This window comes from Hordeum vulgare, chromosome 4H (genome assembly GCF_904849725.1).
Source record: "Hordeum vulgare subsp. vulgare chromosome 4H, MorexV3_pseudomolecules_assembly, whole genome shotgun sequence".
Taxonomy (NCBI): Eukaryota; Viridiplantae; Streptophyta; class Magnoliopsida; order Poales; family Poaceae; genus Hordeum; species Hordeum vulgare.
In genome coordinates this window covers 97,374,683-97,518,861 of record NC_058521.1, presented here as the reverse complement: position 1 = coordinate 97,518,861, position 144,179 = coordinate 97,374,683, and the positions used below count along the sequence as shown (strand labels likewise).

At 47.4% G+C, this 144,179-nt stretch overlaps 6 protein-coding genes, 1 non-coding gene and 1 pseudogene across 8 annotated transcripts; 6 read left to right on the top strand and 2 right to left on the bottom strand.

Annotated features, from left to right (window-relative positions):
• Positions 1-39,828: 39,828 nt before the first annotated feature.
• On the bottom strand, positions 39,829-39,900 carry TRNAP-AGG. The gene has a single exon. It is a non-coding gene; the product is annotated as a tRNA-Pro (tRNA).
• Positions 39,901-39,928: 28 nt separating this feature from the next.
• On the top strand, positions 39,929-83,933 carry LOC123448008. 2 transcript variants are annotated; one of them, XM_045124765.1, is made up of 13 exons: positions 39,929-40,598; positions 40,703-40,794; positions 42,886-42,982; positions 43,494-43,649; positions 45,429-45,524; positions 45,915-46,009; positions 66,996-67,094; positions 68,924-69,013; positions 75,807-75,902; positions 76,560-76,658; positions 78,432-78,533; positions 81,609-81,683; positions 82,206-83,933. In XM_045124765.1, exon 13 carries the CDS (start codon positions 82,898-82,900, stop codon positions 83,789-83,791), a length of 894 nt encoding a protein of 297 aa, XP_044980700.1. In that variant the 5' UTR covers positions 39,929-40,598; positions 40,703-40,794; positions 42,886-42,982; positions 43,494-43,649; positions 45,429-45,524; positions 45,915-46,009; positions 66,996-67,094; positions 68,924-69,013; positions 75,807-75,902; positions 76,560-76,658; positions 78,432-78,533; positions 81,609-81,683; positions 82,206-82,897; the 3' UTR covers positions 83,792-83,933. The 2 variants fall into 2 exon arrangements, with proteins under 2 accessions (XP_044980700.1, XP_044980698.1); XM_045124763.1 differs by having other exon boundaries at positions 45,915-46,005; positions 75,807-76,658.
• Positions 43,668-44,929, top strand: LOC123448010. Its single transcript, XM_045124767.1, has one exon. The coding sequence runs from the start codon at positions 44,055-44,057 to the stop codon at positions 44,760-44,762; it is 708 nt and encodes a 235-aa protein (XP_044980702.1). The 5' UTR covers positions 43,668-44,054; the 3' UTR covers positions 44,763-44,929.
• Positions 67,106-68,371, top strand: LOC123448011 (annotated as a pseudogene).
• Positions 76,670-77,933, top strand: LOC123448012. Its single transcript, XM_045124768.1, has one exon. The coding sequence runs from the start codon at positions 77,052-77,054 to the stop codon at positions 77,700-77,702; it is 651 nt and encodes a 216-aa protein (XP_044980703.1). The 5' UTR covers positions 76,670-77,051; the 3' UTR covers positions 77,703-77,933.
• On the top strand, positions 80,050-81,040 carry LOC123448009. Its single transcript, XM_045124766.1, has one exon. The coding sequence runs from the start codon at positions 80,111-80,113 to the stop codon at positions 80,822-80,824; it is 714 nt and encodes a 237-aa protein (XP_044980701.1). The 5' UTR covers positions 80,050-80,110; the 3' UTR covers positions 80,825-81,040.
• Positions 83,934-84,705: 772 nt separating the features above from the next.
• LOC123448007 lies at positions 84,706-103,079 on the bottom strand. The gene is made up of 6 exons (XM_045124762.1): positions 102,934-103,079; positions 102,577-102,662; positions 86,197-88,467; positions 85,905-86,114; positions 85,703-85,827; positions 84,706-85,426 (listed from the first exon to the last, which is right to left on the bottom strand). The coding sequence occupies exons 1-6, from the start codon at positions 102,934-102,936 to the stop codon at positions 84,963-84,965; spliced, it is 3,159 nt and encodes a 1,052-aa protein (XP_044980697.1). The 5' UTR covers positions 102,937-103,079; the 3' UTR covers positions 84,706-84,962.
• A 5,403-nt stretch (positions 103,080-108,482) lies between these two features.
• Positions 108,483-110,667, top strand: LOC123446191 (kininogen-1-like). Its single transcript, XM_045122871.1, has 3 exons — positions 108,483-108,685; positions 109,571-109,652; positions 109,782-110,667. Exons 2-3 carry the CDS (start codon positions 109,571-109,573, stop codon positions 110,552-110,554), a joined length of 855 nt encoding a protein of 284 aa, XP_044978806.1. The 5' UTR covers positions 108,483-108,685; the 3' UTR covers positions 110,555-110,667.
• The last annotated feature ends 33,512 nt before the right edge of the window (positions 110,668-144,179 follow it).

Genomic DNA, 144,179 nt, shown 5'->3' with positions numbered 1-144,179 from the left:
CCGCTCTTCCTGCCGCCGCCCCCGCCGCCAACGCTCCCCCGACCGAAATGCCTCCCCCGACTGAAGTGCCTCCACCGACTGAACCGGTGCCGGTGGGTGAAGAACCTACTGGGGCGAATCTTGGGATGCCCCATGAACTTTCCACAATTCCCAGTTCGTCGAATGCTGAATTCAGCATTCGGCGTGTCCCAGAGGAGCAGGTGGGGGCGGCCAAGGGGGCCATGATCCAGGTGGAGCTGATGGCCGGAGAGGCCAAGAGGGCTTATGACTCCGTTGCGGCCTTGTATCGGCAGAGCTTAGAGCTGCGCGATGACATCCGAGTAAGTAGCCTAGTAAGTACTTACTTTTCTTCTGTAGCCCACTGGGTGGTATTGTTGTTGCAATGGGTTCACTCCGAGTGAACCCAGTGGGTGTAGTCCCCGAGACTTCTGTCGAGTGCTTGCACCGACAGTTGTCTTTATATATTTGGTCTTTATTTTGGTTGTGTCTGTAGACAATATTTCCGAGTGTGAGTACTTATTGCAGTCGGAGAGCTCTTGCGTTAAGAGTCGCCGAGAGTAAGTTGCACGTAGGTGGAGTAGAATTAGCCTTTGAGGTGTAGGAAAACATGCATCTCAACACGGCGGACCTGCGTGAGGTGCATGCCAGTGGGGTCACTCTCAGTGAACCCACTGGGTGTAGTCCCCGAGACCGCTGTCGAGTGCTTGCGTCGGCAGGGGTCTTAAGAACTTAGCCTGTGAACTGATAAACTTGTTGATTACCCTTTGTTTTTTTATGCAGAAAACTTGTGAAATGGGAACTGCTTATGAAGCCTTGAGAGCGGAGAGGAACCAGTACGCTGGAGAACTAGAAGCTGCAATGCTCGCCATGGCTGGCATGAAGAGTGCACTGGAAGTACGAGAGAAGTCCTTGGAGGAGGCGCTGGAGGCAAACAGGGTGTTGGTGGCGGAGGTGGAAAGGCTGAAGAAACAGAGGACCGAACTGCACAATCAAATGGCTGTTCGGAACAAACGATGGACAGCTCAGGAGAAGTATGTCAACGACTAGGCTGTCCAGATGACGTCTCGTCTGGCAGGTAAGTCTTATGCTTTGTCGAGTGGTTGTACCGTGTGACCAACACTCGGTTTTTACTGTATATTTGCTCGTTTGGTGCAGATTTTTGTACTGATGCCGAAGCTGAAGCAGCGGCTGTGGAGCGGTCCATGAAGGACAATGTGCCACTCAGCGAGGACGCCAACCGGGATCTGCTCCGTGCGCATATCCGCGTATGCAAAGTGGGTCATTTCATCAGCCGATTGAGAGAAGTCTTCGGCCGCATTGAGAAAGAGCTTTGGCCGGAAGAGGAGTCACGGCAGGAGATGGGGAGTCTGTTGGGGCGACTGGATGAGATTCCGGCCCGAGTGCAATCCTGGAAGAAATCGGCGGCACGTTGCGGTGCTGACGTTGCGCTGTCTTTGGTCTGAGTCCATTGCAAGGAGGTGCGGGAAGATAAGCTGAAAGCATTGAAGGTCGCCAACACGAAGAAGCTTCAATTCGAAGACTTCATGGAGACGTTCCTTGAGACTGCTACCCGCATCGCAGATGGAATCGACTTGGACACTTTTGTGGAGCCCTCCAGTCCTGACGCCGGCCCAGCTGACGCATGATCGAACTTTATCCTCGGTATGCCGAGTGTTTACCTGTAATATACTCTGGCCACTTCTGTTGGCGGTCGTACTTTTAAATCGGTGTGGATAAGTTTGATCTGCACCGAGTCAGCTATCATTTTTGAACTTATGTTGTCGGAATGAAAACATTTATTCTTTTGTTTGAATGTTGTTTCGAGTGCAACACTTAATGCATGCTCGGAGAAGACTAAGACTTAGGTGATTCTTGGTCACGTCTAAGTCCCCGAGTGCAACGTATAGTGCACACTCGGAGGAGGTTAATACTTGGGCGATTCAGAATCGCGGTTAAGTCCCCGAGTGTGACGTATAGTGCACACTCGGAGGAAGTTAATACTTAGGCGATTCAGAATCGCAGCTAAGTCCCCGAGTGTGACGTATAGTGCACACTCGGAGGAGGTTAATACTTAGGCGATTCAGGATCGCAGCTAAGTCTCCGAGTGTGACATATAGTGCACACTCGGAGGAAGTTAATACTTAGGCGATTCAGGATCGCAGCTAAGTCCCCGAGTGTGACGTATAGTGCATACTCGGAGAAAGTTACTACTTAGGCGATTCAGGATCGCAGCTAAGTCCCCAAGTGTGACGTATAGTGCACACTCGGAGGAAGTTAATACTTAGGCGATTCAGGATCGCAGCTAAGTCCCCGAGTGTCACGTATAGTGCACACTCGGAGGAAGTTAATACTTAGGCGATGCAGGATCGCAGCTAAGTCTCCGAGTGTGACGTATAGTGCACACTCGGAGGAAGTTAATACTTAGGCGATTCAGGATCGCAGCTAAGTCCCCGAGTGTGACGTATAGGCATACTCGGAGAAGGTTACTACTTAGGCGATTCAGGATCGCAGCTAAGTTTTTTTTTGTGTGTGAGAACTCTGAATGTGCACAAAACTGAATCTGCTGAATATATTATTTCTTCAAACTTGTTCGTTACACTGCTTCAGTCGACGATCACGTGTAAAAACGCTTGAGGAGATCTCCGTTCCATGCGCGCGGCTCATCTATCTCCCTCTGAATATTGTAGAGTCTGTATGCTCCATTGTTCAGCACCTTGGAAATGATGAAAGGCCCTTCCCAGGCCGGAGCCAACTTGTGTGGTCTTTGCTGATCCACTCGGAGCACCAAATCGCCAGCTTGGAACGTGCGACTCCTGACGTGACATGCGTGAAAGCGCCGCAGATCTTGCTGGTAAATTGCCGAACGAGTGAGTGCCATCTCGCGTTCCTCCTCCAGAAGATCGACTCCATCTTGCCTTGCTTGTTCTGCTTCGGCTTCAGAGAAGAGTTCGACTCACGGGGCATTGTGAAGCAGGTCACTCGGAAGGACCGCTTCTACTCCATAAACGAGGAAGAACGGTGATCGCCCCGTTGATCTGTTCGGAGTGGTACGGAGGCCCCAAAGCACTGAGGGTAACTCGGTGACCCATGCACCGGCAGCATGTCCTACCTCGCGCAAGAGTCGGGGCTTCAAACCTTGAAGGATAAGTCCATTCGCACGCTCAGCTTGTCCATTGGATTGCGGATGTGCCACAGAAGCAAAATCCACTCGGATACCCTGACTCGTGCAGAAACCTTTGAATCTGTCCGAGTCGAAGTTTGTCCCGTTGTCTGTGATTATGCTGTGAGGCACTCCGAATCTGGAGATGATGTCCCTAACAAACTTAACGGATGTGGAGGCATCGAGTTTCTTGATGGGCTTGGCTTCTATCCATTTTGTAAACTTGTCGACTGCCACCAACAGATGTGTGTAGCCCCCTTGGCCTGTCTTGAATGGTCCGACTATGTCTAATCCCCAAACTGCAAATCGCCACACAAGTGGGATTGTCTTTAGTGCAGATGTTGGCTTGTAGGACTTGTTGGAGTAGAACTGACAGCCTTCACATCGGTCGACCATAGCTTTGGCCATCTCGTTAGCCTGCAGCCAGAAGAATCCAGCTCTGAACGCCTTGGCGATGATTGCTCTCGAAGAAGCGTGATGACCGCAGGTACCCGAGTGGATTTCCTCTAGGATCAACTGTCCTTCCTCTGGGGAAATGCAACGTTAGAAGACGCCTGAAACACTCTCCTTGTACAATTGACCGTCAATGACAGTGAATGCCTTCGACCTGCGAACTATTTGTCGGGCTTGGACTTCATCTTCTGGAAGTTCCTGTCTCAGGATATATGCCATGATCGGCACAGTCCACTCGGGAATGACTACCAGAATCTCTGTGACTAGATCAACCACAGCAGGCACATCGACTTCAGTCGGATCTGTTGTGCTCTTAGGTTGTACTGGTTCTTCCGTGAAGGGATCTTCTTTGACTGAAGGAAGATGGAGGTGCTTGAGACAGACATCACTCGGGATTGGTCTCCGAGTGGATCCGAGCTTTGCCAACTCGTCAGCTGCTTGGTTCTTCAGTCTTGGAACATGATGAAGTTCTAGACCCTCAAACTTCTTCTCCAGCTTCCTGACTGCATTGCAGTATGTCGTCATGGTGGGATTCCTTACATCCCACTCTTTCATCACTTGATTGACCACCAAATCCGAATCGCCGTAGACCATCAGGCAACGGACGCCGAGTGAGATGGCCATGCGCAATCCGTAGAGGAGAGCTTCATACTCTGCCTCATTGTTGGAGGAATCAAAGTGTATCTGAAGCACGTATTTGAGCTTGTCACCCTTTGGCGATATGATCACAACACCAGCGCCGGATCCATTCAACATCTTAGACCCATCAAAGAACATTGTCCAATGAGCCGAGTAGATGTGAGTCGGTTGCTGTTGTTCTACCCATTCTGCTATAAAGTCAGCCAGGGCTTGAGACTTAATAGCTTTCTTGGCCTCGAACTTGATGTCGCAGTACAGCATCTCCATTGCCCACTTCACCACTCGGCCTGATGCGTCCCGACTGTGGAGAATTTCTGATAACGGAGCATCAGAAACGACAGATACCGAGTGGTCTTGGAAATAATGGGCCACCTTCTTTGCAGTCATATAAATCCCATAGATAAGTTTCTGATAATGGAGATATGTCTGCTTGGAAGGGGTCAGGACTTCGGAGACGTAGTACACTGGCCGCTGAACTTTGTAAGCTTTGCCTTCCTCCTCTCGCTCGACTGTAAGAACAGTACTAACCACTTGATTTGTGGCCGCGATATATAGAAGAAGGGGCTCTTTACTGAGCGGAGCAGTAAGAACCGGCTGGGTGGAAAGTAGGACTTTGAGGTCGTCGAATGCGATTTGGGCTTCGTCTGTCCACTCGAAGGTATCTGACTTCTTCATGAGTCGGTACAGAGGAAGTGCTTTTTCACCGAGTCGACTGATAAACCTGCTCAAAGCCGCTAGGCAACCTGTGAGCCGTTGAACATCGTGTATTCTGACCGGCCTATCCATTCGGACGATGGTCCCGATCTTTTCGGGGTTAACATCGATCCCTCGTTCGGAAACGAAGAAACCGAGTAACTTTCTGCTCGGAACGCCAAATGAACATTTGGCTGGGTTTAGCTTGATATCGTACCTACGAAGGTTGGCGAATGTTTCTGCCAAGTCAGTCAGCAGGTCGGAACCTTTGCGTGACTTGACTATGATATCATCCATGTATGCCTCCACATTGCAACCGATCTGGTCGAGGAGGCATTTTTGGATCATGCGCATAAAGGTAGCTCCTGCATTCTTCAGACCAAAAGGCGTAGTGATGTAGCAGAAGCACCCAAACGGGGTGATGAAGGCTGTTTTCAACTCATCGGGACCATACAGACGGATCTGATGATAACCCGAGTAGGCATCAAGTAATGACAAACGCTCGCATCCCGCAGTCGAATCGACAATTTGATCTATGCGGGGAGCGGAAAATGGTCTTTCGGGCAGACCTTATTGAGGTGCTTGAAGTCAATGCACATTCGGAGTGACTTGTCCTTCTTGGGCACCATGACGACATTGGCGAGCCACTTGGAGTGGTGAACCTCGCGAATGAAGTTGGCAGCCAGCAGCTTGGCCACCTCTTCTCCGATCACCTTCCTCTTGTGCGCGGCGGACCGACGCAGGCGCTCTCGGACGGGTCGAGCAACGGGATCCACATGCAGTCGGTGCTCAGCCAACTCCCTGGGAACACCCGGCATGTCAGAAGGCTTCCATGCGAAGATGTCCCAGTTCTCACGGAGGAATTGGGTGAGCTCGGCTTCCTATTTAGGATCGAGGGTGGTGGAAATGTTCGTCGGGGCGGCAGACTCGTCCGTCGGATGGATGCTGATTTTCTTCGTCTCTCCCGCCGACTGGAACATGGACTCAGAAGCTGGTTTCTTCGAGCGCATCAAGTCGGCAGGGTCGACTGTCTTCTTGTATTCGTCGAGCTCGAGCACCGCCATCTGATGGTCGGCAATTCTCGATCCCTCTTGTAGACACTCCTCGGCTCGCTGGCGGTTGCCGGTGATGGTGATAACGCCTTTTGGGCCCGGCATCTTCAGCTTCAAGTACACATAGCACGGGCGTGCCATGAAACTCGCGTACGCCGGGCGGCCCAGAATCGCATGGTAAGCGCTCTGGAAATCCACCACCTCGAATGTGAGCTTCTCCTTGCGAAAGTTTTTGTCAGAGCCGAAAATGACCTCCAGCGCGATCTGGCCGAGTGACTTGGCCTTCCGCCCGGGGACGACTCCGTGGAACTGCATATTGCTCTCGCTGAGTCTGGACATCGGAATGCCCATTCCCTTGAGGGTGTCGGCGTACATGATGTTCAGTCCGCTACCGCCGTCCATGAGGACTTTGCGCAGATGGACTCCCTCCACCACCGGGTCGACGACCAGAGCCTGTCTTCCTGGAGTGGGGACATGCGTTGGATGATCCGACTGATCAAAGGTGATCGCAGTCTGAGACCATTTCAGAAACTTGGGAGCAGTCGGAACGGCCATGTTGACCTCTCTGTTCACTAACTTCATACGACTCTTGCTTTCGACATCAGCAAAAATCATGAGGGTTGCGTGGGCTTGGGGGAACGGATCCTCCTTGTCTTCCTCGTCCTGCTCGGGATTCTTCTCACTCGATTGTCCTTCGCTGAACCCCTGGATCAGGAGACGACATTGCCGAGTGGTATGCTTCGCGTATATGGGATTGCCTTCTTCATCCATCTTCGTGTGTATTGGACAAGGCTGATCCAGGATGGGATTGTTAAACGGCTTCTTCTTGGGGGCAGATTGTGCTTTCCCTTTGCCCTTGAACTTGGCGCTGGTCACAGCTGCAGCTTCTGCCTGCGGTGTGGGTGGAACTTTCTGTTTCTGCTTCCGAGTGTTACCTCCGTCGGTATCGCCGACTGTCTTGTGTTTGCCGCTCCGGATGCGGTCTTCTTCCTCGCCATTTGCATAACGAGCAGCTATCTCCATCATCTTGCTCATGGAGATGTCGCATGTCCTGCCGAACTTTAGGTACAACTCTCTGTACCGCACGCCTGCCTTGAATGCACAGACTGCTTGATGCTCGGTGACACTCTCCACCGTGTGGTAAAGAGTCGTCCATCGCTGGATGAAGTCGCGCAAGGGCTCATTCGGCTTCTGGACACAGTGCTGAAGCTCCACAAGGCCTGCAGGGCGTTTGCACGTCCCTTCGAAGGTCCTGACGAACACTCGGGCAAGATCTGCCCAACTGTAAATGCTTGAGGGGGCTAACTGGTTCAGCCAAGCTCGCGTCGAGCCGTCCAGCATCAGAGGGAGGTGCTTCATAGTGACATAGTCGTCCCCTCCTCCGATCTGGACCGCCACTCGGTAGTCGTCTAGCCATGTTTCAGGCTTGGATTCCCCCGTAAATTTACCGATTCCCGCTGTCAATCGGAAATTGGGCGGGATGTCAGCCGAGCGGATGGCTCGACTAAAACACTCGGGGCCGGACACGATGGTCCTGCTGCCACTCGCACGATCCAGATCATGGCCATCGCGGTGAGCTCGACCCCTGTCGACTCTTCGCTGGGCGATTCGCCCTCTTGCGTCGGGTCTTGGGTCGTAAGCGTCACCGACTGAACACTGATCATCATGATGTCGGGACCCATAGGGCCCACCCCGCGGAGGGGTGCGCGAACGGCGGCGATCTTCACGGACCATGGAACGACTGCCTCCTCTGTTGTGCTGATAGGAGCCGGGGTTGTGAACCGACCGATGCGTGTTCGCATGGGCGGAACTATTGTGGATCCGATTATGCGATTGGGAGACTGCCCAATTCTGCTGCTGCGCTGTGTGCAACAGAGCACGGATCTGCTCGATTCCTCTTCCTGCCTCTGAATCAGTCGGTTGGAGGGAATCGGCGATCTTGGCTGCCGCAGCCAAGTTGAGGAGAGGTGTGCGGAACAACTCCACGTTGCTCTGCCGGGTGTGCCGACTGGCAGAACGGCGAGGCGGACGGCGTGCACCGGATGCTTCACCGGCTTCGCGTTCGTTCCAGCCAGCCCGATGGGGATCTTCATGGGAGTTGGCCATGTGAACTTCTGCTGCAGGCCCGAAGCCCACGTACTCGGAAGGGATCCCCGTCGGAACCGAGCCCGAGCACTGGGGATGCAGGGCGACCACAACAGACTCCAGAACCGCCACTTGAGAGGACGCGAACTGACGCGCTCGGGCATGCTGCACCCAACGTTGCAGACGCGGACTGCGAGATCGCTTGCTGCGACGCGTGACGAAGGTGCAGGCCGGTAATGGAGCCGATTGTTGGAGAAGAAGAACGTCGCGAGCCCCGGCACGGAAGTGTGTGGCCCCGCGACGGGGAAGCGCCTCAACGTCGAGAGGTGCCTCCCGAAGCCATGCCGAATCGTCGACGATGAAGGAGAGAGCGCCGAAGAGGATCTGGTGACCCATGCTCGAACCTCCACCGAACAACATGACGAAAGGAAGTAGTCGCAAACTCGCCGGAAGTCGCTTAGACGCCTGCCCCATGGTGGGCGCCAACTTTCGTGGGTATAAGCCTGACAGTAGATGTGTAGGGTACGAATGAGATGGGCAGAGTCCTAGCTACGGCGAGGTTGTATGAGTTCAGGCCCCTCTGCGGTGGAGGTAACAGCCCTACGTCTCAGTGCTCTCGGAGCTTGTTACCGAGTGTGATATGGATTACAAAGATTTGCTAACCCCTTTACCAGTGGGGGAGGGCGGCTTATATAGAGTGCGCTGCCCCCCACAACGGTTCTGACTCAGGGGTGGAGTAGTGGCGATTGAATGCGGACGTTACAGGTAACGTATGCTCTAAATGCTAATAGATGCACCCGGAAACGTACGGCAGTTTCCCTCCGGAGAGGTTACGACGTACCGAGTGTATCCAGTCGGTGAGCCTGGTGTCCTCCGAATGCTAGTTACCGACTGGATGATTCAGGGTCTGTTACCGACTGGATGACGGGGATACCTTGATTCAGTCAGGGCAGACTTAGGGTCCTGTCCTTTGTGTGGGGTAGTCCTTGGATAGGGCGTGTACGGCAGGCCTATGACCCTACCCTAGGACTATGTCCCCATCATTGCCTATACCTGCCTTGCATCGTGCAAGCGGTAGTACCGCTACTACCGCTTATCACCAGTAGTACCGCCCCACGGGCGGTAGTACCACTCAGTGTGGTAGTTTTCCTCTAGTACCGTTGTCTTGTTCCGCTCTCAAAAGTGTCAACACTTTTTGTGGGCGAATTTTATGGTAGTAGAGGGCGGTAGTATAGCCCGTAGCGCGGTAGTACCGATTTCTACTACCGCCCCCAGCGGTACTAGCCTCTGTGCCCGAGTTTTGCCTGCTCCTCTTTGCCTGGGAGGTAGTACCGCTCCGAGGAGCGGTAGTACCGCTCTGTCTCGTGCACAAGGGGTGGGTAACGGGCAGATTCCCTCCCCCACTATATAAAGGGGTTCTTCTTCTGTGAGAACTTCACCTTTCCCCCCCCCCCCAAGGTCCATTGTTGCTCCAAGCTCCATTTTAGCCCGATCTCTCTCCCTAGCCAACAAAACTTGTTGATTTTCTAGGGTTTGGTTGAGAGGGCCTTGATCTACACTTCCACCAAGAGAAATTTGATTCCCCCCATTAATCCCTTGCGAATCCTGTTACTCTTGGGTGTTTGAGCACCCTAGACGGTTGAGGTCACCTCGAAGCCATATTCCATTGTGGTGAAGCTTCGTGGTCTCGTTGGGAGCCTCCAATTAAATTGTGGAGATTGACCCAACCTTGTTTGTAAAGGTTCGGTCGCCACCTTCAAGGGCATCACTTAGTGGAATCACTACACCTCGCACCGTGTGAGGGCGTGAGGAGAATATGGTGGTCCTAGTGGCATCTTGGGGAGCATTGTGCCTCCACACCACTCTAACGGAGACGTACTTCCCCTCAAAAGGAAGGAACTTCAGAAACACACCCACGTATTCATCGGTTCCACTTGTGGTTATTTCTTACCTTTACTTGTATTTACTTATTGCTTCTTATTGTTGTTGTTAACGTCATATAGGTTGCTCTCTTAGTTGCATATCTAGACAACCTATTTATCGCTAAAACTTATTTGGTTGAAGTAAAGTTTTAATTTTTTGTTAGTTGCCTATTCACCCCCCTCTAGTCAACCATATCGATCCTTTCAAGTGGTCTTGCAGTTGCAGACAATGGCAGATCACTGGTAAACCATGCATCCATGCACTTCCCTTTATCACTGCTCTAAGAGGTGAAGCAAGTGGAATAGATCAGTATCTCCATAAATATTACTCAGTTGACATGTTCACAGCTACTTATTCTGAGAACCTACCAGCTCTAGAAGGCAAGCAACACTGGGACATTGTAGATCCTGGATTCAAACTGTGTGCTCCTATTCAGCATAGAGCACCAGGCAGACCAAGAAAGCAAAGGATTAGAATTAGCACTGAAGGAAAGGGCCTTGGTCCTAGGAAGCATAAGTGCAAACGGTGTGGGAGATGTGGACAGAAAGCCAAGGACTGCAAACAATCTATTGATCCAGCCTTTGGAGAATATGAACACTGTGAAGCAGACAATGCATATGATCATCCTACAACTAATGAACGAGCAGAAGCAGAAATACAAGAGGAGGAGGAGGAGGGTGAGACAGTAGTTGATGTTCTTCACCAGGAGATGCCACCACCAAAGGAGCCCTCACATGGTGCATCTATAGGAGGTAGTTGTGCAGTCAGGTATGTGCATATGTTACAAATTCTTACATGTGTTTTGTCTTACTGCTTTATAAAATATTTCAAATTGTCATATGCTTCCACTTGTTTAGCCCTAGGAAAAATTATAAAAGGGCAGCAGAAAGTGGAGCTTCTCTCAGGTGCAAGCAGAATACAGTTGTGGAACCAACAAATTTTGCTCAATTGAAAGCAGTGTGAAAGAGGAGCTTCTCCGAGGTGTGGCAAGCAAAATACAGTTGTGTAACCAACAACAACATTTTTCTCAATTGAAAGCGGTGTGAAAGAGGAGCTTCTCCCAGGTGTGTCAAGATAAATACAGTTGTGGAACCAACAACAACATTTTGCTCAATTGAAAGAAGTGTTCAAAGGAAATTTTTCTCTCCAAAAAGAGCAGCAACAACAGTTGAAGCTCCAAACCATGAAATAACACTAGAAGCAAGGCAAAGCTAGCACCAAACCCAGCCAAGAACACCAAGAGCAAGAAACTTAAGTTATAGTACTATGTTATATTTGCTAGTGCTTTTTATGCACTTATCAGGTTGCTGAATTTGGTACAATGTTAGCTTGTTGTTATGCACTTAAGTTCTAGTACTATGTGTGCTTAATGCACTGTCAACTTGCTATATTTGGTTGAAAGAACATATGCTCCCTTGGTGGTTTTGATAATTCATGACAACATACATTGTATCTTGGACTAACACTTTTACCTAGTATATTTCAGGTATAGTCCACACAGAGCATTGGCCAAAGGATTGTGAGGAGAAGCCCCTTGATTCAAGGAAAGGAATAGGATTGGCTCAATCTTCAAGCAAGATTAATCTACATTTTACATTTGTGAAAAATCACTTTTGAGTCCACAGGAAAGCCAAAACTATTAAAAGGGGGTTAACTATTATGATGAATTGGTTGCTCAAGTGCTTAGAGATAGCCACCAAAAATATTCAGTCATTCTCCCACAAATATCTCTGTCCCAAGCCAAAACAGCAAAATCGGTGCCACCAAGTTTTCCCACTCGGCCCTATCTACTTTCCCAGTGACAGATCCTTTGCCAAACCCTAATCTCTCGGTACCATTAACTTTCACATCGGTGCCACCAAAAGAGCATGACCAACTTTCTGTTGACTCGATTTCAAGAATCAGAATTTCTGAGATTGAAATCGGTACCACCGAGATTTTGAAACTGCTCTTGGTCATCGAATCGGTACCACCGAGATTCATATATCGGTCTCACCAAGAATTCAAAAGTTGCCACATTTAATGCAACTCGGTACCACCGAGATTCTTTTCGGTGGCACTGAGTTCGGCAATAATGTTGAAAGGTTGGATTTTGGGGTATGCCTATATATACCCCTCCACCTCCTCTCATTCCCACAGGAAGCACTCAGAAAACACACTCACTTGATAGATCCATTTTTTTAGAGAGAACCACCTACTCATGTGTTGAGATCAAGAGATTCCAATACAACCATTTGAAACTTGATCTCAAGCCTCCCCAAGTTGCTTTCCAGAAAATCAATCTCTCCTACCCATGCCAAATTTTAGAGAGAGTGATTGAGTGTTGAGGAGACTATCTTTTGAAGGACAAGAGCAAGGAGTTCATCGTTCTACCGCATCTATTACCTTTTGTAGGGTGGTGCCTCCTAGATTAGTTAAGTGTCGCTTGGGAGCCTCCTACTTCGTGTTGGAGAGTTGTACCAAGAAGTTTGTACGGCTAAGGAGATCGCATAATTTGTGAAGATCTACCGTGAGTGAGGCTAGTCCTGTGTGGATGTTAGCCATGGTGGAATAGACAACGACGCTTTTTAGTGGACCCCTTGTGGGTGGAGCCCTCCATGGACCCTCAAAGTCGTTACCCACCGTGGGTTGAAGTCTCCACTAACATGGACGTACGATAGCACCACCTATCAGAACCATGCCAAAAATCACCGTGTCCTTCTTGTGTTTGATCTTCCTAAACTCTACTCTTTCTTACATGTGCAATGTGTTACTTTCCGCTGCCATACTTGTTGACTAGCATGTGTAGGGTGCACTAGACTTGTTAGAATTGGTTAAATCTGTCAACCATTAAAATTGGAAAAAGGCTAGGATTTTAGTTTATGCAAGTAGTCTATTCACCCCCCCCCTCTAGACACCCCTTCTATTGATCCCACAATTGGTATCAAAGCTTTGGTCTCCATACCTTGGTTTAGTCAACATTGGAGGAAGATGGATGTGCCTAGTTTGGGGAATCTTAGTTGTAGAGTGCATATTCTCAATGTGGGGGCATTATAGACAATGAAAGATGAAATGCTTGATATATTTGACGAATTCCATTTGTGCAAGTATGTTGAATGTCCTTATGTGCCTCCCATTAACCCCTTACATCCTTATCATGATGATGAAGTTAATATGATTGGCAATGTTAAAATTGTTAATCTTATCATTAGAGGACTGCCAAGAAATATGCTTAATCGAATGAAGTGTGCTTATACTTTGTGGAAAGATTTGGAGAAAAGATATCCTGACTACTCATTGAAAATCGTGATGTCATTTTCCACAAATCCATCGCTTTTCACAAAAGGAAGCCAAATGGTCCTAATTTTGATAAAAGTCTATTTGAGCTTAGTGACCTCATGCACGCTAAAGGAGATGTCATTACCATTAACAATATCATCGTTGAAGCCATTCACATACATAAACATGAACATTGTCATAGTCAAAATCCTGATGAAATTCTTGATTCTTATGATGAGGATATTCCGTGTGACGATGACAATGTGGAGCATGGCTACTATGATGAAGATGAGGAGTTTGACATCGAGCATCAGAAGACCACGAGGAACCTTAGTCTTATGGAAAACCTTAGAGACTACATGTCCAGAGGAAAAGAGTGGATACTTGAAAGTGGATGCACCGATCACATGACCGGATATAAAGACATGTTTCATGAGATCACACCAAACCACGAACCTCGAAGGTATGTGACCTTTGGTGACACCTCCAAGGGTAAGGTACTTGGTCTCGGTAAGATGGCCATATCTCATGATAGTTTCATTAAAAATGTCATGCTTAATGAATATTTTGGATACAATCTTCTTTCCGTATCTAGATTAGCACATTTTGGTTTCAATGTGCTATTTACGGAAGTTGATTGCCAAGTGTTTCATCGTGATAATTATAACATGATCTTTACTGGTTTTTGCAAAGGTGATCTATACATTGTCGATTTCACTAAAAAAATCCAAACCCCGCACATATTTTATTGCAAAATCCTCTAAAGGTTGGTTATGGCATAGAAGGCTAGGACATGTTGGTATGTGTAACCTTGACAAGCTTATAAAAAGTGATCATATTCTTGGTGTTAAAGATATTATCTTTGACAAAGATAGACTTTGTAGTGCTTGTCAAGCAGGAAACCAAGTCAGTGCAATTCATCTCGTGAAGAACATCATGACTACAAGAAGGCCACTCGAGCTGCTACACATGGATCTTTTTGGTCCCAATGCTTACAAGAGCCTATGAGGAAATATTATGGTTTAGTCATTGTTGATGATTTTCCTGATTTATGTGGGTATTCTTTCTTGATGATCAGTCACAGGTACAAAAGATCTTCAAGAACTTCGCTCGGAAAGCCCAAAATCAATTTTAAGTGAAGATCAAGAAAGTTCGGAGCGACAATAGAACGGAGTTCAAGAACACAAATGTGGATACCTTTCTTGACGAAGAGGGTATCTCCACATGAGTTCTCGGCAACGTACACTCCTCAACAAAATGGAATTGTTGAGAGGAAGAACCGAACTCTTATAGAGATGTGAGAATGATGCTTGAAGAATACAAGATGCCAAGACACTTATGGGATGAAGTCGTGGAAACAGCTTGTCATGCCATAAACCGACTCTACTTACACAAGATTCTCGGTAAAACAGCATACGAGCTACTCATCGGTAACAAACCCCAAGTTGGATACTTTCGAGTATTCAACTCTAAGTGCTACATTCTTGATAAGCATCGTTGCTCTAAATTTGCTCCTAAATCTCATGAAGGTTTCCTACTTGGTTACGAATCAAACTCTCGCACTTATCGTGTCTACAACAGCTTCACTCGGAAAGTTGAAGAGATGATAGATGTGAAGTTTGATGAATCTAATGGTTCGCAAGTCGAACAATTGCCAAATGATGTAGGAGATAAGGAACCTTCGGAAACCATCCAAGATCTACCTATCGGCAAGATTCATCCCATGGAGGTGAAGGAAAGTACTTCATTGATACGTCTCCAACGTATCTATAATTTTTGATGGTTCCATGCTATTATCTTGTCAACTTTGGATGTTTTATATGCATGAATATGCTATTTTATATCTTTTTTGGGACTAACCTATTAACTCAGTGCCAAGTGCCACTTTCTGTTTTTCCGTGTTTTTGACCCTTTTTCAGACGGAGTCCAAATGGAATAAAACTTTGCGATGATTTTTTTTGGACCAAAAGAGACCCCCGAAGGTTTGGAAGAAGGCCAGAAGAGCCACAAGGGAGTCACAAGCCGGGGAGGCGCGACCCCCCCCCCCTAGGCCGCACCTACCAGGCTTGTGACCTCCTCGTGGGCCCAACCGACGTAATTCCACCGCCATAAATTCCTATAAATACATAAACCCCCAAAAAGAAACCTAGATCGGGAGTTCCGCCGCCGCAAGCCTCTGTAGCCACCAAAAACCAATCTGGAGCCTGTTCCAGCACCCTACCGGAGTGGGAATCCATCTCCGGTGGCCATCTTCATCATCCCGGCGATCTCCATGACGAGGAGGGAGTAGTTCTCCCTCGGGGATGAGGGTATGTACCAGTAGCTATGTGTTTGATCTCTCTCTCTCTTGTGTTCTTGAGATGTCTTGATCTCGATGTACCGCGGGCTTTGCTACTATAGTTGGATCTTATGATGTTCTTCCCCCTCTCCCTTCTTGTAATGAATTGAGTTTCCATTTGAAGTTATCTTATCGGATTGAGTCTTTAAGAACACTTGATGTATGTCTTGCATGTGTCTATTGATACGTCTCCAACGTATCTATAATTTTTTATGGTTCCATGCTAGTATCTTGTCAAACTTTGGATGTTTTGTATGCCTTTTATATCTTTTTTGGGACTAACTTATTAACTCAGTGTCAAGTGCCGGTTCCTGTTTTTTCCGTGTTTTTGACCCTTTTCACACGAGGATTTTAAACGGTGTCCAAACGGAATAAAACTTCCAAAAAGATTTTTTTCGAAATAGAAGATACGCACGAGACTTGAGAACCAAGGCACGGGCCACCAGGGGACCCCACAAGCTCCCTAGGCGCGGGAAGGGGGCCCACGCCTAGCAGGCTTGTGGGCCCCCTATGGCTCGTCTGCCCTACCTCTTCTGCCTATAAATTCAGAAAAATTCCAAAACTGCGAGAGAGATCAATGAAAATACTTTTCCGCCGCCGCAAGCTTCTGTCTCCGCAAGATCCCGTCTGGGGCACGTTATGGTGCCGTGCCGGAGGGGGGATTCGGATACGGAGGGCTTCTTCATCAACACCATGACCTCTCCGATGATGCGTGAGTAGTTCACCATAGACCTTCGGGTCCATAGCTAGTAGCTAGATGTCTTCTTCTCTCTCTTGGATCTTCAATACAAAGTTCTCCATGATCTTCATGGAGATCTATCCGATGTAATCTTATTTTGTGGTGTGTTTGTCGAGATCCGATGAATTGTGGATTTATGATCAGATTATCTATGAATCTTATTTGAGTTTCTTCTGATCTCTTATATGTATGATTTCATATCCTTGTAATTCTCTTCGAGTTGTGGGTTTTCTTTGACCAACTTGATCTATGATTCTTGCAATGGGAGAAGTGCTTGGTTTTGGGTTCATATCGTGCGGTGACCTCTCACAGTGACAGAAGGGGCGGCAAGGCACGCATCATGTTGTTGCCATCAAGGGTAAAAAGATGGGGTTTTCATCATTGGTTTGAGTTTATCCCTCTACATCATGTCATCTTACTTAAGGCGTTACTCTGTTCGTCATGAACTCAATACACTAGATGCATGCTGGATAGCGGTTGATGTGTGGAGTAATAGTAGTAGATGCAGAAAGTATCGGTCTACTTGTCTCGGACGTGATGCCTATATGTATGATCATTGCCTTAGATATCGTCATGACTTTGCGCGGTTCTATCAATTGCTCGACGGTAATTTGTTCACTGATGTCCCACAAGCGTATGGGATCGCAGCAGTTTTCGAGGGTAGAGTATTCAACCCAAATTTATTGATTCGCTCACAAGGGGAAGCTAAAGGATATTCTCAAGTATTAGCAGTTGAGTTGTCAATTCAACCACACCTGAAAGATTATTGTCTGCAAGCAAAGTATCAGTAGCAAGGTAGTATGATAGCAACGGCACCAGAGAAAAGCTTTGACAATCCCAGCAATGGCGCCAGAAAAGGCACGTTGACGGGAGACAATTCTTGAGACTATTGCTATACTTCCCTGGCAACGGCACCAGGAAGAGCCTTGTCGACGGGATGTTAGCGCCAACAAAGTCTTGCAACAAGTAACAGCGGAGTATCAAGGAACAATAGTAGCAGCAACAACAGCAAAGTAACGAGTAACAGCAGTAGCGACAGTAGCAGCAGTAGTGACAGCAGCAAAGTGGCCCAATCCCTCTTGTAGCAAGGGACAAGCCTAGGCAAAGTAACGTAGAGATAACCAGTAGTAAAAGACTCGTAGGAAGTGGATCGGTGATGGATGAGTGTGACGGATGTGATTCATCATGTAACAGCTATAACACAGAGAGATATGTGGCTAGCTCCCGTTCATCAATCTAATGTAGGCATGTATTCCTTATGTAGTCATACGTGCTTAGGGAAAAGAACTTGCATGACATCTATTGTCCATCCCTCCCATGGCAGCGGGGTCCTAATGGAAACTACGGGATATTAAGGTTCTCCTTTTAATAAAGAACCGGACCAACGCATTAACACGTGGTGAATACATGAACTCCTCATACTATGGTCATCTCCGAGAGTGGTTCCGACTATTGTCACTCCGGGGTTGCCGGGTCATAACACATAGTAGGTGACTACAAGTTGCAAGATAGGATCTAAAACACACATATATTGGCGACAACATAATAGGTTCAGATCTGAAATCATGGCACTCGGGCCCTAGTGACAAGCATTAAGCATAGCCAAGTAGTAGCAACATCAATCTAGAACATAGTGGATACTAGGGATCAATCCCCGTCAAGAACTAACTCGATTACATGATAGATCTCATCCAACTCATCACCGTCCAGCAAGCCTACGATGAGATTACTCACGAACGATGAAGAGCATCATGGAATTGGCGATGGAGAAAGGTTGATGATGACGATGGCGACGATTTCCCCTCTCCGGAGCCCGAAACGGACTCCAGATCTGCCCTCCACATGAAGAACAGGATGTGGCGGCGCCTCCTTATCGCAAAACGCGATGAAACCTTCTCTCTGATTTTTTTCCAGACGAAACGGAAGATATAGGACTGAGATTGGGGGCGGTGGTGCCACGTGGGCCCCACAAGCGTGCATGGCGCGGCCTAGGGGGGTGGCCGCGCCGTGTGGGCTTGTGGCCCACTGGAACACCCCCTCGCGTGGATCTTTGCGCAAGTATTTTTCTTTTATTCCAGAAAAAATATCCGTAAATTTTCACGACGTTCCGAGAACTTTCATTTCTGCACAAAAACAACACCATGGCAATTCTGGTGAAAACAGCGTCAGTCCGGGTTAGTTCCATTCAAATCATGCAAATTAGAGTCCAAAACAAGGGCAAAAGAGTTCGGAAAATTAGATACGACGGAGACGTATCATTCACCCACCGTATTATTTGCTATTTTGAGAGAAGCCTCTAGTGAACACTATGGCCCTCGGGTCTACTTCACACCATACTTTCAGCCTTACAATTTTACTTCGTTGCACTTTCCGCCTTCAGATCTCACTTTGTAATCAATCTAGAAGGGATTGACAACCCCTTTTAGCGTTGGGTGCAAGCTCTTTTGTGTTTGCGCAGGTACTCTGGACTTGGCGCGATTCTCCTACTGGATTGATACCTTGGTTCTCAAACTGAGGGAAATACTTACTGCTCCTGTGCTACATCACCCTTTCCTCTTCAAGGGAAAAGACAAATCAAGCTCAAGAGCCAGCAGAAGAATTTCTGTCGCCGTAGCAGAAGGATTTCTGGCGCCGTTGCCAGGGAGTATCAAGTCAAGAATAGTCTCCCGTCAACGTGCCAATTTCGTGCGCCGTTGCCGGCGAGGATCAAGTCAAGAACTCATCCAAGTAAGCGTCGCAAACTCATCTCTGGAGTTTACTTTTTTTGCCTCTCATTTTCCTCTCCCCCACTTCTGAAGAACAAAAATTTACAAAAATATTTGCCTTTTTTTCGTTTGCCTTTTTCGTTCGCCCTTTTCTCTCGCTTGCTTTATGTTCGCTTGTGTGCTTCTTTGCTTGCTGAAGTCACCATGACTGAAAACACCAAACTTTGTGACTTCTTGAATACTAATAATAATGATTTTATTAGTACTCCGATTGCTCCCGCCACTAGTGCGGAATCATACAAAATCAATGCTGCTTTGCTGAATGTTGTTATGAAAGAGAAATTCTCCGTCCTTCCTAGTGAAGATGCCGCATCCCATCTTAATACCTTCATTGAGCTTTGTGATATGCAAAAGAAGAAAGATGTGGATAGTGATGTGATTAAATTGAAGCTTTTTCCTTTCTTGTTGCGAGATCGAGCAAAAACTTGGTTTTTCGTCTTTGCCCAAAAATAGTATTGATTCTTGGAACAAGTGCAAAGATGCTTATATATCCAAATATTTTTCCGCCGGCTAAGATTATCTCTCTCCGTAATGATATCATGAATTTTAAGCAACTTGATCATGAACATGCCCTTGTCTTCCTTGATTAAGAGTAGCAACGCTAGCTTGGACGTTAATTTTGTTGGTAGGAATAGTTTTGGCAACAACAATGCTTTTAGAGGAAACTATGTTCCTAGGCCTTTTCCTAGTAACCCCTCTAACAACTTTGGCAACTCCTACAACAATACTCATGGAAATTACAATAGATTACCCTCTAATCTAGAGAGTAATATCAAAGAGTTTATCAACTCGCAAAATATTTTCAACGCGTCCATAGAGGAAAAACTACTCAAAATTGACGATTTGGCTAGGAGCGTTGATAGAATTTCTAGTGATATTGATGCTTTGAAAGTTAGATGTGCTCCTCCCAAGATCAATATGGATGAAACTTTGAAAGCTATGCGTGTTTCCATGAGTGAGAGCAAAGAAAGAACCGCCCAAATTCGTGCTAAACATGAATGGCTTAAAAGGGCGTGTTCTCGTGATAAAAATCACGAAGATCTTAAAGTGCTTGGTGTGACTCCCATTGAATCTTTGTTTTCTTATGTAAAACCTAATGATGATGGGGCTGGATATGAATCCACTTTGGTTGAAAAACTCCCCAATGATTCGGAGTCCATCTATCTTGATGCTAAAAGAATTAAAAGTGGAGTAGAAGATATTAAAACCTTGAGTAGTAATGAAACTACTACTTTGGATTTCAAGGAATTCAATTATTATAGTTGCTCCTTGATTGAATGCATTTCCTTGATGCAATCCATGCTAAACTCTCCACACGATTATAGCCAAAACAAGGCCTTTACCGATCATATCGTCGATGCTATGATAAAATCTCTTGAAGAGAAACTTGAATTGGAAGTTTCTATCCCTAGAAAGCTTCATTATGAGTGGGAACCTACTATCAAAATCAAAATCAAAAACTATGAATGCAATGCTTTGTATGATTTGGGTGCTAGTGTTTCCGAGATTCCAAAGTCTTTATGTGATGTTCTGGGTTTTAATGAGATTGAGGAGTGTTCTCTTAATTTGCATCTTGCGGATTCTACTGTCAAGAAACCCATGGGAAGGATCAATGATGTTCTTATTATTGCAAATAGGAACTATGCACCCGTCGATTTCATTGTGCTTGACATTGATTGCAATCCTACATGCCATATCATTCTTGGTAGACCTTTCCTAAGGACTATCGGTGCTTTCATCGATATGAAGGAAGGGAATATTAGATTTCAGTTTCCTTTAAATAAGGGCATGTAACATTTTCCTAGAAAGAAAATAATATTTCCTTATGAATCCGTGATGAGGGCTACTTATGGTTTGAGCACCAAAGACGACGATACGTGATTCTATCGCCTTATGCCTAGCTAAGGGCGTTAAACAATGGCGCTTGTTGGGAGGCAACCCAATGAATTTATATTTTTATTTCTATTTTGTTGAGTCCACACTATCATAATTATGTTATGATTGTGCCTTTTGTGTTTCTTTTGTGTTTGAGCCAAGAAAAACCTTTATGACTAGTCTTGGTGATGGTTGTTTGATCCTCCTGGTAAAAGACAGAAACTTTTTGCTCACGAGATTATTTTTAATTTTTATTCAGAAAGATATTTTGAGTTGATTCTTTTTGCTGCTGGTTTATATGCCTTTTTCCCAGGCAGTCGTAATGTTTCAGAATTTTTGAGGTACCAGAAGTATACGAAGTATACAGATTGCTACAGACTGGTCTGTTTTTGACAGATTCTGATTTTTGTTGAGTTGGTTGCTTGTTTTGATGAAACTATGGATAGTATCGGGGGTACTGGCCATGAAAAAGTGAGAATACAGTAACCTAACACCAATATGAATAGAAATCAAGTTTGCTACAGTACCTAAAGAGGTGGTAGTTTGTTTTCTTGTGCTAATGATATCACGAGTTTTTGTTTAAGTTTTGTGTTGTGAAGTTTTCAAGTTTTGGGTGATGTTCTCATGGACAAAGGGATAAAGAGTGGAAAGAGATCAAGCTTGGAGATGCCCAAGGCATCCCAAGCCAAATTCAAGGACACCAAAAAGCCTAAGCTTGGGGATGCCCCGGGAAGGCATCCCCTCTTTCGTCTTCAATCCATCGGTAACATTATTTGGAGCTATATTTTTATTCACCACATGATATGTGTTTTGCTTGGAGCGTCTTGTATCGTAGGAGTCTTTTCTTTTTGTTGTGTCACAATCATCCTTGCTGCACACCTTTTGAGAGATACATGCACTCATCGTGAATTTGCTAGAATGCTCATCGTGCTTCACTTATATCTTTTGAGCTAGATAATTTTGCTCTGTGTGCTTCACTTAGATCTTTTAGAGCATGGCAGTGCGTAACTGGGTAGTTGGCTTGTGCTATGAAAGTAGTCCCAAATGTGATAGGTACCCAAAGAGGATACAAAAAACTTCCATATTCATGTGCATTGAGTAGAAAGAGAAGTTTGATTCCTCTCAATTAGTTTTGAGACGTGGATTTGGTAATATTAAGAGTTATGTTAGTAGGGTCTTGTGAATCTAGAAATACTTGTGTTGAAGTTAGTGATTCCCGTAACATGCATGTATGGTGAACCGCTATGTTAGGAAGTCGGAGCATAATTAATCTATTGATTGTCATCCTTTGTGTTGCGGTCGGGATCGCGCGATGGTTAACACCTACCAACCCTTCCCCTAGGAGTATGCATTTAGCACTTTGTTTTGATTACTAATAAAAAATTTTGCAACAAGTATGTGAGTTCTTCATGACTAACGTGAGTCCATGGTATAGATGCACTTTCACCTTCCACCATTGCTAGCCTCTCTAGTACCGCGCAATTTTCGCCGGTGCACAAACCCACCTTATGCCTTCCTCAAAACAGCCACCATACCTACCTACTATGGCATTTTCATAGCCATTCCGAGATATATTGCCAAGCAACTACCACCGTTCCGTCTCATGACCTGTGTCGTTACTCTCATATTGCCATTGCATGACCGTAAGATAGCTAGCGAGATGTTTCAACGTCATATGCCAAGCTAGATCGTTGCACATCCCGGTACACTGCCGGAGGCATTTCCTATAGAGTCATCATCATTCTAAGCTTTGAGCTGTGTGTAAATAAAAGTGTGATGATCATCATTATTAGAGCATTGTCCCATGTGAGGAAATAAAAAAAATAGGCCAAAGTTGCCCACACATAAAAAAATAAGAGAAAAAAAAGAGTGGCCAAAGAGCCCAAATAAAAAAAGAGAGAAGGGACAATGCTACTATCTCTTTCCATGCTTGTGCTTCATAATAGCACCATGTTCTTCATGATTGAGAGCCTCTTGTTTTGTCACCACCATATGCTAGTGGGAATTTTTATTATATAACTTGGCTTGTATATTCCAATGACGGGCTTCCTCAAATTGCCCTAGGTCTTCGTGAGCAAGCAAGTTGGATGCACACCCACTAGTTCTCCTTTTGAGCTTTCACATACTTATAGCTCTAGTGCATCCTTTGTATGGCAATCCCTACTCATTGACATTGATATCTATTAATGGGCATCTCCATAGCCCTTTAATACGCCGAGTCAATGTGACCATCTCCTCCTTTTTGTCTCACAACCACCACCTCACTCTATTCCACCTATAGTGTTATATCCATGGCTCACGCTCATGTATTGCGTGAGAGTTGAAAAAGGTTTGAGAAAGTAAGAGTGCGAAAATAATTACTTGGCCAATACCGGGGTTGTGCATGATTTAAATTAGTTGTGTGATGATGATGGAGCATAGCCAGACTATATGATTTTGTAGGGATAACTTTCTTTGGCCTTGTTATTTCGAAAGTTCATGATTACCTTGCTAGTTTGCTTAAAGTATTATTGTTTTCATGTCAATAGCAAACTATTGTTTTGAATCTTACGGATCTGAACATTCATGTCACATGAAAGAAGTTACAAATGACAACTATGCTAGGTAGCATTCCACAACAAAAATTCAGTCTTTATCACTTCCCTACTCGAGGACGAGCAGGAGTTAAGCTTGGGGATGCTTGATACGTCTCCAACGTATCTATAATTTTTGATGGTTCCATGCTATTATCTTGTCAAACTTTGGATGTTTTGTATGCCTTTTATATCTTTTTTGGGACTAACTTATTAACTCAGTGCCAAGTGCCAGTTCCTGTTTTTTCTATGTTTTTGACTCTTTTCAGAGGAGGATTTTAAACGGTGTCCAAACGGAATAAAACTTCCAAAAAGATTTTTTTTTCCGGAACAAAAGATACGCACGGGACTTGAGAACCAAGGCAGGGGCCACCAGGGGACCCCACAAGCCCCCTAGGCGTGGCCAGGGGGGCCCGCGCCTAGCAGGCTTGTGGGCCCCGTGTGGCTCGCCTGTCCTACCTCTTCCGCCTATAAATTCAGAAAAAATCAAAAACTGCGAGAGATATCCACGAAAATACTTTTCCGCCGCCGCAAGCTTCTGTCTCCGCAAGATCCCATCTGGGCATGTTCTGGTGCCCTGCCGGAGGGGGATTCGGATACAGAGGGCTTCATCATCAACACCATGACCTCTCCGATGATGTGTGAGTAGTTCACCATAGACCTTCGGGTCCATAGCTAGTAGCTAGATGGCTTCTTCTCTCTCTTGGATCTTCAATACAAAGTTCTCCAGGATCTTCATGGAGATCTATCCGATGTAATCTTCTTTTGCGGTGTGTTTGTCGAGATCCAATGAATTGTGGATTTATGATCAGATTATCTATGAATCTTATTTGAGTTTCTTCTGATCTCTTATATGCATGATTTCATATCCTTGTAATTATCCTCGAGTTGTGGGTTTTGTTTGGCCAACTTGATCTATGATTCTTGCAATGGGAGACGTGCTTGGTTTTGGGTTCATACCGTGCGGTGACCTCTCCCAGTGACAGAAGGGGCAGCAAGGCACGCATCATGTTGTTGCCATCAAGGGTAAAAAGATGGGGTTTTCATCATTGGTTTGAGTTTATCCCTCTACATCATGCCATCTTGCTTAAGGCGTTACTCTGTTCGTCATGAACTCAATACACTAGATGCATGCTGGATACCGGTCGATGTGTGGAGTAATAGTAGTAGATGCAGAAAGTATCGGTCTACTTGTCTCGGACGTGATGCCTATATGTATGATCATTGCCTTAGATATCGTCATTACTTTGCGCGGTTCTATCAATTGCTCGACAGTAATTTGTTCACCCACCGTATTATTTGCTATTTTGAGAGAAGCCTCTAGCGAACACTATGGCCCTGGGTCTACTTCACACCATACTTTCAGCCTTACAATTTTACTTCGTTGCACTTTCCGCCTTCAGATCTCACTTTGCAATCAATCTTGAAGGGATTGACAACCCCTTTTAGTGTTGGGTGCAAGCTCTTTTGTGTTTGCGGAGGTACTCTGAACTTGGCACGATTCTCCTACTGGATTGATACCTTGGTTCTCAAACTGAGGGAAATACTTACTGCAAGCTCAAGAGGCAGCATAAGAATTTCTGTCGCCGTAGCATCTATCTGTGGTGATCAACTTGCGGGTTTGTGACATTGGGAACCTATGCATATGGGTTGGCACACGTTTGGATATTCATGTGAGTACTCGATGTATGTTTTGGTGATCAACTTGCGGGTTTCGTGACATTGGGAACCTATGCATATGGGTTGGCAAACGTTTTGACTATCCAGTAGAAACTTTGGGCCACTCTTTGAAGTTCTATGTGTTGGTTGAATAGATGATTCTGAGATTATGTGATGCATATCGTATAATCATGCCCACGGATACTTGAGGTGACAATGGAGTATCTAGGTGACATTAGGGTCTTGGTTGATATGTATCTTAAGGTGTTATTCTAGTACGAACTCTATGATGGATCGAACGGAAAGAATAGCTTCGTGTTATTTTACTACGGACTCTTGAATAGATCGATCAGAAAGAATAACTTTGTGGTGGTTTATTACCCGACAATAATCTCTTCGTTTGTTCTCCGATATTAGTGACTTTGGAGTGACTCTTTGTTGCATGTTGAGGGCTAGTTATATGATCCAATTATGTTATCATTGTTGAGAGAACTTCACTAGTGAAAGTATGAACCCTAGGCCTTGTTTCCACGCATTGCAATACCGTTCGTGCTCGCTTTTACTATTAGTTACCTTGTTGTTTTCGTAGTTTCAGATTACAAAAACCTATATCTACCATCCATATTGCACTTGTATCACCATCTCTTCGCCGAACTAGTGCACCTATACAACTTACCATTGTATTGGGTGTGTTGGGGACACAAGAGACACTTTGTTATTTGGTTGCAGGGTTGCTTGAGAGAGACCATCTTCATCCTACGCCTCCCGCGGATTGATAAACCTTAGGTCACCCACTTGAGGTAAAAATGCTACTGTCCTACAAACCTCTGCACTTGGAGGCCCAACAACGTCTACAAGGAGAAGGTTGTGTAGTAGACATCAGTCATCAACTCAAGTGGAAGCTCCTACTTCATGTCAAGGCGAACCACAAAACTACATGGAGGTATCCACAAGTGGTACACGACATGATGAAGAAGAGGAAGAAGTACATCATGAGGATCCATCTCAACCTTCCTCACCACCACCTCAAGGAGATGACACCGTCAAGGACAATGAACAAGAAGATGATGATGAGGAAGCTCCACCGTCCAACAAGAAGAAGTTGTCATGAGTTCGAGCAAGAGTGTACAAAGATCATTTGTTGAATCAAATCTTCGGTGATATACAAACCGGGAGAATCACTTGCTCTAAATCTTGTTTAGCTAACTTTTGTGAGCATTACTCATTTATCTCTAGCATTGAGCCTATGAAGGTTGAAGAAGCCCTTCAAGACCCGGATTGGGTGAATCCCATGCACGAAGAGCTACACAGCTTCGAGTGGAACGAGGTTTGGACACTTGTGGAAAAGCCCAAGGACGAGCACAACATCATTGGTACAAAATGGGTGTTTTGGAACAAGCAAGATTAAGGTGATCAAGTTCTACACTACAAGGCGCGTCTCGTAGCCCAAGGACAGATGCAAGTCGAAGGTATGTACTATGGTGAGATCTATGCCCCATTGCTAGAATTGAAGCCATTCGTATTCTTCTCGCTTATGCCAATCACCATGATATTACTCTTTACCAAATGGATATCAAAAGTCGTTTTCTAAACGGTGAAATTGAGGAGGAAGTTTTGTTGGAAATATGCCCTAGAGGCAATAATAAATTAGTTATTATTATATTTCTTAGTTCATGATAATTTTTTATTATCCATGCTATAATTGTATTGATTGGAAACACAATACTTGTGTGGATACATAGACAAAACACTGTCCCTAGTAAGCCTCTAGTTGACTAGCTCGTTGATCAAAGATGGTCAAGGTTTCCTGGCCATGGGCAAGTGTTGTCACTTGATAACGGGATCACATCATTAGGAGAATCATGTGATGGACTAGACCCAAACTAATAGACGTAGCATGTTGATCGTGTCATTTTGTTGCTACTGTTTTCTGTGTGTCAAGTATTTATTCCTATGACCATGAGATCATATAACTCACGGACACCGGAGGAATGCTTTGTGTGTATCAAACATCGCAACGTAACTGGGTGACTATAAAGATGCTCTACAGGTATCTCCGAAGGTGTTCGTTGAGTTAGTATGGATCGAGACTGGGATTTGTCACTCCGTGTGACGGAGAGGTATCTCGGGGCCCACTCGGTAATACAACATCACACACAAGCCTTGCAAGCAATGTGACTTAGTGTAAGTTGCGGGATCTTGTATTACGGAACGAGTAAAGATACTTGCGGGTAAACGAGATTGAAATAGGTATGCGGATACTGACGATCGAATCTCGGGCAAGTAACATACCGAAGGACAAAGGGAATGACATACGGGATTATCTGAATCCTTGGCACTGAGGTTCAAACGATAAGATCTTCGTAGAATATGTAGGATCCAATATGGGCATCCAGGTCCCGCTATTGGATATTGGCCGAGGAGTCTCTCGGGTCATGTCTACATAGTTCTCGAACCCGCAGGGTCTGCACACTTAAGGTTCGACGTTGTTTTATGCGTATTTGAGTTATATGGTTGGTTACCGAATGTTGTTCGGAGTCCCGGAAGAGATCACGGACGTCACGAGGGTTTCCGGAATTGTCCGGAAACGAAGATTGATATATAGGATGACCTCATTTGATTACCGGAAGGTTTTCGGAGTTACCGAGAATGTACCGAGAATGACGAATGGGTTCCGGGAGTTCACCCGGGGGGCAACCCACCCCGGGGAAGCCCATAGGCATTGAGGATGGCGCACCAGCCCTTAGTGGGCTGGTGGGACAGCCCAAAATAGCCCTATGCACATTGGAAGAAAAATCAAAGAGAAAAGGAAAAAAAAAGAAGGAGGTGGGAAAGGGAAGAAGGACTCCACCTTCCAAACCAAGTAGAATTCGGTTTGGGGGGGAGACCTTCCCCCTTAGGTTCGGCCGACCCATTGGGAGTCCTTGGACCCCAAGGCAAGGCTTCCCCCTCCTCCTCCTATATATAGTGGGGTTTTAGGGCTGATTTGAGACAACTTTTGCCACGGCAGCCCGACCACATATCTCCACGGTTTTACCTCTAGATCGCGTTTCTGCGGAGCTCGGGCGGAGCCCTGCTGAGACGAGATCATCACCAACCTCCGGAGCGCCGTCACGCTGCCGGAGAACTCATCTACCTCTCCGTCTCTCTTGCTGGATCAAGAAGGCCGAGATCATCGTCGAGCTGTACGTGTGCTGAACGCGGAGGTGCCGTCCGTTTGGCACTAGATCGTGGGACTGTTCGCGGGATAGCTCGCAGGGCGGATCGAGGGACGTGAGGACGTTCCACTACATCAACCGCGTTCACTAACGTTTCTGCTGTACGGTCTACAAGGGTACGTAAATCACACATCCCCTCTCGTAGATGGACATCACCATGATAGGTCTTCGTGCGCGTAGGAAATTTTTTGTTTCCCATGCGACGTTCCCCAACAGTGGCATCATGAGCTAGGTTCATGCGTGGATGTAATCTCGAGTAAAACACAAAAGTTTTTTGTGGGCGGTGATGTGCGTTTTGCTGCCCTCCTTAGTCTTTTCTTGATTCCGCAGTATTGTTGGATCGAAGCGGCTCGGACCGACATTACTCGTACGCTTACGAGAGACTGGTTTCATCGCTACGAGTAACTCCGTTGCTCAAAGATGACTGGCGGGTGTCAGTTTCTCCAACTTTAGTTGAATCGGAATTGACCGAGGAGGTCCTTGGATGAGGTTAAATAGCAACTCATATATCTCCGTTGTGGTGTTTGCGTAAGTAAGATGCGATCCTACTAGATACCCATGGTCACCACGTAAAACATGCAACAACAAAATTAGAGGACGTCTAACTTGTTTTTGCAGGGTATGCTTGTGATGTGATATGGCCAACGATGTGATGTGATATATTGGATGTATGAGATGATCATGTTGTAATAGTTAATATCGACTTGCACGTCGATGGTACGGCAACCGGCAGGAGCCATAGGGTTGTCTTTAAACTAACGTTTGTGCTTGCAGATGCGTTTACTATTTTGCTAGGATGTAGCTTTAGTAGTAATAGCATGAGTAGCACGACAACCCCGATGGCGACACGTTGATGGAGATCATGATGATGGAGATCATGGTGTGACGCCGGTGACAAGAAGATCGTGCCGGTGCTTTGGTGATGGAGATCAAGAAGCACGTGATGATGACCATATCATGTCACTTATGAATTGCATGTGATGTTAATCCTTTTATGCACCTTATCTTGCTTAGAACGACGGTAGCATTATGAGGTGATCTCTCACTAAAATTTCAAGACGAAATTGTGTTCTCCCCGACTGTGCACCGTTGCGACAGTTCTTCGTTTCGAGACACCACGTGATGATCGGGTGTGATAGACTCAACGTTCACATACAACGGGTGCAAAACAGTTGCACACGCGGAACACTCGGGTTAAGCTTGACGAGCCTAGCATGTGCAGACATGGCCTCGGAACACATGAGACCGAAAGGTCGAGCATGAATCGTATAGTTGATATGATTAGCATAGAGATGCTTACCACTAAGACTATTCTCGACTCACGTGATGATCGGACTTGAGATAGTGGATTTGGATCATGTACCACTCAAATGACTAGAGAGATGTATTTTTTGAGTGGGAGTTCTTAAGTAATATGATTAATTGAACTAATTATCATGAACATAGTCTAATGGTCTTTGCAAATTACGATGTAGCTTGCGCTATAGCTATACTGTTTTTATATGTTCCTAGAGAAAATTTAGTTGAAAGTTGATAGTAGCAAACTTTGCAGGCTAAGTCTGTAAAACCGAGGATTGTCCTCATTGCTGCGCAGAAGGCTTATGTCCTTAATGCACCACTCGGTGTGCTGCACCTCGAGCGTCGTCTGTGGATGCTGTGAACATCCGACATACATGTTTCTGATGACTACACGATAGTTCAGTGCAAAATACTTAATGGCTTAGAAGCAAGGCGCCGAAAACGTTTTAAAACGTCACGGAACATAAGTGATGTTCTAAAGAGATGAAATTGTGATTTCATGCTTGTGCCCTTGTTAAGAGGTACGAGACCTCCAACAAGATTCTTTGTCCACAAAGTAAAGGAGAAAAGCTCAATCGTTGAGCATGTGCTCAGATTGTCTGAGTACGACAATCACTTGAATCAAGTGGGAGTTAATCTTCCAGATGAGATAGTGATGGTTCTCCAAAGTCACTGCCACCAAGCTGTGAGAGCTTCGTGATGAACTATAACATATCAAGGATAGATACAATGATCCTTGAGCGATTCACTATGTTTGACACTGCGAAAGTAGAAATCAAGAAGGAGCATCAATAGTTGATGGTTAGTAAAACCACTAAGTTTCAAGAAAGGAGAGGGCTAGAAGGGATACTTCGTGAAACGGCAAAACAGTTGCTGCGCTAATGAAGAGACCCAAGATTAAACCCAAACCCGAGACTAAGTGCTTATGTAATGAGGGGAACAGTCACTGAGGCGGAGCAACCCTAGATACTTGGTAGATAAGAAGGCTGGCAAAAAGTCGAAAGAAGTATATTTGATATACATGATGTTGATGTGTACTTTACTAGTACTCCTAGTAGCATGAGGGTATTGGATACCGGTTCGGTTGCTGAGTGATTAGTAACACGAAATGAAAGCTACGACATAAACGGAGACTAGCTAAAGGCGAGGTGACGATGCGTGTTGGAAGTATTTCCAAGGTTGATATGATCAAACGTCGCACGCTCCCTCTACCATCGGGATTGGTGTTAAACCTAAATAATTGTTATTTGGTGCTTGTGTTAAGCATGAACATGATTGGATCGTGTTTATTGCAATACGATTATTCATTTAAAGAGAATAATGGTTACTCTATTTGCTTGAATAATCACCTTCAATGGTTTATTGAATCTCGACCGTAGTGTTACACATGTTCATGATATTGGTGCCAAAAGATACGAGGTAATGATGATAGTACCACTTACTTGTGGCACTGCCGCTTGAGTCATGTTAGTATAAATTGCATGAAGAGACTCCATGTTGATGGATCTTTATATTCACCTGATTTCGAATCACTAGTGACATGCTAATCATACCACATGAGCAAGGCCTTGTTTTCATTGAGATGAAATAAGATAGTAACTTGTTGGAAGTGATACATTTTTTATGTATGCAGTCCAATGGGTGCTGAGGCACGCAGTGGATATCATTATGTTCTTACTTCAATGATGATTTGAGTAGATACTAGAGTATTTACTTAATCACAAGTCTGAAATATTGAAAAGTTCAATTCTGTTTCGGAGTGAAGTTCGTCGAAACAAGAGGATAAACTGTCTACGATATGATCATGGAAATGAATATCTGAGTTACGAGTTTTGGTACACAGTTATGACAATGTGGAAATTGTTTCGCAGTTCATGCCACCTAGAACATCATAGTGTGATGATGTGTCTGAACATCGTAGCCACACACTATTTAGTATAGTGCATGCTATGATGTCTCTTATCGAATTACCACTATCGTTTATAGGTTATGCATTAGAGACAACCGCATTCACTTTAAATAGGGCACCGCGTATTTCCGTTGAGATGACACAGTATAGACTGAGGTTTAGAGAAATCTAAACTGTCGTTTCTTGAAAGTTTGGGGCTTCGACACTTATGTGAAAAAGTTTCAGTCTGATAAGCTCGAACCCAAAGCGGATAAATGCATCTTCATAGGATATCCAAAACAGTTGGGTACATCTCCTATCTCAGATCTGAAAGCAAAGTGTTTGTTTCTAGAAACGGATCCTTTCTCGAGGAAAGGTTTCTCTCGAAATAATTGAGTGGGAGGGTAGTAGAACTTGATGAGGTTATTGAACCATCACTTCAACCAGTGTGTAGCAGGGCGCAGGAAGTTGTTCCTGTGGCGCCTACACCAATTGAAGTGGAAGCTGATGATGGTGATCATCAAGCATCGGATCAAGTTACTACAAGCCTCGTAGGTTGACAAGGTCGCGTACTACTACAGAGTGGTACGGTAACCCTGTCTTGGAGGTCATGTTGTTGAGCAACAGTGAACCTACGAGTTATGGAGAAAGCGATGGTGGGCCCAGATTCCGACAAATGGCTGGAAGCCATGAAATCCGAGAGAGGATCCATGTATGAAAACAAAGTGTAGACTTTGGAAGAACTACTTGATGGTCATAGGACTATTGAGTAAAAATGGATCTTTAAAAGAAGACAGACGATGATGGTGATAAGTCACTATTAAGAAAAGCTTGACTTGTCGCAAAGATGTTTTCGACAAGATCAAACAGTTGACTATGATGAGACTTTCTCACTCGTAGCGATGCTAAAGGTCTGTTAGAATTATGTTAGTTGTTGATGCATTATTTATGAAATATTGCACGTAGGATGTCAAAACATTGTTTCCTTGACGGTTTCCTTGAGCAAACATTGTATGTGATACAACCAGGAGGTTTTGTCGATCCTAAAGATACTAGCAAGTATGCAAGCTCCAGTGATCCTTCAATGGACTGGTGCAAGCATCTCGGAGTTGGAATATACACTTTGATGAGATGATCAAAGATTTTGGGTTTGTACAAGGTTTATGAGAAACTTGTATTTCCAAAGAAGTGAGTGGGAGCGCTATAGAATTTCTGAAAAGTATATGTGGTTGACATATTGTGGATCAGAAGTAATGTAGAATTTCTGTAAAGCATATAAGGTTGTTTGAAAGGAGTTTTCAAAGGAATACCTGGATTGCGCTACTTGAACGTGGAGCATCAAAGATCTATGGAGATAGATCAAAAGCGCTTAATGAAAGTTTCAATAAGATGCATGCCTTGACAAGTTTTTGAAGGAGTTCAAAATAGATCAGCAAAGAAGGAGTTCTTGGTTGCGTTGTAAGGTGTAAATTTGAGTAAGACTCAAAACCCGACCACGGCAGAATAAAGAGAATAGACGAAGGTCGTCTTCTATGCCTTAGCCGTAGAATCTAAAGTATGCCATGTTGTGTACCGCACCTGATGTGTGCCTTGACTCAAGGTCTGTTGAGAGGTACAGAGAGTGATCCATGATTGAATCACTAGCGGCGGTCAAAATTTTTCCTTAGTAACTAATGGACTAAGGAATTTTTCTCGATTATGGAGGTGGTTAAAGAGTTCGTCGTAAAGGGTTACGTCGATGCAAGCTTTGACACTAATCCGAATAACTATGAGTAGTGAAACAGATTCGTATAGTAGAGTAGATATTTGGAGCATTTCCAAATAGCACGTAGTAGCAGCATCTATAAGATGACATAAAGATTTGTAAAGAACGCACGGATCTGAAAGTTTCATAACCGTTGACTAAAACCTCTCTCACGAGCAAGACGTGATCAGACCCCAGAACTATATGGGTGTTGGATTCGTTGAAATCACATGGTGATGTGAACTAGATTATTGACTCTAGTGCAAGTGGGAGACTGTTGGAAATATGCCCTAGAGGCAATAATAAATTAGTTATTATTATATTTCTTAGTTCATGATAATCGTTTATTATCCATGCTGTAATTGTATTGATTGGAAACACAATACTTGTGTGGATACATAGACAAAACACTGTCCCTAGTAAGCCTCTAGTTGACTAGCTCGTTGATCAAAGATGGTCAAGGTTTCCTGGCCATAGGCAAGTGTTGTCACTTGATAACAGGATCACATCATTAGGAGAATCATGTGATGGACTAGACCCAAACTAATAGATGTAGCATGTTGATCGTGTCATTTTGTTGCTACTGTTTTCTGCGTGTCAAGTATTTGTTCCTATGACCATGAGATCATATAACTCACGGACACCGGAGGAATGCTTTGTGTGTATCAAACGTCGCAACGTAACTGGGTGACTATAAATATGCTCTACAGGTATCTCCGAAGGTGTTCGTTGAGTTAGTATGGATCGAGACTGGGATTTGTCACTCCGTGTGACGGAGAGGTATCTCGGGGCCCACTCGGTAATACAACATCACACACAAGCCTTGCAAGCAATGTGACTTAGTGTAAGTTGCGGGATCTTGTATTACGGAACGAGTAAAGAGACTTGCCGGTAAACGAGATTGAAATAGGTATGCGGATACTGACGATCGAATCTCGGGCAAGTAACATACCGAAGGACAAAGGGAATGACATACGGGATTATCTGAATCCTTGGCACTGAGCTTCAAACGATAAGATCTTCGTAGAATATGTGGGATCCAATATGAGCATCCAGGTCCCGCTATTGGATATTGGCCGAGGAGTCTCTCGGGTCATGTCTACATAGTTCTCGAACCCGCAGGGTCTGCACACTTAAGGTTCGACGTTGTTTTATGCATATTTGAGTTATATGGTTGGTTACCGAATGTTGTTCGGAGTCCCGAATGAGATCACGGACGTCACGAGGGTTTCCGGAATGGTCCGGAAACGAAGATTGATATATAGGATGACCTCATTTGATTACCGGAAGGTTTTCGGAGTTACTGGGAATGTACCGGGAATGATGAATGGGTTCCGGGAGTTCACCGGGGGGGCAACCCACCCCGAGGAAGCCCATAGGCATTGAGGGTGGCGCACCAGCCCTTAGTGGGCTGGTGGGACATCCCAAAAGAGCCCTATGCGCATTGGAAGAAAAATCAAAGAGAAAAGGAAAAAAAAGAAGGAGGTGGGAAAGGGAAGAAGGACTCCACCTTCCAAACCAAGTAGAATTCGGTTTGGGGGGGGAGACCTTCCCCCTTAGGTTCGGCCGACCCCTTGGGAGTCCTTGGACCCCAAGGCAAGGCTTCCCCCTCCTCCTCCTATATATAGTGGGGTTTTAGGGCTGATTTGAGACAACTTTTGCCACGGCAGCCCGACCACATATCTCCACGGTTTTACCTCTAGATCGCGTTTCTGTGGAGCTCGGGCGGAGCCCTGCTGAGACGAGATCATCACCAACCTCCGGAGCGCCGTCACGCTGCCGGAGAACTCATCTACCTCTCCGCCTCTCTTGCTGGATCAAGAAGGCCGAGATCATCGTCGAGCTGTACGTGTGCTGAACGCGGAGGTGCCGTCCGTTCGGCACTAGATCGTGGGACTGTTCGCGGGATAGTTCGCGGGGCGGATCGAGGGACGTGAGGATGTTCCACTACATCAACCGCGTTCACTAACGCTTCTGCTGTACGGTCTACAAGGGTACGTAAATCACACATCCCCTCTCGTAGATGGACATCACCATGATAGGTCTTCGTGCGCGTAGGAATTTTTTTGTTTCCCATGCGACGTTCCCCAACAAGTTTATGTCAAACAACCTCCCGGCTTTGTGAACCCTAAGAAACCTAATCATGTTTACAAACTTCATAAAGCTTTATATGGTCTTAAACAAGCCCCTAGAGCTTGTGTATAATCCTAACGAAGTTTCTCATTAAAAAAGGTTTTGAGATTGGTAAAATTGACGCAACCTTATTCACTAAAAGAGTTAATGGTGAGCTATTTGTGTGTGAAATATATGTGGATGATATTATCTTTTGTTCTACTAACCCACATTTTAGTGACAAATTTGGAAGGTTGATGTCCGAGAAGTATGAGATGTCTATGATGTGTGAGATGAAATTGTTCCTTTGTTTGCAAATCAAACAATCGAGATAAGGTACATTTATCTCTCAAACCAACTACACCAAGGACGTAATCAAGAAGTTCAACATGAAAGAGTGCAAAGGTATGAGAACCCCATGCCTACTAGTGGTGATATTGACCTCACTAAGGAGGACAAACTGGTTGACTGGACGGAACCGTGCCGGAAGGGGGAAAACGCAAGCAAAGCTACATGAGTTGGAAAATACCGCGTGTTTTGAGAAATGAGGGGCAAACCAGTCGAGTGTGACCCAACTAGGGGTATATAATCAATTATCCTATTTCAGTTGGTCTCTGTGCCTTGGCGCAACATATCACCTTATCACAAACCATCCGGGTCAATAGAGCCTTCCTGTCAAGGGGATGCAGTAGAGACATGTCACGACACGGACCAACAACCCGCCTAACAGAACACAAGAAAAATAAGTCCAACATTTACACCACGTTTCTATCAATGAATGCTAGTATGAACATAATTATTTGCAAATATTTGAAGGCAAAAACCTTGCCACGGTTTGCTTAACTTCCGAATTTTAGTTAGTATTTGCGCCAATTGGCGCAACAGATCATCTAGTTAAAATAATGCATTGGATCTTGCCCATGCGAGAAGTAATGAAATTTGATGAACACATCCCTATGGAAGTGTTTGTCTAATCCCAAACTCATATGAACCCCGATGTCGTCGTTTTCCCACAGGGGGTACCCTGTCACGGCAGATGCCATGGGATGGCTTAAAGAGGTGAGGGCAAGGCTGTCGTGGAGATCCAGGACGGGATAGGGTAATAGCACGCGGTGGTTTACCCAGGTTCGGGGCTCTCCGGATAGATAATACCCCTACTCCTGCATGTTAGAGGGAGGAGAGGGAGTTGAGTGCTTCCTTCCTTAGCCTCATGTATGTGTGAGAGGGAGAGTGAATGGAGTCCCTAAGAGGGCACATAGTGAGCCTCTTATATAGACATGGAATGGGTGGCTTGACATGTAAGCTACACTGGGTAGCTTACATGTCAAGTTGCTCGGGATATAAGCTATAATGGGTAGCTTACATGCCAAGTTGAACGTAGCTTGAGAGCTAGGTTGTGCTTGTCCCCTGGGGCGCTTTATAAACCAACCCCCAGGGGACAAGTTACACTATATATGGAGTTGCATGACGTTGGTCGTCTCAACCGCGCGTGTCCCATGGGACGTCGTAGTTGACTCCGGGCAGCCGGCTGGTCAGAGCAGCCGATCGGGGGTGGGAACCGGAGCAGCTGGCCCAGTCAGGCGGGCACTCCGTCCGAATCGTCATCTTTGGGGTACCCGGGGATCATCCCCCCGACACCCGGGTAGGCAGTAAAATCCTAAAAAGGAAAGAAATATTTTTTTTAAAGAATATGAATGTTTATGTCGACAAACACGCTTGAACGCTCTACTTATGCACAAAGTATTAGAGCATCTCCAGCCGTTCGCCCCCAAGGGCCTGAAATAGCGCCGCTTGGGGCGAACCGGCACTAAATTCGGCATGGGGGGGGGATCGGGTTCCCACCTGACCTCCAAGGTCGCCCCCAGCAGATGCTTTTGGCCCAATTTCACCGAAAATTCGGCCCGATTTTGGCTCACTTTTGACACAAATTCAACAAAAACTATTTTTATGACAAAGTTCATCACTGAAATCAATACAAATCAAATAGTTCAACAAAGCAAGCTCATCATAATTCAAACACAAATTAAAACAAATCGAACTAGGTATTTCCTTTGAGCCTCCATAGGTGCTCCACCAGATCGTCCTGCAGTTGTTGATGCACCTGTGGGTCTCGGATCTCCTGACGCATATTGAGGAAGGCAACCCATGTTGCCAGTACCACGTGATCAACAACTGCAAGAGGACCCTGACTAAAATATGGTTCAGTGTCAAACACTCGCTCTTCCTTCTCGATCTCAATGATCATGTTGTGCAAGATGACACATCAATTCATCACCTCCCACATGTGAGATTTCGACCAGGTCAGAGAAGGCTACCGGACAACAGCTAATCGAGATTGGAGCACACCAAATGCTTGCTCGACATTCTTCCTGCAAGCCTCCTAACACTTAGCAAAGTGTGACTTCTTGCCTCCTGGCACAGGGTTTGAGATATTCTTCACAAATGTCGACCATCTCGGATAGATACCATCCGCTAGATATAGTATCTCTTGTTGTAGTGGCACCCATTGAGCTCGAAGTTCATCGGAGGAGCATGACCTTCAACAAGCTTTGCAAAGACATTCCAACACTGTCGTACGTTGATTTCATTGTGAGTTCCTGGCATGCCAAAGAAGGAGTGTCAAATCCATAGGTCCTACGTGGCCACTGCCTCAAGTACCACATTGCAACCTCCTTTGGTGCCTTTATACATCTAGTGCCAAGAAAATGGACATTTTTTTCCATGCCCAATTCATGCAGTCGATGCTTCCAAGCATCCCAAAAAATCCTCTTTCTGCACTCTGTGCTAGGATCCGAGCAGTGTCTTCAGCATTGGGTGATCGCAAGTATTGTGGCCCAAACACTGCCACCATTGCCTTGCAGAACTTGTACAAACATTCAATGGTGGTGGGCTCAACCATGCGTCCATAGTCTTCATGTATATCACCGGGATCTCCGTACGCAAGCATCCTCATAGCTGTGGTGCACTTCTGGAGTACCGTACCCGTGCAATCCTTTTTGCAAATGAAATAGCTGTCCAACTCCCGGATGGCATTTCGGCCCATCCGATAACGACGTCAAAATACTTTCTCTCCATGCAGAGGAGCGTCGGCAAAGTAGTTGGTGTAGAGCACGCAATAGCCCTCCCGACGCCGAGCCACCTCGCTGCGGCTTGGCAAAGTTCGCGAAGAGGCCGGCCAGCGCGACGAGGATCATGAGGTGTTCTTCATCGACGTGTCGTCCTCGACTTCCTCCTCCATCAAAGCCACGAATGCGTCCTCGTTGTCTGAGTCCATGTCCGTGCCGGCAAATTGCCGAACACCTCGCGGGCATGGTGGGTGGGAAGCCGTCGGTGAATGGTCTGAAAAGCTCGCCCAAGAGAGTGGGATGGATGCTGCCATGAAACCGGCGAGGAAATGACCTTTTCTACCAGCGGGGTAGCGGCTGTGGGCAGGTGGGCAGCACCGGGATTGGCATGACGGCGAGGCTTCCTGTGGCGCGGGAGGGCGAATCTGGCGGAGGAAAGGCGTTTCTCGCCTGACAATGGCGTCCCACACGCCACTTTTCCTTCCGCCGGACCACCCAACTGCCCCCCCAACGCGCTAGGTTTGGCCTGGGATCGTCGACCCATAAAATGGGCCCAACCGGCCAAAAACGATGCCCTGGGGGCGCGACTAGGAGGATTTTTTACCGCCAATGTCTAAAAAGGGGCCTGGGGGCAGGGACGGAGCCAGCATGCAAGCATAGGAGGGGCAAGTTTGTTCATGGAGGGGGCAAGGTTCATATGAATTGAATTTTTTTACCACAACAACCATTATCATTGTAGAAAAATTAATTTGTTAGGGGGGTTCTAGCCCCCCCCCCTCCCCCCTAGAATCGTCCCTGTCTGGGGGAGGGGGGGGGGCTGTTGGGGGCGCGAGTGGAGATACCCTTATGAAGAAATAATATTCATGGTGAGAAAAATCAGTCTCCAATTTTTTTTACAAAATGACCATTTAAGAGCATCATTTTCTTTCTAGAGCAGAAACAAGTTCAATTCACTTTCACAAAAATTTACACATAGCTACAACATGCAACCATGTTTGTTCCAAACAAATTTGAAATATTTAATATTTCTTTAAATGTTATTGTTCACACTGATGCATGTGAAGTCAGAGAGAAATAATCTACGTCCACATCCCTATCTTCAAATTGTGCAACGAGCCAAAGCAAAAGCAAAAGAAAACAGTTGCTGTCAAACAAAAAAAAAAAGCAAACCTAAACTGTGAACTTTATTATTTACACCGGTGCATGCGTACTCAAAGAGAAATAATCCGAAAGTCTGGAAAAAAGGCAAACCCAAACTGTGAAAAAATGAAAAATAAAACGAAAAAAATTGGGGCATTCCGAGAATTGAACTCGGGACCTCTCGCACCCTAAGCGAGAATCATACCACTAGACCAAATGCCCTTCTTGCTACACTCTTCCTAACAGCTTATTCATACCAAGAACTGGGATCATCGCTGCCACGCGGACCCGGTTCCTGCCCCGTCGACTTCAATCCCTACTCCATTCCCCTCTCCTCACGTCGCGCCGCCGCCGCCGCCGCCGCCTCGTCCTACTTCGTCCACCGCATGTTCGTACTGCTGCAGTAGTTGAGGGACGACGTCGTGTTTGCACGGTCTTTCAAATCGCTGGATCTCGCGGGTGCGGAGCCCTTTTTCGCCATTCAAGGAAGTTTCTTTCGACGGAAACATGCGGTTCAGGGCGACGGTGATGAGCGGCTGCTGCTGCCGTGCGATGCGCCGCGGGCTTCTTTTTGCAGGCAAACCGCCGCGCCTAATTCTGGCAAACGTGGGGAGCAGAGCAGCATTTCCTGCAGTGAGGTAGAGCAGGGTGTCTCTTCTCAACTTCGATGAGGATGGAAGATGCTCCTGAATAGCAGCGCTCTCTGATGATGCGGTTGACATCCAACTCTTCATGACAGTCGCAGAAGCTCATCGATTATTTATTTCGTTCTGAGAAGAACCTCATCATTATTGGGTATTTCGGAGATGAAGGCCATTAAGTATTGTTTGTCAGTATACCTTGTGCACGACCGACTAGATGATGCCTGCGCCTTTTCTCCCTGTTATGGCCTGCCAAGCAGAATTACCGCACTCATGACGGTAACCTATCTTTGTTCGGCCTGATTTCAACTGCATATGGTGGATTCAAGTATGTGGTCTAGTTTTTCACTAATTGATTCCATTTCACATGGCCAAGATTGCAGATCATTGTGTGGTGGATCTTGTCACAGGTGGCCACGACATGCCAGTATGCCAGGGCAACTCCAAGAGGTGGACAGTTCATGACCTGAACTAGGTGAGCACATTCCTGGAGGTTGAGTCAACTAGCAGACCTTACTATCTTCTTATTTCTGCCCCCTTGACCTCTATCAAGCAGAAAATGGGACACCCGTGCGGTTTATTCTGCCTGGAACAATCGGAACATGGCATCGAAGCATGCTTGCAGAATTTTGATGCATGGGTCGTGGATCATTCTGTAGATAGCGAGCGGTCCTCCAACAAACGCAAATTCCACAGCTCACATTTCTTTTCTTTTGGTTGCTGCGTATCAGTCGACAATGTAGATTAATTCTGAGTAATGTTAAACACTCGTGCATATGCTTTGCCACCAATTGTAGGGGCATCGCCTGTTTGTAAGCTCACTTATTGATGCCTGTTGCACAAACAAGATGAAACAACATAGACTTGTCTATGACACTAACAGCTACGCCATATAACTGTAGCGCAAAACTTGCTCCATATTGTTTAGATGATCACTGGCTTCGCTTCCATTGGCTTTGTGATTCTCAACTATAAATGGAGTGCGCCTGAAGAGCTGAACGGTATGCAACTTTTCTTCCTTCCTCTTCTCTTCCATCACTCATTCACACCAACCATCACAAATATGTCTTGCCGTCTAAGATCTACAAGTCTGCCTTCTAGGCCTCATTTTAGTGAAATCAAAGCAGAAGAAGAGTTGCACAGCCTAAAAACACGCTTCTGTAGGCAGCCTACTACCCTTGTCACACTGAATGATGGTTTGAGGAAGCTTGCACATGTCTACAACTGTGTTGAGGAGATTGTGCGCTTGCCAAGGAACCAAGTTGACCTCTGCTTGCCCCAGCAAAAGAAAATGGTGGAGAACGAACTGGAACAGTCCCTTGCGCTGCTTGATATCTGCAGTGCTATGCAAGTGAACTTTGCCGAGTTGAAGATGAGTATCCAAGAGCTGCAACTAGCCCTTAAAAGAGGAGATCATGCCACTGCCAATCTCAAAATTGAGTCTTTCTTCCGTTCAGCAACGAGTATGCAAAAGCATTTCAAGAAATACAGCAGCAAAGCTACTCCTGAAGGTCTCAGCCTTGTCAGGCTACTAGCAAAAGCCAGAGAGATAGCTGTCTCCCTACTTGAATCTGCATGATACCTCATGCCCAAGCAGATTGCCACATCCAATTCTAGCAAATGGTCTCTGGTATCCAAAGGTTCCAGAAAATAAAAGTTGTATGCGAGGAGGGTCAGCTACAAGCATTAGAGTGCAGAATTGGAGGCCTTGAGAATAGTGTACGGTTTCGTTCAGGAGATTGATCCAGACTAGGGTCTCTCTCCTGAACATTCTTAGCTCATCCATATGCCTTGCTGCTCTGGCACCCTATGAATGGCATCCACCTTTTAAGGGGTTTGCCAACCTTGTGTAAGTCTATGTAGTGTGTATGCTGAGACCACATGCACATATTACTGGTAGACTAAAAGGAAAAATGCGTTCAGGGGCGAACCCAAGATCGAATTTTAGAGGGGGCAAAGATGTGTTAATTGAGAAAAAAAAATCTTTGCTAAGTGGGCGCAAATCACTATTTAACTTGATATATTACAAAGACACAGAAAATTGAGTAGGGGCAGCTGCCCCCATTGCTTGAATTCTGGATTCGCACCTGAATGTGTTTATCATGTTTATGTTGCCAATGATCCTTTATACGTACTTCTGAATTCTGACTCTGGTGAAATGCGATTTTTCTTATTCCTGGCTAAATACTCGTATCTTCAGCATGACAATACTTCTCATATGTGGTCTGTAGGTTTTAACCGGGGCTATTGTGATATTGTCACTTAATGCTTTTACCTCATATTTTTTCTGTACTTGCATTAAGCTTATTATTCTGTGATTGATTTTCTCTACATGCATGAGTACGTAAGATCCAGGCTATGTGTGTAGACTCTTTATTAGACTGAATAATAAGAAAGAAGAGAAAACTTGAAAAACTAAGAAATGTGCAGGAACCAGACTTAAGCACATTCTGCCTATGACACAGATACTTTGCTTTTCATTGAAAGTTTACAGTCTTACGATTTATCAATTGTACTTTTAATATGGTCAAAGATGCTGATCCTTTTATGATGGATCTTATTGTAGGTGGATGAAACTTGTCAGCACTAGTCCCTGAGGTGTTGAGTTCATGCTTATCTTGAAGCCTACGTGGCCCAGATTAGCATTGAACACGTTTTTGGAGGTTGTTCGTGTCAACTTTTCCTCTCATGAACTGCGATTCTTGCTCACCACCTTATAGCAGAAAACAACTCTGTGTACTCGTGCAGTCCGTATTGTCGGGCATAATTTAAACATCAGACTGGCAATACCAAATAGCAACCTGTCTTCCTGTACTGTCAAGTAGTCGTGCAGACCACAGTTTGCCTACGTTTGGAACATGTCAAAGGTGCATTATTTAGCACTTAGCAAAGCGTGCCGTTTTAAACTAGACAAGGCATCAACTTGTCTGAGGCTGTGGTGGCCATGTGAGTACATGGGTTCTGCAGAGATAAAGATACTTTCTGTCTGTTGTGACGTATTCTCAAGTTTCACATGTAATTGGGCACCTTTACCTCTGCTGCTGAAGGATCACACCACAGATTCTTACAGAAACATTACCTTTTAATATCTGGAATTTTGCAGAACCCGTTCCACTGACATTTATAAGTTGGTTTTTGTAAGTTGCTTATGTTCTAAGCAAGTAAATGTTGCAGTGGAAGAAGTGAAGCATCTATTGATGATTATAATGCATGTGTGGTGGATCATGCTGCTGCTAGAAGACAAACCAGCACAGCAACAGTGCTGCACAGCAATTGAGGTGAAGTCGCAGCTGCCATAAGTTGAGAAGCAAATTGACAGGCTGTTCGAAGGTAAAGTCATCTGGTCCTTCATCATACACTTCAGTTGCATGACTTGCATTCTGCCTCGTTTTGCTGGTCTGGTTTCTGTCTTAAACTAAGCACTTGCTCAGATGCTTTGCCGCGGATTGCTGAGATTTGGCATGCACTTAGTGATTCTTGTCTCCTTAACAAGATTGTAATGGATCGAGAGGGTTATGCTGCTCCAAAAAAAAATTGATCCATTATTGGCAACAAATGGAGCAGGGTGCACAATATTCTTGCTGCCTAATGGGCTTTGCCAGCAGACTGTTTTTGTTTCTTGATGACTATAAATAGAGTGTGCTGCAAAGGTCTGAGCACCAACATATTGCATCTGCTCTTCACTTTCTCTTCTGTTGCAAACAGAAACACGTCATCACTTCATCCATTAGAAAAATGGCTTGCCATCAAAGATCTGCAAGTTTGCCTTCTATCTCTCACTCCAGTGGAGTAGAGGTTGAGCTGCAGAGCCTGAAATCATGCATCTCTTCACCCTCTGCAACCATTGGCACAATGTGTAGTGGTTACGCAAGGCTTGGAGACATCTACAAGTGCATAGAGGAGATCATGGGCTTTCCCAGCAACCAAGTTGGTCTCTCCTCCCCACAAAACAAGAAAATGGTGGAAGAGGAACTGGAAAGGTCCCTCATGCTGATCGATCTCTGCAATTCCATGCAAGAGAATATAGCAGGGCTGAAAATGAGTACCCAGGAGCTGCAACTGGTTCTCAAAAGAGGAGATGATGCGGCTGTTCAGCTCAAGGCCGAGTCTTTCATTCGCCTCGCGAAGCAGGCACAGAAGCCTTTCAAGAAGATCGCAAGCAGCAAAGCTATTGCTGAGGATTGCAGGCTGGTCAGGCTACTGGCGGAAGCCAGAGAGATATCTGTCTCTCTACTGGAGTCCACGTCGCAGCTGTTGCCGAAGCAGTTCGCCACCACCAAAGGAAGCAAATGGTCTCTTGTCCAGAAAAGAAAGGTCATTTGCGAGGAGGAACAGTTGCAGGTGCTAGAGCGAAGCGTGGGAGATCTTGAGAACGGTTCAGAGCTTCTGTTCAGGAGATTGATCCAAAGCAGGGTTTCTCTCCTGAACATTCTCAGCTCGTAGACACTCTCAGGCCTTGTTTCTCTAGCATATTGCGATTGGCATCCGCCTTTTAAAGGATTCACCAGTCATACAGAACCTTTGTAGCTTGCGTACAATACCAATGTACATACAAATGATCAATTGATGAAAACAGTTTTAACCATGTTCAGACCATGACTTTACTAGGCAGTGATTTTAATTATGTTTTATAGCTGAATGTCATGCTGGCATGTTCTCCTTTTGTGAGTATGTGACGAATGCCAAGGAACCGGGAAGGAAATTCCTCGTAAGAAAATGGCGTCGCGGAGTCTAAGTGAAGATTATCCAGAATTTTGGCAGGAGCTTTATGTAATTATTTCTAGCTATAAGTTATATACTGTACAATTTGTATTCAATCTTAAACCTCCATGTTTACACCAATTAAAATTTGAATTGCCGCCATTATTTGCGGTACTCTTAACAACCATGGACAGGCCAGCTCTAGGCTATGTGGTAGCCGCTCATTGTTAGCCTGATCACTAGCATAAGGTAGGAGGTCTATTATGCCCAGCAGATGTACCATACTTACTTAAACACATGCCACCAATGATTTATATCCTCTGAATAGAGGCAATAACTAAGCGAGTTTATGTTTCGGTCGTCAAGAATAATGCTGATCCTTATGTTTTGCGGTGGATCTTGTTGCAGGTTGATGAAACAAGACAGCAATGCTCCACGAGGTGTTGAGTTCATGCTTTTCTGGGTGTTACCTCGACCGTATCATGACTGAGCGTGTTTCTGTAGGTAAAGTCAACTCTTTCCTCTCTCTTAACAGATAAGAAACACTAATTAGATGTATTACTTTATCCCTCAATCTAATTATGAAGTACTCGTGAAGACTGCACATTAAAACAGCGACCTGCAATATTGAGTGAGATAGACTGGTAATTTATCCAATCGAAGTTGTCCTATATTCTCTTCTCAATGAAAATCGGGTGCATTGTCACTGTGTGTCCGGGACAAAAGAAGTACCTTAACTTTTCTATTTCCACACCTAGATTAACGGACGTGCACTCCGTTTTCTCTCTCTCAAACAACTGAAAAATGACACATAGGAAACACTAATTAGATGCATTTATCTCATTATCTATATTATGAAATACTCTTGAAACCAATAATTAGATCTTATTGTAGGTGGATGAAACTTTCCAGTGATACTCAATGAGGTGTTGAGTTCATGCTTATCTTGAAGCTGCCTGGCCATATGAGCATTGAACACGTTTTTGTAGGTTCTGTCTCTCAACTTTTCCTCTCATGAAATGCGATTCTTGCTCACCACCTTATAGCAGAAAAAAACTGGGTACTCGTGCAGTCCATTTTGTCGAACAGAATTGAAATATGACAGATTGGCAATACTAAGTAGCAACTTGTCTTCCTGTAGTGTCAAGTAGTCATGCATACCACAGTTTGCCTATGTTTGGGACATGTCAAAGTTGCTTGTTTAGTATTTAACACCACATGCTCTTTTAAACTAAGATAGATGTTAGGAAATATGCAACTTGTATTTCCAGGAGACCATAGGCCAGTATATATACATGTACATGTGTGGAATATACAGAAAACCCCTTATACAATGGGATAAATACGAAAGGTTACATGGCTATATATATAGTACTCTAACCCCTCCCCCTCTCAAACTCATGGTGGATTACCAACACTGAGTTTGGAGAGGTAGAAGCCATGCTGTGCTCTAGTTTGGGCCTTCGTCAGAAAATCCGCCAACTGTAACTCGGAAGGCACATACTGAAGAGCAATAACCTGATCTTGCACACCAACGCGTACATAGAAAGCATCAACACCAATATGCTTGGTAAGCTCATGCTTCACAGGATCGCGCGCAATGCTAATAGCACCTGTACTGTCAGATAATAGCAGAGTAGGTGTAGTGACAGAAACACCAAAATCCTGAAGTAAGCAGAAAGTGAACGGCGATCTGAGGGGTCACTAGCCCACATAGCATCCGAATAGGCCTTAAGCTGTAAAGAACTGGAGCGAGGAAAGAATAGACGGTGAGAGATCGTGCCCCGAAGATATCAAAGAACACGAAGGAGGTGACTATAGTGAACCGAAGTGGAAGCGGAGACAAACTTGTTAGAGTATATATAATATAGCCGTGTACCCTTTTGTATTTATCCCAATATACAAGGGGTTTCCTGCATATAGTCCACCACCTGTACATGTATATATACCGGCCTATGGCCTCATGGGAATACAAGTTGCATATTCCTAACAGTTTTCAGCAGGAGCATGGTCGTGATTACGACGAGACTTTTGCTCCTGTGGCCCATATGACTACTGTTCGTACACTTCTTGCCGTGGCCTCTGCACGCCACTGGTCTATATCTCAGCTTGATGTTAAGAATGTCTTTCTTAATGGTGAGCTGTGTGAGGAGGTGTACATGCAGCCAGCACCTGGGTATTCTGTTCCTGATGGCATGGTATGTCGTCTTCGTCGCTCTCTCTATGGCCTTAAGCAAGCCCCCCGCGCCTGGTTTGAGCGTTTTGCCTCTGTGGTGACTGCCGCTGGTTTTTTAGCAAGTGCTCATGATCCAGCATTGTTTATTCACCTTTCTCCTCGTGGTCGAACTCTTCTTCTTCTCTATGTTGATGACATGATCATCACTCGGGATGACCCCGAGTATATTGCCTTTGTAAAGGCCCGTCTTAGTGAGCAGTTTCTTATGTCTGATCTTGGACCTCTTCGCTACTTTCTTGGGATTGAAGTCTCTTCTACCTCTGATGGCTTTTTTTATATCCCAGGAAAAGTATATCCAGGATCTTCTTGCTCGTTCTGCTCTTACTGACGAACGCATTGTTGAGACTCCCATGGAACTCAATGCTCACCTCCGTGATACTGATGGTGCTCCCCTGCCTGACCCGACGCGTTATCGTCATCTTGTTGGCAGTCTTGTCTATCTAGCTGTCACTCGTCCGGATATCTCTTATCCGGTTCATATTTTGAGTCAGTTCGTCTCCGCTCCCACATCGGTTCACTATAGTCATCTCTTTCGTGTTCTCTGATATCTTCGGGGCACGATCTCTCACCGTCTATTCTTTCCTCGCTCCAGTTCTTTACAACTTCAGGCCTATTCGGATGTTATGTGGGCTAGTGATCCTTCAGATCGCCGTTCACTTTCTGCTTACTATGTTTTTCTTGGTGGTTCTCTCATTGTCTGGAAGACGAAGAAACAGATTGCACTTTCCCGTTCGAGTGCAGAGGCTGAGTTGCGAGCGATGGCTCTTTTGACGCCAGAGGTGGCTTGGTTACGGTGGCTACTTCAGGATTTTGGTGTTTCTGTCACTACACCGACCCTGCTCTTCTCTGAAAGCACATGTGCTATTAGCATTGCGCGTGATCCTGTAAAGCATGAGCTCACCAAGCATATTGGTGTTGATGCTTTCTATGTGCGCGCTGATGTGCAGGATCAGGTTATTGCTCTTTAGTATGTGCCTTCCAAGTTACACTTGGCGGATTTTCTGACGAAGGCCCAGACTAGAGCGCATCATGGCTTCTATCTCTCCAAACTCAGTGTTGTTCATCCACCATGAGTTTGAGGGGGGGGTGTTAGAGTATGTATAATATAGCCGTGTACCCTTTTGTATTTATCCCAATATATAAGGGGTTTCCTGCATATAGTCCACCACCTGTACATGTATATATATCGGCCTATGGCCTCATGGGAATACAAGTTGCATATTCCTAACAAAAATGACTCAGAATATGAACCGGATAAGAGATATCCGGATGAGTGATAACTAGATAGACAAGACACCCAATAAGATGACGATGACGCGTCGGAGCAGACAATGGGTCACCATGAGTATCACGGAGGTGAACATTGAGCTCCATAGGAGTCTCAACAATGCGCTCATCAGTAAGAGCAGCGCGAGCAAGAAGATCCTCGATATACTTTTCCTGGGATGTAAAAAAGCCATCAGAGGTAGAAGTGACTTCAATCCCAAGAAAGTAGCGAAGAGGTCCAAGATCATACATGAGAAACTGCTCACTAAGACGGGCCTTTATAAAGGCAATATACTCGGGGTCATCCCGAGTGATGATCATGTCATCGACATAGAGAAGAAGAAGAGGACCACGAGGTGAAGGATGGACAAACAATGCTGGATCATGACCACTCGCTGAAAAACCAATGACACTCACCACAAGGGCAAAATGCTCAAACCAGGCACGAGGGGCTTGCTGAAGGCCATAAAGAGAGCGACGGAGACGATATGCCATGCCATCAGGAACAGAATACCCAGGTGGTGGCTGCATGTATACCTCCTCACGCAGCTCACCATTAAGAAAAACATTCTTAACATCAAGCTAAGATACAGACCAGTGGCCTGCAGAGGCCATGTCGAGAATTGTACGAATAGTGGTCATATGGGTCACAGGAGCAAAAGTGTAACGCCCAAGATGCGACCCTATCCTTATTTTGGCGCGAGGGCCTCGATAGGGATAGAAGCGCATCTCGTCGTTTTGCAAGAATGGATATCGTTACAAGTACACATGTACATAATAGATGAGTATATGGAATTGGCTTACACTCGCCACAAACTACATCAAGTTCACATCAATTCAACAGTATACAATTATCATGAAGAAGAGCAGGGTCCAACTACGGATGAAAACAAACGATAAAAGAACGACGTTCATCCTTGCTATCCCAGGCTGCCGGCCTGGAACCCATCCTAGATTGATGAAGAAGAAGAAGAAGAAACTCCAAATAGAACAATCATCGCGCTCTCGTCAAAGTAACTCTTTACCTGTACCTGCAACTGTTGTTGTAGTAATCCACAAGGGACTCAACAATCTCATTTCGAAAGGTATCAAGACTAGCAAAGCTTAATGGGTGAGGTATGGGTAAGTAGTGAGGCTGCAGCAAGCGACTAAGCATTTATTTGAGGTGGCTAACTTACGAGTACAAGAATATAAGAGGGGGATGATCTACGCATAACGGACGTGAATTAATGATGATCAAATGAATGATCCTGAACACCTACTTACGTCAGACATAACCCCACCATGTCCTCAGTCGGAGAAGGAACTCACGAAAGAGACAATCACGGTTACGCACACAGTTGACATATTTTAATTAAGCTTACTTCAAGTTATCTAGAACCGGATGTTAAACAAAGTTTCCAAGTTTGCCACATAATCGTGGGCACGGCTTTCCGAATGATTTAACCCTACGGGGGTGCTCCAACTAGTCCATCACAAATTACCACAAGCCGCATAGAAAGCCTCGATCACAGAACTCGTGATCTCCTCGGATTCCTTAGTGGAAAACCTCAACTCTGAGAGAATCCAAAGCATCAACGGAATCCCGATGCATAGATATTTCGTAAAAGGTAAAACAAGTCCAGCAAGGCTGCCCGACGTGTCGACGAACCCGATAGGAGCCGCGTATCTCATTCTCAGGACACGACCGGATGGGACTAGCTACGAGTAAAACCAATCCTCGAGTTTCCTCGTGCTGGCCCCGCAGGCAGCCTGTTTTGGACCAACACTCCTGCGGAGCACTGGTCCGGGGGGGTTGATTAATTATCCTCGGTGGTCGACTGGTCCCTATGCAAGTTTATTAGTTATTAGGCAAATGTAGTATCAAAGTTGGGCCTTGCCAAACCAGTTTTAAACTAAAGACGAATTATCAAGGGGGTCCCCATAACAACCCCGAGCGTGTTAGGAGCGCTCGATTATGGAATATAACACCGGTAGCCGAAACTAAGGCGACAAAGATGGAACAAAACACCAGGCTAGAAAGCCGAGCCTTCCACCTTTTACCAAGTATATAGGTGCATTAAATTTAATAACATTAATATGGTGATATAACAAGGAACCCATGTTACCAAATGGAAGCAACGACACCTGCAACTAGCAACACTAACACATGGTTAAGCAAGCGGTAACATAGCCAAACAGTGGTTTGCTAGGTGGTAGAAGGTTGAATGTTTCATGGCAATGTTGAGAGGCTGACATTTAACAGGTGGTAGGCAGCGAGACATAGCGATATAATCGAAACAACTAGCATGGCATTGATAGTAATGGTATCTAGGAAAATGGTCATCTTGCCTGAGATCCGTTTGGAAGAAGAACGAATCTGTGAAGCAGACGAACCGACGTAGTCGAACGGATCATCACATTCCGACACACTTGCGGAACTCTATCGAGAAGAAGCAAACCGGAAACAAGAATCAACACACGATATTCACCACGGCACATGCACGATATGATGCACAATCAAATATGATGCATGTCCATTTCAAGTATACAAGGCATGGCATGGCAATTCACAACAATCAAACATTACACATTAAGTGAAGCTCAATATTCAACGAGTTGCATATTGACGAAACTCCACATACGAATTATTTAGTTCACCCCCGTTTAGGTACACGGCAACGTTAAATGTTGTTTAAACATGGCAAGAGGTGAAGCATGTGATTCTACACGTCATTCTAGCCGGTTAACACATAAGAACATTGAATGGAGCCACGGTTAAAAGATACGTGCAACACAGGATATTATGCCATGAATGCAACATGCATGCAATTTTATGAAAACACCGGCAAGAAGGATATGAAGCATGTGTCGCCATGGCGAACGAAAGGGAACCATGGCGGCAAAACGGAAACGATGCCACGATAACGTTCCGGTCCTGATAACTCGATGAGGTACCGGTGCCAACGAATTGGGAGCGTGTGCGTGTCATGCCAAGAATGATGGGGTGATCCCGGTTACCGGGTTCCCATGTGTCGGGGGCACGACAAAAGAGGAACAACGTGCAGCTAGCATGGCATCTACGAAACGGACAACATCGCCTCTCGTACAACAATGCATTCGGTCCACGGATGATCGTCTCGGTGGTTATACCTTTGAAGCGTGCAATTCGGAGCGGATCGAGTCGTTGCGGTGTAGATGTACATGGGCCGTTGTGGAAGTAGTCATACACGGTTGGAAAGGAACTTCACGAATCCACGATCTTCAGAGGTCGATGGTAGGGATTCCGACAGGCGTGGGCGCGACATGGGAAAGGAGGCAAGAGTCCGACAACGAAACATCCAAGGCAGCGGCTTCGAACGATGAGCATGCCATGCGCGGCTTGGACCTTGGCTGATGCTGGGCGAGGCCGATGCTTTGCTGGCATGGCGGCGCAGCTGGCCCATGCTACCCCACGTGGTCAACGCAGCGAGCAGATCGACCAGGAACGGGCGCGCTTGCCCTCATGAGCAAAACAGAGGCGAGGCAGCAGCTCCTGGAGAGAGAGGTCGCGCAGAGAGGCAGGAGCGCGACGAGGTGATGCTGGTCCAGGGCGTAGGAACGGCGGGGCTTGGAGGCAGGGGTCGAAGCGAGATCTCCGACCGATGGAGTCTGGCGGAGGCGCGGGTCCGACGAGCTACGACTCGTTCTCCGGGGTGGCTGGGGTCGAGCGGGCAGGGGGGTCCGGTGCGTGCGGGGAGCAACTGCTGCGTCGCTGCGGCTCCTTGCTTCGCGGCCTACTTGGCTCTCTTGGCAGTAAGGAGAGGAGGGGCACAGGCGCCATGGGGCTCAGGCGGTTGGAGGCCTCGGGGATGCGGCGCCGGGCAAGATGGCATGGGAGGCGGGCTGAGGCGGAGCAGGGAGCTCGCCTCCTCCGATCCAGATCAAGGCAGTGGTTGGGTTCTAGTGCTGCGAGCTGCTGGATGGATGAATGGATCAGGGGGATGCGTCGGGTTGGTCGGGCACGCAAAACAAAGGGCGGCGGCGGCACTGGTTCGAGACCAGATCTGGGAGGATCCCAAGGAGGGACAAAGGGGTGATGGCGCTGCGGGCTTAGGGTAGGCTAGGGCTAGGTTTTGTCTAAATTGGGATTAGGGTAGACTACATATAGCCATTGGGTTAGCTTTAGGGGCATCTGGACCCTCCGATTTAGATCGGGTGGTCGAGATAACTAGGTTAGGAAGTCCACTGGACAAACCGATGACGGTCTGCGGTATACCAGACTTGATCCGGACCCAACGGTCACGACCGCCCGGTTCGGGTCTGGGGGAAGTTTCGGGCTAGGTTGCGCGTAGGGTCGGTGCACTGTGCGGAGGGGCTAGGCATAGAAGAGAGGGAAAACGGACAACCCGGCATCAGGTTTTTAAAACACCAAAACGTCCGACGTTTGACCGGCTATAGTGCCGCTATAGGTTTAACGGTTCGGGTATCGAACGAACTCCGATTGCGACGAAATTTGGCTGGCGGACTACCTACACTATATTAAGACCGCACGCCAAGTTTCAACCCAATCCGAGAATGTTTTATACACACCTTTAAAAACAATATTTTAACGATGCCGCGGGCGCATGCGTGTGTGGTTGGTCTCGAAATGGCCAACGACGAAAATGGAGAGAACCGACAACTAATAACGGATGCAAGTTTTTGAAAACAGACGGCAACGGAGTGCGGATGCAATGCAGATAATGCGCATGATGCGACGATGAATGCGACAAACAAATAATCACAGGGCAGCAACGGAATAAAAGGGGAATCTTCTGAAGCGTCGGTTTCGGGCTGCTACAAAAAGTCTCGTCGTAATCACGACCATATTCTTGCTAAAAGCCACGAGCCACAAGACGAGCTTTGTAATGCTCGACAGAACCATCGGAGCGAGTCTTAACCTTGTAGACCCACTCAAGTGATGGGACGGACACCACCAGGAGGAGAAACAAGATGCCATGTACCAGTGCGTTCAAGAGCAGCAATCTCCTCTGCCATCACAAACTGCCATTCAGGATGAACAACAGCCTTACAATAAGAAGTCGGCTCAAGAACAGCAGCACACGCGATTGGAAAGCCTAGGCGATCAACCGGTGGAGGCGGACGAGGACGCAAGCCATAGATAGGCTGAGACGAGGAAGATGGCTCGTAAGTAGAAGCATCCACATTACGTGAACGACGAGTACAATACTGAGGAAAAGATGAAAGAATACTAGGAGGAATCGTCGAGGTAGAGTCAGGGGATGGAGAAGAAGAAGTCACCGGGGATGAAGGTGCATAATCTGGTGACAGTGAGGTGAGGAAACCGTGGGAGATGGTGGTGGCGAATCGGCAAGAGGTGGAGAAGCAGAGTGAGCAGGATGGATAGACAAAGTCTCGACGAGGTTGATAGGTGTGTCAGGAAAAGTGAGGAAAGAGACATCCTCCACTGAAAAGGTCGAGGAAGATGGACGCGGGTAGAAGGGACGAGACTCATCAAAAGTCACATCCCGAGAAATACGCATTCGATGACCGATAGGATCCCAACAACGATAGCCCTTATGCTCATCACTATAGCCTAAGAAGACACACTCAACACACTAAGCGGTCAATTTGGTGCATTCACGAGGGGCAAAAAGAACATAGCAAACACAATCAAACAAACGAAGCGTCGAGTAATCAGGAGAACGATCAAAAAGACGCTCGGAAGGAACACCACCCTGTAGAGCAGCGGACGACTGAAGATTGATGAGATATGTGGAGGTGAAGACGGCCTCAACTCAAAAATGAGGTGGAAGATAGGCGACAATCATCAATGCACGAGCCGTCTCAAGAAGGTGACGATGCTTGCGCTCAGCCACGCCATTCTGAGCATGAGCACAAGGACAAGAGAACTGAGAAATAGTCCCATGCTCAGCAAAAACACCACACAATATCTCAAAAATATACTCGCCAGCGAAGTCAGCACGAAACACACGAATGGGCAAAGAGAACTAAGTGTGAACCATGGCTGCAAAACGCTTATAGATGGACAACACCTCACTGCGAGAGGCCATAAAATAAAGCCAAGTGTAACGAGAGAAATCATCTATGAAAATAATATAGTATCGATGGCCCCCTTTCAAAGCGAAGGGAGCCGGACCCCATACATCGGAATGGACTAAATCAAAAGGACGCTGAGACACTAACTCACTAGTTGGATACGGTAACTGAATCTGTTTGCCAAGTCGACAACCCTGACATTCTAAAGAGACATCTCCTGATGCAGACTCCAGAAGACGTCGACGAACTAAAGACGACAAACGAGAACCATAAAGATGACCAAGTCGATGATGCCACTGCTGGAAGGAACCGGTAGCTGAAGCAACCGAAGCGGAGGAACTGGCGATAGTGGTGGCAGCGGAAGGAACATGAAGCCAGTCTAACTCCCAAAGACCCTAAGAATCACGACGACGAGGGCCAACCCCAACCAAAGTGTGCGTGCGACGATCCTGAACAGAACAAGAGTCAAGGTCAAGAATGACGCGACAATCGGAATCAGTAAGTTGACCAGCAGAAAACAGATTCATGGTAAGTCGAGGAACATGAGCAACATTACGAACAAAATAAGGAGTGGTAAGATTGCCTCGACTAGCAACAGAAAGAGGGGTACCATCAGCAGTGAGTACATGAATAGGAAAATCAAGCGATCTAAGAGAGGACAAAGTGGAAGAATGAGAAGACATATGAAAAGAAGCTCCGGAGTCCAGAACCCATGGGGATGTACCTCACTGTGTAGAAGGTGGTTGCTCAGTGCGGGAAGCATCAGTCACAGAACCCGCAGCACCCGTCGAAGAAAAACCTGAAGCGGCAAGCAGGCGCTTAAGTCTCAGAATATCCTGCTCAGTCAAAGCGGTGGCTGAAGATGTCGAAGTAGAAGTCCCAGAAGATGATGACCGCGCCTTACGCATGTGTTTCTTCTTCTGGAAGCACTGAGACTCAGCATGACCATCCAGGTTGCAGTAGCCGCAATGGGGACGGGAGCGACCCGGACCGCTAGAAGGAGTGGGCAAGAGTGGCGGAGCACTAGGACGAGATGGAGTCGGTGCAGCAGGTGGCATAACAGGAACTCGAGCAGCAAGCACGAAGGAAACCTCAAGTAAACCCGCACCACGTAAGCGAGTCTCCTCAACACGAATCTCTGAAAGCGCCTCCATAAGAGAAATACGGCCACGAGCAAACAATTGAGCTCGTCGGGGCTCAAACTCCTTACGGAGACGTGACAAGAACTCGTAGACACGATGAAACTCCAAATCAGCCTGCACAGCCTGGCAACACTGGCAAGTACGACAACCAGCACTACGTAGAGGATCAAGCTGACGCCAGATAGCAGAACTCTGTGCATAGAAATCATCCACAATAGAGTCACCCTGCTGATAGTGCTGACGAAGACGGGTCCACATCTAAAATACGGTAGGCAAGCCCGGGAACTCACAGGCAAACTGAGGCAGAACACTAGCAGTGAGAACAGCTGCGGCATGAGCATCATCATCAAGCCACTGAGTATACACAGATAGGGCCTCATGATAAGCCTGAAGAGCCTCATCATAAATCACAACCTTCTCATCATAAGCACGAACTGTAACAAGCTTAGCTACATCCTTCGCAGCTTGATTAGCATCTGCAGCAAGAATCGGTGGCGTCGGTGGAGTGGGGGCCACAGGAGGAACCGGACGCGGCGGAGAGCGGACCCCGCCAGAAATAACGCCCCACACACGAATGCCACACATATGAATGCGCATGAAGCCAACGAACTCAATATAGTCACTGCCATAAAAAATCATCGGACAACGGGGAACGACAACATAACCCGATGATGAAGACATCTCTCTCTCTCCCTCCCTCCCTCCCCCCTCTCTCCCTCTCTCTCTCTCTCTCTCTCTCTCTGCAACTACCAGACACTCAGCAGGAGAGACAGAGGCCCCCCACTACTAGGGAAAACCCTACTAGTAGCGTTGGGTTTTAGGTTACCAGTAGCGCTGGTAGGCGCGCTACAGCTACTAACAGCAGCGCGCTTTCTACCCAGCGCTACTGGTAATATCCTATATTAGTAGCGCTGCTTATGCGGCGCTACTGCTAACTATCTGCAGTGCGCATGTGCTAGCAGCGCTACTGCTAAACGCATGCTGCTGGTAAACCTAGGACCAGCGCTACTGCTAGTTTTTTGGGAGTTTTCGCTCTATTGAAACAAATACAGCTTATATACAATAAGAACATGCATATTCACTGAAACAGGTATGATACCAAAATGTCTAATCATCGGCATCAATGAATAAAAGAAGGTCTTTCATCTCATTTCATCATCATCACTAATGGTCGAACACGTTATTACAAGTTTCGAAGAGATAGCAATACAGGTTATTACTAGTCTCGAATACATGCAACTGACCATGGTCGCATTCATGTTTCATCATCTATGTAACCTAGCTATGATTTTGTCACATACAAGAGAAGGCCGATCACGGTGAGCAAAAGTGGGATTATGTAGTAGTTCTTAAGGCGTCGGTTCTGATTTCTCTCTCGCGCTAGCGTCCACCTCAAGTAACTAGCTTCCGCCTCGATTCTGCTATCAAACCCTTTCTGGCTGCTGCCCGGGAAGCGATGCACTTGGGCCTGACACTCTGGCCACTCCTCGTACACTCCCGGAACCCTCCCTATGTACACGACATACCACCTCGCCATCGATGATCTATATACTTGTCAGAGATGCATATATCATCAAGTGAATTCAACGATAATATGCAACATAATATACGATGTCGGCCCACGGAGAGGAGTTAGCAAATAGAAGCAACATAAACATAGTTAACGAAATTCATCGTACCCAAACTAACTAACTAGAGTGTGGTAGCGTTTACATCTAATAGTTACGTCGTATAGATAAATTCCAAGTTTCGGTTGTAGAGAAAGTAACAACTAAACAGACACAGTGTCATCGTGAATTTAAGCAATGCACTCGTGCCATCCGTCTATATCATGGACGATGCAACCAAGCTTGTTGAAAGGAGTGTTGTCTTGGCGTGGTAGAACATCCCATTCTCTTCAATGACGTCTTTCATGATGATTGACGCAATTTCCTGTTGGATGCGGTAGAAGTCATTTTGTGTTAGACCTTTCAGCCTGAGCATTGATAGTTGTGGATGACACTAGGAGAGTTGGGACAATTTTCGTTGGTTTATTTCTCACACAATGCCATGCCAACCTGAGGGGTTGGGGATACATATTTATAGGCTGCTAGCCAGCCAAGCATATGCTAAGATGCTAGTCTAAGATGCTAGTCTAAGATGCTGCTAAGATGCTAGTCCAAGATGCTATCCTAACTGCCAGTCCTTGATGGTCAAGGATTCTATCCTAACAGCCACAAGGACCATGTGCTGCAGCCCCACAAAGACCATAGTACATAGACTTATCCATCATTCTCCCCCTAAGTCTTGTACGTCGTCTTGTGGGAGAGTCGAATCATCCCAATCCTGGAGCAGAGTTCGAGGAACTTGATCCTCCCAAGAGGCTTGGTGAGCAGGTCTGCGAGCTGGTCCGTGGTGTTGATGTAGCTCGCCTCGATGCTCCCTTCTTCCAAGCAGCTGCGGATGAAGTGATACCTCAATCGGATGTGCTTGCTCCATTCGTGAAAAACGGGGTTCTTTGCCAGAGCCAGGGCGGACTTGCTGTCCACCAGGAGCTGCACCGTTCTGGTGTCTCGGACAAGGAGATCACCAAGCAGTCGAGCGAGCCAGAGCGCCTGAGTGCAGGCGGTGGAGGCCGCTATGTACTCGGCCTCACAGCTGGACAGGGCCACCACCTGCTGCTTGACCGATTGCCAGCTCACGAGACACTTGCCGAGGAAGAAGAGGATCCCGCTCGTGCTCTTGCTGGTGTCGATGTCGCCGGCGTGGTCGCTGTCGCTGTACCCGACTAAGTGTGCCGCCCCCGGACACCTAGGGTAGTGGAGGCCGTGGTCGAGGGTCCCTGCCACGTAGCGGACGATCCTCTTCACTGCCTGCTGGTGCTCCGACGTCGGTCGCTCCATGAACCGACTGACATAGCCGACGGAGAATGCCAAGTCGGGCCGTGTGTGGGCGAGGTAGCGAAGGCTCCCCACAAGGCGTCGGTACTGCGTAGCATCCACTTCCTCCGTCGTGCTGTCGCGGCTCAGTTTCAGCCTCTCCTCCATCGGAGTGAGAGCTGGGTGGCAGTCGGTGAGCCCAGCTAGCTCAACGATGCGCTTGGCGTAGGCGGACTGTCGAAGCGCGATCCCGGAGTGATCCTGGTGCACCTCGATCCCTAGATAGAAGGAGAGGAGCCCCAGATCACTCATCTGGAAGGTGGCCTTCATGTCTTCCTTGAACGCCGCCACCTCTGCATCTTTGATGCCGGTGATCACCAAGTCGTCAACATAGACGCCCACCAGCAGGGCATTTCCTCCACTGCCCCGTCGGTAGACGGCCGCCTCATGCGGGCTTTGCTCGAAGCCCATCTTCTTTAGCGTGGAGTCCAGCTTAGCGTTCCACGCCCTAGGTGCCTGCCGTAGGCCGTAGAGAGCCTTACGCAGGCGGAGTACCTTGCCCTCCTGGCCAGGGATCGCAAATCCCGGTGGTTGATGCACATAGACTTCCTCCTTCAAGTCGCCGTTGAGGAATGCCGACTTGACATCCATGTGATGGACACGCCAGCCCTCCTGGGCAGCTAGCGCAAGGAGAAGTCGCACGGACTCCATCCGTGCCACGGGAGCGAAAGCGTCGTCGAAGTCGACTCCTTCCTGCTGCAAGAAGCCTCGGGCCACCAAGCGAGCCTTGTGCTTGATGATGGCGCCGGCTCCATCCCTCTTCAGCTTGAACACCCACTTAAGGGTGATTGCGCGGTGACCACGAGGGAGGTCAGCGAGCTCCCAGGTGCGGTTCTGCTCGACCGCATCCATCTCCAACTGCATCGCGGCGCGCCATGCCGCGTCTTTCTCGGCCTCTGCAAAAGACCGAGGTTCGCCGTCCTCACACGCGAGTTGTAGCTGCGCCTCCAGGTCGCGTGGCACCAGTCCCGGCACCGGCTGGTCGCCGAGTAGATTATCCATCGTACAATACCGTAGCGGTTCCCCGCTATGATACGCGTCGATGCGCTCCTCGTCGTGAGTGAGCGGGGAAGCGAACTTCATCGGGTTGTGCTCTGCGTGAGCTGGTGCTGATGAAGACGAGCCCGGAGTGGTGACTGTCGGGGCTGGAGTATGCGGCGTCGCCGGTTGTGGTGCCGTCGGCGTAGCAGGCACCGGAGTCGATGTAGTTTTGGGGGCTGGGGTAGACGTGCTCGGCGAAGAGGAGCTGCTTGCTCCCCCAGCTTCCTTGAAGTGGACGTACTCGACAATGAAGTCGTCATACGTCGGCGTCGAGCCGTCGTCCACCGCCTTGTCCCATTTCCACCCTCGCCCTTCGTTGAACACGACGTCTCGCGCCGTGCGCACACGCTGTGTCTCTGGGTCGAGGATGCGGTAGGCCTTTGAGCCCTCCGCATAGCCGATGAAGACTCCCGGAGTACTCCTGTCGTCGAGCTTGCCGATGTGGCCGAGCTCTTTGGCGAACGCAAGGCAGCCAAAGACCCGCAAGTGAGAGACCGCCGGCTTCCGCCCATGCCAGGCCTCGTACGGCGTCCTGCCGTCGAGTGCCTTAGTAGGCGAGCGGTTGAGGATGTAGACGGCCGTTAGCACCGCCTCTCCCCAGAAAACAGCCGGCATCCCTCTCTGCTTGAGGAGAGCCCGAGCCATCCCCACAACCGTCTGGTTGCGCCGCTCGACGACGCCATTTTGCTGCGGGCTGTACGGCGTGGAGTAGTGGCGCTGGATGCCCTCATCAGCGCAGTACGACGCGAATTCAGCCGCCGTGAATTCGCCACCGTTGTCAGTGCGCAACACGCGCAGTTTGCGGCCGCTCTCCACCTCCACAGCAACCTGCGCACGCCTGATGGCGTCCGGCGCCTCTCCCTTACTGCCGAGGACCATCACCCACATGTAGCGAGAGAGGTCGTCGACGAGCAGCAGGAAGTAGCGTCGACCTCCTGGTGTGGCTGGCGTCACCGGGCCGCACAGATCTCCGTGCACGAGCTCCAGCCTCTCCTTGGCCCGAAAACTCGCCTGCTGGGGAAAGGGGAGTCGTCTCTGCTTCGTCAGCACACAGATGTCGCAGAACTGCTCCACATGGTCGAGGCATGGCAGGCCTCGCACCATCTCCTTGGCACTTAGACGCTTCAGGGCCTCAAAATGAAGGTGCCCAAAGCGCTCATGCCATTGCCACGCCTCGTCGTCCCGACGGACAGCGAGACAGACCGGTTGTGCCACCTGCACATCAAGGACGTAGAGTCGATTTTTGCCTCTGGGTACCTTGGCGAGAAGGCGACGCTGGCGATCCCAGATGCGTAGGACCCCATGCTCAATCAGCACGCGTGAGCCGTTCTCATCCAGCTGTCCCAAGCTGATGATGGAGTTCCTTAGCGCGGGGATGTAGTAGACAACGGTGAGCAGCCGGTGCTCTCCCGTCTTGGTGGTGAAGATGACGGAGCCGACGCCCTTAATTTCCACAGCTGAGGCATCCCCAAACTTGACGGAGCCTCACGCGTCGGAGTCGAGCTCGGCGAAGAATTCCCTTCGACCGGTCATGTGGTGGGTGGCGCCGGTATCGAGGCACCACCGCGTAGTCTTGTCCTTCCCGGAGCCATCGCCGAGAAGAGCGTGTGCTTTTGGCTCGTCGAGGTGGAGGGGAGCCTTTGCGACTGGTGTCGCTGAAGGTAGCTTGATGCTTGCATGCGCCATGAACAGAGCCGTCTCCTCCGCCGCCGCCTGTGCGACGTGAGCCTGGCCTTGTCGTGGTTGGCGACACTCATTGGCCCAATGGCCAAGCCGGCCACAGTTGTGGCAGCTGTTGTCCTGTGCCGGCTTGGGCTTGCCAGCGACGCCGTCCTTGGCGCCTCCGCGGGCGTCACCTTCGGCACGTCCTTGTGCCTTGCCGCCCCTTCGCGCCTTGCGCTGCTTGCCGCGCTTGCGGCCGCCCGTCGTGGAAGAAGGCTCCCCCTTCTTCTTGTCACCAAGGCTGGCATCCCACTGCTCCCGAGTTAGGAGCAGCTTCCCGCCGGTGGTGATGGGCCCCGAGGGAGGCTGTGGCTCGTCGGTGTCGACGACCTTGAGGCGACCTATCGCCTCCTCGATCGTCATCATGGAGAGGTCCAGCAAAGACTCGATCGAGCGAGCCATCTGCTTGTACTTCTAGGGAATGCACCGGAAAAGCTTCTCGACAGCTCTCTCCTCGGTGTAGGTGGCATCGCCGAACTTCACCATCTTCTGCAGTAGAGTGTTGAGACGGAGAGCAAAGTCATCAACGTCCTCACCTGGCTTGAAAGCCAGGCTCTCCCACTCCTTACGAAGTGCCTGCAGTGTGGACTTGCGAGCACGGTCGCTGCCGATGCGTGCCGCGGCGATGGCGTCCCAAGCCTCCTTGGCAGTCCGCTTGTTGGAAAGCGAGAACTGCATCTCGGGCGGGACTGCGGCGATGAGGGCGTCCAGCGCCCGTCGATCTTCTTGGTGGTCGACGTTGCTATCTTGGACTGCCTCCCACAGCCGCCGCACCTGGAGCCTGATCTTCATGATCGCGGCCCACTCGACGTAGTTGGTTTTAGTGAGGGTAGGCCACCCAACACTGGGACCAACATCCCTGACCACAGTCCGGACCTCGTAGAGGCCGCGGTCCTGGTCGTTGCAGCCGCCGTCGCCGTGCGCACCTCCACCTGGAGCGCGGGCGTGCTCGGCTGCCCACTGCGCTGTCCGCTCTTGCGCCACTTTGGCACGGTCTGCGTCGGCACCGTCGTCCGCAGGCGCGGAGCCGTTGGAGCTGCCGGAGCCGACACGGAGTGCCTTGGCACCCGCTGTAGCCTCACGTGCTGCCTCCGCTGCTGCTGCTGCTTCTACCTCCGCCCTGGCTGCTTCTACCTCCGCTCTGGCTGCTGCCAGCTCCGCTGCAGCCAGCCTTGACACCCTTGCTGCCGCAGCAGCTGCTGCTACAACTGCTCGCTCACGCTCCTCTGCCACGGCGCGCTCGGCCTCCTGCCGGCGCCGTATGCTCGAGGTAGCCGTGTGCTGAGAGCGACCTGCAGACATGGCTCGCTGCAGGGGGCTGTTGCGTGAAGAGGAGGCTGTTGCTGACGAGCTGCTGCTCGACAGTCCGGAGGGAGGGAGGTAACTAGGGGCAGTCGGAGCAGCTGCTGCTACCGGCTTAGGCTGCTCAGCTCCCGGTGAGAGAGGTGAGCAGGAAATGCTCAGGGTACAAGATAACGAGGCTCTGATACCACTTGTTAGACCTTTCAGCCTGAGCATTGATAGTTGTGGATGACACTAGGAGAGTTGGGACAATTTTCGTTGGTTTATTTCTCACACAATGCCATGCCAACCTGAGGGGTTGGGGATACATATTTATAGGCTGCTAGCCAGCCAAGCATATGCTAAGATGCTAGTCCAAGATGCTATCCTAACTGCTAGTCCTTGATGGTCAAGGATTCTATCCTAACAGCCACAAGGACCATGTGCTGCAGCCCCACAAAGGACTATGTGCTGCAGCCCCACAAAGACCATAGTACATAGACTTATCCATCATTTTGTAGTCGATGATCCGGTACGGTTTCTAAGCCTTCGGACCATTTCTGGATATGGGTATCAGATGAAGATGTCATGTGAAGTGACTGTTGATCCCTTTTGTACTCCAGCATTAGATGGATGACATAGAATCCATCCTTATTACTTGTTGTCGGTCGCTAGACGCAATAGAAGTTAGTCTTATGGCTGAAACACACCGTGCCCCTAAACGTCTTCTTGATTTCGAGGAAGCCACCCCGCATGCTGAAGCCCAGGAGAGCTTTGTCCAGAACATACTTGGTGTCTGTGTAATCTTTCTTCTCTATGGTCATGGACGGGTCCAAATACAAAGCGCGGGACCAAGGCGAGTAAAGAACGATGAGAATGGCGGTCTCGTGGCTGCGCAAAATAAATACACTATCAAGTTAGTGTTCATGCGTGCAAAGTAATGATTGAAATGCATGAAAGGATGTATGTGTTATAGTGGCTATCCGCGGATGACTTACCTGGGATGATAAGGTACGAGAGTCGCTTCCTTGTCCTTATTGTGACCATGAACTCTTCGATGTACTACGTCGCATATTTACGGTTGGCTTCGTCAATTGACAAGAAGCCCTCACGCATGTAGTACGGGTCCGCGACCGCAATACCACTGGTTTGCTCTCTCCTGACGATGTAGTTCATATGAAGTGCAAAAAGACGCATGGACGTCAAATCGAGCCGCCTCATTAGTAACATCTCGAAGATGTAGTCAAATCGCAGGAAGAACATGTCCGCGGGGCAGTCGTGGACGTACTCCTTGCCATGAGACGGCACATGGACCGTATAAAGCGGGTATCCTGGATCATTCGAGGAGAGAAGGCTTTTCTCCGTCGACAGTACATGTTCATGCAGTCTCCTGAGATCCCCTATTATGGCGGCTAGCGCATCCTTCGGTAACATTGGCTGTCCCGCGATATGGATAGACGGCGCACCTTTGATCAGCACACTGTCTGCAACCCGGGTCTGTGGAGGCGGCTGGCTGCTAGAAGCCACTTTGGCAGCTTTGGCAATAGCCGGGAATTTCTTTGCCGGTCACTTCGTCCGCTTCTTCTTGGTGAGCTCAGGTGCTGGTGGGTCTGCCAGACCATGTCTGACCATCGCCCCCAGTGTCGTCGGGCTCAGCATTGCACGACCTTGGCTTAGTTGAGCTTGGGTTGAGGCGACATGTGGAGGGTTGTCATGTGAGGCTATCATGAACAAAGACTTCTTGCACTCCCGAGGACGTTCCGGCTCCGGCTGTTGCTCATATGGCTGATTTTCGACCCATTTTCGGCCATCTCTTCGTCTGGGCCTATGGCGTTATTGCCTGCCCCGTTGACGTCCTCATCGTCATCGTCTTCACTTATCCATCGAGTATGGCCATCCATGAAACCATCCATTCGCAGGTGTGCCTTGAATTTGCCAGCTTTAAAGGGGTCGAGCCATACTTTATCTTTGCATCTACGACACGGACATAAAACCTCCTTCCGTCTGTTTTCATACATGTTGTCCACCGCGGATTGTCAGTATCTTTGCACCTTCCTTCCATTGATCTCCATGATTGCCTGCATGATGCCAAAAAACTATAATTAACCACGTACGCATGCAAGCAACAAATTCATACAATATTTTGACATGACCTTTCCTAAACATAGGACATGTCGAGTTTGCTCGAAATTCACCGAAACGGAAATGAATCGACATTTCGGCAAAACACAGGCAACTCATGTCACACATTTCAACAAATACACAATATATAGGCAACTCACACATGCACACACACAATCACATAGCTCGGTCCTACCGCGCGCGCGCACAAACACATACACATATTTTCATTTTTGCACGTTATCTCTTCTTTTTCCTCACCTATATGTCAGGAGAGATCAAGCCCGATACGAAGATATATAGCTCTAAGTAGGGAGAGAGAGAGAGAACAAGCTAGCTAGTGGGGGCTAAAATATTAAAGAGAGGGGAGGTTAGATCATTAATTAATGGAGGTGAGGGTGGAGGGCAAAGAAAGAGATCAGAGGAGGGAGGGAGGGCATTAATGGAGGTGATGGAGGGGCAAAGAAGAGAGTGGATTAAGCATTGAAGGAAGATGAAGAGGAGAGGTGGGGAAGAAGGAAGAGAGAAGAAGATGAGGTGGGGAAACGTGATGGAGGGGCACAGAAGAGAGTGGAAGGAGGGGGAGCATTGAAGGAAGAAGAAAAGGAGGTGGGGAAGAAGGAAGGAGGAAGAAGAGGAGGTGGGGAAAAGGTGGTACATATGTGACTGGCGACCATATCAGTAGCGCTTGTTTGTATAAAATGCGCTACTAGCATATAAACTAGCAGTAGCGCCGCCTGACGACACGTGCTGCTGTTAAGTGGGGCCCGCCACCATAACCATAGGAATTTAGCAGTAGCGCTGCTTATTAGAAACACGCTACTGATTATTAGGTTAGCAGTAGCGCTTCAACAGGGCACACACTACTGATAAGTGGGACCCGTGAACTTAACGATAGAAATATATCTGTAGCACCTGTTGTGGGAAACGCACTACAGATATGCCATTAGCTGTAGCGCTTGTTTTTACGGATAACTGCTAATTTGTGCTGAACCTGGGGTACCCTTTGGCTCACTTAGCAGTACGTTCTTAGGAATGACAAGCGCTACTGCTAAATTTTACCAGTAGCGCCTTTTTTTCCTGCACGCTAGTGGTACTTAGCAGTAGTGCCTGGCCCATAACAGACGTTATTAGTAACATTCTGCCTATAAGCTTTTCCCTAGTAGTGTCCGACCGCATCAGTTAGAGCTCCCGGCTACAGCAGATGACGGCAGCAGGATTCGGCAAGGGGCGAGTGGTGCGGAAGACGGTGAGGACCAGCAGCTCGGCGAGGGACGCTGGATCCAGCGAGGCAAAAGAGACCGGCCGCCGGCGAGGCACCGAAGATTGCGGAGATGGCGGCCGGTCAGGGAACGAAGGCCGGCGGCTGGCGGCGGGAGCAGGATCCGGCAGCGAAGGCCAACGAGAAGCAACGGGAATAACGGCTGGCGATGGGAGCAGGATCGAGCGGGTGCTGGCGACGGGGACGACTTCGATCCAGAGAAAACCCGACTAGCGACGGGGACGGCTTCGATCTAGAGAAAAAACCCGACTTCGATCGAGCGGGTGCTGGCACGATCCAGAAAAGCAGGCAGAACTGGATCCGGACGTGGGCAGGAGAGGAGCGGCCTTGAGTTGACCGGCAGCAGAGAGAAGCGGAACGTGGAGACCGGCAGCTAAGATGGACAGAAAAGCTGCGGCGGCTGCCACGCAGGATCAATAGCATGAGTTGCAACGTGCAAAAAAATTGACCTAGCTCTAATACCATGTTAGGAAATATGCAACTTGTATGTTCAAGAGGCCATAGACCAGTATATATACATGTACAGGTGTGAAATGTGTAGGAAACCCCTTATACAATGGGATAAATACGAAAGGTTACATGGCTATATATATATAGTACTCTAACAATAAATAAGGGTTCCAACTTGCCTGAGGCTATGGTGGCCATGTGAGTACATGGGGTCTGCAGAGATAGAGATACTTTCTTCTCTATATCAATCCGCTGTGCCTTGTTCTCAAGTTTCTCATGTAATTAGCACCTCTACATCTGCTACTGAAGGGATGATACCACAGAAACATGCATACCTTCTAGTATCGATTTTTGCAAGCTAGAACCTATCCAGTGATGTTTATGAGTTAGTTTTCATAAGTTGCTTTTTCTAAGTGAGTAAATGACGCAACGGAAGAAGTGAAGCATCTATTGATGATTCTAATGCATGCGTGGGCGTGGTGGATCATGCTGCAGATAGCAGAGACATACCAGCAAAGCAACAGTGCTGCATAGCAATTGAGGCGAAGGTGCAGCTGAAGTAAGTTGAGAACCAAATTGACAGGCTGTTGGAAGGTAACGTCTTCTGGTCCTTCAAGATACACCTCAGTTGCACGACTTGCATTCTAGTTTACTTTGCTTCTGTATGATGATCTAGATTCTCTGTTAAGCTAAGCACTTGTGCCGATGCTTTGCCTCCAATTGTCGAGACATGGCATGCACATAGTGATGCTTGTCTCCTTAACTAGATTGTAACAGATAGAGATGGTTATGCTGCTCCAAAAAATTGATTCATCATTGGCGAAAAATGAAGCGTGGTGCACAATATTCTTTGCCAGCAAGACTGCTTTTGTGTTTGACAATAAATAGAGTGCACCACAATGGTTGAGCACCAACAAAGTGCATCTGCTCTTCACTTTCTTCTTCCATTACAAACATAAACACATCATCAGTTCATCCATTAGAAACATGGCTTGCCATCAAAGATCCGTAAGTTTGCCTTACTCCAGTGAATCTAACGTGGAGTTGGAGCTGCACGGCCTGAAATCATGCATCTTTTCACTCTCTGCAACCATCGACACAATGTGTGGTGGTTACGCAAGGCTTGGAGACATCTACAAGTGCATAGAGGAGATCATGGGCTTGCCCAGCAACCAAGTTGGCCTCTCCTTCCCCCAAAACAAGAAAATGGTGGAAGAGGAACTGGAGCGATCCCTCGTGCTGATTGATCTCTGCAATTCAATGCAAGAGAATTTAGCAGAGCTGCAGATGAGTGCCCAGGAGCTCCAACTGGTTCTCAAAAGAGGAGATGATGCGTCTGTTCAACTCAAGGTTGAGTCTTTTATTCGCCTGGCGAAGCAGGCGCAGAAGCCTTTCAAGAAGATCGCAAGCAGCAAAGCTAGTGGTGAGGATTGCAGGCTGGTCAGGCTACTGGCGGAAGAGAAAGGCCGTCTGTCTCTCTACTCGAGTCCACGTTGCAGCTGTTGCCGAAGCAGTTCACCACCACCAAAGGAAGCAAATGGTCTCTTGTCCAGAAGAGAAAGGCCGTTTGCGAGGAGAAACAGTTGCAAACGCTAGAGCGAAGCATGGGAGATCTTGAGAACGGTGCGAAGCTTCTGTTCAGGAGACTGATCCAAAGCAGGGTTTCACTCCTGAACATTCTCAGCTCGTAGACACTCTCAGGTCTTGTTTCTCTAGCATATTACGACTGGCATCCGCCTTTTAAAGGATTCACCAGTCATATAGAACCTTTCTAGCTTGTGTACTGAGTACACTACTAAATGTACATACAAATGATCAGTTGGCGAAAGCAGTTTTGACTATGCACATAAAATTACTTGTGATTTCACCGATGTTTACCGTGTGATGATTTTGGTTTATGTTTCATAGCTGGATGTTTTGTCCATATGTTCTCTTTCAAGTATACGATGAATGCTAAGGAACCGAAAAGGAAATTCCTCTTAAGAAAATGGCATGCAGAGTCTAGGTGAAGATTTAATCATTCTGAATTTGTGTGTAATTATTTTCTAGCTATAAGTTGTAGACATGTACAATTTTCATTTGATCTTACTTTCGAAACGGTCATGTTACAGTACACCAATTACAGCTTGCAATCGCAGTACTCTTTAACAACCATGAACATGCCAGCTCTAGGCCATGTGGTAGCTGCTCATTATTAGCCTGATCACTAGCATAAGGTGGAAGCACATTATGCCTAGCAGATGTACCAGACTTAATTAAACACATGCCACCAATGATCTAGATCCTCTGAATAGAGGCAATAACCATTATCTCAGCTCATATACTATTGCACCTGAAGTTATCTCACACCTTCATGAGAGTTTCTGTTTCGGCTGGTCAAGAATAATGCTGATCCTTCTGTTCTGCGGCGGATCTTGTTGCAGGTTGATGAAACAGGACAGCCATGCTCCACGAGGTGTTGAGTTCAGCTTATATAAATGTTGCCTGGATCTATCATGACTGAGCGTGTTTCTGTAGGTTATAAGTCAACTCTTTCCTCTCTCTTAACAACTTATGGACACTGTGCCCTAGGGGGTGCGCTAGCCATATGAAATGTAATCTCATGTATCCTATGCTTTCATGAATCTTTCTCCCTTGTGCTATGGACAAATCAAACAGGACCACCCATGCATTCCATTTTTTTTCTCTGGATCAACAGCAAAGACAGATAGGGAACATTAATTAGTATCTCCCCATCTAATATTATGAAGTACTCGTAAAGACTGCACAATATAACAGTTGTTTGTTATCATCTCGGCTTTAGTAGGTTAAAACAGAAACCTGCAGTATTAAGCAAGATGGACCGGTAATTTATCCAATCAAAGTTGTTATATATTCTCTTCTCTCTGAAAATAGGGTGCATTGTCACTTTGTGTCCGAGATAGAAAAAAGAGTTTACTTTCTCTATTACTGCACCTAGATTAACAACCGGGCATTCCTTTTTTCTCTCTCAAACAACTTTTTTTCGAGAAAACGCAAAAAGCCTTTGCGTTTCATTGCATTGAAAAGAGGGGGGAGAACATCCTCCTAAGAGGCCAGTACAATGATGTTACAAGTGAATCAATGGACGTCCCAGGATGATGGCAGGGTGACTCTAAGCCCTTTGGCCCCTGCCTTAGCCCAATTCCTGGACTCGTCCTTGATCGCAACGTCTAGCTCGACTATTGATGGGGTTACATGGTCGAATACACACGCATTTCTATGCTTCCAGATCATCCAAGGAACCAGGAGCGCTACGGAGGCCAGCGCTTTGCGGAGCAGGGGTAGCATAGCGTCGCGAGCCCGCAGCCACCAGTCCTGGAGCGTGGCGTCCTGGTCAGGCACCGGAGTCGGGAGACGCAGCCAGGACATGATTCTGTGCCAGGTCTGCTTCGCGAAAGGTCATGTGAGCAGCAGGTGTTGCATAGATTCCGGCTCTTGATCGCATAGGAGGCACCGAGGGTGGTGTGTGAGGCCATGGCGGGCAAGGCGCTTAGCAGTCCAGCAGCGATCCTGACTGGCGAGCCAGTGAAAGAATCTGACCTTCGGCAGGGCCCAGCTCTTCCAAACCAGCTTCCATGAGCGGCAAACGATAGATCCATGGAAGGTGGCTTGGTAGCAGGACCTAGCTGTGTAGCTGCCGTTGGCCGTCCATTTCCAGGTAAGCTTGTCCGGCTCAGGGGAAAGGGTGGTACGAGACACCAGCAGCCAGAGTTGGAGATACTGCCCAATCTCCCGGCGGCCAAGGATGCCGCGGATGTCCCGCGCCCATGCGTTGCCGTGGATGCCCTCCGCCACCGTCCGAGATTTCCTGCGATTTTTGGGGATGCACATGTACAGCGCGGGCGCGTGCTCACGGATGGATAGGCCGAGGAGCCATCGGTCCTCCCAAAAGGGTGTTGTCGTTCCATCCCCGAGCTGCATGGTGGTGGAGGCGTGGAAAAGGCTGTGCTCCTCGGGGGTAAACTGCATGTCCAGGCCATGCCAGGCACGACTAGTGTCCGTCCCCGAGAGCCATAACCATCTGAGCCGAAGAGCGAGCCCCGTGCGCTCGAGGTCTCGGACTCTCAGGCCACCATACTCGATCGGCCGGCATACCCGGCGCCAGTTCACGTGGCAGTGCCCTCCGTGGGCGGCCTGGCGCCCGGCCCAGAGGAACCCACGCTGAATCTTCTCGAGCTGCTTCAGGGTTTTCTTCGGGGGGGCGAGGGCGAGCATTTGGTGCGTGGGAATGGCGCTTAGCACAGATTTGACGAGCGCGAGTCGCCCGGCCTTGTTCATGAGCCACGCCTTCCACGTCGGGAGGCGGCCTGACATCGTGTCGACGAGTGGTTGCATCTGGGCCGTGGAGAGGCGGCGTGTGGAGAGGGGGATGCCTAGGTATGAGATGGGCAGGTCCGCCGTCTGGCAACCCAGGGTCTCCAGCACGGTGGCAGTCGTCTCGTCCCCATGTAATGTCGTGGCAAAGCTCTTGCCGTAGTTCACATGAAGGCCAGAGGCGGCACCAAAGACTCCTAAGATGCCCTTCACGGCCCTGACCTCGTTGGTCGTGGCGTGACAGAACAACATCACATCATCGGCGTATAGCGAGATGGTCGGAACATCTCGACGAGGGTGGAGGCTCCGGAGTATGCCGGTCTGGAGCGCTCGTTGCATGAGGCGGCTGAGAATGTCGATGGCCAGGACGAATAGCTGCGGAGACGTCGAGTCACCTTGGCGCAGCCCGCGGCGGTGCCAGATCGGGGGCCAGGCACTCCGTTGAGCAGGACCCGAGTGCTGGCCGAGGAGAGGAGAATGGCCAGCCACTCCCGGAACCTTGCTCCGAACCCATATTGGCGCAGGGTCTCGAAGAGGAAGGGCCAAGATATGGAGTCGAAAGCCCGGGTGAGGTCGAGCTTGAGCATGATTCTCGGAGCTCCCAGCTGATGCAGTAGCTTTAGAGATTGCCGGACTAGGATGAAGTTGTCGTGGAGGGTGCGCCCGGCAATGAATGCATTCTGATATCGGCTCACTAGGGCATCAAGCTTCGGGGCCAGGCGCAAGGACAGACCTTCGCGAAGAGCTTAGCCACGATATGTATCAAGCAGATTGGCCGATAGTCATTAAGCCTGTGAGCGTCGGCGCGCTTCGGCAGTAAGGTGAGCAGCGCTTGGTTGAGCCTGTGGAATCCGCGCCCCCTCAGCGCATATAGCAGCTCAAAGACCTCAAGAATGTCATGCTTAATGATGCTCCAGCAAGCGCGCAGGAACTCCGCGGTGAAGCCATCCGGTCCTGGCGCCTTGTGCGCGGGCATGCGCCTCACAGCCTCCCAAATCTCCTCTGGGCTGAAGGGCACCTCGAGGCTCGTCAGGTTAGCGGGCACAATGAGGTGCTCGAGGTCTAGCGTGTGTGCACGGTCAGTCGCAGTGCCGAGCAGCCCGTCAAAGTGATCAAAGGCCGCCTGGGCCATCTCGTCGTGCTCGACTAGGATCTGCCCATCCACAAGCAGGTTGTGCACTCGGTTCTTCTGCCGACGGTATGAGCATTGCCGGTGGAAGAAGCTCGTGTTCGCGTCGCCGTCCTTGAGCGAAGCGAGGCGAGCACGCTGTCGGGCGATGGTGCGCTCAAGTGAGGCCAAGCCGAGGTAGGACATCTTGAGCTGTTTGCGCAGCCAATCTTCCGGGGGCGTGAGCGTGCGCATCTCCATCGCCTGGTCGAAGCGCAGGATGAGCTCGCGGGAGACGGCGAGCTTGTCCCTGATGTTACCCGTGGATTTGGCGCTCCAACTCGTGAGGGCGCGGCCCGTGGCCTGCAAGCGCCTGACAAGCCGCCTGAAGGGGTCTGTGTCCGACACCGAGCTCTAGGCTGCAGCGACCGTGTCGTGGAAGCCGTCTAGGCGCATCCAGAACTCCTCGAAGTGGAAGCGTCTATGAGCCGAGGGCATGGGCGAGCAGTCCAGGAGCAGGGGACAGTGGTCAGAGACGACAGATGCCAGGCTGCGGAGGTGGCACTCGCCATGGCAATCCTCCGAGTCCGCGGTGCAGAGCACCCGGTCAAGGCGCACGAGCGTAGGGGGAGACTGCTCATTGGACCACGTGAAGCGACGCCCGTTGAGATACACCTCCTTAAGAGCGAGGTCGTTGATGACGCGGCGGAATCTGCCCATCAAGCGATGGTTCACGTTGCCCAAGCTCTTGTCCGAGGCGTGACATATCAAGTTAAAATCCCCGCACAACATCCACGGTCCTGGGTTGGTGGCGCATATGTCGCGCAGCTCCTGCAGGAACGCCAGCTTGTCCTGATCACTCTGGGGTCCATAGACCGTGGTGAGCCACCAGGGGTTGCCACCGGGCATGCGCACCTTCGCAGTCACCGCGTGCTGCGTGAACTGGAGGTCGGAGATCGTGACAACCCTGGTTTTCCAAGCAAGGAGGATGCCGCCGCGCGTGCCATCGGCCGGGAGATAAGTGGACCCATCGAATTCGGACCCCAACGTGTCCAGCACAACAGACGACGAGATCAAAGCCATCTTTGTTTCTTGGAGGCATACAATGGACGCACGAGTGGTACAGAGTAGCGAACGGATAGCGCAGCGCCGAGCGCGCGAGTTAAGGCCTCTAACATTCCATACAACAAGTTGCAAGCCGTAATCCATGAGCGAGGGATCGACGGGTGACGAGCGGCGACGCTAACGCGCGCAGGCAACAACGTTTGGCGCAGCAGACAGGCATTCAGGGATCACCCTGTCCACGAGGGAGGCCATAGCCTACAGGACGGGTAGCTGGATCGGCGCGGCGAACAGGTCGTCGTAGGCCTTCATCTCGGCTGCGGAAATGTGCTGGTTGATGCCGACGATGCCGAGGGTGCGCAGAATCTGAACTTGGGCACGCCTCTCGGTCCTGGGCGGCGTTGCAGCGGCCGCGAGGGTAGCCGCAGATCGTCCTCGCCGGGGACTGAAGTTCAGAGGTGGCCGCGGACGCTTCCCAGGGGACAACAGAGTGGCGTTAAGCTGCTTCGTGGCAGCTGCCGGAAACTGACACAACGTCCAGGAGGAGGGGCTTGTGGCTGGCCGGCTGCGTGGCCGTCGCAGAGTGATTGGGGGCGAGGCGAATCTGCTCGTAACCGCCGCGCGGGGTGCTGCAACCGGGGCGCCATCAGGGTCGCTGTGCGTGGGCCGTTGCAGGATGCGAATCTGCTGGGGGTTGGGGTGACAAGTGGCCACGCCAGACGCTGCGAGGGGGGTCCCAATAGGGGGGGCATGCATTGCTAGCTCAAGGGGGGTGCACTCGGCCAGGGACGCCTCTGCAGCGGGCTGATCGCTGGCTAGGGGCCCAGGCGCCAGGACCGGTTCAGCAGCAGCCGTTTCCGTGATTCCCGCGCATGCGAAAGCAGCTTCCGCGCATGACCGCGGCGTCTGATCCGATGCATCAGGCGGGTCCCGCGCCGCAGGGATGAGCGTAGCTCCGCTTTGCCCCGACCAGGCAGCAGGCGAGACTGGCGAGGTGGGGCCGCCTGGCTGCGAATCGGGGACCTGGCTGGCGAGCGCGAGCTCAGCCGATGCCGATGTGGCCCCGATCGCATCTTGGTCCGGCACGAGGAGAGCGCGGGGGCCTGCGGTCCCGGGTGCATCCGCCTCGGTAGTGGTGGGGACGCTGGGATTTGAATCGGCAGGGGGTATGTGGGCTTCGGCAGCCAACCGCTGCTCGCCAGCTGTCCCTGAGCTTGTCCTTACTGGCACCAAAGCAGGAACCGCCCTGTCGTGGCCCGAGGGTGGGTGCGCGTGGGCCCCTGGAGAAGCTCCCTTTTGCAGGCGGATGACGCGGTCCGACGACCCTTTGTTGACGCGCTGATGCATCCCGGTGGGCCCCTGTTGCCTTGGCCAGGCTAGCATGCCCAACCTGGCCATGCGGGCACCTTTCGGCGGCGCCGCCGCGCCGGGCCAGGAGGCCGCCGTGCCAGTGCCATCGGCACGGCCGGGACGGCGCACGAGCCAGGCCGGCGCATCGATGGCCATGCCATCCGCGTGCCCAGACGGAATCTCGTCGGAGCGCCTGCGCTTGCGGCCGCGGCGGCGCGCGCCCTGGGGCTGGGCCCTGGTCGTGGCCCTGGCCGCGTCCTCCGCCCTCGCCAGCGCCGTCCCCGTCAGGGTCTCCGGCAGCCTGGTGGCCGTCTGGTGCGTTCCTGATCCGCGCAGCCGTGGTGAGCTCGATCGTGATGGGGTAAGACAGAGACCGCACGGAGGGGGGTCCGAGGGCACCCGGGCAGGCAGCTGGTCGACGATGACCAGCACCGCGCCGTGCCGGATGTCAGCGGGGTCATGCGCGCGGCCGGTGAGGCGGAAGACGGCGAGGTCGTCGCGCGAGCGCGTGCGTGGGTGCAACCTCTCCACCCAGCAGCTCGTGCCCAGCAGGTGCTCGGCCGTGGAGAGATGCCACGCGTGGGCGGGGATGCCATGGAGCTCGAGCTCCACACGGTACCCAAGGCCGTCGGCGTTGGCGTGCGCCAGCTTGCACCATGGCCGCAGGGATAGCGAGAACCGGGGCGAGCAGAGGAGATGCTCGCCGTGGAGCCGGCGCATGGTGGCCACGGAGGAGAAGAGGATGAGGAAGTCCTCTGGATGGTGCATGTGCATGGTGAAGTCGCCCTCGACAAGCTCCAGCGAGCTCAGAAGCAGCTCGGTCACCTCGGCCGGACAGACCCGCGGCCGGTTGCCCGTGATGGTGGCCACCATTGCGCGAGCGAGGACGAGCTCGGCGTCGTCCATCTCCGCCGTCTGTGCGATGATAACCCGCATGGGGCCATCGCAGGGCGTCGGGGCGGCCGGAGGGAGCGGGAGCGGCGACGGGGGAGCGATGCGGGGGCGTGCCGCGGGGGGGGGGGGGGGGGAGGCTCTGGCAACGGCGACGGCCCCGCGAAAAGGGAGGGGTTGTGCGGTCGCAGCCGTGCGCGTGGGCTGCCGAGGAGCGTCCGTGATGCGCCGCGACGCGTCGGTGGCGCGGCGTCCGCCGCAGGCGTGGCCGAAGACGAGGCAGCGGCGGCATCGGACATCGTTTGGGCAGTCGCGCACGTGATGCCGGTGGTTGAGGCAGCGGAAGCATAGGCCGGCGACCTCCTCCGGGGACGGGCTGCGGCGATGCGGCGGAGATGTCGGGCTGGGCGGGGCATCGCGGCGCGGACGGCGGTGATGATGCCTGCGCCGGGCTGTTCAAACAACTGAAAAATGACAGATAGCAAACACTAATTAGATACATTTATCTCATTATTTATATTATGAAGTACTCGTGAAACAATAATTGGATCTTATTGTAGGTGGATGAAACTTGCCGGTGGTAGTCCATGATGGTGTTGAGTTCATGCTTATCTTGAAGCTGCCTGCCCATATGACAATTGGACACATTTTTGGAGGTTCTGTGTCTCAACTTTTACTCTCATGAACTGCAATTCTTGCCCACCACCTTCTAGCAGAAAACAACTCTGGGTACTCGTGCAGTCCATTTTGTCGGACATAATTGAAACATGACAGATTGGCGATACCAAATAGCAACTTGTCTTCCTGTACTGTCACAAAGTAATGCAGACCACAGTTCGCCTACGTATGGAACATGTCAAAGTTGCTTGTATAGTATTTAGCAACGTGTGCTCTTTTAAACTAAGATAGATAAGGGTACCAACTTGCCTGAGGCTATGGTGGCCATGTGAGTACATGGAGTCTTCAGAGATAGCGATACTTTCGCATTTACCCCATTGTATAAGGGGTTTCCTGCATATTCTACACCTGTACATGTATATATACTGGCCTTTTGCCTCCTGGAAATACAAGTTGCATATTTCCTAACAATTGGCACCTCTACATCTGCTACTGAACTATTGAAGGATGACACCACAGAAACATGCATTACCTTCTAGTATCAGAATTTTGCAAGCTGGAACCCGTCCCAGTGAGTTTATGAGTTAGCTTTCATAAGTTGCTTATGTTCTAAATGAGTAAATGACGCAGCTAAAGAATCGAAGCATCTGTTGATGATTCTAACGCATGTGTGGGCGTGGTGGATCATGCTGCAGATAGCAGAGACATACCAGCAAAGCAACTGTGCTGCATGGCAATTGAGGCGAAGGTGCAGCTGACGTAACTTGACAACCAAATTGGCAGGCTGTTGGAAGGTAACATCTTCTGGTCCTTCAACATACACCTCAGTTGCACGACTTGCATTCTAGTTTATTTTGCCTCTGTTTGCTGATCTGGATTCTCTGCTAAGCTAAGCACTTGTGCCGATGCTTTGCCTCCAATCGTCAAGACATGGCATGCACTTAGTGATGCTTGTCTCCTCAACAAGATTGTAATAGATAGAGATGGTTATGCTGCTCCAAAAAACTGATTCATCATTGGCAAAAAATGGAGTGTGGTGCACAATATTCTTTGCCAGCAAGACTGCCTTTTTGTTTGACTATAAATAGAGTGCACCACAATGGTTGAGCACCAACAAAGTGCATCTTATCTTCACATTCTTCTTCCATTACAAACATAAACACATCATCAGTTCATCCATTAGAAACATGGCTTGCCATCAAAGATCCGCAAGCTTGCCTTACTCCAGTGAATCCAAAGTGGAGGAGGAGCTGCAGGGCCTGAATTCATGCATCTGTTCGCCCTCCGCAACCATCGACACAATGTGTGGTGGTTACGCAATGCTTGGAGACATCTACAAGTGCATAGAGGAGATCATGGGCTTGCCCAGCAACCAAATTAGCCTCTCCTTCCCCCAAAACAAGAAAATGGTGGAAGAGGAACTGGAGCGATCCCTCGTGCTGATTGATCTCTGCAATTCCATGCAAGAGAATTTAGCAGAGCTGAAGATGAGTACCCAGGAGCTGCAACTGGTTCTCAAAAGAGGAGATGATGAGTCTGTTCAACTCAAGGTTGAGTCTTTTATTCGCCTCGCCAAGCAGGCGCAAAAGCCTTTCAAGAAGATCGCAAGCAGCAAAGCTAGTGGTGAGGATTGCAGGCTGGTCAGGCTACTGGCGGAAGCCAGAGAGATGTCTGTCTCTCTGCTCGAGTCCACGTCACAGCTGTTGCCGAAGCAGTTCACCACCACCAAAGGAAGCAAATGGTCTCTTGTCCAGAAGAGAAAGACCGTTTGCGAGGAGAAACAGTTGCAAACGCTAGAGCGAAGCATGGGAGATCTTGAGAACGGTGCGGACTCGTAGACACTCTCAGGCCTTGTTTCTCTAGCATATTGCGACTGGCATCCGCCTTTTAAAGGATTCACCAGTCATATAGAACCTTTCTAGCTTGTGTACTGAGTACACTACTAAATGTACACACAAATGATCAGTTGGCGAAAGCAGTTTTGACTATGCCCATAAAATTACTTGTGATTTCACCGATCTTTACTGTGCGATGATTTTGATTTATTTTTTATAGCTGGATGTTGTGTCGATATGCTCTCTTTCAAGTATACGATTAATGCTAAAGAACCGAAAAGGAAATTCCCCTGAAGAAAATGGCGTGCAGTGTGTATAGGTGAAGAGTTAATCATTCTGAATCTGTGTGTAATTATTTCTAGCTATAAGTTGTACAATTTTTATTTGATGTTACCTTTGAAATGGACATGTTACGTCGCACGAATTATACATCTTGCAGTCGGCGTCATCATCTTTTGCCTACAATACTCTTAACAGCCATGAACATGCCAGCTCTAGGCCATGTGGTAGCCTCTCATTATTAGCTGGTCACTAGCATACGGTGGAAGAACATTATGCCCAGCAGATGTACCAGACTTAATTAAACACATGCCACCAATGATGTAGATCCTCTGAATAGAGGCAATAACCATTATCTCAGCTCATATTCTATTGCGCGTGAAGTTTTCTCACACCTCTTCACGAGAGTTTCTGTTTCGGCTGGTCAAGAATAATGCTGATCCTTCTGTTCAGCGGCGGATCTTGTTGCAGGTTGATGAAACAAGACAGCGATGCTCCATAAGGTGTTGAGTTCATGCTTATCTAATGCTACCTGGACTGAGCGTGTTTCTGTAGGTAAAGTCAACTCTTTCCTCTCTCTTTAACAATTTATAGACACTGTCTTAGCCATATGAGGTGTAATATGATGTATCCTATGCTTCCATGAATCTTTTTCCCTAGTGCTATGACCAAATCAAACATGAACCCCTGTGCATACCATTTTTTTTTCTCTGGATCAACTGCAACGTATTTAGATATATTAATTTATGTCCTCATCCAGAAAAAAAAAAGCGTTAACTTTCTCTATTACCGCACCTAGTTTATCGGCCATGCATTCCGTTTTTTCTCCCTCGAACAGCTGAAAAATGATACATAGGAAACACTAATTAGATGCATTTATCTCCTTATCTATATTATGAAGTACTCTTGGAACAATAACTGTATCTTATTTTAGGTGAATGAAACTTGCCAGTCGTACTTCATGAGGCGTTGAGTTCATGCTAATCTTGAAGCTGATTGGCCCATATTAGCATTGAACACGTTTTTGGAGGTTCTGTGTCTCAAATTTTCCTCTGATGAACTGCGATTCTTGCCGACCACCTTATAGAAGAAAGAAATTCTGTGTACTCGTGTAGTCCATTTTGCGGGGCATAATTCAAACATGACAGATTGGCAATACCAAATAGCAACTTGTCTTCCTGTAGTGTCAAGTAGTCATGCAGACCACAGTTTGCCTACGTTTAGAATATGTCAAGGCTGCACTGTTTAGTACTCCATTTAGCAACGCGTGCTGTTCTAAACTAAGATAGACAAAGGTACCAGCTTGGCTGAGGCTTTGGTGGCCATGTGAGTACATGGGATCTGCAGAAATAGAGATACTTTCTGTCTGTATGTCAATCCGTTGTGCCTTATTCTCAAATTTCTCATGCAATTAGCCAAATTGGGCACCTCTCTTTCTACTACTGAAAGATGACATAACATATTTCTTACAGAAGCAGAATATCTAGAATTTTGCGAGCTAGAACCCTTTCCAGTGACGTTTATGAGTTAGTTTTCGCTTATGTTCTAAACGAGTAAATGTTGCATGAGAAGAAGTGAAGCATCTATTGATGATTATAATGCATGTGTGGTGGATCATGCCGCGGGTAGCAGAGACATACCAGCGCAGCAACGGTGCTTCGCAGCAATTGGGGCAAAGGAGCATCTGTCATGAATTGGGAACCAAATTGACAGGCTGTTGGAAGGTGAAGTCGTCTGGTCCTTCAACATACACCGCAGTTGCATGACCTGCATTCTAGTTTATTTTGCCTCGGTTTGCTTATCCGGATTCTCTGTTAAGCTAAGCACTCGTGCAGATGCTTTGCCTCCAATCCTCGAGACATGGCATGCACTTAGTGATGCTTGTCTCCTTAACAAGATGTAGTGGACAGTGATGGTTATGCTGGTCCAGAAAATCGTTCCATTATTGGCAGCAAATGGAGCGTCGTGCATAATATTCTCGCTGCCTAATGGGCTTTGCCAGCAAGACTGTTTTTGTTTCTTGACTATAAATAGAGTGCACCATGATGGTTGAACACCAACAAAGCGCATCTGCTCTTCACTTTCTCTTCCATTGCAAACAGAAACACATCATCACTTCATCCACTAGAAACATGGCTTGCCATCAAAGATCTGCAAGTTTGCCTTGTATCGCACGCTCCAATGAATCCAAAGTAGAGGTAGAGCTGCAGGGCCTGAAGTCATGCATCTCTTCGCCCTCCGCAACCATCAGCACAGTGTGTGGTGGCTACGCAAGGCTTGGAGACATCTACAAAAGCATAGATGAGATCATGGGCTTGCCCAGCAACCAAGTCGGCCTGTCCTCCCCCCAAAACAAGAAAATGGTGGAAGAGGAACTGGAACGGTCCCTCGCGCTGATCGATCTCTGCAATTCCATGCAAGAGAATTTAATGGGGCTGAAGATGAGTACCCAGGAGCTGCAACTGGTTCTCAAGAGAGGAGATGATGCGGCTGTTCAACTCAAGGTTGAGTCCTTCATCCGCCTCGCGAAGCAGGCGCAGAAACCATTCAAGCAGATCGCAAGCAGCAAAGCTGGTGCTGAGGATTGCAAGCTGGTCAGGCTACTGGCGGAAGCCAGAGACATCTCTGTCTCTCTACTGGAGTCCACATTGCAGCTGTTGCCGAAGCAGTTCGCCACCACCAAAGCAAGCAAATGGTCTCTTGTCCAGAAAAGAAAGGTCGTTTGCGAGGAGGAACAGTTGCAGGTGCTAGAGCGAAGCATGGGAGATCTTGAGAACGGTGCGGAGCTTCTGTTCAGGAGATTGATCCAAAGCAGGGTTTCGCTCCTAAACATTCTCAGCTCGTAACCCACTCTCAGGCCTTGTTTCTATAGCATATTGCGATTGGCATCCGCCTTTTAAAGGATTCACCAGTCATATAGAACCTTTCTAGCTTGTGTACAGAGCAAAGCACCAAATATACATCCAAATGATCAGCTGATGAAAACAGTTTTGACTATGTTCATACCATGACTTCTGATTTCACTCACATTGATATTTACTAGGCAGTGATTTTGATTACTTTTCATAGCTGAATGTTATGCTGGCATTTTTTCTTTTCAAGTATACGATGAATGAGGAACCGAAAAGGAAATTCGTCATAAGTAAATGGCATGCAGAGTCTGTGTGAAGATTAAATTATTCAGAATTTGGGCAGGAGCTTTATGTGTAATAATTTCTAGCTGTAACTGTAAGTTGTACACATGTTCAATTTTGTTCGATCTTATCTTTGAAACGGCCATGTTAGGTCACAGCAACTACAGTTCACAACTGGCGCACAATCTTTTACCTGCAGTACTCTTAACAACCATGGACATGCCACAGCTCTAAGCCATGTGGTAGCCGCTCATCATGACTCATGAGCCTGATGAGTAGCACAAGGCAGAAGCCCTGTTATTCCCACGGATGTACCACCAGACTTAAGCATATGCCACCAATTATTTAGATCCTCTGAACAGAAGCGATAATAACCACTATCTCAGCTCATATTCTATTGCACGTGAAGTTATCGCACACCTCTTTAAGCGAGTTTTTGTTTCGGCTGGTCAAGAATAATGCTGATTTTTCTGTTGTGCGGCGGATCCTGTTGCAGGTTGATGAAACAAGACAACGATGCTCCACGTCCACGAGGTGTTGAGTTCATGCTCATCTAGATGTTGCCTGGAAGGTATCATGACTGAGCGTGTTTCTATACGTAAAGTCAGCTCTTCCCTCTGTCTTAACAACTTGTTTTCTGAATTAATACTCTTAGCATATTAGGTGCACTAGCCATATGAGATGTAATCTGATTTATGCATCCTATGCTTTCATGAATCTTTCTCCCTCGTGCTATGGCCAAGTCGAACTTGTACGCCCGTGCATTCGATTTCTTTTTCTTGAATAACTAAAACATGACAGATATGCACTACTAATTAGATACATACATATGCATCTCATTATCATATTATTACAAAGTACTACTCGTGGTGTTCTAACAGTTGTTGGAGCTAAGCGATAGAGCGGTAATTTATCCAATCAAAACTTGTTATATATTCTCTTCTCAGTAAAAGTATGGCGCAGTCAGAGTACATGTTAAGATCCCATGTTATTACTTTCTAAACTACCGCACCTAGATTCATGGCCTTCTATACTTCCCATGTTAAGATCCGATGAGCTCATGCCCCTGTTATCTTTTCCAATACTCCCTCAGTGACAATTAATATGGAGCGAAGGGAGTGGTAAAATATGACATTAATGAAACATCTCTCATAACAAGGAGCGGCTAAGGAGGGATCACCAACACCCCACCTTGGAGCCCACGGTTCGCCGTAGGTGGTTTCATCTCTTTACGGTGGCGTGTTCACGGTTGAAGTTGTTGTGCTCAGCGCCTTTGTATCTTGTCTTGGGTGTGTGTGTTGTGGTGACGTGTGTTTGTACCGGGTTGATGATGGTCATTACTTGCTTTATATATAAAGCGAGGCGAAAGCCTTTTTTCGGTAACAAGGAGCGGAGGGAGTAGTAAAATATGACATTTATGAAACATCCTCATAACAAATGTTACTCTAGTTTGATCGGAGACTATTAGTTTAGCCAACAACTAAAGATTTGAAGCGTCTATTAAGAATTATAGCGCATGTGTGGCGGACCATGATGCAATTAGCAGAGACATGCCAAGAAGGCAACAATATCATGCACACGAGGGTTGAGGTGCGGGTGCAACCATCACACGTTGACAACCAGACTGCCAGAAGGTATTTTGCCAATCTGGATGATGAGACGAACCACTCGTGCAGATACTTTTGCCATCTATAGACGAGACATGCACACGCTCTCGATCTCACTCATTGATGTCAGTTGCACTGACCAAAATAAGAGAGAGCACCAGTTTCGCCTCAGCGGCAGATGATTAAGCCGCAGCCGAGAACTTGCTCCATTATCAATTCCTTTTGCTTCTCGACTATAAATAGAGCGCTCCGCAAAGGTCTCAGCACCAACAAAGCACTCTCTCTTCCATCATTACAAGCAGAAATAGCTGCACATCATCAGTTGAGTTCATCATCCTTTAGAAACATGGCCTGCCATCAAAGATCTGCGAGCCTGCCTTCCACCCCCCACTCCACCGAATCCAAGGTGGAGGAGGAGCTGCAGGGCCTGCAGACGCGCATCTCCGCGCCTTCCGCGACCATCGACACGATGTGCGGCGGCCTGAGGAGTCTCGGAGACATCTACAGCTCCATAGAAGCGATCATGAGCCTGCCCAGCAACCAAATCGGCCTCTCCCTGCCCTTGCGGAGGAAGATGGTCGAGGAAGAGCTTGACAGGTCACTTGTCCTGGTGGATCTCTGCAATGCCATGCAGGAGAGCCTGGCAGAGCTCAAGGCGAGCATCCAGGACCTGCAGCTCACCCTCAAGAGGGGAGATGGCGCGGCTGTTCAGATCAAGATCGAGTCCTTCATTCGCCTCGCGAAGAAGGCGCAGAAGCCTTTCAAGAAGATCACAAGCACTAAGACTACTGCCGAAGGCTGCAGGACGGTCAGGCTACTGGCAGAAGCAAGAGACACGGCGGTCTCTCTGCTTGAATCTGCGTCGCGCCTCCTACCGAAGCAAATTGGGGCCGCCAATGGAAGTAGATGGTCTCTGGTCTCACAAAGGTTCCAGAAGAAGAGGGTTGCCTGCGAGGCGGCGCAGCTGCAAGCGCTGGAGCGCGGCATGGCGGAGCTCGAGAACGGCGTCGAATCCCTGTTCAGGAGGTTGATCCATAGCAGGGTTTCACTCCTGAACATCCTTAGCTCCTAGATGCTTCTCAACTCTCAAGCCTTGTTACTCTACCCATCTTTTGTACATTGTATACCAAACATACATATAATGGAATGATTACACAGTTTTGATCATGTATTTTTGTCAACTGTTCAAGTTATATCCATGTTTCTTTCCCTTCTACGATGCTTCGACCTTGTTCATACCGTAGATATCTTCCTTTTGTGTATGCGATGGATACGGAAACAAGAAAAAGAAAAGGCTGAATATGCAGAATATATTACATATATGCATCGTGTCAGAATTTATCCGTAGGCTTCACCCAGGTTAACTGAAACTTATTGTTTGGCCTCTCCATGGTGATGTCTTATTTCCACACATGCATTTTCGTCGTGAAACTTATCGTTTGGCTTCTGCACGGACACGCCAGCTCCAACAATCAGCTTGGTCCAAAGCACATGAACACAGATTCTTGTTCTCAACAACTGGAACATAACGAACTGAAGGTTCGGGCTGAGCCATCCACCACACTCGAAACATAATGGAACTGCAATTGCCATTGCAAATTTTCAATGCTTCATGTGGTTCCTTCGCTACCGCAAACACATATGGTTACTCAACAGTTGGTTCAACGTGGCAAGAGTCACAAGAAGCTCAGGATAATAGTTCCATGCAATGTACTTGCACCATATGGTAAAGAAAGATGAACTGATGATAATTTTCATGTCATTATCTAGTACAGAGAAGCTTTTACATTACAATCTTTCTTTGTTTCCTCTTGGGTGTGTTGGCTGCTATCTCTTTTTACATTACAATCTTTCTTTGTGTTCCTCTTGGGTGTGTTGGCTGCTATCTCTTTGTACCCTTTGTCTTGTATCTCTCCTATTTATAATGAAAATGGTTCAGGCCGATGGGCTCCATAGCACCGTCAAAAAACTTGCCCAACGCAATAGTAAGCTCAGCTAAGTCGGCTCATAATACAACATACAAAGAGCAAACACCACCACAGTTCAGTCCTCAACATGATGGGGACAAGCACAGAGACGGACATAGAAGGTGCGGGGCACAATGAGCTCGCAATGAAGCAAAAGAGCTCTCAGGTCAACCGCTGGAGTTTCTACCCTAAGAATGACCACTGTGGCCTTAAGGAGAAACAGCTCCAGGTATGCTCCTCAGGAACCACAGCATTATTGCCAGACATGTTCTGATCCTACATCACCGACCCTGGTTCTGTGATCACCTGCTGCACAACAAACAGTAATGCACCTTCCTTCTGCATCTCCTGGATGAGTTGCGCAGATCTTGGTGTCCGAGAGACAACAAAACCACAGAGTTCAAGTGGCGGAGCTTCTGGATTTGAGCAGGGCTGTCTATGATCGGCTGGGCCAATATTTGCACAAACTAGGGCTTGCACGTCAACAGGGGTTAGGCCATTGCCAGACAACGCTTCCTTTCCTTGTTGGTTTGCATCCAGCAAGGGTTGATTCTCGTAATGCACGACATGGTCCAAGGTGTCGGTTCGCGCCTTGTCTTCCTGGTCCAAGGCATGCTGTTCTTGGGCATGTTCTTCCTTTGAAACATGTGCCATACAATCTTGTTCCACTGGAGGTAATCTTCTGATCTTATATTTTCTGGGCTTGAACACTCCCCACAGATAGGGTTTCCCTTGGAACGCTACAGCAAGACAGAAATTAATGACTGACTGACAAATTACTGCAAAAATATTTGACATGGAGCAAAGGCTCTCTATAAACCATGCATACTATACCATGACAGAAAAAAAAATGTTCAGGTAGGCAGTATGAAAAAACATGCAGAACTGCATTACAAATTACTATACCAATGCAGTTTACTACATTAGTGGTAGCATAGGAAGATTAGGTGTAATATCATATATTTTCCATGATACTCATAATTTTGAATAATGATGAAATTGGCAATATGACTTACTCTGATATTCCGCTGGTAGTACAGCAGAAGGGAAGACAAACAGTTTTGCCAAACCAACAACAGCTTCTAGAATAATTCCACTATCAGCGAGATGCTTCACTAGCTCATCCAGCTCTTTATTTGGCCTGGAGGATCATAGAACGTTAGACCCTAGTATGTGTAGAAGAAATAAGACAGACAAATAAGCACAGGCTCAACAAACCTCATATCACCCGAAAAGAAATACAAGCCAATGCTATCAGCTGTAGGTATCGGTGCCTCCAAGTGCTTTGGACATGATTTCGATGTAGAAAGCTTAGCCACTTTCATTATTGGTGGCAGCGATCTTGACAGTTCCTGCACCTTCTTGCCTGCTTTGGTTGACAGGTGTGCAGCCAATGGAATATAGTTATTGTTGACCTTCATGATTCCACTATCAACAAAAAGAGAACATATTAGCACTCACCAGGAAAAAGAAAGGATGCAAGTAATGGAATAAAGGGCATGTAACATACGTCCAATAAGGTATATCAAGCGGTTGCCCGCCAATACATTCTGAAATGACTGGCATCCTTGCACATTCAGTATTCGGATTTCTTACAGATGCATTTTCATCTTCCTCTGCCTCTATGCCTCTCTGCTTCTTCACCTGCTTACGATTCTTGGAATATTGATGATTCAAATTTCCTGACCCCAAAGCTTCTTTACCTTCTTTTACAGATCTTCTCTGGTTCTCCGCAGCATTCTCCATACATTTTCTTTGCTTCTTCACATGTTCATCATCATCACAAGACCGGGAATTCAAATCTTCTGCCTGCAAGGCCTCAGCATCTTCCTCTTCGTCATAAGTTAAGATGAGTTTTCTTCGTTTCTTTGGCTCGTCGCCCTCCCACAATTCTTCCGTTTTTGAAGAGAAACCCGATGATTGCGCTGCACAACTGCTGCTTGGATTATTCAAAGCGCAGCTGCTTTCCATCAGCGCCGGATCCATGTTTTCTGAAGGTCTTGATCTGTCCACAGAACGTCTACGCAGAGAGTAGGGTGAAGGTCTTGATCTGTCCACAGAACGTCTACGCAGAGAGTTGGGCTGCAAGACACCGGTAACCATACCTCTCTTCCGTGAATCTCGGATACCATTGTTAGCCAGCCATGACTTGCCCATTTTCTTGCTTTTTCCCATCTTTGAGTGTCCAATAACTTTATCATTGCTACCATTGTCTTTCCTGGGCATGTACTGGCAAGCTCGTAGTGGTCTACCACTTTTCGCACTCATTTTCTTGCTTTTTCCCATCTTTGAGCGCCCAATAGCTTTATCATTGCTACCATTGTCTTTCCTGGGCATGTACTGGCAAGCTCGTAGTGGTCTACCACTTTTTGACAGTGCAACATTGGCATTTCCAATCCCGCTTATAATACAATCTTCCTGATATTTTGTTCCATCAGGAGCGTAATCTTCTGATTGCTTACGCTTTCTAGGGTTGATTTTTGTTGACTCACATGGACTAAGAAACTTGGAAGGCAATAACTCGTTGTTAATGCCTTTCTCTTGCAATATCAGCTGAAGAGGCACCTTTTTGACGGCAAGAGAAGAAGTCTTCCCTGCTAGGTTTATTGCATCTCGTGCTGACTCAGAATCTGTAGTTCCATTTACATTGCAAGAGTTAATTATCTTTCTAGCAACACACAATCGCCTTCGCATCTTATTATCTTTGGTGCTAGATAAAAGCTCATCTGATCTTCTATTTGCTTCATCTGAGTTACCTTGACTAGAACTCAAGCTTTCATTTGCCATTGAGGGATTTGATCCTTTGTGGTTCCCCAATTCAGAGGCAACGGTTTCCTTGCCCGCAAAGCACCTTGTTCTTTCAGCACCATTTTCCTGAATAGCCGCATCATTTAGTTCATTCGAGGAACTTGATTGCAGCATTGCCAAAGAGTCCAGACGCTGCTCTAGAGGATTCAAGACATCCACACTCCCTTTCTTCAGATCTGATCCTTGCATTGGCTTTGAATGATTTGGTGCAAACTTTGCTGCTACAACACTCTCCTCCAATCCTTTAACCAACTTTGAAGGTTCAGATTTCTCCATGTTTACCGATAAACCATCCGCTTGTTCCATGCATGCCGATGTAGAACAAGACTTGTCCACAATCATTGGGCAGGATCCCTCGACATCATTCATTAAAGAAAACATATCACCCTTTCTTCCTCGTGGAAAGAAACCTTCAACATACTTCGATGAAGCAAAGCAGCCACTCCTTGCGTTTGGGAGATCATGACAGTCCACATAACCTGAAGCAAGTTTAGAACCACCAATTGCCTTCTGCAAATTGTTGGGTTCAATACTTGAAGCATGATCCAAAGCAAAATTACTTGAACCGCCATAACTCTCCGGTGCGCAAATTAAGTGACCATTTATATCCTCCCCTTCCTTCTTACAATCAATGTGGTTGGGTATATCACTAACAAAGATTTCACATGAATCTAATGTCTCTTCAACACATCGTCCCCGATTCGATGTGTCACCACTCGGGACATGTTCACCAGAATCTAATGTCTCTTCTCTTTTTCGGCATAGTCTACTTCTATATAGTCCTTGTGCCTTTGTTGCCTTCTCGTGCTCCACATTTGGTTCATTAACTACAAAGAAACTCAACTGGGTGTTCCTTAGTTGCCTTTGACAATTTGTCTCTCCTGGTGACTTAATGGCTTCACTATGTTTTGGGATACAATCACTACACAACCACTCCACTGCCAAATCAAAGTTTATCTCATCCAAGCAATACCTACAAAACAATAAACCATGTTAAGTAAAAGATGTAGCTTAGATTGTTCAAGATGTTAGTAGAGACAATACTCAATCCTAGACATCTTTACACATGACAAGAAGTGATTTGCCCTCTCTTTACAAAGGCATAGATACCTAGGCCCCTCAATCTGATTGGATTTAGAAAGTACATGGCAATGTAAGATGTTGTTCTAGAGTGGACTATAATGATGATTGGTTAGCCATCATTTCACAATAAGTTCCATCGACTAGAGCCAAACCAGTTGAACAACACAACATAGCCTTTAGCTCTATTGTCTGTGTTCCAAAATAACATTATATTTCCGTTATGAATGCAATCGAAAGGGGAGGAGCCCGATTGAAGAAAAACACAACATAGCCTTTGAAATCTCTTCAAAACACAACTAGTGACACTCGGCGACCCCGTAGCGCTTCACGGGCAAAAACAGCTGCCAACTAATTGGCTTGTGCAACATTGAGGATAACCCTAAGTGTTAGTTTGTTTGGAGGCGTGGTGCAATAGCCCCGAACCAACACTTCCCTTAGAAATTGATTGTGCATCGTGATCATCTCATCAGCATTATGTTTATTTAATTTTGATATGGTATTGTGGATTAATTCAACCTTCCAATTTTCCTTATAGAAGAGCTAAAACCCTAAACCATGCCAATTGTCCAAAATGCCCTGCCTGCAACCAAAAATATTTGGCAAAGACCTCATATTCGTTATGTGGGCCCTTAAGGTTTAAAAAGGATTTAAAGTTGAATGGATAAGTGGCGCCAAGCTTCTGACATTCTCTGTGACAAGAGAGTGCCACAAAAGTTAAAAGGCAAGTTCCATAGAACGACAGCTTGACCCGCATGTTGAGATGGATGTGTGGCCACACAAGAAAGGACCGAGTTTAAAATAATGATATACGAGATAGAGTTGGATAGCGCCGATTGAAAAGAAGCTTGTCCAACATCGCCTGAGATGGTTTGGGCATATTCAGCGCAGGCCTCCAGAAGCTCAAGTGTAAGCAGACAGCTAAAGCGTATTGATAATGTCAAAAGAGGCGAGGTAGACCGAGCTTGACATGGGAGGAGTACATAAAGAGAGACATTAAGGGCTGGAGTATCAAGCAAAGAACTAGCCATGGATAGGGGGGTTGTGGAAGCTTGCTATCCATGTATCCATGTGCCAGAAACATGAGTTTGTCGCGAGATTTTATGGGTTTCACCTCTAGCCTACCCCAACTTGTTTGGGACTAAAGGTTTTTTGTTGTTGACGATGTAAAAAGGATTTAAAATTAATCTCTGGTTTAAAATCCTAAGCATAATTAATTGAAGTTATTGTTCTAGAAAATATAAAGATAACCACGAAAATTGTGATTTTTTGTGAGGCTTTGTTATGTCCAAATAGGCTCCGCAAAAATTCATAAATTATAGAGCTGCCAACAAATTATAAAGTGAGTAATTATTTAAACGAAATAATTAAGGACAAAGATACTACTACTATGACGCAATTTAACCAAATGCACCCAGGGCGCAATATAGCTGCACAACGCCACAACCAGTAGCTAACAAGCAGGCAGGCCCATATAAACACTAAACTCTAACTGGCCAACTAACCCTAGCCAACCCACAGCCTAACCCTAAGGGCCAAGGCCCATCTAGCCTATATATAGAGATCACGCCATGACCCCCAGCCATCCCACAACTGACACCTCCCGCGCTAGCCATGGTGGTTGTCGTGCCAATTGTCTGAAATACCCTTCCCAAAACCTAAATTATTTGGGCAAAGACCTCATTATGAGGGCACTCCCAAAAATTTAAGGTTTAAAAAGGATTTACAGTGGATTTCTGGTTTAAAATCGTAAGCATGATTAGTTGAGGTTATTTTTCTAGGAAATATAAAAATGATCACAAAAATTATGATTTTTTAGGCTTTGTTATAATCCAAATAGGCTCTACAAAATTTGCATAAATCTTGGAGTGCCCAAAAAATTATGATGTGAGTAATTATTTTAAATGAAATAATTAAGGAGGGAGAAACCGCTAGTATTACACAATTTAACCAAATGCGCCCAATATAGCTGCACCACCCCACAACCAGTAGCAATCAGGTAGGCCCATATAAACACCAAGTCTAACTGGCCAACTAACTCTAGCCAGCCCACCACCAAACCCTAACCCTAAACCCTATATATATATATCAGATCGGTTACCTCCCACCTACCTAGCAGCGACCAAGGCCCATCTAGCCTATATGTATAGACCCGATCGATCATCCCCTACCTACCCAGCAAAAACCCTAGCCATTAGGAGACGTAGACAGCCACCTCAGGCCTAATATGCCGTCGCGCCCTTCTTTCCCTCTTCCTCTCCTAGATCACGCCATGACCCCAGCCGTCCCACAACTGACACCTCCTGCGCCGGCCATGGCTGTTGTCGTGCCTCATAGCACCATGGCCCTACCTATGCTACCTCCTGCGCTCGGCCACCCACCTGGTCCTATTTTGAGTCACACTTCCACTCTTGGGATGAGTTGACCAACTCGAGCGACTAATCACGACTAATCGTGGTTTCTGGGTCGAACGACTCATTTTATTGAGCTCCACATGTCATATGTTTTTTTACTGTATTTGCTTGCTCATCCCCCTAGAAACCTAGATCGAACGAGTCCCCCCGACCCAACCCTCTCCTTGGCAACCGCCACCACCCCTGGTTTGTTGCTCATCCCCTCCTCCCTTGGTTGTTGCTGGTGTTGCTCGTCCCCTCCTCCCCGGGAGGCTGGTGGTGCTGCTCATCCCCTCCCTTGGTTGCTACTACTGCTCGTTCGCTCCTCCCCTGTTTGCTGCTGTTGGTGGTCTGCTCCTCCCCTATTCTCTTGGTTGCTATTGTTGCTGGCCTGCTCCTGCCCTACTCTCCTGGTTGTTGTTGTTGTTGCTGATTTGCTCCTCCCTCGGTTGTTGTTGTATAACTCACGTCGAATGTCGACTCGTTGACCATGAGTCTAGACTAGTTTAGTCACTATTCGTCTAGAGTCGCCCTCCCTAAGCGAGTCGCTGACTCGTCGACTCAAAAGCCTTTAGGCGCACACCTGCACCGCATCGACGCAGCACCTCTGACCACTCCGCCTCATCCAGCACATCGGGCGTCCTCCTTGGCCACAACATATCATTACACTTGGGCACAAGCACACTTACACTTGGGCACAAGCATATCATTACTATATAGCAACCCAAAATCGCTACCATGCTAGCTAATTTGTGCCTGTCATGACACAAAATCGTAGAACACATTATATCAAATTGTTCAAAAAATTGCATAGAATCTTAATGTCATTCTCATGCAAGTTAAACACTATTTAAAATTGTTATTCAACTCAAATAATATTAAATGGCTTTCTATTAATATGGGGAAGGAATTGCTTTATATAATTGATTCTTTTCCATTTGACTTGTGTAACATCCCCATCATCTTATGCCATGTTCATCGATGTTTAACAACATTTAACATGATGTTAGGAATAAACAAGATGAAACCTTTCCTTAATTGTTACAATTAGTGAAAATGTTATACTTAGTGCATTTCAACACCAATTAACTTGGATAGTGATGCATTAGATTATTTTCAGCTCCACACCATGTTCATGTTCACTTTAAGAGCCATCTTAAATGAACACCTAGTTTAACAATTTTGTCCTTAATAATTGATGCATTTCAATGTTGTAGAAGGATGGGGATATAGATGAAGATGCGAACCATCGAATTAAAGTTGGATGGATTAAATGGCGCCAAGCTTCTGGCATTCTCTGAGACGAAAGGGTGCCACAAAAGCTAAAAGGCAAGTTCTGTAGGACGACGGTTCGACCCGCAATGTGAGTGTTGGCCGACTAAAAGGCGACATGTGCAACAGCTAGGTGTGGCGGAGATGCGCATGTTGAGATAGATGTGTGGCCACACAAGGACCGAATCCGAAATGATGATGTACGAGATAGAGTTTGGGTAGCACCAATTGAAGAGAAGCTTGTCCAACATCGTCTGAGATGGTTTGGGCATATTCAACGCAGGCCTCCAGAAGCCCCGGTGCATAGCGTACGGCTAAAGCATACTGATAATGTCAAGAGAGGTCGAGGTAGACCAGACTTGACATGGGAAGAGTCCGTAAAGAGAGATCTAAAGGATTGGAGCATCACCAAAGATGCTAGCCATGGATAGGGGGTGCGTGGAAGCTTGCTATCCATGTGCATGTGCCAGAACCATGAGTTGGTCACGAGATCTTATAGGTTTCACCTCTAGCCTACCCCAACTTGTTTGGGACTAAAGGCCTTGTTGTTGTTGATCATGATGCATTCCAAGTTCAATTAACATGTCTCTTGTTCGTTGCATTTCATGAACATAGTGCATCTTTATCGCGGTAGTAGCATCCTCGCATTTTTCTAGTGTTTTTGCTTCTTCACGATAGGATCCAAAGACGACTTGAGCACGAGTGAGGTCTGAGAATGTACCAAAGCATGGATTCCAGGCAAGCAAAACCTCCTTGATCATTCCGACTCAATTATATTGCTTTCTCCCTTATGCATTAGCTGTAAGAATTTTATAGTGGTCTTTCAATACCTATTCCCTGCATGACAGGTTTGTCAGCGTAATATTGCCTTTACTTTCTAGTCCTATCATCCCCAAATAGCATCTCACACGCGGACTCCATACCAAGCATTTTTAAGGCATCCGATTGATCAGGAATGTTGCAGTCATGGCAGCTTCACTCCACAAGAATTTTGACACATTCATGGTGAACATAAGTGATCGAGCCACTTCTAGAATGTGTCGGTTCTTTCTTTCTGCAATACCATTCTGAGCAGGGGTATCTGGACAAGATGTTTGGTGCATTATGCCTTGTGCTGACAGAGAACCTCCAAATTGCTTGTTTACATATTCAGTTCCATTGTCAGATCTAATCACCTGCACATGCAAATCAAATTGGTTTTTTATGTAGGCAATCTATCTGATCAATCAAAGGACTTAGAGAAAGAGTTCAGCAGCCATGTCACCACCAGAGAATCGATGACACTCCACTTCTTCCACTCTTCACTTGCCATGTTCTTCGGTTCATCGACCCCCCCTTTGACATAGCCTTCCAACCCCTTTGTCCTCAATATTAGCAATGCCCTTCTAGACCAGCTTAGGTAGTTTGTGACCCCTTCCATCTTGATTTCATTTGGCCTCAATTCTATTTTCTGGATCACCTCGGGCTAAGGAACAAGAACTCCTAGAGAAGGCACGTCCTCTGCCTTGACGGTGAGGAGCTCGGCTAGTTTCTCCAATGCCTTTGCCAACCCCTTGGTTGTCCATCAATCACCGGCAAGCACCACTAGCCAACCACCATCACCATTGCTGGGAACCCAAGCTCTGATACCATTTAGAATTAGGGGGAGGGTGGCGGCTGGGAAAGAGAGCTAGCCTGGTGTTGTATTCTATTAGAGTTAGGGTGGACAACACATATATAGGCTGCTGGATTACATGGGCCACATGGGCCATAGCACACACACACACACTGGATTACGGAGAAGGCACATCCCAACACCCCCAACCAAACAGGTTGGGGGTTCTTGTTATCTTGATCAAAGAACAAGCGTACCAACCCCTCAATGGTGGAGAATAGGCCCCCTGTCACGACCAAGTACCTAATTTCCAAACATGTTCAATTGCATGAATCATCTTCGTCTACTCGGAGTATTATATGTTATTTTTTATCACTGTCGTGGGTACAAGTCTGACAGTAGATGAGTAGGGTACGAAAGGATGGGCAGAGCCTTAGCTACGGCGAGGATGTATGAGTTCAGGCCCCTCTACGATGGAGGTAAAAGCCCTACGTCTCAGTGCTCTTGGGAGCTTAGTGACAAGTGGAATATGGGGTTACAGTAAATGCCAACCCCTGCACCAGTGGGGAAGGGCGGCTTATATAGAGTGCGCTGCCCTTCACAACGGTCCGGTGAACAGGGGTGGAGTAGTGGCGAATAAATGCCTACTTTACAGGTAAAGTATGCCTTAAATGCTAATAATGGTGTACGAAAACGTATGACCGTTTGCCCTCCAAAGAGGTTACGATGTACAGAATGGAATCCAGTCGGTACGATTAATACGTTCCGAATGCTCGTCACCGACTGGATGATGGGGGAGTCGTCACCGACTGGATGAGGGGAGGTCCTCAGTTCAGTCGGAACTGTCTAAGGGCCTTGTCCTTTATGAAAGATAGTCCTTGGATAGGACCTATAGGGCAAGCCTATGACCCTACCCTGGGACTATAACCCCATCAATCACTCAATGAGGTTTTTGCCAAAGTTTGCATACATATATAAGAATGTGGTTCAGCCAAGAATGAGGACGACGGCGAGCGATCTTAACGGGACCTCATTGACAAGACTGATAGCACAACATCACGACGAGGGTGGTAGACCTAAGGGGAGGCAAGCAACGGCGAGGAGGTTAGGGGCTAGAGAGCTTGGAAAGTGTCTTCAATGGCCACATTGAGAAACTAAGGAAAAGAAGATCACACATATATGACAAGAGAACAGGAATAGACTAGTTTATTATTCCTATGTCCCAAAATATATGATGAGATACTTATTTTGGGACGTAGGGTGTACTTTCCTAACCCAAACATGATTTTCTATAAACCTGTTATTCAGAAGAAAAAAATCATAAAACCAATTATAAGCTTGTTTACTATACTGGTGGCCAACATTCTCTACCCAAACACCCAAGAGATGGGAACATTTGAGAGATGGTTCACTAAAAGATTTTGATCTATTACTCTTGAAGATTTGACGTCACCTAGATGACTAGGTGTCATTTGAGAGCTTTCATCTTCTGGGTCCACCTCAAGCAAGCTTGCAAAAGGTTTGTGGATCACCTTAGGTTCCACTTTGAGTGATTGGTGAGTCCTTTGCTAACTTTGCTCAAGGAGAAGATGGAAGTCTAAGTTGTGGTACATGCCTAAGCCTGAAGCCAACCACTAGAATTTCGGATACTACCGATCTCTTTGTTCTCGGCCATTACTTTCTAGTTCCTGCTTTGTGCTTGCAATTAGCTAGATGTATTCATTGTCATTGTAGCATCGTCGTGCATGGCGGATATGTAGTATATACACCGCTGGTGTTTCACAGGCCATCAATGTGGCAGCTACATCGACAAAAGACACGCACGGGACCTACACGGCAACTATGTCACGTCGTTGCCCTCGACTTAGTGGAAGGAGATTGATGTACAACAAACTTTGTGGCACGAGACCTACATGGCAACTATGTCACGTCATCGCCCTCGACTTAGTGGAAGGAGATTGATGTGCAACAAACTTTGACGTGCGATGAAGGAGTCATGTACAACAAACCAAAATACAATTTCTCCCTCGTTGCTGTTAGAGTTATAATATAAGTCATGTACCCTTTTGTATTTATCCCAATATATAAGGGGTTTCCTGCATATAGTCCACCACCACCACCTGTACATGTATATATACCGACCTATGGCCTCATGGTAATAGAGCATTAGGGTTCTTTTTTGCACGTGCAACTCGTGCTTCGATCCAATCTGTCTCTCCGCAGTCGCCGTCTACCTCGATCTGGACGCCGCCGCTCCCTGTCCCGCCACGTCTGGCCGGCTCCCGATCCGTTTCGATGGTTGCTCCCTCGAGCTGGAAGCCGTCGACTCCACCTGTCGCTCCTCGATCTGAAGGCCGCCGACTCCACTCGTCGCGACCTGCTCTCCCTCTCCCTCTACGGTCTCCCAATAGGAGGGCTCCACCCGTCGCTCCTCGATCTGGACACCACCGCTACGGTTGGCGCTAGAAGGAGAGCTCCACCCACGCTCCTCGATCTGGACGCCGCCGCTACGGTTGGCGCTAGAAGGCGGGCTCCACCCGCACGACCTGCTCTCCCTTCCCGATCCGGACTCCACCCGCGTGTTGCGACCTGCCTCGATCCGGTTCGATCGCCGCTGTTGGACATGTTCCCGATCCGGATTCCATCCGCGGGCCTTCTTCAAGTCGCCGGCTCCCCTCGTGATTCCTCCTGAGGATCGAACCAGCGCCTGATTTCGTCGCCCCTGCTGCTGTATTCGCCGGATCCAACGCTGCTCTCGTTCTCCAGTTGCAGCGCCCGCCAGCCGCCGCCCCGATCTCGTCCTGGTCTCGATTGGATCCGGCTCGGCTTGCTACCGCTGGTTCTCTGCTAAAAAAATGTCTTCTGCATCCGGCTACGTTGTTGTTCCTCGTTGTCCGGTGATCTTTGAGGACACTAACTACACCAAGTTCATTGGCTTCATGCGCATTCACATGCGTGGCATCCGCCTATGCGGTTTTCTTTCTGGCGAGGTCTCTTGTCCGCCATGTCCGATTCCTCCCGTGGCTCCCACTCCGCCAACACCACAGACTCTTCCTTCGGATGCTCCTCAGGCTACAAAGGATGCGGCTAAGCTTGCTGATGAGGCCGCTATCCGTGCTTATGATGAGAAGGTTTTGACTTATGAGGAGGCTCTTCAGACGTATCATGGTGCTCTGTCTGCTTACACTCAGTGGCTTGATGACGATGCTCGTGCTGCAGCTGTTCTCACTGCTAGCGTTCTGCCTCAGTTTGCCTCTGAGTTTCTGGGCCTTCCTACTGTGTTTGAGATGTGGACTCGCCTTCATCAGCGCTATGAGCCCTCGGGTGATGCCTTATACCTCTCTATGGTCCGTCAGGAGCATGCTCTTCAGCAGGGTGACTCCACTGTTGATAACTTCTATGCACAGAGTTCTGCTATCTGGCGCCAGCTTGATTCTCTCCGCGGTGTTGGTTGTCGTACTTGCCCCTGTTGCCAGGCTGTCCAGGCCGATTTAGAGTTTCATCGCGTCTACGAGTTCCTGTCTTGGCTCCGTAAGGAGTTTGAGCCCCGACGTGCTCAGTTGTTTGCTCGTGGCCATATCTCTCTCATGGAGGCGGTTTTTGAGATTCGTGCTGAGGTGACTCGCTTACGTGGTGCTGGTTTGCTAGAGGTTCCCTCGGTGCTCGCTGCTCGGGCTACTTCTAAGCCATCTGCTGCACCAACCCCTTCTCGCTTGAGTGCTCCGCCGCTCTTGCACACACCTTCTGGAGGCTCAGGTCGCCCCCGTCCACATTGTGGCTATTGCAACAATGATGGTCATATTGAGTCCAACTGCTACAGGAAGAAAAAAACACTTGCGCAAGGCGCGATCATCATCTACAGAGACCTCGTCATCTACCTCGACAGCTTCAGCCATCGCTTTGACTGAGCAGGATATTCTGAGACTTAAGCGTCTGCTCCCTGCTTCAAGTTCTTCCTCGACGAGTACTGCTGATTCTGTGACCGAGGCTTCCCGCACTGAGCAACCACGTTCTATACAGTCAGGTACATCCCCATGGGTTCCGGACTCTGGAGCTTCTTTCCATATGACTTCTTATTCTTCCACTCTGTCCTCTCTTCGATCGCTTGATTCTTCTGTTCATGTCCTCACCGCTGATGGTACTCCCCTTTCTGTCGTTAGTAGAGGCAATCTTACCACTCCTTATTATGTTCCTAATGTTGCTCATGTTCCTCGACTTACCATGAATCTGTTTTCCACTGGTCAACTTGATGATTCTTTTTGTCGTGTCATCCTTGACCTTGACTCTTGTTTTGTCCAGGACCGTCGCACGCACACTCTGGTTGGGGCTGGTCCTCGCCGCCGTGATTCTGAGGATCTTTGGGAGTTGGACTGGCTTCATGTTCCTTCCGCTGCCCACTCTATAGCCAGTTCTTCCGCTTTGGTCGCCTCGGCTACTGGTTCCTTCCAGCAGTGGCATCATCAACTTGGTCATCTATGTGGTTCTCGTTTGTAGTCGTTAGTTCATTGAGGTCTTCTGGGGTCTGTCTCAAGAGATGCCTCTTTAGAGTGTCATGGTTGTCGTCTTGGCAAGCAGATTCAGTAACCATATCCACATAGTGAGTCAGTGTCTAAGCGTCCTTTTGATTTAGTTCATTCCGATGTATGGGGTCCGGCTCCCTTCGCTTCGAAAGGGGGTCATAAATACTATATTATTTTCATAGATGACTTCTCTCGTTACACATGGCTTTATTTCATGACTTCTCATAGTGAGGTGTTGTCCATTTATAAGCATTTTGCTGCCATGGTTCATACTCAATTCTCTTCTCCCATTCGTGTGTTTCGCGCTGACTCCGCTGGCGAGTATATCTTTAAGATGTTGCGTGGTGTTCTTGTTGAGCAAGGGACTCTCTCTCAATTCTCTTGTCCTGGTGCTCACGCTCAGAATGGCGTGGCTGAGCGCAAGCATCGTCATCTTCTTGAGACGGCTCGTGCATTGATGATTGCTGCCTCTCTCCCGCCTCATTTTTGGGCTGAAGCCGTCTCCACCTCCACTTATCTCATCAATCTCCAGCTTTCCGCTGCTCTACAGGGTGGTGTTCCTTTCGAGCGTCTTTTCGATCGTTCTCCCGATTATTCGATGTTTCGTTTGTTTGGTTGTGTTTGCTATGTTCTTCTTGGCCCCCGCGAACGCACCAAACTGACCGCTCAGTCTGTTGAGTGTGTCTTTTTAGGCTATAGTGATGAGCATAAGGGTTATCGTTGTTGGGATCCTATCGGTCGTCGGATGCGTATCTCTCGAGATGTGACTTTTGATGAGTCTCGTCCTTTCTACCCACGTCCATCTTCCTCGACCTTTTCAGTGCAGGATATCTCTTTTCTCACTTTTCCTGACACAGCTATCACACCCGTCGAGCCTATGCCTATTCGTTCCGCTCCCTCTGCTTCTCCACCTCCAGTCGATTTGTCGCCATCATCTTCCACGGTCTCCTCGCCTAGCATGTCAACAGATTCTACACCTTCATCTCCGATGACTTCTTCGTCGCCACTCCCCGATTCTACCTTGGCGATTCCTCCTTCCATTGTTCCATCTTTTCTACAGTCTTGCTCTCGTCATTCACGTTCTGTGGATGTGTCGTCATCCTCGTCTCAGCCTACTTATGGCTTGCGTTCTCGTCCTCGTCCACCTGTTAATCGCTTTGAATTTTCCACCACTGGTGCTGCTGTTCTTGAGCCGACTACCTATCATCAAGTTGTTGTTCATCCTGAATGACAGTTCGCGATGGCAGAGGAGATTGCAGCTCTTGAACGCACTGGTACGTGGGATCCTGTTTCCCTTCCTCCCGGAGTCCGTCTCATCACTTGTAAGTGGGTCTACAAAGTTAAGACTCGCTCTGATGGTTCTCTTGAGCGTCACAAAGCTCGTCTTGTGGCTCGTGGTTTTCAGCAGGAGCATGGTCGTGATTATGATGAGACTTTTGCTCATGTGGCTCATATGACCACTGTTCGTACACTTCTTGTCGTGGCCTTTACACGCCACTGGTCTCTCTCAGCTTGATGTTAAGAATGTTTTTTTTAATGGTGAGCTGCGTGAGGATGTATACATGCAGCCACCACCTAGGTATTATGTTCCTGATGGCATGGTATGTCGTCTTCGTCGCTCTCTCTATGGCCTTAAGCAAGCCCCCCGCGCCTGGTTTGAGCGTTTTGCCTCTGTGGTGACTGCCGATGGTTTTTCAGACACTGTTCATGATCCAGCATTGTTTATTCACCTTTCTCCTCGTGGTCGGACTCTTCTTCTCTGTGTTGATGACATGGTCATCACTGTGGATGACCCTGAGTATATTGCCTTTGTCAAGGCCTGCCTTAGTGAGCAGTTCCTTATGTCTGATCTTGGACCTCTTCGCTACTTTCTTGGGATTGAAGTCTCTTCTACCTCTGATGGCTTTTTTATATCGTAGGGAAAAGTATATCCAAGATCTTCTTGTTTGTGCTCCTCTTATTAATGAGCGCATTGTTGAGGCTCCTATGGAGCTCAATGTTGACCTCTCTGCTACTGATGGTGATCCCCTGCCTGACCCGACGCGTTATCGTCATCTTGTTGGCAGTCTAATTTATCTAGCTGTCACTCGTCCAATTATCTCTTATCCGGTTCATATTCTGAGTCAGTTTGTCTCTGCCCCCACATCGGTTCACTATAGTCATCTCCTCCATGTTCTCCGATATCTTCGGGGCAGGATCTCTCACCGTCTATTCTTTCCTCGCTCCTGTTCTTTACAGCTTCAGGTCTATTCGGATGCTTATTCGGATGCTACGTGGGCTAGTCATCCTTCAGATCGCCGTTCACTTTCTGCTTACTGTGCTTTTCTTGGTGGTTCTCTACTGGAAGACGAAGAAACAGATTGCAGTTTCCCGTTCGAGTGCAGAGGCTGAGTTACGAGCGATGGCTCTTTTGACGGCAAAGGTGACTTGGTTACGTTGGTTACTTCAGGATTTTGGTGTTTCTGTCACTACACCGACTCTGCTCTTATCTGACAGTACAGGTGTTATTAGCATTGCGCGTGACCCTGTGAAGCATTAGCTCACCAAGCATATTGGCGTTGATGCTTTCTATGTGCGCGCTGCTGTGCAGGATCAGGTTATTGTTCTTCAGTATGTGCCTTCTGAGTTACAGTTGGCGAATTTCCTGACGAATGCCCAGACTAGAGCACAGCATGGCTTTTATCTCTCCAAACTCAGTGTTGTTCATCCACCATGAGTTTGAGGGGGGTGTTAGAGTTATAATATAAGTCATGTACCCTTTTGTATTTATCCCAATATATAAGGATTTCCTGCATATAGTCCACCACATGTACATGTATATATACCGGCCTACGGCCTCATGGGAATACAAGTTGCTTATTCCTAACAGTTGCATGTTCTTAATCTACCGTATTTGTAGGTGCAGGAAACGTATGGCAAAGATGGCATTGTGCAAAAGCGACTTGTGTGCTCGAAACGTGTCGCGACAAAGATTGTTTGGATACCAAAACAGTTGTACTTTCTATATTGGTATAATATACTTCATTTGTTCCATGATATGATGTGTAGGAGGTTTTCCAAAAGTCAAACTTGTATGTTTGACCAAGTTTTTAGAAGAAAGGTATTAATATCTATAATACCAATATTTTATAATTAGATCCACATGAAATGTATTTTCATATATTTTGTATTTTGTATTTTGTATTAGTGATTTTGATATTTATTCTAGAATCCTTGTCAAACATAAATATGTTTGACTTCCATAAAAAATTGATCCACCTTATATTATGAAACTATATGCACTCTACATTATGGAACAACGAGAGTAACAGATATAGATACAATAAATCAAAGGAGGATCAAATTAGGGAAGGACCGAAGGATGAGCAAATTAGAGAAGAAAGACCGAAGTGTCATCAGCAGATGATAAGACCAAAGTGTCATCAGATTTTCGTATATGTTTCCGCAAAATATGACAGCTACTAAACTACAAAAAATAGTGTCATAATCAATATGTGCGGCCTTGATCATTTGGATTCCAAAACAAATGTCTTTTTTATGCTTGGTATAATATACTCCTCCGTGAAGAAATATAAAAGCGTTAGGATCACAAATAGAGGGATTACTCAGCAAAGCAAAAACTACGCCCTTGAGGGTCAAAGGTAGTCATAGATATGGATATGAGGAAAGATGAAAAGACAGCAAATTAAGAAGAAATAACAAAATGTCATCGGCTTTGATGGACACAAACAAATTAATCCAAGAATTTAGTATAATTCTCAAAAAAAATTGAAATTATGACGAACACTAAATTTGCAAATATAGAATCTTTCAAACTACGCCACCACTTTAGCCTGGAACAACAGTGGCGTGAATAAATTAAATCCATGCATTTAGTAAGGGCATGTACAATGGTGCCATCTTAGTACTGCCATGTAGGATAAATGATGAGATGGAGGAGAGAAAATTCATAAGATAAGGTTTGACTTCTCTTGTTTAAGAAAGAACAAAAGATGACCTTTTAACACAATATGTCTCACCATGTTTTTAGGAATAATTAGTTATTCAAGATAAGAATAAGAGATGACCCATTGTAAAACATGTTTTTATCATCTATAAATTACATGCAAAACTTAAGATAGGACCATCTTAAGAAGTAAAATCCTCGGATCTAGCGTTTTGAACCGACAGCAGGGGCATGGTGATTACTAGGAGCAGATATTTAGCAGGACCGAGAAGCATACCGGTGCCTAGCAGCGTTGTTGCAGTTGCTGCAGCGCAGCAGAAGGTGACTGTAGCCGACATCTCCACACTCGTCGCACACATCATCCTGCGCGCGAAAATCCGGCAAAAGATGATGTATTGACGGATTAACATTGGCCTTAAAGATCTCCGGAGAAAAGAAAATCTCTATTGATCTCATCCACTATAAACACAGATCGCTCCCGTCCCTCCTACAGAGCACCACGTCGCCGGGGGCGATCCAGGCAAATCCACACCAGCCCCGCCCCTGCCGCCTCCGCCCGGAGAGGAAACCTCGAGAAACCCCACAGGACAAGGAGAGAGACGATGCGATAGAAGAACAGAGAGAAGAAACATACCATCTCGCGGCGCCTCCTCAGATCTTCCGCCTCCCGGACTAGAGGATCATCCCAAACCCAGCACCACCAGACGAGGCAGCAGCAGATGGGGAAGGAGAGAGCGCCGCCGGAGGCGGAGGACTGAAACCGAAAGAAACAGAGGCGACGCTAGGGGAAACGCTGCGCGTATATAGGGCTTTGCGACGTGTCTAGGGTTTCTTTCTTTCGATCTGCAACGTGTGTCTAGTGGTGGGGGCGGCCGCTGCCTCGTGGCACGCCAACAGTTGCATCATTGTCTGTGCGTTTCAGCGGATTTTTTTTTTTAATTTTCAAAGATTCTTATGATTATATAGACGGTGTGCGATTGTTTTTAACAGACAATCGTATGCGTATAAAAACATAAGAAATAATTATTACAATGTATTGTATTTTATATGTGATATTTAAATTTAATGATTTATGGCTCATACATGCATGTAATTGGATTATCAGTTATGTAATTGGATTATCACTTTTTTTCTATGATCATGTGCCAAAGGTTGTATATTACTTCCTCCGTTTCTCTATATAAGGTGTATTTATTTTTTAATAAAGTTTTAGAATATAAGATGCATTTCTTCTAATTCCCCATAATACCCTTGTTGGCCCTCCTTAAAAAAGGAAAGTATCTCTTTTCAGATTGTTTGTATCTCTCCTTATAGCAAAAAAAAATTAACTATCTTTTTATTGATTGCATGTATCTCATACTTTTCTGAACTAATTGATTTACTTTCCATTAAGGAACAAATTTTTCAAGGATAATTTAGTCTTAACATGTCTATAATTATGTACCTTGGTCATCGTGTCAAAAATAATAAATCTTACATAAAGGAACGGAGGAAGTAGTTAGGATATAAGTTTACTATCTCTGTTCATTAAATACAATGCCACATAAGTAAAATGTCTATGAAACCACACTAAAAGACTTGCATTGACACATCCCTAACACGCAGCAACTATAAATGGGCCAGCCCACATCGCGACAGCGTTGTTTCAATTTTCTTTTCGTTCTTTTTGTTTGTATTTTCTTTTATTCATTTATTACTATAAGTTGCTTTTGTTTGCTTTTTTCTCAAAAAGAAATTAGAAGTTGCTTTTAGACATTCTTTTTCTTTGTATGGTTTTCTGTTTGGTTTTTGTTTTACTTTGTTTTGTTTATTTTTATTGTCATTTTCTCTTTTTAGATTATGTTTTCCTATTGCTTTTTTCTTGCAAATCTTTTATATAGATATTGCATTTATTAAATAAACGATGATCTTACTATAGTATATGATAAAAATATTTTTTAAATACGTATTACATATTTTTTAATATATGATGAAGAATTTTGTAATATACTCTCATCTTATTGTTCTAAATGCTTTTATATTTCTTTACGGAGAAAATACATGATATTTTTAATATATAGTGAAGATTTTTATTATATGATGTATTTTTAAAACACATTGAGTATCTTTTTTATATATTGTGAACATGTTTAAACTGAAAAAATCTTTAGATATTTTAATTACCTTTTGATAGTTTTTTACATGTCTAATTCCTAAGAAATAAGGGTCATTTCTTTATGAAAACCGACAAATAAACCAAAGAGAAAAGTATAAAAACCGCTTGTGTGTAGAGTGGGCCGACCCATTTGCCTTGGCTTCAAGGACAGGCTCCCTTATCTGATGCCCAGGCGTGTCCACTAATGGACTGTTTGGATTGTGATTAACTTTGACATATCTTATCATATTATTTTTGCCATACTTGCCTTACTTGAGTTGCTCAAATTGTTAGCCACACATTGGCTTGCCTAAGGAAATCTTGCCACACTTCTTATGTCTATGACATGTGGGGTTTAGTACTCATTAAAAAATGCTTGCCTTAGGTGTGGCTAGAACCAAACACTCATCTAGCTTGATCAAACTTGCCTAAGGTAAGTTGTGGCAAAGTGTGGCAAGATGTGGTTAGGAACCAAACAGTCCATAAGAACTTTCCATTTTAACAATGTAGGACCTATTTGTTGCCCGAGGTGGGCCAGTCTAGTTCTGGATTCTGTTGCAGGATGCTGCTTCTTTTGTTCGCTTTTACTATCGTGGATTTTTCTTTCACGTATAGTTTTCTATTGTTTTATTTTGGTTTTTTATTTTTGCATCTTTATTTTTATATTTTCAGTATTACAAATATCTTTTGTAATATACAACGGGATTTTTCTAAATACAAACTAAGTATTTTTAATACATGTTCATGATTTTCTATATATGAACTAAACAAAATTTTAATATATTGTGAACATTTTTAATATATGATAAATATTTTTAAATTATATTAAACATTTTTGTAATAGATAGTAAATAATTTTTAAAATATATATATAGAACGGTCGTTTGGGACACCTAGGTGCCCATGCTCCTTGCTTTTCCACCATTTGATGTCCTCCTAGGCGGGGCCATGGGATTGAGACGTATTGGGGGGAGCCCCACCTGGGGTTGTGATGGCACCAACGGCGACGTTATCAGTGGTCGATGAAGGAGCACAAAGTTAGGCGACGGAGGCTGGGAACAATGGCGATGGTGGCAAGACAACAAAATCAAGGTGAAGGGAGTGAGGGAGGTGAGACAAAAAAATCATGAAACGAAAGCTACCAAGTAGAGATTTGGTAGGATGTGTCATGCGACATTGATGTGATTAGACGACATATGGTAATGTTAATTAATTTGATTTTTTTATGATATATGGAAAGATTAATTAAGATTATTGAGCGACTTATGATAAGGTTAATTAGTTTAGATTTGATCTTTGATGATTCATTAAAGATTGATTATGGTTGATTCTTTCACATAAAGACATTACTAAATAACTTATGACCGCATGCAAATTTTAGATTCGTTCAGATTTTTTTTTCATTGTGTGGGAGGTAAAGCAAAAAAACAGAGTAATAGGGTGGTGGAAGGGGATGCGAAAAAACTTAGACGAAATAGATGAAGGTGGAAGGGGGGCGAAAATTTGTTGGAAATATGCCCTAGAGGCAATAATAAAATAATAATAATAATATTTCCTTGTTCAAAGACAATTATTTGTTATCCATGCGCCCAACGCTGGTCGGATCCATTTTTGTCAACATGTGAAAAAAAAATATATGTGCATATTTAAACATTAAAAGCCGGCCACGAAGGCCGGCGAGAGTCCACGCGTTTGCATTACACTAATTAAACATAAAAACTAAAACTATGAAGGCAGCCCTAGGCGGCGGCGGCGGCGGCGGCGGAGCCGGTGAGGTCAACCAGCGTAGGCGCAGGGTCGACCGAGGGGAACGCCGTGTTCCACAGCTCAGCTGCATGCGCCTCCGTCGTCCGTCGTGCCGGCGCGGGCTGTGCTGGTGGCGGTGGCAGCGTAGCAGCAGGGGCACGCTCCTCCTCCTCTAACTCCCGTCGTTCCTCCTCCGCCTCCTTCTCCAGCTCCATCAGCCGAAGGCCTTCGGCGCTGCGCCCTCCAGTGCGCGAGGTACGCTTGCTCCTGCTGCGGTGTCGCGCCCAGCCAGATGGGCGACGCACTGACGAACTCGTTGACGATGCCGGTCCGTTGGTAGACCTCCCGCGACTCTATGGGCTCAGGCTTCGACGGAGGTGGCACGACACAGTCACCGACAGCCGACATCGCGATGGCCTCCGCGAGATGCTGCTGGTACGCCGCCTCCTCGTCGGCCCTGCGCCGCGCTTCCTCCTCGCTGTCGCGGAGAACAGCTGCCAGCACCGCCTGGTAGGCGGCCTCAGCCTCCTGGTCCTCGTAGCTGACGACAGGTGGGGGCGACGGAGGGCCTCCTAGCTGCACTTTTCGCACGCCACGACGGCGTTGCTGCTCATGCTCTACCGCGAACCACAGCTCCTAGTTAGGGGAGGCATCCGCGTACACAGGGTCTCGCCGCTGCTCCGTCGTCAGTAGACGCCGACGACGGCTCACCTCCTCCGCATGCACCCGCGCCACCGCGGCACGGCCGACACCGGAATCCTCTCCGGATCCAGATGCCAGCAGTGCGACAACGTGACATCGGGGTAAGGGAGCGGCACGCGGTGCTCCCAGTGCCACCGCGCTTGGTGAACAAGGACGCTCACACGCTGGCGAGGCCGGCGGGAAGACGGCGGCGGGGAGATGGCGCGAGGCCGACGGGAAGACGACGGCGGGGAGATGGCGCGGGGGTAGAGCGGGGCCTTGCCCTTGTTTGGGAAGCCGTCGGCCATGGTGCTAGGGTTTTGGTCGCCGAGGAGGTGGCGAGATGTGGACGGACGGCGTTCTGGAAGCAGATGGCGGAACCCACCGCATGCTTGGATTAAAAAAGGCCGGCCGCGGTTGCTGACGCGTGGGCTCGAGGATGGCAGCCGTCATAAATAATGTTGACCGCCGTGGTTGGGCCGGACACCGAAAGGGCACGTGCGCGTCCGCGCCGACGCATTTCAACCCTAAATTTAGACCGAAAATGGGTCGGCGCGGACGTGGAGCATCATTTTTATCCGCGCCGACCCAAACGAACGTCGGCGGACGAAATTTATCGTCTCATTGGAGTTGCTCTTAGTGAGTAGAAAAAGAAAAATTAGGTGAGTGATTAGTTTAGACATTAGCACGCCACTGGTTTCAAAACGTATGACATCGGAACAATGCGGATCTATTGGTTTGGCGATATGCAAAAAAGAGCTTGTGTAACAGCCTAACGATTTACACGACTAGTGATACATTGTCCAGTATAAAGATTTTGCAATTCTGAGCCCCATCGGTTGCTTAAGGGCAGTGGTGCTTTCCTTTCTAAGGCGCGTCCGCCCACTTGAAGCGTGCCCGTGCAATGCATTGGCAGGAGGAACTGCTAAATGAAGACAAAAGGAAACGTTGCCCACACACATTTCCAACTCCGCGCAGACAGCGCACGTACATCGCGAACTGGGAGTCAGTTCGGCACTCTTCTAGCAAAAGGCAGATCCGGAAGAAGCAAAACCGTCACGGGCTTCCGTTGCATTGCCTGCAATGCAGTGATCCTAGTACTCACTCAGTAGACAGTTGGTGGAGTACCGCTACTTGGTGCTAGTGCTACTCTCACGCGAACGCTCCTGCATCCACGTCTCAAGCTTTATTTGGTTTTCCTTTTCGAACAGCGTCCTCTCTCAAGACTCAACAGTGCAGCAGGCGACAGCTGTACTCCTCCCTCCTCCTTCCCCGGCGAATGGTGGGGAAAAGGCGGAGGGGGTAGGGAAGGATGGAAGACGCCTCTTCTCCACTCGGATCGAAAATCATGGCACTTTGGTAGCAAAAGCAGCCCAATCAAAACTCCGCCAATCTTATCGCATAGGGTGTGGTATAGTGCCCTTGCTCGGCGACACACTACCGACTACGGGCCGGGCGGGCCAGAAAAGCGGCTGCAGCGAGAGCGCTACGGGTGGAAAGGTGGCGGTGAGCTAAGCCGTTCTGGGTCGCGCCCTTTTTTTATTTTCCTGCATGAAATCACGCTGGTTTTAAGGTGGTCGGCCCACCCAGCACCGAGAGCTGGCGTCGATCGCAGCTGAAGCTGCGCGCAATCATTCGTGTCACCCTGTGCCTGCGCCACCAGCTAGTTTAAAACCAGGGCTGGCACTGCACCCACTCTCTGGCCCTCACTGTTGCTTCCTCATATCTTCTTCTTCCTCCTGCCCCCTCCCTCTCGGCTGGCTGGCTCTTCTTGCTTTGCCACTAGCGATTACCACGAAGAAGAAGCCAACGCCTAACCTTGGAGGTAAGACCTTCTCTTCTCTCTTCGTTAGCGCCTACATGCTCGGAGTTTGTCCTGGTACCGTGGTAGTACCAAAGTTTATCAACTGCGATGAAATCCTTGTTGGTTTGTGCCGCTGCTTTCTATAACTGGAATTTCCTGCTCCCTGACTCGTGCAGCAAAATAATCGCGGTGATTAGGCGATCAACAAAGAAAGGGGAAAACTTAGATGCTCTTCTAAAAAATCTTTGTCATTAGTATACAAGCGGATTTGTTTTCAAATTTCAGTTCCCCATTCATTTCATCTAACAAGATTGCATTTCTACTGTCGAACGTTTCGCCCCTTTGCTCCTTGAAACTCTCTCTCTCTCTCCCTCCCTCTCTGCGAAATTGAAACTCTCTTTTTTTAACGACGCAGAGGTTGCCCCTGAAACTCTAATGCTAGCAGTAAATCCTTTATTCAGATGATCGGTACAGTACTTCTGGTGTACTGACTACGCTTGGTGGGATAACTGATTTGCTTTCTGGTTGTGCTCTGCCCACCAAAGTAGGAGCCGTGAAGTAGAGATCAAGGCAACGAGCGATATGCTTTCCTCTTTCTCTTTAAAATAAATTGACCAACTACCTAGCTACTACTGTAGCTAGTACAGTAGTAGTTGTTGATCTGTTGATATGTCGGCCGGAGAAGTAGTCATCAATATTCCCTAGAAAGTTAGGATTCTGATTCACTCATCCTCTGCTTCTCTCCTGAGACAAAACTATCGCAAGATTCTGCCCAGGTCAATTTGTCTCTGTCCTTTTATGTACTACTCCCTCTGTGAGTAATATAAACTGAACCGGTAGCGGATTTGTTAGTGAATCTAACCAAAGAAGTTTGGACTAATTGCAAGATACTTTTTTACTTCTCAGATGTCGACAATCATCATGAGTGTCGACCTTGAGTGCGACCGATGCTACAAGAAGATCAGAAAGGTCCTCTGCAAGCTTCAAGGTTAATTGCACCGAAAATCGTAATTGTGCATCACTTGTGGAACATAGTACTATCAGGAGCAAAGTGTAATAGAAGGATTCTTGATCCATGGACTAGACAACTCACTTGTGTTTCTTTGCGCGTCGACAGACAGAGAAAACATCAAGATGATCTCGTACGACGAGAAGAGCAACACGGTGACGGTATCCGGCTCCTTCGACGCCGAGGAGGTCGCCGACAGGCTCTGCTCCGATGCTGGTAAGGTGATCACTGACGTACAAGTCGCCAGAGGGAACCAGATGAACCCCGGCGCCAAGGTGGCGCCCAAGCAGCACGGCAAGGAGGGCCACGGCCACGGCCCCCAAGCGCAAGGTCACGGCGGCATGCCGGAGAAGAGCAAGCACGTCAAGTTCGGCATGGACGACGACGAACGAATCGATCGGCGCGGCCACCACGACCAAGGACATGGACAAGGCCACGGACATGGACATGGACACGGGCAAGGACATGGACATGGACATGGACACGGACAAGGCCACGGGCAAGGACATGGACACGGACACGGCAACGGCCAAGGCGGCAAGCCGAAGGTGGTAACTACCACGGCGATGTCACGGAATGAGGCCCCGCGCGCCCAGCAGCCGGCGTCCTTGATGGCCATGGCGCCCATGCGGATGCCGACGCCGGCGCCCAGCATGACGATGATGTCGCAGGCGATGGCCTCGCCGTCCATCTGGCCGGCCGCCCCTGAGTGGGGATACAGCGCACCCGCGTACGGACACGGGTACGCCGGAGGGGCACCTGCCGGAGGGTACTACGGCGGGCCCGTGTACGACCACGGCGCGTACGGGGCGTACGGCAGGAATCCGTACCAGCCGCAGTACTACGAGGAGCCGCCTAGCGCTGGGTGCAGCGTCATGTGATGAACTGAACGCGTACGGAGCGCACATGAAAACCTTGCTCAGTTCACAATAGTTACTGCCTTACTGGGAAACACTTTGTATCCAGTTTCATTAAAACACTATATACGGGTGTATGTATATAGACGTACTTTAGAGATATGTTCTTTTATTTTTGCTTTGTATGTAGTTTTTTAGTAATTTTTTTTAAAAGACTTATATTTACTAACGAAGGGAGTACTATGTAATCTTTCCCTAACTTGTTGCGATAATATATACTCCCTCCGTACCTAAATATAAGTCTTTTAAGATATTTCATTAGGTGTGTACATACGAAGTAAAACAAGTGAATCTATACTCTAAAGCATGTCTATATAAATCCGTATGTAGTCCATTAGTGAAACCTATAAAAGACTTATATTTAGGAACGGATGAGGGAGTATAATCCTACAAGTCGCTGTGAGATTTTAAGAGAGTATAAAACTGGACACTTTCTCAGCCCACTCAGGCTCCCAGCCAGTTTTGGGTGTCGGATGGTGTGTTCCGATAGTCTTTTGGCTGTTGGATGGTTGGTTAATCCTACGCCCAATTACTCCAAGAGAAAAATTGAAGGCCTATGTTTGATTGGCCCAAAGCCCATATAACTATGACTCCTTTGCTTACACCCTTCTCTCTCACAATCTCATGGGTCCACTCGCGTTGTTTGACTTAAGCAGATTCTTTCGGATATTATATCTGAAGAACACCCAGCGTTCGCACGAGGGAGGCTAATAACTGACAACATCATCTCCGCTTACGAATATTTGCATTTTATGAAGTGAAATAGGGCTAAGAGTAACAACTTCTGTGCCCTCAAACTTGATATGATGAAGTCCTATGATCGAGTGGAATGATCTTATCTGAAATCCATTATGGAGAAACCGGGGTTTGCAACATCCTGGGTTTGTATTGCCATGACTATGGTCAACGCGGTTTCTTTATCCATTATGTTCAATGGGACCAAATCATAGGTTTTTACACCATCACGTGGTATCCGACACGGAGATCCAATCTCTCCATACCTCTTCTTGTTAGCGGCAGAGGCCTTTCGTGCCTCATAAAATCTCAAAACCAGTCATCCCAACTCAGCGGCATTAAGGTGGCACCGTCGGCCTCGACGGTGAACCATCTTTTATTCGCGGATGACAGTTTGCTGTTTTTCAAGGCGAGTATAAATGGAGCGGAGGAGGCATCAAACCTATTGGATATCTATTGATTGGCATTAGGCTACCGGGTGAACAGGGACAAATCTTCAATTTTCTTTAGAAAGGGATGTCCTGATGTGGTTCGGAATGCGGTCAAAGGTTTCTTTCACGTACCTAATGAATCTTTAAGTGACAGGTATTTAGAGTTGCCCACTGATGTGGGTCAATCAAAGAAAGGTACATTCAAATATTTGAGTGACAGAGTTTGGGACAAGGTTAAAGGGTGGATGTGCAAGTGCCTTTTGGCGGGAGGTAAGGATATTCTTATAAAGTCTGTGGCCTATTCCTGTATATTCCATGTCGTGTTTCAAGCTCCTTAGGGGACTTTGTGAGCATATCAAATCAATCATCCACAAGTTCTGGTAGAAATGTAAATAGGGGGAGAGGAAACCGGCATGGGTTTCATGGGATGTCATGAGAAAGACTAAAAACTTGGGTGGTCTTGGTTTCAAGGATCTTGAGATTTTCAACCTAGCGCTCTTAGCTACGCAATCTTGGAGGATCATGCAAGAATCTGGATCCTTGAGTGCAAGAATTTTAAAAGCGGCCTATTTTCTGGACAACTCTATACTTGATGCTCAATTAGGTTCACGACCTTCACAGATTTGGAGGGCTATCATAGAGGGAGAGACTTGTTGAGACAAGGTCTCATTCCGAGGGTAGGTAATGGCCAAAGCACGAACATATGGAATAACAACTGGATACCTAAGGAGACTACGCTGAGGCCGGTCACCTCGCTTGTGCCAAATACATCGCAATTGGTCCCGGAGTTACTAATTCCGGCAACAACGACTTGGGATGAGAATCTTGTACGGGCGATCTTCCTACCCATTGATGCCAATGCAATACAAAAGATCCCCACATGTACTAGCAATATGGAGGATTTATGGGTGTGGTCACTAGAGAAGAAGGGTAGGTTCACTGTCTCATCGATGTATAATTTTTTGCTAAAAATAAAGTTGCAACGAGAGGAATGGTTGCAGGGAAGGAGTGGATTATCTTCCAGTCCGCGCGATGAAAATTCTTGGTCATCTCTTTGGAAGCTGAAGGTCCCATCAAAGATCAGAATTTTCCTATGGCGTCTCGCTCACCATTCACTACCAACTACCGATGTGCTGAAGCATCACATTATGTCTGTGGTGGATGCGTGCCCTCTATGCGGTTGTCAGGATTCATGGTGACATGCTTTGGTCTCATGCAACATGTCTCGATGCATTTGGGCACTCTCGGAAGATGAGTTGGTATCACATATGTCAGGAAACAGCAAACCAAACGCACAACTATGACTATTCGAGCTATGTGATACATTAGATCATGCAACCTTCACACGGCTGGTGGTAACTCTTTGGGCTATTTGGTATGCGAGGAGAAAAGCACTCTATGAATCCATTTTCCAGAGTCCGCAGCAAACATCCTCCTTTGTGAATATTTTCATAGCAGAGATGGGGAAGGTGTTAGCGCCTAATGTTACTAATGCTCCGAGGGGAGCTATATCAGCTCAGCCACAACATTGGTTACCTCCTTCAGCTGGTTGTGTCAAGATGAACATTGATGGAGCGGTAGCACGATCACACCATGGGGGGCAGTGGCAGCAGTATGCAGAGATCAGACGTGACTTTACTTATGGTCATCAGTGATTGTTTTCCCACATGTTAATGATCCATAGATTTTGGGGACATATGCCTGTCGTGAAGCTCTTTCTCTCCCTGAGGATTGTTGGAAATATGCCCTAGAGGCAATGATAAAATAGTTTCTATTATATTTCCTGTTTCAAGATAATCGTTTATTATCCATGCTATAATTGTATTAAATGAAAGCATAGATACATGTGTGGATATATAGACAAAATAATGTCCCTAGTAAGCCTCTAGTTGACTAGGCAGTTGATCAAGGATGGTTAAGGTTTTCTGACCATATGGAAGTGTTGTCACTTGATGACTGGATCACATCATTAGGAGAATGATGTGATGGACAATACCCAAACTATAAACGTAGCATGTGATCGTGTCATTTTGTTGCTATTGTTTTCTTCGTGTCGAGTATTCATTCCTATGACCATGAGATCATGTAACTCACTGACACCGGAGGAATGCCTTGTGTGTATCAAACGTCGCAACGTTACTGGGTGACTATAAAGGTGCTCTACAGGTATATCCGAAGGTGTCCGTTGAGTTAGCATGGATCAAGACTGGGATTTGTCACTCCGTGTGACGGAGAGGTATCTCGGGGCCCACTCGGCAATACAACATCACATATAAGCCTTGCAAGCAATGTGACTCAAGTGTTAGTCACGGGATCTTGTATTACGGAACAAGTAAAGAGACTTGCCGGTAACGAGATTGAAATAGGTATAGGGATACCGACGATCAAATCTCGGGCAAGTAACATACCGAAGGACAAAGGGAATGTTATACGGGATTATATGAATCCTTGGCACAGAGGTTCAACCGATAAGATCTTCATAGAATATGTAGGATCCAATATGGACATCCAGGTCCCACTGTTGGATATTGATCGGGGCGTGTCTCAGGTCATGTATGCATAGTGCTCGAACCCGCAGAGTCTGCACGCTTAAGGTTCAGTGTCGTTTCGGTATAGTTGAGTTATAGGTGTTGGTGACCGAAGGTTCTTCGGAGTCCCGGATGAGATCATGTACGTCACGAGGGTTTCTCGAATGGTCCGGAAACAAAGATTGATATATGATTGTTTTATTTGGTCTCCGGAAAGATTTCGGGCATTACCGGCAGTGTACCGGGAGTGACGAATGGGTTCTCGGTTTTCACCGGGAGGGGCCCACCCAACCGGGGGTGAGCCTAATAGCCCAAGGGTGGCGCACCAGCCCTTAGTGGGCTGGTGAGGCCAGCCCAAGTGGGCTATGTCGGCTAGAAGGAAAAAACAAAGGAAAGAAAAAAAAGGAGGGAGGTGGGAAGGAAGGAGGAGACTCCTCCTTCCCCAAACCGAATTGGAGTTGGAGTCCTCCTCCTCATCTCTCGGCCGACGGCCTTGGGGCTCTCTTGAGCCTCAAGGATAGCCCCTCCCCTCCTCCTATATATACTAGAGGTTTTAGGGTTTTTGAGACACAACTTTGCCACCTGCAACCCTAAACCTCTAGTTCATAGTTCTTCCTCTAGATCGGTTTTCTGCGGAGGTCGGGTGGAGCCCTGCAGGAATAGATCATCACCATCACCGGCGCGCCGTCACGCTGTGGGAGAACTCATCTACTTCCCCGTCTCTCTTGCTGGATCAAGAAGGCGGAGATTGATACGTACATTTTGCATCATGCTTTCATGTTGTTATTTATTGCTTTTTGGGCTGTTATTTCACTTCACGGTACAATACTTATGCCTTTTCTCTCTTATTTTGCAAGGTTTACATGAAGAGGGAGAATGCCGGCAGTTGGAATTCTGGCCTGAAAAGGGAGCAAAGTTGAGATACCTATTCTCGCAACTCCAAACACCGTAAAAATCAACGAGGATTTTTTTCGGGATTTATAAAAAATACTGGGCCGAAGAAGTGCCAGAGGGGCGCCAGCACGTGGCCACAAGCCTGCTAGGCGCGGCCACCCCCTGGCCACGCCTAGGGGGCTTGTGGGCACCCAGCTGGCCCTCTGGCTCCCCCCTTTTGCTACAAGAAGGGTTTCGTCCGGAAAAAAAAAATCAGGGGGAGGCTTTTTCGAGGATTCGTCGCCGCCACGAGGCGGAACTTAAGCAGAACCAATCTAGAGCTCCGACAGGACGATCCTGCCGGGGAAACTTCCCTCCCGGAGTGGGAAATCGTCGCCATCGTCATCACCAACACTCCTCTCATCGGAGGGGACTCATCACCATCAACATCTTCATCAGCACCATCTCATCTCCAAACCCTAGTTCATCACTTGTAACCAATCTCCGTCTCCCGACTCCGATTGGTACTTGTAAGGTTGCTAGTAGTGTTAATTACTCTTTGTAGTTGATGCTAGTTGGATTACTTGGTGGAAGAGTTTATGTTCAGATCCTTGATGCTACTCATTACCTCTCTGGTCATGAATATAATTATGCTTTGTGAGTAGTTACTTTTGTTCCTGAGGACATGGGATAAGTCATGCTAATAGTAGTCATGTGAATTTGGTATGCGTTCGATATTTTGATGTGTTGTATGTTGTTTTTCCTCTAGTGGTGTTATGTGAACGTCGACTACATAACACTTCACCATTATTTGGGCCTAGAGGAAGGCATTGGGAAGTAGTAAGTAGATGATGGGTTGCTAGAGTGACAGAAGCTTAAACCCTAGTTTATGCGTTGCTTCGTAAGGGGCTGATTTGGATCCACTAGTTTAATGCTATGGTTAGACTTTGTCTTAATTCTTCTTTCGTAGTTGCGGATGCTTGCGAGAGGGGTTAATCATAAGTGGGATGCTTGTCCAAGTAAGGGCAGTACCCAAGCGCCGGTCCACCCACATATCAAACTATCAAAGTAACGAACGTGAATCATATGAACATGATGAAAACTAGCATGACAGAAATTCCCATGTGTCCTCGGGTGCGTTTTTCCTCCTACAAGACTTTGTCCAGGCTTGTACCTTGCTACAAAAGGGATTGTCCCACTTTGCTGCACCGTTGCTACTTTTGTTACTTGTTGCTTGCTACGAATCATCTCACCACACAACCACTTGTTACCGATAATTTCAATGCTTGAAGATATTTCCTTGCTGAAAACCACTTGTCAGATCCTTCTGCTCCTCGTTGGGTTCGACACTCTTACTTATCGAAAGGACTATGATAGATCCCCTATACTTGTGGGTCATCAAGACTCTTTTCTGGCGCCGTTGCCGGGGAGTGAAGCGCCTTTGGTAAGTGGAACTTGGTAAGGAAACATTCATATAGTGTGCTGAAATTTATTGTCACTTGTCACTATGGAAACTAATCCTTTGAGGGGCTTGTTCGGGGTATCTTTACCTCGAACGGAAGAGCAAAGAGTTTCTCCTCAACCTGTTGCACCTACTGAAATTTTTTGCTTTGAATTTCCTTCGGGTATGCTTGAGAAACTGCTGGCTAATCCTTTTACAGGAGATGGAACATCACATCCAGACTTGCATCTAATCTATGTAGATGAAGTTTGTGGTTTATTTAAGCTTGCAGGTTTGCCCGAGGATGAGGTCAAGAAGAAGGTCTTTCCTTTATCTTTGAAGGATAAGGCGTTGACATGGTATAGGCTATGTGATGATACTGGATCATGGAACTACAATCGGTTGAAATTGGAATTTCATCAAAAGTTTTATCCTATGCATTTAGTACATCGTGATCGGAATTATATTTATAATTTTTGGCCTCATGACAGAGAAAGCATCACTCAAGCTTGGGGGAGGCTTAAATCAATGTTATATTCATGCCCCAACCATGAGCTCTCGAGAGAAATTATCATTCAGAACTTCTATGCTCGGCTTTCTCATGATGATCGCACCATGCTTGACACTTCTTGTACCGGTTCTTTTATGAAGAGAGATATTGACTTCAGATGGAATTTATTGGAGAGAATTAAACACAACTCTGAAGATTGGGATCTTGAAGAAGGTAAGGAGTCAGGTATGAATTTCAAGTTTGATTGCGTTAAATCCTTTGTTGAAACAAATACTTTTTGTGATTTTAGCGCTAAGTATGGACTTGACTCTGAGATAGTAGCTTCATTGTGTGAATCACTTGATGGTCATATTGATCTCCCCAATGAGAAGTGGTTTAAATATCATCCTCCCTTAGAAGTCAATGTAGTTAAACCCAATCTAGTTGAAGAGAGAGTCATTGCCTATAATGATCATGTTGTTCCTAGTGCTTACATTGAGAAACCACCTTTCCCTCTTAGGATAAAGGATCATTCTAAAGCTTCAACTGTCATACGTAGGGGCTACATTAGAACACCTACACCCCCTGAGCAAATTAGAGTTGAACCTAGAATTGCTATTATCAAAGATCTTCTGTCCGACGATGTTGAGGGACATAGTATTCACTTCTGTGAAGATGCTGCTAGAATTGCTAAACCTCACGCTAGAGACAAACATAGGCGTGTTGTTGGCACGCATGTTGTTTCTGTTAAGATAGGTGATCATTGTTATCATGGTTTATGTGACGTGGGTGCTAGTGTTAGTGCAATACCTCAATCCTTATATGATGAAATCAAAGACGAGATTGCACCTATTGAGATAGAACCTATTGATGTCACTATTCAGCTTGCCATAGAGATACTATCTGCCTTGTGGGAATTGTTAGGGATGTTGAAGTCTTGTGTGGTAAAACGAAGTATCCTGCTGATTTCCTCGTTCTTGCTACCACTCAAGATAGCTTTTGTCCCATCATATTTGGCAGACCTTTTCTCAATACTGTCAATGCTCATATTGACTGTGAGAAGCAAATTGTCATTGTTGGCTTTGAAGGTGTGTCACATGAGTTCAATTTCTCCAAGTTTGGTAGACAACCTCATGAAAAAGAGTTTCCTAGTAAGGATGAAACTATTGCCTTAGCTTCTATTGCCGTGCCTCCTACTGATCCCTTAGAGCAATACTTGCTTGAGCATGAAAATGATATGCATATGGATGAAAGGGATGAGGTAGATAGAGTTGTCTTTGAACAATATCCTATCCTTAAGAATAATTTGCGTGTTGAACTGCTTGGGATCCACCCCCACCAAAAGGTGATCCTGTGTTCGAGCTTAAATAGTTGCCTAATACTCTTAAGTATGCTTATCTTGATGAGAAAGAGACATATCCTGTCATAATTAGTGCTAGCCTCTCAGAGCATGAAGAAAACAAGTTACTAAAAACTCTGAGGAAGCATCGTGCTGCTATTGGATATACTCTTGATGATCTTAAGGGCATTAGTCCCACTCTATGCCAGCACAAGATTAAAACTGATCCTAATTCCAAACCAGTTGTTGATCATCAAAGGAGATTAAATCCTAAGATGAAAGAAGTAGTGAGAAAAGAAATACTAAAGCTCCTGGAAGCGGGTATCATCTATCCTGTTGCTCATAGTGATTGGGTGAGTCCGGTGCATTGCGTCCCTAAGAAGGGAGGTATTACCGTTGTCCCTAATGATAAGGATGAATTGATGCCATAGAGGATTATTACTAGCTACAGGATGGTGATCGATTTTAGGAAATTGAATAAAGCCACTAGGAAAGATCATTACCCTTTGCCTTTTATCGACCAAATGCTAGAAAGACTGCCTAAACACACACACTTCTGCTTTCTAGACGGTTATTCTGGTTTCTCCCAAATACCAGTTGCACAATCTGATCAGTAGAAAACCACTTTCACCTGCCCTTTCGGTACCTTTGCTTATAGACGTATGCCTTTTGGCTTATGTAATGCACCTGCCACCTTTCAAAGATGTATGATGGTTATATTCTCTGACTTTTGTGAAAAGATTATTGAGGTTTTCATGGACGACTTCTCCGTTTACGGGTCTTCCTTTGATGATTGTCTCAGCAACCTTGATCGAGTCTTGTAGAGATGTAAAGACACCAATATTGTCTTGAATTGGGAGAAGTGCCACTTTATGGTTAATGAAGGCATCGTCTTAGGACATAAAATTTCTGAAAGAGTTATTGAAGTCGATAAGGCTAAGGTTGATGCAATCGAGAAAATGCCATACCCCCACAGATATCAAAGGTATAAGAAGTTTCCTTGGTCATGCTGGTTTCTATAGAAGGTTCATTAAAGACTTCTCTAAGATTTCTAGGCCTCTTACCAATCTCTTGCAAAAGGATATTCGTTTTGTCTTTGACGATGATTGTGAGGAAGCCTTCGAAATACTTAAGAAGGCTTTGATAACTGCACCTATTGTTCAACCACCTGATTGGAACTTACCTTTTGAAATCATGTGTGATGCTAGTGATTATGCTGTTGGTGCTGTTCTAGGGCAAAGAGTTGATAAGAAGTTGAATGTTATTCACTATGCTAGTAAAACTCTAGACAATGCCCAAAGAAACTATGCCACTACGGAAAAGGAGTTTTTAGCAGTCGTGTTTGCATGTGAAATGTTTAGGTCTTACATAGTTGATTCCAAAGTCACTATTCACACTGATCACGCTACTATTAAGTACCTCATGGAGAAGAAGGACACTAAACCTAGACTTATCAGATGGGTTCTCTTGCTACAAGAATTTGATTTGCACGTTGTCGACAGGAAGGGTGCTGATAACCCCGTAGCAGATAACTTGTCTAGGTTGGAGAACGTTCTTGATGACCCACAACCTATTGATGATAGCTTTCCCGATGAGCAATTGAATGTCATCAATGCTTCACGTAGTGCACCGTGGCATGCTAATTATGCAAACTATATTGTTGCCAAATATATACCACCTAGTTTCACATACCAGCAAAAGAAGAAATTCTTCTTTGACTTGAGACATTACTTTTGGGATGATACTCACCTTTATAAGGAAGGAGTAGATGGTGTTATTAGACGTTGTGTACCTGAACATGAACAGGGACAGATCCTATAGAAGTGTCACTCCGAGGCCTACGGAGGACACCATGCGGGAGATAGAACTGCACACAAGGCATTGCAATCAGGTTTCTATTGGCCCAGTCTCTTCAAGGATGCTCGTAAGTTTGTCTTGTCTTGTGACGAATGTCAAAGAGTGGGTAATATCGGTAAACGTCAGGAAATGCCTATGAACTATTCACTCGTCATTGAACCATTTGATGTGCGGGGCTTTGATTATATGGGACCTTTTTCCAAAATCCAACGGGTATACTCATATCCTAGTTGTTGTTGATTACGTCACTAAGTGGGTAGAAGCTATCCCCACTAGTAGTGCTGATCACAACACTTCTATGAGGATGCTTAAAGAAGTTATCTTCCCTAGATTTGGAGCCCCTAGATATCTAATGATCGACGGTGGTTCACATTTCATTCATGGTGCTTTCCATAAAACGCTTGCTAAGTATGATGTCAACCATAGAATTGTGTCTGCCTATCACCCTCAGTCTAGTGGTCAAGTAGAGCTAAGCAATAGATAGATTAAACTAATTCTGCAAAAGACTATCAACAGGTCTAGAAAGAATTGGTCTAAGAAGCTCGATGATGCAGTGTGGGCTTATAGAACTGCCTATAAGAATACCATGGGCATGTCTCCATACAAAATGGTGTACGGTAAAGCATGTAATTTACCTCTTGAGCTAGAGCATAAAGCTTATTGGGCAATCAAAGAGCTCAACTTTGATTTCAAACTTGCTGGTGAGAAGAGGTTATTTGATATTAGCTCGCTTGATGAATGGAGAACTCAGGTGATGGGGTTATAGTCCCAGGGTAGGGTCATAGGCCTGCCCTATAGGTCCTACCCAAGGACTACCCTTCATAAAGGACAAGGCCCTTAGACAGTTCCGACGGAACTAAGGACTCCCCCATCATCCAGTCGGTGACGAGCATTTGGAGAGTATTTAACGTACCGACTGAATTCCACTCTGTACATCATAACCTCCCAGGAGGGCAACGGTCATACGTTTTCATACACCATTATTAGCATTTAAGGCATACGTTACCTGTAACGTAGGCATTTATTCACCATTATTCCACCCCTGTCCACCGGGCCGTTGTGGAGGGCAGCGCACTCTATATAAGCCGCCCTTCCCCACTGGTGCAGGGGTTGGCATTTACTGTAATCCTATATTCCACTCGACACTAAGATCCCAAGAGCACTAAGACCTAGGGTTTTACCTCCACCGTAGAGGGGCCTGAACTCGTACAACCTCGCCGTAGCTAAGGCTCTGCCCATCCTTTCGTACCCTACACATCTACTATCAGACTTATACCCACGACAGTTGGCACCCACCATGGGGCAGGCGTCTAAGCGACTTCCGGCGAGTTTGCAACTTCATCTTTTCATCATGTCGTCAGGCAAAGATTTATGCATGGGTCATGAGATCCTATTCGGCGCACTCTCCTTCATCGTCGACGATTCGGCATGGCTTCGGGATGCGCCTCTCGACGTCGAAGCGCTCCCCAGTCGCGGGGCTACGCACTTCCGTGCCGGTGCCCGCGGCGTCCTTCTTCTCCAGCAATCGGCCCCGTTGTCGATCTTCGCCCCCGTCACGCGCCGCAACAAGCGGTCCCGCCGTCCGCGGCTGCAGCGTTGGGTGCGACACGCCCAGGCGCGACAGAACGTGTCCTCTCAAGTGGTGGTCCTTGAGTCGGTTGTGGTCGCGCCGCCGTCCCAGTGCTTGGACTCAGTTCCGACTGAGTTGCCTTCCGAGTACTTGGGTCGCGGGCCTACAACCGAAGTTCTCATGGCCAATTCCCATGAAAGTCCCCACCGGACTGGTCGGAAGGAGCACGAGGTCGGCGAATCATCCGGCGCTCGCCGTCAACACCACCGTTCTGCCAGTCGACACACTCGTCAGAGCAACGTCGAGGTGTTCCGCACACCCATCCTCAACCTGGCTGCCGCTGCCAAGATAGCCGATTCCCTCCAACCGACTGATTCACAGGCTGGTAGAGGGATCGAGCAGATCCGTGCCCTGTTGCACACGGCGCAACAGCAGAATTCGGCGGTCTCCTAGTCGCACAACAGGATCCACAATAGTTCTGTTCACGCGAACATGCATCGGTCGGTTTTCAACCCCGACTCTCATCAACGACGCAGAGGGGGCAGTCGTTCCATGAATCCCGAAGATCATCGCTGTTCACGCACCCCTCTGCGGGGTGGGCCTTACGGGCCCCGACATCACGATGATCGGCGTTCCGTCAGTGACACGTATGATCCAAGGCCCGACGCAAGAGGGTACATCGCCCAGAGGAAGGTCGACAGGAGTCGAGCCCACCGTGATGGTCACGATAGAGACCATCCGAGTGGAAGCAGGACCATCGTCTCTGGCCCCGAGTGCTTCACTCGGGCCATCCGTTCAGCTGAGATCCCTCCCAACTTCCGATTGGCGACGGGGATCAGCAAGTTCATAGGAGAGTCCAAGCCAGAAACATGGCTGGATGACTACCGAGTGGCAGTACAGATCGGTGGCGGAGATGACCAGGTCGCCATGAAACATCTCCCCCTGATGCTCGACGGCTTGGCTCGAGCGTGGCTGAACCAGTTGGCACCGTCAAGCATCTACAACTGGACAGATTTGTCCCGAGTCTTCATCAGGACCTTCGAGGGCACGTGCAAACGCCCTGCTGGTCTCGTGGAGCTCTAGCACTGTGTCCAAAAGCGAATGAGCCCTTGCGCGATTTCATCTAGCGCTGGACGACCCTCTACCACACGGTGGAGAACGTCACAGAGCACCAAGCGGTCTGCGCCTTCAAGGCAGGCGTGCGGTACAGAGATCTGTACCTGAAGTTCGATCGGACAGGCGACATCTCCATGAGCAAGATGATGGAGATAGCCGCGTGCTATGCAAATGGCGAGGAGGAGGACCGCATACGTAGCAGCAAGCATAAGGCAGTCGCCGATGGAGATGGGAACAACAATCGGAAGCAGAAGCAAAAAAGCTCCGTCCACTCCGCAGGCAGAGGCAGCAGCCGTTACCAATGCCAAGTTCAAGGGCAAGGGGAAAGCTCAGTACACCCCCAAGAAGAAACAGTTCGGGAATTCCATCCTGGATCAGCCATGTCCAATCCACACGAAGATGGATGAAGAAGGCAACGCCGTATTCCCGAAGCACACCACTCGGCAATGTCGCCTCCTGATCCAAGGGTTCGGCAAAGGGCAACTGAGTGAAAAGTACAACGAGCAGGATGATGAGGACAATGAGGATCCATTCCCCCAAGTCCATGCAACATTGATGATTTTTGCTGACATGGAAATCAAGAGTCGACTGAAGCTGGTGAACACGGAGGTGAACATGGCAACCCCAACCAACCCCACGTTCCTCAAATGGTCTCGGACTACGATCACCTTTGATCAGTCGGACCATCCAGCACACGTGCCCACCCCAGGGAGGCAGGCTCTGGTCGTCGACCCGGTGGTGGAAGGAGTCCGACTGCGCAAAGTCCTCATGGACGACGGCAACGGCTTGAACATCATGTACGCCGACACTCTCAAGGGGATGGGCATTCCGATGTCCAAACTTAGCGAGAGCAGCATGCAGTTCCACGGAGTCGTCCCAGGACGAAAGGCCAAGTCACTCGGCCAGATCGCGTTGGACGTCGTTTTCGGCTCCGACAGGAACTTCCGTAAGGAAAAGCTGACATTCGAGGTGGTGGACTTCCAGAGTGCATACCATGCGATTCTGGGCCGTCCGGCGTATGCACGTTTCATGGCCCGACCATGTTACGTGTATTTGAAGCTGAAGATGCCGGGTCCCAAAGGTGTGATCACGGTCACAGGCAATCGGCAGCGGGCCGAAGAGTGTCTGCAGCAGGGGTCGCGGATTGCCGATCAGCAGATGGCTATCCTCGAGCTGGATGAGTACAAGAAGACAGCTGACCCCGCTGACTTGATGCGTTCGAAGAAGCCAGCTTCGGAGTCCGCATTCCAGTCGGCGGGAGACACGAAGAAAGTCAGCATCCACCCGACGGACGACACCGCCGCCCCGACGAACATCTCCACCACCCTTGCTCCAAAATAGGAAGAAGCCCGCTGACATGCCAGGTGTACCCAGGGAGTTGGCCGAGCACCGACTGCATGTGGATCCTGCTGCTCGGCCCGTCCGAGAACGCCTGCGTTGGTCCGCCGCGCACAAAAGGAAGGCAATCGGAGAGGAGGTGGCTAAACTTTTGGCAGCCAACTTCATTCGTGAGGTACACCACTCCGAGTGGCTCGCCAATGTTGTCATGGTGCCCAAGAAGGACAAGTCTCTCCATATGTGCATCGACTTCAAGCATCTCAATAAGGTCTGCCCGAAAGATCATTTCCCGCTCCCCCGCATTGATCAAATTGTTGATTCGACTGCGGGCTGCGAGCGTTTATCATTCCTTGATGCCTATTCGGGCTATCATCAGATCCGTCTGTATGGTCCGGATGAATTAAAAACAGCCTTCATCACCCCATTCGGGTGTTTTTGCTACATCACTATGCCATTCGGTTTGAAGAATGCAGGAGCAACTTTTATGCGCATGATCCAAAAATGCCTCCTTGACCAGATCGATCGAAATGTGGAGGCATATATGGACGATATCGTAGTCAAGTCACGCAAAGGTTCTGACCTGCTGACTGACTTGGCAAAAACATTCGCCAACCTTCGTAGGTATGATATCAAGCTCAATCCTGCCAAGTGTTCATTCGGTGTTCCCAGCGGAAAGTTACTCGGTTTCTTCATTTCTGAACGAGGGATCGATGTCAACCCCAAAAAGATCGATACCATCGTCCGAATGGAGCGGCCGGTCAGAATACATGATGTTCAAAGGCTCACAGGTTGCCTAGCGGCTTTGAGCAGGTTTATCGCTCGACTCGGCGAGAAGGTGTTACCTCTGTACCGACTCATGAAGAAATCAGATACTTTCGAGTGGACAGACGAAGCCCAAATTGCACTCGACGACCTCAAAGCCCTGCTTTCCACCCAGCCGGTTCTTACTGCCCCGCTCAGTAAAGAATCCCTTCTTCTGTACATCGCGGCTACAAATCAAGTCATCAGCACTGTTCTCACAGTCGAACGTGAAGAAGAAGGCAAAGCGTACAAGGTTCAGTGGCCAGTATATTATGTCTCCGAAGTCCTGACTCCTTCCAAGCAGAGGTATCCCCATTATCAAAAGCTTATTTATGGGATCTACGTGACTGCAAAGAAGGTGGCTCATTATTTCCAAGACCACTCAGTGTCTGTCATTTCTGATGCTCCGTTGTCGGAAATCCTCCACAATCGAGACACATCAGGCCGAGTGGCGAAGTGGGCTATGGAGATGTTATACTGCGACATCAAGTTCGAAGCCAAGAAGGCTATAAAGTCTCAAGATCTGGCTGACTTCATAGCAGAATGGGTAGAACAACAACAACCGACTCACATCTACTCGGCTCATTGGACTATGTTCTTCGATGGGTCCAAGATGTTGAATGGCTCCGGCGCTGGCGTAGTGATCATATCGCCAAAAGGTGATAAACTTAAGTATGTGCTGCAGATACATTTCGATTCTTCCAACAATGAGGCAGAGTATGAAGCTCTCCTTTATGGATTGCGCATGGCCATCACACTCGGAGTCCGTCGCCTGATGGTCTATGGCGATTCAGATCTGGTGGTTAATCAAGTGATGAAGGAGTGGGTTGTAAGGAACCCCACCATGACTACATACTGCAACACAGTGTGGAAGCTCGAGAATAAGTTTGAAGGCTGGAACTCCACCATGTTCCGCGACTGAAAAACCAAGCAACTGATGAATTGGCGAAACTTGGATCCACTCGGAGACCGGTCCCGAGTGATGTCTGCCTCGAGCACCTACACCTTCCCTCAGTAAAAGAAGATCCTTTCACAGAGGAACCAGTACAACCGAAGAGCTCAACAGATCTGACTGAAGTCGAGGTCCCCGCTGTGGTTGATTTGATCATGGAGATTCTTGCTCCCAGCTCCGAATGGACTGTGCCGTTCATTGCGTACATCCTGAGGCAAGAATTACCAGAAGACGAAGTCCAAGCTAGGCAGATCGTCCGCAGGTCCAAGTCCTTGACCGTCATTGGTGGCCTGTTGTACAAGGAAAGTATTTCAGGCGTCCTTCAGCGGTGCATCTCCCCTGAGGAGGGACAGTTAATCCTGGAAGAAATTCACTCGGGAACCTGCGGCCATCATGCCTCCTCAAGAGCAATCGTCGCCAAAGCATTCAGAGCTGGTTTCTTTTGGTTGCAGGCGAATGAAATGGCAAAGGATATGGTCGACCGATGCGAAGGCTGTCAGTTCTATTCGAACAAGTCCCACAGGCCAACATCTGTGCTGAAGACAATCCCTCTTATTTGGCCGTTCGCAGTGTGGGGATTAGATACAGTCGGTCCATTCAGAACAGGCCAAGGGGGATTCACTCATCTGTTGGTAGCAGTCGACAAGTTCACCAAGTGGATTGAAGCCAAGCACATCAAGAAGCTCGACGCCCTTACGTCCGTCAAGTTTGTCAGAGACATCATCGCCAGATTCAGGGTTCCGCACAGCATAATCACCGACAATGGCACAAACTTTGACTCGGACAGATTCAAGGGTTTTTGCACAGGCCAAGGTATCCGAGTGGATTTTGCATCTATGGCGCATCCCCAAACAAACGGGCAAGCAGAGCGGGCGAATGGACTTATTCTTCAAGGGTTGAAGCCTCGACTCCTGCGAGAAGTTGGACATGCCGTCGGCGCATGGGTCACCGAGCTGCCTTCGGTGTTGTGGGGCCTCCGCACAACTCCAAATAGATCTACAGGGCGATCCCTGTTCTTCCTCGTTTATGGAGCAGAGGCGGTCCTTCCGAGTGACTTGCTTCACAACTCTCCACGAGTCGAACTCTTCTCCGAAGCCGAAGTAGAGCAAGCCAGGCAAGACAGAGTGGATCTACTAGAAGAAGAGCGCGAGATGGCACTGACTCGCTCAACAATTTATCAACAAGATCTGCGGCGATTTCACACGTGGCACGTCCGGAGCCGCACATTCCAAGTAGGCGACCTAGTGCTCCGAGTGGACCAGCAGAGGCCTCACAAGTTGGCTCCCACCTGGGAAGGACCCTTCATCATCTCTAAGGTGCTGAACAACGGAGCATATCGACTCTACAACCTCGACAGGGAAACGGACGAGCCGCGAGCATGGAACGGAGATCTCCCGAAGCGCTTCTACACGTGACCGCCGACAGAGGCAATGTAAAGAACAAGTATCATTGAAGTAATACAAAGCAGACTGATTTCTTGCAGGTCCAAAATTCTTCCGCATTTGCAGACTCCGGTCTAAAAAACTCTCGCCGAGTGTGCACTAAAAGTCGCACTCGGGGACTTAGCTGCGACCCAGAGTCGTCTAAGTAAAAAACTCTCTCCGAGTGTGCACTAAAAGTCGCACTCGGGGACTTAGCTGCGACCCAGAGTCGCCTAAGTAAAAAACTCTCTCTGAGTGTGCACTAAAAGTCGCACTCGGGGACTTAGGTGCGACCCAGAATCGCCTAAGTACAAACTCGCTCCGAGTGCTCACCAAAAGCCGCACTCGGGGACTTAGCTGCGACCCAGAATCGCCTAAGTACAAACTCTCTCCGAGTGCGCACCAAAAGCCGCACTCGGGGACTTAGCTGCGACCTAGAATCGCCTAAGTACAAAATCGCTCCGAGTGCGCACCAAAAGCCGCACTCGGGGACTTAGCTGCGACCCAGAGTCGCCTAAGTAAAAAACCCGCTCTGAGTCCGCACCAAAAGCCGCACTCGGGGACTTAGCTGCGACCCAGAATCGCCTAAGTACAAGCTCGCTCCGAGTGCGCACCAAAAGCCGCACTCGGGGACTTAGCTGCGACCCAGAATCGCCTAAGTACAAACTCGCTCCGAGTGTGCACTAACAGCCGCACTCGGGGACTTAGCTGCGATTCAGAATTGCCTAAGTACAAAACTCGCTCCGAGTGCGCACTAAAAGCCGCACTCGGGGACTTAGCTACGATCCAGAATCACCTAAGTAAAAAGCTTCCTTCGTGTGTATCCTCGAGATCCACTCGGAGGCTTAGCAGACCCTCATTGAGGCTCATGTGGATGTGAAGACAACTGACAACTACATGAGTATCAACTCACTCCGAGTGCGCACGAAAAGTCACACTCGGGGACTTAGCTGCGATCCAGAATCGCCTAAGTAAAAAGCTTCCTTTGAGTGTATCCTCGAGATCCACTCGGAGGCTTAGCAGACCCTCATTGAGGCTCATGTGGATGTGCAGACAACTGACAACTACATGAGTATCAGCTCACTCCGAGTGCGCACGAGATGCCACACTCGGGGACTTAGCTGCGATCCAGAATCGCCTAAGTAAAAAACTTCCTTCGAGTGTATCCTCGAGATCCACTGGGAGGCTTAGCAGACCCTCATTGAGGCTCATGTGGATGTGAAGACAACTGACAACTACATGCTCCACATGTTCGCCATTGGCTTCACCAAGAAACGCCAAACAAAAACCACGAGCCAAAATCGTGTCAAATTTTTTTTTTGGCAAAAGAAGAGCAAAATATTCGATTCGAATTCAAAGTTGGATCTAAGATCAGTCGTCTCGGTGTGGATCAAGATTATCCACACCGAACCACGAATGTGACGGCCAACAGCAGTGGCCAAAGTTTGATACAGATAACACTTGGCATTCCGAGGCAAAAGTGCGTTCACCATAAAGTTTCTCAAGCGTCACCAGGACTGGCTGGCTCCACAAAGGTGTCAAGGTCGATCCCGTCTGCGATGCGAGTGGCTGTGTCGATGAAGGTCTCCATGAAATCTTCGAATCGAAGCTTCTTGGTGTTGGCGACCTGCAATGCCTTCAGCTTTTCTTCGCGAGCTTCCTTGCAATGCACTCGGACCAGCGATAGCGCCACGTCCGCACCACAACGAGCGACAGACTTCTGCCATGCCTGCACTCGGTTCGGGACGTCCTCCAGCCGAGTCATCAACCCTTCTATTTCTTGCCGGGAATCGTCTTCGGGCCACAGCTCCTTGTCGATCCGGCCGATGACTTCTCTCAGCCGGCCAATGAAAGGTCCCACTCTGCCAAGGCGAATATGCGCTCGGAGCATGTCCCGGTTGGCTTCCTCGCTGAGTGGAACGTTTGGAACAACCGACCGTTCAATGTCGGCTGCTTCAGCCTCAGCGTCCAGACAAAAATCTGCCAAGAAAACACAAGCAGAAAGTAAGCGCAGAATAAACTCCAAAGACAATAAGCACTCGACAAAAAACTTACCACCAAGCAGTGCAATCATCTTCCTTGCCCAGTCACTGACGTACTTCTCCTGCGCCATGCACCGATTGTTCATCAACTTCATCTGACCCATCAGTTCAGTTCTTTGCCTGCCCATTTTCTCAATTTCGGCCACCAATGCCTTGTTGGTCTCCCGGGACTCCTCCAAAGACTTCTCTCGGTCAGCAAGAGCCCCCTTCACACCAGCCAAGTCATTCACAACCGCCTCCAATTCCGCAGCAAGCTAAATCTTTTCAGCCTTCAGAGCATTGTACACGGATCCCATTTCGCAAGTCTTCTGCCAAATCAACGCAAAGGGAAGATTAGACACATTCAACAAGGAAAACAAACAAAGCTCAAAGTTCTTCAGACCCCTACCGATGCAAGCAATCGACAGCGGTCTCGGGGACTACACCCAGTGGGTTCACTAAGAGTGACCCCACTGGCATGAAGCTCGAACAGGCCGGCCCTATTGAGCTACATGACAAACAGACAAGCCTATGAGACTACTATTACCCGACCTGAGTAACAATACTCTCGGGGACTACACCCAGTGGGTGCACTCGGAGTGCCCCCACTGGTACCATTCAGGCAGATCAGCTCTGATCTGATCAGGTCACGGAAAATGCATATAAAGACAACTGCCGGTGCAAGCACTCGACAGAAGTCTCGGGGACTACACCCACTGGGTTCACTCGGAGTGAACCCACTGCAAACTAATCCTACCGTATCCGAGTATATCACTTAAACCCCCAGTGGGTAACAAGAGGAAAGTAAACACTTACTAGCGCACTTACTCGGATATCGTCCCGGAGTTCCAAGCTTCTCTTGTACAAAGACGTGATGGAGTCATACGCTCCCTTGGCGTCACCCACCATCAGCTCCACCTGCACCATGGCCTCCTTGGCGGCCCCCACTTGGTCTTCCGGGAGGTGTCGGGCGTCGTACTGGACGGTCGATGGACCCAGCACGACAGAAGACTCCTTGGGCATCCCAAGTTCTGCTCCAGTCGGTTCCGCTGCGAGAGGCACCGTCTCAGTCGGCGGCATCGTCTCGGTCGGCGGCACGACCATGGTGGGAGCAGCAGCAGATGGGACAACCTCAAGGATAGGCGCCAAAGCTGGCCCTGACCCCCTTTGGTCGTCGTCCTCCAGGTGAATCACCTCCGAAGGAACCCCGACTGAACAACATGAAATTATAGAAAAAGGGCAAGATTAAAGACAGCGCTCGCGAAGCAATAATACAAACTCTCGGAGTCGTGACAGCGAACCTTGCTGGGATGTGGCAGCGTTATCCGTGTCCATGGGATCATCGCCTTGGCGCGACAGAGAGGTGGCGGAGGTAGCAGCTCTGTCGAGTAAAATCCACTCGACGGATAAGCATGAGTTTAACTAGATACTGAAGCAAGATGGGAGAACAAGACACTTACGCTGAGGCGACTAGAACAGCGATCCTCATCCGAGGCAAAGCTTTCCGAGGCTTGGGCCCGCTAGGTTTTGCCACCTTGGATGGCTGATCCGTGGGCTCGGCAGCAGCGTCCCTAGTCCTCTTCACGCTCCGAGCACTCGGAGCCACGGGAGAGGCTGGCGGAGCACTCGGGGCCACTGGAGGAGCCGGCGAAGCCGCGGGTTCATGACGGCGCTTAGTTCGAGGCTCTGATGGTGGAGGTGGCGAGCTCTGCTCCCCAACCTCTCCCTCCTCCTCTTCAGTCTCCTCCTCCGTCTCCCCACTGTCGGAGACGTACTCGGCGCTATCCATGCTGCCCTCCTGGCTGCCCTCCTCTTCCTCAGCTGGATTCCCGTTCGAGACGGGAGAATACCAGTTGGTCCACTCCTGCACAAAACACAGTCGGCAACGTCATACGTCAGGCGGCGGTACAAGAAAAGCGATAAATCTAAGAAGATTGAAAGCACTCGACAAGAGGTGCTCACCTCATTCGGAGGAGGATTATCGGTGCGGAAAGGCTTCACCCGCCGGGCTCCTCTGGGGTTGTCGCATGCGCCTGTGATGCCGCGGACCCACGCTTTCACAACCTCCCCGGTCACGCATTCTGGATGAGTCCGAGTGGAATCCTCAGGCCCTGTGTAGTGCCACATGGCGTGGTGTCGGGCTTGCAGCGGCTGGATGCGCCGACCCAGAAAAGTCTCAAGCAAATCTGTGCCGGTGACTCCCTTGCGGACGACAACTATCAGCGCGTCGACCAGGGGTTGGATCTGGATCTTTTCCACCTTTGAGAGCGCAAGCTGCCTGGGAGGGGTCGGACGGTCTAGGCTAAAGGGTGGCAACCCAGTCGCGGCATTCGGACAAGCGATGTCCTGGCAATAGAACCAGGTCGACTGCCAGTTCCTAACTGACTCGGACAACTGGAGAGGGGGGTAGCTACTCTTCGTTTTCTTTTGGAAGCCTAAGCCCCCGTAGAGCTGGAGGAGACGGGTTCTATCGTCTGACTAGCTAAGCTTTTTGATAGTCTGGGACCTAGCGGAGAAGATGTACTTAAAGAGCCCCCAATGGGGGGGGGGGGACATCCAATAAAGCACTCGCAAAGGGTGACGAATGCGGCAAGATGGTCTATCGCGTTTGGAGGAAAATGATGGAGCTGCGCCCCGAAGTGATTCATAATACCTCTAAAGAAGGTGTGGGGAGGCAAGGAGAAGCCCCTGAACATGTGGCTGAGTAGCAGGACGCGCTCCCCCTCCTGCGGCGCCAGCTCCGTCTCGCCCTCCGCCGGCAGCCTCCACGACTTGTTGGCGATCATGTCGTGCTCCACTAGCTCCAGGAAGTCGTCCGCCGTCACCGTGGAGGGGAGGAAATCCCCCTGGATCCAACCCGCCGGCAGTGCCCGTTGTCGCCGCTGAGCAGGGGCCACCCCCTTCTTCTTCTTCTTCTGCGACTCGAGTTTGCTGGTCTGCCCCTTCGTCATGGTGAAGGCAACAGATCCGGCGAGGAGGGGAGGAAGGAGGAGGCTTGGAGCGTGCAGGGAGCTACGGGAGAAGCGAGGTGAATGCGAGTAACAAGGGCAGCGCAACAAGAAACCCCCGCCGAAGAGACTTAAATAAGCTTCCGACTGAGTCACTAACAGGTGGCCCCGAAATCTTATCCCCCGATCGGCTGCTGCGATGTTAGTGGAGAAGATAACGGCGCGGTAATCGAGGCGGCAGAAACTACTCGATGGCGATGTCGTCATCCCGGCTGAGCGCGCGACAACCGAAATTTGAGGATCCCGGAAAATCCGCCGCTGTTAGTTGGACCGGTCACATCGAAAGATTCCGCGGAAGCACTCGGTCCCTGACGGTTCGTTTCACTGGTATATTCACTCGGATCACTGGTCGAAAGGATAAAATGGATCGAGGCAAACAACGCCAAAGTCACATCCAAACCAGTCGGCTCCGTACTCCAGGCATCACTTCGTCGTTCCAACCCCGATCCATTCGGGGACTAATGATGGGGTTATAGTCCCAGGGCAGGGTCATAGGCCTGCCCTATAGGTCCTACCCAAGGACTACCCTTCATAGAGGACAAGGCCCTTAGACAGTTCCGACTGAACTAAGGACTCCCCCATCATCCAGTCTGTGACGAGCATTCGGAGCGTATTTAACGTACCGACTGAATTCCACTCTGTACATCGTAACCTCCCATGAGGGCTATGGTCATACGTTTTCATACACCATTATTAGCATTTAAGGCATACGTTACCTGCAACATATGCATTTATTCGCCACTATTCCACCCCTGTCCACCGGGCCGTTGTGGAGGGTAGCGCACTCTATATAAGCCGCCCTTCCCCACTGGTGCAGGGGTTGGCATTTACTGTAATCCTATATTCCACTCGACACTAAGCTCCCAAGAGCACTGAGACGTAGGGCTTTTACCTCCACTGTAGAGGGGCCTGAACTCGTACAACCTCGCCGTAGCTAAGGCTCTGCCCATCCTTTCGTACCACACATCTACTGTCAGACTTATACCCACGACATCAGGCATATGAGAATGCCAAGTTTTTCAAAGAAAAGGTTAAGAGGTGGCATGATAAGAGGATACAAAAGCGTGAGTTCAATGTAGGTGATTATGTCTTGCTATATAATTCTCGTTTAAGATTTGTTGCAGGCAAGCTTCTCTCTAAATGGGAAGGTCCCTATATTGTTGAGGAAGTATATCGTTTCGGTGCTATCATGATCAACAACACGGAAGGTAATTGTCCGAGAGTTGTAAATGGGCAGAGAATCAAGCATTATATCTCAGGTACTCCCATAAATGTTGAAAGCAATATTATCAATACCATAACTCCGGAAGAATACCTAAGGGATATTTATCAGCCTGTTTCAGACTCCGAAAATGAAGAGGTATGTGATTCGGTAAGAAAACAGACTCCAAAACTTTTCCAGTAGGAATTTTCTCCGTTTTGGAATACTTGAAAAAATAGAAAAATTGGAAGTAGTCCGGAAAGCGCGCGAGGAGGCGACAAGCGTGCGAGGCACGGGCCCACCCCCTGGTCGCGCCTAGGGGGCTTGTGACCACCTCGTGTGCGTCCCGGACCCCGTTTTCGTGCGGAGTACTCCTTCTGGTCTGAAAAAAATCATTATATATTCTCCCGAAAGGTCTGACCCTCGTATCAGGCAGATTTCCTCTGTTTTTGTTTCAAGACTGTTTTCTGCCGCAGATCTAGGTCAAGATGTCTTCTAAGGATTCAGAGGGGGAGAGCTATGTGGCTGATTACCTCGCTAACCCCAAGGTCTATGGGGACTTGGATCCTTATGGCTGGACCACTGATGAGGAAGAAGATTATGATTCCAAGGGGAAGGAACAAACAAGTTCCGATGAAGAGGAGGCTCCTCTACCTTAACCTGGATACACGCATGTGGAGTTCAAGAAGTCGAGCCTCCCTGACTCAAGGAAGAAGCCTAAGACTTTGTTTATCCCTTCTCATTTCTTGCAAGAGAGTAAGCAGGAATTATGCCAGAGGGTGTTGAAGCTTGAAGAAGAAAATGATGATCTGAGGGAGCAGAATTTTATGCTCAGGTGGAAATTAAACAAGCTTAAGACCTCTGCAACAAGTCCACCACCATCATCTCCAAAGGAACACAACTGAGCATGGGTATGGGCAATCCCCTTGGCTTGTGCCAAGCTTGGGGGAGTTGCCCCGGTATCGTATCACCATCACATCTTTTGCCTTTACCTTTGTTTTAGTTTGTTCCTTTTCAGTTTTCTCTTTCTCTAGTAGTTTAAAAGTCTTAGTGTTTTAGTCTTGAGTTTTGCTTTGTGTCACCCCTGATGTATTCGAGCTCGTGAGCCATATAATAAAGAGTGTCTTAGTTGAGGGCTTTGCCTCTTGCCATGATCAAAAGAGTGAGACAAGAACAAGAGCATGGAAGATCATGTAATGATCTTATGGGAAGTGATGGCTTCACATATAAAAAGAATGTTGATTGAAACTTGTTGAGGGTAGACAAACGTAGACCTTGGTCATTGTTGCAATTAATAGGAAGTGATAAGGAAGGAGAGGTTCACATATAAATATATCATCTTTGACACCATCTATGATTGTGAACACTCACTAAACTATTGCATGCATAGTAGTAGATGTTGGACAAGGAAGACAACATAATGAATTGTGTTTGCTTGGTTCCGAACAATGTTATATGACTAGAGATCCCTTAGCATGTGACGATTGCTTCCACCTCATATTAGCCAAAACTCCCGCACCAAGTAGAGATACTACTTGTGCATCCACAAACCTTCAACCCAGTTTTGCCATGAGAGTCCACCATACCTACCTATGGATTGAATAAGATCCCTCAAGTAAGTTGTCATTGGTGCAAGCAATAAAAATTGCTCCCTAATATGTATGATCTATTAGTGTGTGGAAAATAAGCTTTGTACGAACCTGTGATGAGGAAGACATAAAAGCGACATACTTCATAATAAAGTTCTTTATCACAGGAGGCAATATAATGTGATGTTCCTCCACACTAAGAGGACGCACATCCAAACCTCAAAAGCGCATGACAACCTCTGCTTCCCTCTGCGAAGGGCCTATCTTGTACCTTTACTTTTTTCCCTTGGAAGAGTCATGGTGATCTTCACCAATTCCTTATTTCGCCTTCATCTTGGCTAACGTCATATGCAAGGGAAAGATCTATATTCATATGTCAACTTGTAAGTAAGTATTCATGAATTATTGTTGTTGACATTACCCTTTAGGTAAGCAGTTGGGAGGCAAAACTATAAGCCCCTATCTTTCTGTGTGTCCAGCTAAAACTTTGATCTCCTGAGTACCAAGTGAGTTGTAGCAATTATAGAGAACGAAAAGATGATTGAGTATGTGGATTTTCTTTACAGACTCTTATTTGACTCTTTCTGATGTTGTCATAAATTGCAATTGTTTCAATGACTAAAGGCCATCGGTTGTTATTTCTCGATAAGGTTCTTGATCCATACTTTACTTTGTGAAGGAATTGTCACTTTAGCATGAGAGATTATATGTTGGTATTGCTGTTCTGATCATGATCATGATGCCCGCATGTTCGTATCTTGTTTTGTCGACACCTTGATACATCTCCAACGTATCTATAATTTTTGATGGTTTCATGCTATTATCTTGTCAAACTTTGGATGTTTTGCATGCCTTTTATATATTTTTTGGGACTAACTTATTAACTCAATGCCAAGTGCCAGTTCCTGTTTTTTCCATGTTTTTGACCCCTTTCAGAGGAGGATTTTGAACGGAGTCCAAACGGAATGAAACTGTCAATTTTTTTTTCCGAAACAGAAAAAGATCGGGAAGCCGGAGAATCAGGGCAGGGGGCCTGCAGGGACCCCACAAGCCCTCATTGCGCGACCAGGGGGGCCCGCGCCTCCCTGGCTTGTGGGCTCCCTTGGCCACCTCTGCCCTAGGTTTTGCGCCTATATATTCCCTAAAATCCCAGAAAAAAAAATCAGGAGATCATCGAAAGTACTTTTCTGCCACCACAAGCTTATGTCTCCGCAAGATCCCATATGGGGCACGTTCTGGTGCCCTGCCGGAGGGGGGATTCGGACACGGAGGGCTTCTTCATCAGCACCATGACCTCTTAGATGATGCGTGAGTAGTTCACCATAGACCTACGGATCCATAGCTAGTAGCTAGATGGCTTCTTCTGTCTCTTGCATCTTCAATACAAAGTTCTCCTTGATCTTCATGGAGATCTATCCGATGTAATCTTCTTTTGCGGTGTGTTTGTTGAGATCCGATGAATTGTGGATTTATGATCAGATTATCTATGAATCTTATTTGAGTTTCTTCTGATCTCTCTTATGCATGATTTGATATCCTTGTAATTCTCTTCGAGTTGTGGGTTTTGTTTGGCCAACTAGATCTATGATTCTTGCAATGGGAGAAGTGCTTGGTTTTGGGTTCATACCTTGCGGTGACCTGACCCAGTGACAGAAGGGGTAGCGAGGCACGCATCGTGTTGTTGCCATCAAGGGTAAAAACATGGGGTTTTCATCATTGGTTTGAGATTATCCCTCTACCTCACGTCATCTTGCTTAAAGCGTTACTCTGTTCGTCATGAACTCAATACACTAGATGCATGCTGGATAGCGGTTGATGTGTGGAGTAATAGTAGTAGATGCAGAAAGTATCGGTCTACTTGTCTCGGACGTGATGCCTATATGTATGATCATTGCCTTAGATATCGTCATGACTTTGCGCGGTTCTATCAATTGCTCGACAGTAATTTGTTCACCCACCGTAATATTTGCTATTTTGAGAGAAGCCTCTAGTGAACACTATGGCCCCCGGGTCTACTCCACACCATATTTTCAGCCTTACACTTTTTCTTCGTTGCACTTTTCGCCTTCAGATCTCACTTTGCAATCAATCTTGAAGGGATTGACAACCCCTTTAAAGAGTTGGGTGCAAGCTCTTTTGTGTTTGTGGAGGTACTCTGGACTTGACAAGATTGTCCTACTGGATTGATAACTTGGTTGTCAAACTGAGGTAAATACTTACTGCTCCTGTGCTGCATCACCCTTTCCTCTTTAAGGGACAAACCAACGCAAGCTCAAGAGACGACAGAAGGATCTCTGGCACCATTGCCAGGGAAGGACTTTTGTTGCTGTAGCAGAAGGATTTCTGGCGCCGTTGTCGGGGAGGATCAAGGCAAGAACTCATCCAAGTAGGTGTCGCAAACTCATCTCTTGCATTTACTTTGTTTGCCAGTTGCCTCTCATTTTCCTCTCCCCCACTTCACAATTTTCCTTTTTCATTTGCCTTTTCTGTTTGCCTTTTCATTCGCCCTTTCTCTCGCTTGCTTTCTGTTCTCTTGTGTGCCATGTGCCTTCAATATGCTTGCATCTTCGCTTGCTGAAAATCTAGTGATATGGATCCTCATCCACTTGTTAATCTCTTTAAGAGATCCAATTATGTTGATCCAATTTCTAGTGAGTTGAGTGCACTTGACTATCTTTATGGAGTTTTGCTTGAGATGCGTGAATCTGAAAATTGCAGGAAGAAATTTATGAAGTGATTCACGAGGGCTCCTTGGATGAAAATCATGATTGCAATGGTTTCACTATAAATTCTATTAGTGACAATCATGCTAAGAATACGCAAAACCCTAAGCTTGGGGATGCTAGTTTTGCTATGTCCACTACTTGTTGCAATGATCATGAGTGGGGCGATGATTTTTCTTATGATCTTGAAAATTTGTTTAAGCCTCATGATGAATATGATATTTGCAATATTATTGAAAGTGGGTTTGGAGAAGTCATGACTTTAGTTGATGATAATCCCATTTGAAGAACGTCAACTTTGCATGCATGTAGATCATGAAAAGAATATCCTATGTGATAGTTACATTGTTGAATTCGAATATGATCCCACATGTAATTATTATGAGAGAGGAAAATATGGTGGTAGAAACTTTCATATCACTAAATCACTTCTCGTTATGTTGAGATTGCTATTGTCTCTTTCTTCTTCCTTGCATATGGTAACTATTGGTTGTCTTGACAATCTGTTTTCCTATAAATGCCTATGCATAGGAAGTATGTTAGACTTAGATGTGATTTTTCACATACTTTATGATGCTCTCATTGTGCTTCAATTCTTGTCTTTTGTGTGAGCATCATTGAATTATCAATGCCTAGCTAAGGGCGTTAAACAATAGCGCTTGTTGGGAGGCAACCCAATGAATTTATCTTTTTTCTTTCTGTTTTGTTGCGTCCACACCATCATAATTCTGTTATGATAGTGTCTTTTGTGTTTCTTTTTCTGTTTGAGCCAAGCAAAACCTTTATGACTAGTCTTGGTGATGGTTGTTTGATCCTGTTGGAAAAAGACAGAAACTTTTCGCTCACGAGATGATTTTTCATTTTTATTCAGAAAGAGATTTTGAGTTGATTATTTTTGGTGCTGGTTGATATGCCTTTTTCCCAGGTATTCGTAATTTTTCAGAATTTTGGAGATACCAGAAGTATACGAAGTATACAGATTGCTACAGACTGGTCTGTTTTTGACAGATTCTGTTTTTGTTGAGTTGGTTGCTTGTTTTGATGAAACTATGGATAGTATCGGGGGTTACTAGCCATGGAAAAGTGAGAATACAGTATCCCAACACCAATAAAAATAGAAATCAAGATTGCTACAGTACCTAAAGAGGTGGTAGTTTGTTTCCCTGTGCCAATGTTATCACGAGTTTGTGTTTAAGTTTTGTGTTGTGAAGTTTTCAAGTTTTGGGTGATGTTCTCATGGACAAAAAGAGATAAGGAGTGGAAACAGCTCAAGCTTGGGGATGCCCAAGGCATCCCAAGCCAAATTCAAGGACACCAAAAAGCCTAAGCTTGGGGATGCCCCAGGAAGGCATCCCCTCTTTCGTCTTCAATCCATCAGTAACATTACTTGGAGCTATATTTTTATTCACCACATTATATGTGTTTTGCTTGGAGCGTCTTGTATCGTAGGAGTCTTTTATTTTTTTTGTGTCACAATCATCCTTGCTGCACACCTTTTTGAGAGAGAGACATGCACTCATCATGATTTTGCTAGAATACTCATAGTGCTTCACTTATATCTTTTGAGCTAGATAATTTTGCTCTATGTACTTCACTTATATCTTTTAGAGCACGGCGATGCGTGACTTGGTAGTTGGCTTATGCTATGAAAGTAGTCCCAAAGGTGATAGGTACCCAAAGAGGATACAAAACCTCCATCTTCATGTGCATTGAGTAGAAAGAGAAGTCTTGATTCCTCTCAATTAGTTTTGAGACGTGGATTTGGTAATATTAGGAGTTATGTTAGTAGGGTGTTGTGAATCTAGAAATACTTGTGTTGAAGTTAGTGATTCCCGTAGCATGCACGTATGGTGAACCGCTATGTTAGGAAGTCGGAGCATAATTGATCTATTAATTGTCATCCTTTGTGTTGAGGTCGGGATCGCGCGATGGTTAACACCTACCAACCCTTCCCCTAGGAGTATGCATTTAGCACATTGTTTCAATTACTAATAAAAACTTTCGCAACAAGTATGTGAGTTCTTCATGACTAATGTGAGTCCATGGTATAGATGCACTTTCACCTTCCACCTTTGCTAGCCTCTCTAGTGCCGCGCAATGCTCGCCGGTGCACAAACCCACTATATGCCTTCCTCAAAACAGCCACCATACCTACCTACTATGGCATTTTCATAGCCATTCCGAGACATATTGCCATGCAACTCCCACCGTTCCGTCTCATGACTTGTGTCGTCCCTCTCATATTGCCATTGCATGATCATAAGATAGCTAGCGAGATGTTTCAACGTCATACGCCAAGCTAGATCGTTGCACATCCCGGTACACTGCCGGAGGCATTTCCTATAGATTCATTTCTAAGCTTTGAGCTGTGAGTAAATGAAAGTGTGATGATCATCATTATTAGAGCATTGTCCAATGTGAGGAAATTAAAAAAGAGAGACCAAAGTGCCCAAATAAAAAAAACAGAAAAGTGAAAAAAGAGGCCCAAGAGCCCAAATAAAAAAAAGACAAAAAGAGAGAAGGGACAATGCTACCATCTTTTTCCACACTTGTGCTTCATAATAGCACCATGTTCTTCATGATTGAGAGCTTCTTGCTTTGTCACTACCATATGCTAGTGGGAATCTTTATCATATAACTTGGCTTGTATATTCGGATGATGGGCTTCCTCAAAATTGCCCTAGGTCTTCGTGAGCAAGCAAGTTGGATGCACACCCACTAGTTCTCCTTTTGAGCGTTCACATACTTATAGCTCTAGTGCATCCCTTGTATGGAAAACCCTACTCATTCACATTGATATCTATTAATGGGCATCTCCATAGCCCTTTGAAACGCCGAGTCAATGTGACCATCTCCTCCTTTTTTGTCTCACCACCACCACCACACTCTATTCCACCTATAATGCTATACCCATGGCTCACGCTCATGTATTCCGTGATAGTTATAAAAAGTTTGAGAAAGTAAGAGTGCGAAAACAATTACTTGGCCAATACCGGGGTTGTGCATGATTTACATTAGTTGTGTGAGGATGATGGAGTATAGCCAGACTATATGATTTTGTAGGGATAACTTTCTTTGGCCTTGTTATTTTGAAAGTTCATTATTACCTTGCTAGTTTGCTTGAAGTATTATTGTTTTCATGTCAATAGCAAACTATTGTTTTGAATCTTACAGATCTGAACATTTATCTCACGTGAAAGAAGTTGCAAAGGAAAACTATACTAGGTGGCATTCCACACAAAAATTCATTCTTTATCACTTCCCTACTCGAGGACGAGCATGAGTTAAGCTTGGGGATGCTTGATACGTCTCCAACGTATCTATAATTTTTGATGGTTTCATACTATTATCTTGTCAAACTTTGGATGTTTTCATGCCTTTTATATATGTTTTGGGACTAACTTATTAACTCAGTGCCAAGTGCCAGTTCTTGTTTTTTCCATGTTTTCACCCCTTTAAGATGAGGATTTTGAACGGAGTCCAAACAGAATGAAACGGCCAAAAAGATTTTTTCCGAAACAGAAAAAATCGGGAAGCAAGAGAATCAGGGCAGGGGGCCTGCAGGGACCCCACAAGCCCTCATGGCGCGGCCAGGGGGGCCCACGCCTCCCTGGCTTGTGGGCTCCCTGGGCCACCTCTGCCCTAGGTTTTGCGCCTATATATTCCCAAAAATCCCAGAAAAAAACAGGAGATCAACGAAAGTACTTTTCCGCCGCCGCAAGCTTCTGTCTCCGCAAGATCCCATCTGGGGCACGTTCTGGTGCCCTGCTGGAGGGGGGATTCGGACACGTAAGACTTCTTCATCAACACCACGACCTCTCCAATGATGCGTGAGTAGTTCACCATAGACCTACGGGTCCATAGCTAGTAGCTAGATGGCTTCTTCTCCGTCTTGGATCTTCAATACAAAGTTCTCCATGATCTTCATGGAGATCTATCCGATGTAATCTTCTTTTGCGGTGTGTTTGTCGAGATCCGATGAATTGTGGATTTATGATCAGATTATCTATGAATCTTATTTGAGTTTCTTATGATCTCTCTTATGCATGATTTGATATCCTTGTAATTCTCTTCGAGTTGTGGGTTTTGTTTGGCCAACTAGATCTATGATTCTTGCAATGAGAGAAGTGCTTGGTTTGGGTTCATACCGTGCGGTCACCTCACCCAGTGACAGAAGGGGTAGCGAGGCACGCATCATGTTGTTGCCATCAAGGGTAAAAAGATGGGGTTTTCATCATTGGTTTGAGATTATCCCTCTACATCATGTCATATTGCTTAAAGCGTTACTCTGTTCGTCATGAACTCAATACACTAGATGCATGCTGGATAGCGGTCGATGTGTGGAGTAATAGTATTAGATGCAGAAAGTATCGGTCTACTTGTCTCGGACGTGATGCCTATATGTATGATCATTGCCTTAGTGTTGGGGCATAGTTTATGCCTAAGTAATTTTGGTGATTGATGATAGTACCGTACAGGACTAACCGTGTGTGTTAAGGTTTCAGATAGCACACGTCAACGGCACAAGACGACACGTCTCCTCTCTCATGGAACGGATGCACGACGCTCTCTACGATTCTCTTTATTTGAGTCATAGGAAAGCCGTACTATTAAGAGGGGATCCGTAGTGGAAAGGTTTCGGTGGAATCTATCTTTACACACGCACACTCCACATTCTCCCTTTCCTTTATCTTTGGAGCGGCCCTCGCCTATTTGTTTTGAGCACATCTGCAAAATGGTCCCCAGCGGTAGTACCGCTAGTTCCAGCGGTATTACCGCTGGACTGCTAGCGGTAGTACCGCTAGCTGGCGGTAGTACCGCCCCTAGTCAGCGGTAGTACCGCTCCAGGTGCCTTGTTCCACCTACCTAGCGGTAGTTCGTGGACGGACCCTTTTGCGAAGACTTTCTCGGTGGTAGTAGTGTTTGTGCACTACCAAGGGGCCAGCGGTAGTACCGCTGGTGTCAGCGGTAGTACCGCTGGAGGCCCAGTGATAGTACCGCCAGGCAGCGGTAGTACCGCTCCTGTTCAGCGGTAGTACCGCTGGAGCTCGGGCAGAGAGTGGGAAAACGGTCTGAATTTTCCCCCCACTATATAAAGGGTTCTTCTAGCTGAGGAACCCTACCTCTTACCTCTCTAAGCTCCATTGTTGCTCCACAATCTCAAAAGTGCCCGATCTCTCTCCCTAGCCAATCAAACTTGTTGATTCTTTAGGGATTGGTTGAGAAGGCCTAGATCCACACTTCCACCAAGAGAAAAGTTGATTCCCCCACCAATCCCTTGCGGATCTTGTTACTCTTGGGTGTTTGAGCATCCTAGACGGTTGAGGTCACCTCGAAGCCATATTCCATTGTGGTGAAGCTTCGTGGTTTAGTTGGGAGCCTCCAAGCTTTGTGTGGAGTTGCCCCAACCTTGTTTGTAAAGGTTCGGTCGCCGCCTTCAAGGGCACCTATAGTGGAATCACGGTACCTTGCATCGTGCGAGGGCGTGAGGAGAATACGGTGGCCTTAGTGGCTTTTTGGGGAGCATTGTGCCTCCACACCGCTCCAACGGAGACGTACTTCCTGTCAAAGGGAAGGAACTTCGGTAACACATCCTCGTCTCCATCGGTTCCACTTGTGGTTATCTCTATCCTTTAATTTATATTTGCTTATGCTTGTGACTATATCTTAGTAGTCTTAATAGCTCTCGTTGTTAGCTTCTATAGGGTTCACCTCATTGTCATATTATTTGTGAACCCGTATAGTGTTTACCTTAACTTGCTAAGATTGATTAAAAAGTGGTCGTTGTCTATTCACCCCCCCCTCTAGCCAACCATATCGATCCTTTCAATTGGTATCAGAGCCACGTCTCTTTATTAAGGGTTTAACCACCCAAAGAGTATGGAAGGCGGAGGGGAAGTTACCCATGGGCAACCCGAGGACATGGACTTGACTTCGGTCACAAGGGACGACTTGAATACGGCTATGGCAGCCCTCAAGACGTCCTTGACGAGCGAAGTCAAAACCATGCTTAAAGAATTAATTGAGGATCTTAAAAGTTCACCCGAACCGGCTTTAGTGGTTAAACCCACCATTTCCGATTCGGAGGCCAACTCCTCTAAGGAAGCGGCTAAAGGTATGAGACCGGCTTCACCTCACGAAAAGGATGGGACTGG

Bases quoted from the DNA above. Each gene is read 5' to 3' on its own strand.
- LOC123448010 (XM_045124767.1), top strand. From the start codon at position 44,055: ATGGCTTGCCATCAAAGATCTGCAAGTTTGCCTTCTATCTCTCACTCC.
- LOC123448012 (XM_045124768.1), top strand. From the start codon at position 77,052: ATGGCTTGCCATCAAAGATCCGCAAGCTTGCCTTACTCCAGTGAATCC.
- LOC123448009 (XM_045124766.1), top strand. From the start codon at position 80,111: ATGGCTTGCCATCAAAGATCTGCAAGTTTGCCTTGTATCGCACGCTCC.
- LOC123448008 (XM_045124763.1), top strand. From the start codon at position 82,898: ATGATTAAGCCGCAGCCGAGAACTTGCTCCATTATCAATTCCTTTTGC.
- LOC123448007 (XM_045124762.1), bottom strand. The intron at 86,115-86,196 runs GTATGTTACATG...TTTTGTTGATAG, and splicing joins CTTGATATACCTTATTGGAC to TGGAATCATGAAGGTCAACA. The intron at 85,828-85,904 runs GTTTGTTGAGCC...ATGATCCTCCAG, and splicing joins TTCTTTTCGGGTGATATGAG to GCCAAATAAAGAGCTGGATG.
- LOC123446191 (XM_045122871.1), top strand. From the start codon at position 109,571: ATGTCGACAATCATCATGAGTGTCGACCTTGAGTGCGACCGATGCTAC. The intron at 109,653-109,781 runs GTTAATTGCACC...GCGCGTCGACAG, and splicing joins GGTCCTCTGCAAGCTTCAAG to ACAGAGAAAACATCAAGATG.